Raw genomic sequence first — 127178 nt, forward strand, 5'->3', positions numbered from 1 at the left:
AATATTGTTGGATTTCGTTTGTGGTTATTATTCTTTAGTGGCTTTAGGAATGCAACTATTTGATAAAATGTTGCCTATGTGAAAACCCAATTTAGCTTGACATTGTTTTATTTTGGTTTAGGTTGTGAAATCCAAGTTTGTATTTGATACCAAGATCATCCAAGATCATTGAGTATCAAGTTTCTTTAATTAAATTAATGTCTCTTGAACTAGAATTGTGGTCTTGTGATTTTTGGAATATCATAGTTGGATTGGTATTGTAATTTTTTAATTATCATATTTGGTTGGAGTTGATAGAGATATTATTGTAAATTTTGAAATTGTTCATATATATATATGAAAGGTAATAGAAGCATGAAATTGCTAGTTTGATGTATTGGGCTGATATATAAACTTCAAATGTGCAATTGTTTAATTTTGTTGATTAAATTGTCTTATTGAAACACATGTAAGGTAGGAAATGAGAAATGAAAAAAATAATATATTTATTTTGCAGTGAAAACATATCAAAAATTAAATAACTTGTCAATTATTTCATGTCAGGATAACCATATATTTGACAAAAATTAAAATGCGAAGAGTAATCATCTATAATACGGAATCAACGTCAAAATCCACCAATTTGACATGTAAAGCAGGTCAAGTATACTATCTTACTTGACATGAAAAATATATCAGGAAATATATTGTAACGCCCCGAAAATTTAAGGTAAAATTTTTCTCGTTTTATGTAAAATTCAAGTTGATATAATAATAATATAATATTAATTATATTATTATTATTAATGTTTATTTTATTGGTTATAATATTAATATTATAAATATTATCATTATTAATATTTATTTTATTTGTTATAATATTAATATTATAATTATTATTATTATTTAATATTATAGTAATATTATAACATTATTATTACATAATATTAAATTATTATTTATTTAATATTAATACTATTAATATATTATTATTATTTCTTTATTATTATTATTATTATTTAATATATATATATTATTATTTATTTTAATTTATTTAATATTAATAATTTTAATAATTATTTATATATACCTATTTTGTTAAATATATATATATATGTATTTTAAAAAAAAAAAAAAAAAAAAAAAAAAAAAAGAGAGAAAAGAAAACCCTAGGAGTCGCGCGCGCCGCCTACCCCCCCCCCCCCCCCCCCCCCCCCCGTCCTTCTTCCGTTTTTCCCTTCTTCCTCCTCGCACGCGCAAACACCTCAGCCTCATCCATCTCCGTTTCCTCTCCCTTCCGCGCCGCGCCACCGCCCGAGCCTTCCACCTTCTTCGTCGTTTCATCTGCCCGGCGCCGCAGCCGTTTCTCTCCCTCCATCTTCGTGTCCGTTTCGGCGCCGCCAACCGTGCCTCCTTCTTCTCTCATCTCTTCTCCTTCCGACGCACCGCCACCATTTCTTCATCTCCGCCTCCGTCCGCGAACGTCGAAGTGGTTTACGCCGGCAGCCTCTCCGTTCTCATCTCTTGATTCAGACGCCGGCAGAAACAGAGTGGAGCGCCGTCGCCGCCATCGCCGGGTTGTTTTTGGGTCTGTCGTCGCGCGCAGCCGAGGAGATCGTGAAGCCGAGCCGCCATCCAAGCCGCGAGCCGAGCCCCAAGCCGAGCGAGCCGCGAGCCGAGCCGCGAGCCGAGCCCCAAGCCGAGCGAGCCGCGAGCCGAGCCGCGAGCCGCCGAGCCGAGCCGCGAGCCGCCGAGCCGAGCCCCCAAGCCGAGCGAGCCGCGAGCCGAGCCGCGAGCCGAGCCCCAAGCCGAGCGAGCCGCGAGCCGAGCCGCGAGCCGCCGAGCCGAGCCGCGAGCCGCCGAGCCGAGCCGAGCCGAGCCGAGCCGAGTCCAAGCCGAGCCGAGCCACCTAAGCCTTCCTTCCTTCTTTTCGGTTCACGGTGAGTTTTCGGTAAGGTTTGTTCTGATGAATTCCCTAATGTTACCTAGTCCGATTCGGGTTTGAATGTTGGTTTAAGATATGGCCCTACTTTTCTCCCTTGAAGGTAGCGCAGAGTTGACGCTTAAGTTCTCGGGTTCCGCGGCAGACCTAGTTGGAGTTAGCTTCCTTTCCTTGGGTAAGTCAACGGTTATCGCTTCCGACCCTTTTAAAACAACTGCTACTAAAGTCATCCACTAAAACCTTCGTGTTTCGTTTAGGTGGATCTGTTGGGCGTAGTTTTCAATCGAGGGGCATAACCGAGTTTCAGGTAAGGGTTTTCCTACTACTGGACCCCGAGTCCAGGTTAAAACCGTAGTAATCCACAGGGGATTACACGTTAGTGACTGTACTGAATATCTGTATGCGTGTTGACTGTTAAGTACTGATATTATATTCTGTCTGATGAAATTATACTGTGACTGCTGTTTGTGGATTGAAATTATATGTTGATGGACCTTAACGTTACGGTCTAGTATGTATTAAACACTGATCTGGATGTGGTTCATGAAGTGTGGACGGGGAAGGACAGTGAGTCCGGCTTTGGTTGGTTAGTCGATTGGACCTAGGGTTTCCCTATTTGGCGTGCGAATCGGTAACGCATAAAGCAACTGAGGGTGTAGGTGTTTAAACCTATACTATCTGACTGACAAAGCCTATGGCGGGACTGTAATATGAATGTCGTTGAGATGTGACTGATGTAGACAGTTGGGTAAGGGCCGAGGGGTAACGGTTAGCTTCATCTATGGGGTAGTGTGCCTTACGGATATGTGCATCCTTCGGGAGCACTAGACTGATATGTGTATCCTCCGGGAACACTAGACTGATATGTGCATCCTTCGGGAGCACTAGACTGATATGTGTATCCTCCGGGAACACTAGACTGATATGTGCATCCTTAGGGAGCACTAGACTGATATGTGCATCCTTCGGGAGCACTAGACTGATATGTGTATCCTCCGGGAACACTAGACTGATTTGTGTATCCTTCGGGAGCACTAGACTGAGATGTGCGTTCTACGGAACCACTAGACTGTTATGTAGGGTACCCCCAAATAGGAAGTTAACTGTTGTTCCCTAACGGGCCCAGTAGTGGGTCCCTTACTGGGTATGTTTATACTCACCCTTTCCTTTCTTTAACTTTTCAGGTAGGGGTACAGCGAGGGGCAGACCGACGAGAGGCAGGAAGGAGGCGTGAAGGCCATATGGACGCGTCCGTTTTTCTTTCGCTTCCGCTATGTATTTTGTCAGAATATTTTGATTGGGATTTTTGGACTGGTGACTTGACATTTTATTTTGTGACTTTTTGAGGTATTAAAAATAGGGCCCGAAACTGTCTTTTGTAAGGTTTATAATGTTTTACTGAATCGTATCTGGTCTGTTTTAAATTTTATTTTGAATGGTCGAGTTTTGGTATTTGGTAGTGACCTCAGCTTAGTCCGGAAAAGTTGGGTCGTTACATATATAATCTGGTGTTGTTTTATGATCAAATGATCAAAGTATACCTGATAGTCAAATACTCAATGTTTTTTAAAAGATCGGGTATATTATTACTTGACATTGCATCAGTAAGTTTTAACATGCTTTGTTGAATGCTTATGCCAACCCATTTGTAGTAAGGTTATACATAGATGACTTGTATTGCTCGAACTTAAATTTCTCACATAATTTGTCCATCTGGCTATTGGAAAATTGCCTTCTATGGGTGTTCTATGATGAGGAATATCGTACTGATAGATAATGTGAGTCTTGATAAAATCTGTTACATTTTCCTTATTGGCTTCTCTTAAGGCAATAACCTCAACCCACCTTGAGAAGTAGTCTATCGTTACAACGATATAAGGTGTGCTACTACAACTTATGTGAGGCCTTGATCATGTACCACCAATGCGATAAATACCCTATGACAAGGATAGTGAACAAAGAGATTCTTGACCGTAGAATATATTCAGCGAAAGGAGTATGCGTGAGGCCTTGACCCAAAAAAAGGAAGTCTAAATGGAGAGGATCCTTGCTGGAAAGCCATTTCAAAGAGGAGTATAGGACATCCCGCAAGAAAATATACAAAAAGGAAGAAGGCGACAAAAAAAAATCCTTAAGTATGATTTCCATTGTGAGAAGGCAAGCGGCGTGATAAAAATAAGCTGCCGAGGAAGGAGCATGTGCTGGATGCTAAGAGTTAGGCATTTAGCATAGTAATACAAGAAGAAGTGCATATGCATAAGAAAGGAGGCAAGGAAGTGTCTTGTCAAGATGACTTAACCACTCGTTGAGAGGAAGTAAATGTTTGTTGTTCCCGAGAAGATTAGAGGGTCAGACAATTTAAGAGTTTGGTTTCCCAAAGAGATAAGGTGTGTCTTGAGGGAAAGTCCAATTGCCACTGACGGATAGCCCACGTGTCGAGTTTAGGTTGGTTGCATGGTGCGGTGAGTCGGTAAGGAGACATGTAAATCATTATATTGAAGTGATCCTTGGATGTGAGAGGTCACTATAAAAGGAGCCAAATGCCAAAGAGGAAGGGAAAGTTTTTTGGAAGAGTTAGATTTTCTGATGAAAGTGACAAGGAAAAGTTCAGGGAGCTGAATGGTAGATAAGGAAACCATTATGCCAGAAGAGAAATCCAACGGCAGAAAAGGAAGGAGTTGAGGCTAAAGTATATTTATGAGTGATAAAACAAGACTCGACGTGATTACTAAACTGTCATTTATTGTCAATTCTTTTTTGTATTTGTTTACGAGTTATAAATAAATGTTGTTAGTGGTTTGTCCTAAACGAACTAGTATCTTTATAACAATGTTTGTTTTTTAGTATCTCTCATAAGTAGAATAATTGTGAATCTTCCATCAATGGATGAAAGGCCTTACGAATAACCTTTATAAATTTTAATATTGTGTTTGCATTTTGATTCGTGGAAAATGTATTCTGTTGATAATTATCTAAAAGTATTCTTTCGTGATTCTTATTGTATGATACTGTCACTACGGAAATAATGTGCAAGGAAAGTAAACTAAGAGCTAACCCTTCTATTTACTGTTTGTAATGGTTGTCTATCAAGTAAAGATGACATCTATCACAAGATGCAGGTGTAAATCCCAGGTAACTTATGTCACGCTGGTTAAGTGTGAATCTCAGGTCTACGTGAGGGGAGAGTTCCAGTCTAAACGGGTTGTAATGAGACGTTAGTTGAATGAAAATCCTAGATTGAGAAAGGTCGAATGTGACGAGGCGCTAGCGTCAATCCCATGTAACTCACATGATGCTGGTTAAGTATGAATCTCAGGTCTAAGCGAGGGAAGAATTCCAAATCTCGATGACTAGTTGGAATGCAGACTAGCTTGCACGTGGAACTTATTTGTGCTAGTGGGGTGATATGATGAGAATTATTTGTCTGTGATCTGATCTTGTTATTATTCATTATCTGAATCTTGTTGTTTTCCCCAAAAAGGTTTTTTAAAATCTATCACTCACTAAAGCTGTTTGACTTATGTTTTAAGTTTTCCCTACCTAGGTTGTCAGGCATTAAAGCCACGTGAAAGATGGATTTCAGGCGTTGTAGCCTAGTTAATGAGGGAAGGCAGAGTTACTTTGTAGCCTTGTGCGGCATGACAACCGAGTCATCTTATCTCGCGTCTAAGGAGGTGGTTGGTAAGCACCTTGCTCCTTAGCACAAATGGCCCAACTCAGCAAAGAGGCAAAAGCAACACCCAGGCAGATTTAGGTTATTAAGACAAAACTAATAATAAAACTAATAATAATAAAATCAAATAACACTTATTGAAATTATAATAATAACACTTTATTAATAACGTTCAATGGATTATATTTACTATTTACGAGTTTTAAGTCATAAAACCCTAAAATTTTAATCTAATAGAATTTGGCGGTCTATTAAAAAGTTTGACAGTGTTTCTCCCTTGTGGCACATAAGCGATGTCATATTGTTGGAGTAGGTTCACACATTTGACTAGGCTCCTACACTTAACAAGCAGATCATTGACGTAACTTGAACATGTCTTTGCAACATATCATTGAAAACCTTCTGCATGGCATGCCGATAAGTAGCATCGACATTCTTTAATCCAAAGGGTATCACCTTATAACAATATATTCCCTTTAGAATCTGAAAAGCCCAATTTCCTCATCTTTAAGAGTCATCCCTATTTGGTTATATCCCAATGATCCATCCATGAAGGACAATACATCATATCCAATAGTTGCATCAACTATGATTTCTATGATGGACAATAAAAGTCATCTTTTGGGCATAGATTGTTTAGGTCACAAAAGTTTGTATAAACGAAGTTGTTCGTTCTTCTTTCTCATAAGGACAATGTTTGCTAACCATATTAGATATTTAACTTTGTGGATGAATCTTACTTTAACCAACTTGTTTACTTCAACTTCATTTTGAGGAATAAGCTTTGGTCGAAAACGTCATTAAGCTTGTTTAACTGATCGATACCCTAGTTTGATTGTAAGATGATGAACTGCTATTTTTGAATCAAGTCTCGACATCTCCTAGTATGACCAAGAAAAGATGTCCTTATATTTGTGAGCAAACTCACATATTCACCCTCACGTTCACTAAATAAAAAATGCACTAGTGAAAGTTGGGTGTAACTTCTCCATTGTACCTAGATTCACTTCTTTGAGTCCATCCATTGTGGATTGACAACTATCTTCAAGTGTTTGTAGAGTGTCTTTCACATCTTCTTTGAGCATTTCATTCTCTGACTCTTCGATGATGGTTATGTGGTGACATGAAGTTTCACCTTCATCCAATTCTAAGCCTTCATTCTTAGGGTTTGTGAAGATAACATAACACCTTTTCATCTTCAATCATCCTTCACTTGTATTGAAAGTAATAAAGACTTTCTTTTCATTATAGAAGGAACAATTACTATGAATTTCTCCTTCTATCCATCTAAAAAAGCAACTTCGTTCCAAGAAAATTCTCTGTGTCCCCGCACTTAATGTGACGCCAAATTGACGCGCAAAATATTGGCTCTTTGTAGCTCTACACTGGAACCAACATTGGGTGTATGTCTTTTATCTTCCATTTCACATGATTGGTTTTTGCCGGACCTCTTACCATGCGTACCTCTATGCTCAAGGCGATCAAAAATCAATACACGGGGTGCTTGTTCATGTTCCTTCTTAGACACTTAACCTTTCAGAGGTTTACAGTCTTGTTACCGCTTAAGCCTCATAAACATATTCATTTACTTTAGAAGGCATAGTTAGCCTTTAGAAGGTCGAGCATCAATCAAGACTAGACGTTGGATGTTGACTCTCTCTTTCTTCCTCAATCACGTTTAATCTTTTAAAGACTAAGGCATGTGCGACAAATGGTCTAATATAGTTCAATGTTGAGATTTTTTCTCCTTTTGGGTAATTATATATGTGTATATATAATTATTTAAGATATCGATGAAGGATAGGAATAATTATATTATGGGAATAATATAATTTATTAAGGAAGATGTGTTATTTTAGAGAGAAGAAAAAAAGAAGATAAAAGAGATGATATGATGGGAGGAATTAATGATGAGAGAGATAAAGGTTATTTGATTTTATTTTTTGATAAAGATCTCCATCTTCGTCGTCTCCATCAGGTTCATCTTAGACCGTCGTCAGACGTCTTTGTCACTTTCATCTACGTTCGTCGTTCTACTCCGTCAATCCCTCTGCTGCACATTGCCAACTTCGACACTCTCTGTTCGACTGACAAGCCCCGCGATTGAAGTCGTACTTTCATCGTCGTTCGATTAGTTAAGCCATCCAAGCCACTACTAATCAGAAAACTCCAAGTTACACGCCCTTCATCCCTTCCAAGCCACATGCGCATCCGAGCCGTCTTCAATGTTCGAGTTTCATAAACAAGTCAATCATTTGTTGTCAACCGAGCTGATCTCCTCTTTCAGCTGAGCCACCCACCTAATTTTTGGTCTTTTTCCCACATATTTTGGTAACTTTTGGTTGAGTTTTAGGTATGCCTAACAAGTAATGATTTTGGTCATAATTAAAGTTAATCTTGAATTTAAATTGAAATTTATTTTAAGCGTGGGCGAGCTCAACATTACCAAGATTAAATTTTCCTGCAAGGTTGAATTGGATTGACTAATTCTGAAAGAATTGACTAAATCAAATTGAAGGACTTATGCTGTAGAATTTTCCCAATCAATTTTGAATTGAAATTCAACGTCAACTTTGAGTAAGTTGAATTAAATTGATTTTGGGTCTTTAAGCAACCATTAAAATTATTATTTTTTAGTTGTTGGGTATCCTTGCTGTTTAAGACTTAACTATTTGGAAAGCTTGACCGTGACTGTTAGGATAATTTGGTCAAGCTAATCTCGAAGTAAGAGATTCTCCTACTAGACCTTTGTAGCGAAGTTAAGAGTTTGCATATGATTTCTCGTAGCTAAAATGCATAATGTATTGATGACGTATATTGATGGCTGATAGTTATGACTGAGTTATGTTAACGATGATGACTGATTTATGTTAATGATGATACATGAAATATTAATCTCATAATTGAGAGCAGTTATGATTAATATTCATGTCATGATTATGATGTTATAATGTGCTACATTCTATGGATTGGGTGTTCTGTTAACTTTATATGTTAGGGTCGTACCATATGGATGACCCTCGAGATCACCACCTTTTTATAATTGTGTGGTCCGATGGGATCACCAATCTATCATGAGATGTTATGTATATGAGTGGTCTGACGAGGTCACTTATAGCCCGATTGTCTTAGTGTTCCTTTAGGTTCACTAAAGATCAGTTTGTCCTAGGTGTTTCTTCGAGTTCACCGAAGACCAGTTTTGTCCTATGTATTCCTTTGGGTTTATCGAAGATCAGAGATGTTCCTACGGGATCATTAGATTGCGTGTGTTTGGAAACCCGTCAGTTTAGGGGTACTTCTTTATAGGGCCCTAATGGAAAATTAACAGACACCTAGAGGGACTAGTAGTAGGTTCCCTACTAAGTATATGTTTGTACTCACTCTTTCTATGTTTAATTTTTCAGGCAAAGAAAGAGGTAGAGGTAGAGGAAAGTTGGCAAATGACAAGAAGTGACTGCGACTTGCCATAAGGAAACATTTTGGTTCCGCTTTTACCTTTTAGTTTTAATTTTAGTATTTTTGTGTTCTTTGACTATTGTTCTTTATATGTAGATAGAGCCCGAATTAGGAGTTTATTTATCTTATTTTTACATACTTTTATTTATTTATAATTTTAATGAGCATTTAAGGTTTTCAGTTAAAGTTAGTGTTATTTTCTTATTTTGATAAGAATTTTTTTATTTTCTTTTAGTAGTAATGACCTCGACTTAGTATAAAGGGTTGGGTAGTTACATACTTATATCTAAGTTTTTTTCTCGACAAGGTTGTAGCATTTTCTTTCTGTTAAAGATTCTTTTGGGTTGAGGAATGCTTGAGCTGATCATAGATTTTCATGCTCTTAAATTCGGTGTAAGTTGTGAAGTCATAACCTATTTTTTTCATCAACTTGTAAGCTTTAGGGTCAAACCCATCTTTCATTCTTCTTTCTGAAAAATTACTTCTGTCAAGTATAATTCTATTTCTTGCTTTGTTATCTTAGTGAGTCGCGTAACAAAACTCTCATTAAGTTTTCAATATCGCCAACTTTTAGACCCTTAAAGCATTTGATGAATGATGAATCACCCTTATTGCACATTGATTAAGGAACATAGTGAAAGACTAAAGGGTTTTAGGCTTTTTCATATTTTAATATTAAACTTGCTTGGTTTCTAGTTTTTGAGTTAGAAGCACTTGCTTCTTCACATTGTTCATTTCTTGTGTTTGCTTGTGACTTCAACTTTAGATCATCCTCTCTTTTATTAGAGGGATTTTCACAGGCATAGCTTCCACTATTCAAATAAAACTTAGTGTCTACGAAGTGATACTCAACTTCTGATAATAGGTTAAAGTTCGCTTCAACTTTCTTTACGAAATCTTGATAAAACTTGAAGCGTTGATTAAGTATCTGAAGAAATGAAGTTCCCTTAGCGAAAGCGTGTGAACATCGTGCAAAGAATTTAGTTTAGGAAAAACACAAATATAGCCAATACAAAATAAGATTAAATTTCAAACCTATTAGCAAGCTTTTCTAAAGAGGAAGATAAAAAACTAACCTTTGTAGATTCTTCTTTCTTCGCAAAAAACATCGTGTTTGCTCCACATTACTACCACCAGAGTCCTCGTTATTCTCAAGGTGAGAATCACATAGTGGTGTGGGCTTTTGTGATTTTGTTTTGGTGAAGGAAAAAAATCTTTCTATTTTTTCAAAGAGATTGTAAAGAACTATTGAAAGAGATCTAAAACAAAGAGAAAAGGAATTCTTCCCAATATCTCTCTATAACTTAACTAATAGAGATTAAATGAGCATTGCGGAAGAAAGACTGAAATTCTACCCTAATTGCAATTAATTAACAAAAAAATTCATAAACCGAAAAAGATTAAATATAGGTTTTTCTTAAGAAAAACTTACGTCCGAAGCTTCAATTGTTGCTCAAACCACCACTAGGGTTGACCTACTATCCTCCAGTCTCAGAACCGGATTGTGGGACCTGTTGGATGAAGGAAACCGGGAGAGAGAAAGAAAATGAAAAATAAAATATGAAAAAATAGTTGGACATTTATTTTATAAAAACAGCAGCCCAATTTTATTTTTAAGGAAAAAAACCAAGCCTTTTCCTTAAGGCCCTAAGAGCCCAATTTATAAAGAATTTACATGCAAAATTGAATGTGCATGCAAACAAATGGACCAACACATAATTCACTAACCATTAGTTGGCTTAATGTCTTCATAGTTTGTTAACACCTAGTCCACATTTAGACTTTTTACAACTTTGACTATTTTCATCTTTTTCGAGCTTCCAAGTATGAATCCACGTTCATATCTTTAATATTTAAATCTCATTTAAGCATAAAGCTCTATTAGTAATCTAAAAAACCAACGACTATATCACATATACTTGTTGGTTTCTCTCTCCTCTCTAAAATCAAATAATTTGACTCATTCCATCATATTGTTCTAAGTTTATTCCATATGAGCTAGCAGGGGAACCTAATGGACCTATAGATCATGGGCTCCAACGATTCGAGATTAACTAGCTAAACTCTTTTATACCGAGCTAATCAAAATTCGTTAACTAACAAGTCATTCCAATAAAATCCCGTAGTTGCACTCCCTTCACTCTAGATATATTTGTGTCCATTTCATATAACCATGATTAGTAAGTTAATCCTTCACAGGTTGTTCGTAAGCTTGGCTAAGTCGAAAAATACCGTTTTACCCTAAGACTACATCTTTCTCCATAAGTCCCACTGATCCACTATTGAACAATTGGTTTTAAGGTTCAACCTATAAAATGAATCCCTCTCGAGCTAAAGAGAGGGTGGGGCCCCTTTTTTCAAGACTTGGATTCAATCCTTAAGGGAACAACCTATCTATTAACCCTGAAACGGGTAGGAGTGAATTCCATCTTGCACCCTATGTTCCCAACTATCCACCCAATCTTACCCTTGAAATGGGAGGCTTATTGGGCCAACGCTAATGAGTTGCCCTCACCTATGCAGATCTAAGGATAATCTTGTGTGAACAGGAGTTCACAGTTAGCTCAGGATTAAGATTAAGTTACCTAGGTCATCAATAATCAAGATAGTTAGTTTTAAACAGTAAACGGTGTTATAATGTAAAAGTAACTATTTCACGGTTCTGTCTTATGTAAACCTTTTTTTTACATAAGATGCCCCCACTTTCATGTCTCTACATGAACGATTCAGGATTACATTGTTTGTATTAATTACAAAGCAAGCCGCATCCATAGTATATATGAATAAGGCGCTCAACCTTTATTTATATACTATAGACTATTTAGGCTATTTACTCGAACTTAATCAATGTTTATGTCTCTACATAAAGTTTAAGTTTACTCAAAAATAGCCTTGAGATCTTAGTTTATTGGATCTAAGATTATAGTATTAAATTTCTCAATAACGACTTTATTGAATAGAATATGATTACAAACTACGAGTTTTAGAACATAAATTCCAACATTAACTACTTTGATAATGATTGAGGGGCAAAGTTATCGAATAACTCCCTCCCTCCACTAACTTGGAGTTATTTCATTAATTAAATTTATATTGATTAAATTTTAATCAATATAAATTTAAACCATATTATATCTCAAACTTTATATCATATTATATATAATATAACATATGGTTTAATTCTCTCATATGACTTATAGTTCTAATATGAATTAAATTCATATTAAATTTTTGTTAATTTTCATAAATGTAACAAAACACAAAAATATTTGGTACGATCGTTTAGATTTGACTATTGTTTGGTACACGATCGTTTAGATTTTGGTAGCCAAATCTAAATGATTTTTTTTTCAAGATTCTTTGGTACTCTATCATTTAAAGTTTGGCTAAACGATCATTTAGATTTGGTACACGATCGTTTAGATTTGGCTATACGATCGATTATTTTTTATACACGATCGTTTATATTTGACTACCAAAATCTAAACGATTTTCTTAAGATTCTTTTGTACTTGATCGTTTAGATTTAGCTACCCAAATCTAAACAATTTTTTTAAGATTATTTGATATACGATCGTTTATATTTGGCTATTTTTTGTACATGATTGTTTAGATTTGGCTACCCAAATCTAAATGAATTTTTTTTTCAAAATCTCTTATATTTGGTACACAATTTTGAACAACCAAATAACAGTAGTTTGAACAAAAATTAAAAAAGTAGATATTTTATATTTGGTACACGATCTTGAACCAAATAATAGTTTGAAAAAAATTACAGAAGAAGAGAGGAAAAATGATGGAAAGAAAAAAAATTGCAAATGATGAAGAGAAGAAAGACAATGAAAAGAAAGGGCAAACCTAAAATATTTTAAAAAAAAATTTCAGCTTTATAAGTTTTTCATTTTGTTATATGGATCGTAAATATTTTACCGGTTTCACTAGAAGAAATCTAACCTTTAATGTCGGTTTAAAACCGACATTAAAGTGCTTTAATGTCACTTGGCAACCGACATCTTTGCGAGCGTTACTTAAGGCCTTTAATGTCAGTTGGGTTTTAATGTCAGTTTAAAAACGACATTTAAGGTCTTTAATGTCAGTTTTCAACCAACATCTTTGATAGTGTTATTGAAGCCCTTTCATGTCGATTTGGCTTTAATGTCGGTTTAAAAACGACATTAAAGACCTCTTTAATGTTATCTTTCAACCGACATCTTTGATAGTGTTATTGAAGCCCTTTAATGTCGGTTGAACTCTGATGTCGGTTTAAAACCGACATTAAAGCGTAGTTTTTGGGTTCATTTTTACAAATTTATTTTTATTTAATTATTGCATTATTGTCCATTTTTTTATAGATTGACATTGGGTCCATCTAGATAAATAATTTTTTCACGGCAACAAATCAATGAAATTTATATTATTTTAGAAACTATAATATTTGTCTTTTACATTTGAATACACAAAATAAAATCTTAATATTGTGTTTATATATATACATTCTACAAAAGTACATGAAAAAAGATCCTAATACAAGAATTAAATAATTAGAAATCCTAAACACCTTCCCAGTTTTCAATTTTCAACGGTCGCCTTGCCATCTGCACGCTCGCTTAGATTTCAATCTGATAAGACTTCAATTAGCTCATAATATTGCCAGCCAAATGAATAATCAACATTTTTTGCATAACATTATGAAAACCAATATCAATCTATAAAAAAATAAGCAACATCAACACAATAAGTTAAAAAGTAAAGCAATCATATTTGTATACCTTGGGTGTGGAGAACCCTTCATTGGCTTTTGGCCATATTCCCTATGTGAATAATCATCATATCTGCTAGCTTGTTACTAATCGCAGGCACCTTAATCGACGCCTTCACTCTATGCTTCACTCTAATGTTATTAAAGGTCTTCCCCTTTCCTACCATTGCATTTCTTAACAAAAATATCGACACAATATACACCATCAACAACTAACAATCCATTTGAAGCATCATTTAATCTTTAGAATTACATAAACAACTTTACTAGAATCTTCATATGCCCTCTTCTTTCCCCAACTTCCTATTTATAACCCCTAACTACTATATATCTAATTACCTTTACACCTCTGCCCTATACTAATCTAGGTATCTAACATATAACAAATTGATCTCCTCTGTGGTGTAAGGGCTTTAGTGATATCAATTTAATCAACTTATAACAGTTTAGTTCTTATTTTAAAAAATGTTGTTTAAGATCAATAAATGTCTAGTATATGGAAAACAATAATCTAATTTACATAAACTAAACTACGACCAGAAGAGTTTTCTTAATTCATGAACAGAACTCTACCTCTGAGTACAAGACGGTATAACAATGCACAAGAAAGCAAACAGGAGATACATAGAACAAAACAAGCATTAAACATTAAGAGAGGATGTTTGGCTCAGAAATGGTCTTGAATAACTCAACTTCATCAACTTTGTGTTCTAAATGCACTTTATCTTCCCCTTCTTTACCTTTCTTTCCCATCTTTCCCAATGCCAAACAAAACATTTATGCACCTTAAACATAGACTTCTATAACTCCAACATAAAAACTCAAATCCTATTAACTTCCCAATTTCATAACTCAAATCAACACTCTAAACAAACCCTGTAGGAAGCACTAAACCATTTCACATCCAAAAGTCCTCCTATTTCTTCCAACGAAAACAACACATATAGAGAAAAAGCTTACCCATAGACATCCGCAAACCTAAAAAACACATGATCAAATAATAATGAAGTTCATTACAAAACTAAAGATATAGAGAAAAGACTAACGCATAATTCTTCAAAATTATCAATCAAGACATGTAGATAAAGCATGACATTACAGTAAAACTCAACAAAGAATTAACGTACTATACAATGACTCACCAAATAAAACTTCTAATAGGCTTATGAAACCTACCAAGGTTTAAAAACTCCTCAATCCAAATAAGTACTTGACCAAGCAAGGTGAGCAACATAGATGTCTCGATTTTACACTAATTAGGAGAGAGATGAAAGAGATTTGAAAGGAAGTTGTAGCGTCTCCAGATTTTAGGGAAAAAATGTAAACACAACCAACAAAAAAGGGTCAACCTAAACAAGATGAATTTGAATAATAGAAAACATCAATATCAAAGCACCCTGAGTTGAACTTATTAATGATTATCACCATGGCCTCATAAATAATATAAACTCTGTTCATTGTACATCACAAATAAAATTCCTCATATCTTTATTCTAACATAAACGGTTAAAAGGCAAAGCTGAGCAAAGAAACTTTGAAAATTGAAATCATGGAACCTTCTCCTTCCTCTAGACAAGTTTCAGCCGACTTCAGTTTGAGACATCGCGTGGCTTTTCTTTCTTTCTTTCTTTTTTTCTTTTTGCATTTTGATGAAGCATTTTACCATTACTAAAGACAGCAGGGAAAAAGCAAGAAACAACAACACTAAGGATAATGGAAATTGTTAGATCTTCTCCTTTACCGGCCAATTATAGCAACATCAAAAGTTGACCCATGTTCAATTCCTCACTAGAAATACAGTGTAGCCATACCGAGTCAATCAATCCAAACAAATAATAATAAAGGATTTGAAAACCAAACAAAATTAGACAGTCAAGTACAAGAATCCAACACCCAATTAAATTAAAAAAGAAAACGAATAGAAATCTAGTTGACAAATTTGCAGTTGTAGAAATCAATCCAATCCAAACATCAATGAATCAATATCTCCAGTATTGTAGATTATGTTTACAATTCGAAAAAGAAAACGCGAAACATCGAAATCATGGTAAAGGATAACGAAGAAGTGAAAGAAAAATCCACAACTAACCGACCAACAAATAGGAGTGATTGTGAAGATATGAAAAGATAAGAGAGAAAGAGGATGAACCTGGTGAGGGTCCGAAGAGACAACAAAGGAGCGTTCCTCCATTTCCATTTCCATTTCGGCCATTTCCATTCCGTAAGAGTACGTGGTTCCAAGATCGATTCCGATCGCCGGACCTTCTCCTTTACCAACCATAGTAAATCTTCAAATCGTCGATGGAAAAAAGAATCTGCGATGATAGGAAATGAAAGCAAGAAAATTTGAATTTAGGGTTAGAAGATTTCAGAGTTGTAAGGAGGAAAAAGAGAGGAGGATAATTTATATAGAAACTTTTAAGGAAAAAGAAAAGGTAAAGTAAGAGAGAGAAAAACTTGATTTTTTACCAAATTAAAAAAATAAAAAAAAATTACAAAGGGGCTTTAATGTCGGTTTTCAAAAGGTGGTCGTTTAATGTCGGTTTTAAACCGACATTAAAGCTCCTTCTTAATGTCGGTTTAAAACCGACATTAAACATCCGCCTTTTGAAAACCGACATTAAAGCCCATTTTTCATTTTTTCCATCCGACATTAAAGACCAGATTTGTTGTAGTGTTTGTTATATTTATAAAAATTAACCTTTAATTTAATTCAAATTTGAATCATATTCAAATATAAATTTCTCTCATAACCTATAGTTTTATGTATATCATACGCACATTAGATTTTAACATATGGTTTTAATGTGAATCTAGTTTACAATAAATTAATATTTGAACTCATTCAAAGATTTTCTTCTCTTGTAATTTTTTTTGAATATATCCAAAATTAAATTTATATAATAAAGTTTAATTAAAATATAAATTTTATTATATTATATGTATCACCATACATTATATTAATTCTCAAAGTAAATTTGGACATTTCAAATTACAACCAATATATATAAACCTCATTACCCTTTACGAGTTAGAAAGGGGACCTAATAGACTACAAATCAGAAGCTACAATGATATGAGATTAATTGGCTAAACTTATAAATCACATTAATCAATATTTGTTAACTGTGTGTACACTCCACTAAAAACACACAGCTGAACTCTTCTCACTGTAGATATATTTATCTGTCCATGGATATAGACCAGTAACAATAAGTTAGTCCTTCCCAAGTGTTCATAACATTAATTGGGTTAAATTACCTTTTTATCCCTAAGTTACTTCAAGTCCTTAAATACTAGTGCTCCTCTAATGAACAACTCATTTATGGTCCAACCACTAAACAGAAACCCCTCTCATGCCAAAGAGAGGGTAGGGCTCTTTGTTCAAGTCCTGGAGACATCATTTAAGGGAACATCTACCTACTTACCCTAGAGTCAAGAAGTGTGAATTTCATATTGTGTGATTATGTTTCTAGCTCCTTACTCGGTCTTGTCCCCAAAATGATAAGAATATCAAGTTGGAAATTTGGCCACTCTCACCCCACTACTACATTGACACTTGTGATGGAAAAAAAATACATACACAGTGGAATAAAAATCCAATTTTACCCTAATTGTAACTTAAGTATATGTAGAAGTTAACATGCATAATAACTACCCTAATTACACTAAATTAGGATCAATGAAAATCATACCTTTGAAGACTTTTGATTCCTCGATAATCTCCTCACAGACTTGAACCAAGAATACCACTAGTGTTGACCCTCTATTTTCTAGACTTAGAACTGGGTTATGAGACCCGATAAAGTGAAGGAATTTGAGAAAGAGATGGAAATTGAGGAGGAATTTGGGTTTGAGATTTGAGAGAAAACTAGTTTGAAAAATAATTTTGAAATTCATAAAATCAAAAATTTTTCTAAAAGTTCTAAAAAATTAGAAAAAAGCCTTTAAATAAGCTAATTACATGCAAAATTGCATGTAATTATTTTCTCTAATCTCAACACTTAATAATCCACTAACCATTAGTGGAACTTAGTGGGCTACATGTTTACATCTTATATAGCCACCTATAATACCTAGCACATTAAGTGTTAGTGGGATTATCCAACAAAATGTTGGATTTTCCCACTAACATTAGTCCAAAGGTAATATGGTCATTTGACCATTCAAGAAAATTCAAACTTTGACTTCTTCAAGTCAAAAATCAACATTTTGACTTTTTACCTTTTTGTCCATCTTGACTAATTCCGACCTCTTGAGCATGAATCCACATTTATTTTTTCAAAATTCAAATAAAATAATTTCGACCTTTCTTGTGGGTGTAAATCAGCTCTTATGTCCATTAATTCTAAATCTTTTCGAGCATTAACTCCAACCTTAGATTTGCTTTCAATGCCTAATAAAGTCCCAACAATGCTTTCACAAATGTTCTTTTCGACATGCATGACATCAATGGTATGGCGTAACACTAGCTCCTATGTGAAAATGAAAGGAATAATGTTAGACAAATAAAAGATTATTTACTCAATGTGCTTCAACATAAGAGAAAATTGGATGTAATAAATGAAGACAAAATGTTACCTTCCAATATGGTAAATCAAAGAAGATGGATCGTTTTTTTCACATTTCTTTCATTTGTGTATTTTGTTTCCTCTTATTGCATTTTTCCCAATGATTTTCAAACTTTTTAAGTCATAGATAAATCTTATTTCCAATGACCAACTTGAGTGGCAATCTCTTTTCTACTTTTTCGTCAAACCAAAATTTCTTTTGCTATATGAATGAGAAGAGGGTAAAAATCGTCTATGACCCATGTAAGAAGATTTACTACTATTTTTCAACCAAACTACATGTGTATCATCTCCACAAGTTGGACATGCAGTTTTTCCTTTTGTGGTACACCCAGCGAGATTTCCATATGCTAGAAAATCATTTATGGTCCACATGAGAATTGCTCTTAATTACATTAAAAGTCATTTTACTAACTATATCATAACATGACACTCATTTCCATAATTCTTCTAAATCTTCAATAAGTGGTTGCAAATAGATGTCAATGGCATTATCAGGTTGTTTAGGACTAAGAATTAGCAATGTCAGCATTATGTTCTCCTTCTCCAAGCATAACCATGGTGACAAATTGTACGTAACAAGCATTACTGGCCAAAAACTATGCTGCTACTTAAACTAGAAAATGGGGTAAAACCATCCGTGGCAAGACCAAACCTTAAATTCCGTGGGTCCATAGAGAAATCTAGCCATTTCATGTCGATTAATTCTCATGCTACTGAATCAATAGGATGGTGCATTTTACCATCATTACTTTTATGCTCTGAATGCCATGTTAAATTCTCAGCAACCTCGTAGGCATTAAACATGTGTTTTAACCTAGATATGATAGGAAAGTATCTTAAGCTTTAGCAGGTACACCTTGTTTACTTCATTTAGTACGAGCATCCATCAACCATCTAGGTGAACCACAATGCAGACATGTTTCTAAGTTCTCATTTTTATTTTGAAATAAACAACAATAATTTACACATGCATGAATCTTTTGATATCTCAAATTAAATGTTTTGAACATTTTTCAAACATTATAAAGAGATCGTGGGATAACATTGTTTGAAGGTAGCAAATCGTGCAATAATTCCAATAAGTCATTAAAACTTTTATCGACCAACCACTCAAAGCTTTAAGTTTATATAAGGTCACCATAGGTGACATATTTGTGAATTTTGTACAATCGGGATATAAGGGGGCCTTTGCATTTTTCATTTTTTTTTATGAAGCTCACTATCAGTACTTGAAAAAGTAGGCTCAACATTTACTTCTTCTCTTTCATATGCAGACTAATATATGTTAAATACATCAAACATATCTACATCCTCAATTTCTTCCCTTACACAAACTTCCTCCCCATGGTGGTACCAAATCTTATATGTTGAGTTCATTCCCTTAATTACTAAATCTTATAAACAATATCAAACAGTTGATGACTCATGTTTCTACAATCCATGCAAGGACATATAATCAAATCCACATCTGTTGCATCCTTCTTTACTTTCTCTACAAAACTCTCGTACTTCTTTCATATACTCGTTTGTGGCTATAAAAAAAGATTTAGATGTTCATCATTTTAAAATGGAAAACTACTTCTTATTATTAGTATTCTAATAAATTATTACGTTGTTGTACCTGTTCAAATGTGCCCACTATTTATTGAACATTCTTTCTCCAAACATTGTGTAAGGTTTAGGTTCTTGTAACTTGCCACTAAGAGTTGTCTCGAATTACATTTGCAACCAGTAAAGATGCTCTTCTAAAATCCATAAAACTCTTCAAATGTATCAATATCTCTTTGTAACATGATGGAATTGACTTGAACACGAAATAGTCACAAAAATAGTCAAAGAGAGCAGAACTTGTCTAGGCACTCATTGTCTCTTGTGTGTGCGTGCGTAAAGCACTCCTTCTCAAATATGTGTAGATATGTATATATTAAAACAAAAAAGATGATTCTCATTATGGTGATTAAATCTTTTACTACAATATTCCTTACCTAAGGCTATGTTAGGATTTTCTACCTAAAACTTAGTAAAACCCAACAAGGATAGAAATAGAGGCAAGACTTTCTAAAAATATACTGATATTCAAAGATAATGTTCACAAATATGTCAAGAGTAATAAAAGAATAGAAGAAAATAAGCAAGAAGACAATGAAAAGAACAAGTATGAAGAAAGCTACAAAATAGAAAAAAAGTGACAATTAAGTGCAATAGAGTCAATATAGCATAACTATAAAAGAGTGGATAATTAAATTGATATTATTTTAAGATATATACTAGTTTAAAAGAGACTAATGTCTAAAAATACATTAGCCTTCAAAAGAAGAAAGAAGGTGAGAAAAACAAAAGAAGACAATACTATTGAGATTCAAAGAGGAGAAAACATCAAAAGGCAAACACTTAAAAACATAACAAACCAAATCCAGAAAAGAAACTAAACCTAGAGAACGCATGAATGTTAAACCAAAGCCAACAAAGGACTAAGGAGTAAACGACAAAACACTTAAGAAAGAAGTCAAAAGCCAACACGTTTTATTCTTAAAGTTTCGTAGAGGTATGGTTTAGTTTATCTACTATTGTAACAATTTAATCCATAAACTTTAATAAATCACAATTTAGTGATGAGAACTAAGAACAACCACTTAAAATACCAGTAGTAAAGAAGCAAACACTTAAAACATAACAAAGCATATCTAGAAAAGAAACCAAAGCTAGATAACATATAAACGTTAAGCCGGAGCCAACAAAAGACCAACGAGCAAACAACAAACACTTAAGAAAGACATCAAAAGCCAAACACATTTGATCCTTATAGTTTCATAAAGGTATGGTTTAGTTTATCTACTCTTGTAACAATTTAGTCCATAAACTTCAATAAATCACAATTTAGTGATGATAAATAAGAACAACTACTTAAAACACTTGAACAATTGGTGGTAAAGAAGCAAACACTTAAAACATAACAAACCATATCTAGAAAGGAAACGAAAGCTAGAGAACACATGAACGTTGAGCCAAAGCCAATAGAAGACCAATAAGCAAAAACTTAAAATTAGAATGATTTTCAAAGTGAGTAAGAAGTCATTCCAAACAGTCTAGTATTCAAGTTAAGTTCAAGAACTCCTTGTAAAATGTTAAGTTGATAAAGAGAAGAAGTTTACTTATTCCGCTGCATTGTCTTTTGAGCTTATCACCTAGAAGATAAAAGGTTTTTAGAACTAAGGTTTAAGTACTAGGCACCAATGGAGCTAGGTTTAAGAGTTGTTTTTCGCTGCAAAGAGTTGAGGTCTCCAAAGCTCAAGTAAAGAACTGTACAAAGAGATAAGTGAGAAAGAGTTGTTCCACTCATTAGGCGTTTGATGCATTATCTCGCGGAGAGGTACGCGAAGGATGTCTAGGCAACACCCCCATATGGTCGTGTGGAGTGATAGTTGGGGCGGGGCGTGACAAGTGGTTACTATTTTATGGTCTGATTTTATGCAAACTTATTGCATAGGATATCCTTACTCGTATGCCACCTACACGAACGTGTTGGATCATTGCGTTTGTATCAAATACAAAGTTAGTAGTACCCATAGTGTTACCAAGATAAGGTACCCAGCCTTATCTCTATATTATAGACCCTTTAAACTTATCTCAAACATTGATCCATGTATGTCTCTATATATTGTTCAAGACTCATCAAACAGCTTAGGATGTTAGTTTATTAGATTTAGGTTATTAAGACAAAATTAATAATATAATCAATAACACTGGTTAAAATTATAATAATAACACTTTATTAATAACGGTCAACATATTACATTTACTATCTACGAGTTTTATGACATAAAATCAAACAATTTGCATTTTGATTTTATGTATATTGAGGCAGTTATTTGAATTGTGATTTTATGTATATTTGGTATGTTATTTGAATAATTTGATTTAAGGGGAATTTTGATTTTAGATATGTTATTTGACTTTAGAGAAAATATTTGATTTTAGGTATGTTATTTATTTTAAGGAAAATATTTGATTTTAGGTATGTTATTTAATTTTAGAGAAAATATTTGATTTTAAGAAAATTATTTGATTTTAGGGGGTTTAAATTTAGAACGAATGTAATTAATTTGAGGTATCTTATCAAAATAAAAATAAATTGAAAATAATTTGATTTGAGGTACTTTGAATTTTGAGGATTAAGGATATTTTAAATGTTAATATATGTGTGATGTTGTTTAATATGTTGGGTTCACTCATAAGTAGAGTGGAAAATTTACAATCTCATGTTTGAATTACCTATGTTAAGTATTTAATTCATATAATGATTACATTTTTGTAAAACTTAAGGATTCAATAATGTATTGATTAGGCATTATAGAGTTTAAATGTAATTTAGGCATATGTAGAGTTTGACTTTGGGTATTGAACTATTAGGATTTGTTTAATAGAGTGATGTATCTTTGATGGTGGTCCTAATATTTAACAGCTGATTAAATATGTCGATGCAACCTGAAGATCTAGTTATTCTTGAACCTAGTAATGATGGAAATAGTGATATAGATGTAGATGAATTATTTGGTGTTGAAGAAAATATAGTATAAGAAAATGAAATTATATCTTTTGAGATGTTTACATAAATAGATTGGTACATTACGGATTCTGTTTGCTAACAAGGGGCTACATTTGAATTCAAAACATGGTTAAAGTTGATCCTAGTGTTGTTGTACCAGTACTCATGGAAATAATAAAACAATAGTACAACTACAGTGTCAAGTACAAACGAGTAGGACAAGCAAAGAGAAAGCACTTATTGTTGTTTTTGGTTATTGGAAAAAAAAAATCATACAATGAGTTTCCATACTGGTTGAGTGTCATTGTACACTATAATCCTGCAACCCGAGTTGATTGGTCTTTTCTTCCATTTGATGTATCAAGTATGACTATTTTTTTAAGAGTTTTGTTGGTCATTTGGTTCTGCAATAGAAGGGTTCAAATATTGTAGCCCATTAATTCAGATCGACGGAACCAATTTGTATGAAAAGTATACGGGCAAAATGTTAACTACCCTATCTATTTATGCAAATGGTCATATATTTCCTCTTGCATTCGCTATTGTGGAAGGGAAAAACACCTCCAGTTGGTCATGGTTTCTTCATGTATTGCGTCAATATGTTACTGATCGAGATGATATTTACTTGAGCTCCAATAGGCATAGAGGCATTCTTGCTGCCATTAACATGAAGAGTTATGTTGGAGTGAACCTTGATCATGCCATTGATATTGTCTTCTTAATGTTGCAAGCAACTTGTAACGCTCCGAAAATTTAAGGTAAAAATTTTTCTCGTTTTATTAAAGTGCAAGTTGATATAATAATAATATAATATTAATTATATTGTTATTATTAATATTTATTTTATTTGTTATAATATTAATATTATAATTATTATTATTAATTAATATTATAGAAATATTATTATTTCTAAAACAATAAATATTATTATTACATAATAATAAATTATTATTTATTTAATATTAATATTATTAATATATTGTTATTATTACTTTATTATTATTATTATTATTTATATTTAACATATATATTGTTATTTAATTTAAATTATTAATATTATATAATTATTAAGAATTATATATATATATATATATATATAATAAATTTTTTTTTAAAAAAATCAAACCCTAATTTCGCGCCGCCTACCCCCCCCCCCCCCCCCCCCCCCCGTCGAAAATTTCTTCTTCCCTTCCGTTTCCTCCTTCCACGCCGCGCCACCGCCCCGAGTTTCCTTCTCTTTTTCCTTTCCGATGGCCTCTCTCCCTCCCTCTTCTTTTCCGTTTCAGCGCCACCATCACCACCATCTCTCCTTCTTTTTCTTCTCCTTCTTCTTCTTCTTTACAGCCCCTCACCGACGACAGCAGGAGCACGTTCGCCGCGGCCTCCATTCCTTTTCCGTTTCGCTTCCATCGGCCGGCGCTTCTCCATCTTTCTCTCTTCGTTCTACCACCGCCGGCATCATCTCCGCCATCAGCTCGTGTTTCCGACGCCGACACGCCGTCGTTCGCCGGAGGAAAGGACCATCGAAACCGTGTTGCCCGTTTCGCGCTGCAAAGACCCAACCCGGTTCCAAGCTGACCCGACCCGAAACCGCTTCAAGCCGAGCCGCGAGCCGAGTGAGCCGAGCCGCCAGCTGAACCAAGCCGAGCCGCGAGCCGAACCAAGCCGAGCCGTGAGCCGAACCAAGCCGAGCCGCGAGCTGAGTGAGCCGAGCCGCGAGCCGAACCAAGCCGAGCCGAGCCGAGCCGAGCTGAGCCGAGCCGAGCCGAGCCACCTAAGCCTTCTTTCCTCCACTTCGGTTCACGGTGAGTCTTCGGTAAGGATTGTTTTGATGAATTCCCTAATGTTACCTCGTCCGATTCGAGTTTGAATGTTGGATTAAGATATGGCCCTACTTTTCTCCCTTGAAGGTAGTACAGAGTTGACGCTTAAGTTCTCGGGTTCCGCGGCAGGCCTGGTTGGAGATAGCTTCCTTTCCTTGGGTAAGTCAACGGATGACCTTTTAAAACAACTGCTACTAAGGTCATCAACTAAAACTTTCGTGTTTCGTTAGGTGGATCTGTCGAGCGTAGATTTCGATCGAGGGGCATAACCGAGTATCAGGTAAGGGTTTTCCTACTACTGGACCCTGAGTCCAGGCTGAGAACGTAGCAATCCACAGGGGATTGCACGTTAGTGACTGTACTGAATAACTGCATGCGTGTTGACTGTTAAGTACTGATATTATATTTTGTCTGATGAAAATATACTGTGACTGCTATTTGCGGATTGAAATTTTATGTTGATGGACCTTAAAGTTACGGTTTAGTATGTAGTAGAACACTGGTCTGGATGTGGTTCATGGAATTTGGACGGGGAAGGACAGTGAGTCCGGTTTTGGTTGGTTAGTCGATTGGACCTAGGGTTTCCCTATTGGTGTGCGAATCGGTAATGCATATAGCAACTGAGGGTGTAGATGTTTAAACCTATACTATCTGACTGACAAAGCCTATGGCGGGACTGTGATATGAATGCCGTTGGGATGTGGCTGATGTAGACAGTTTAGTTTGGACTGAGGGGTAACGGTTAGCTTCATCTATGGGGTAGTGTGCCTTACGGATATGTGCGTCCTTCAGGAGCACTAGACTGATATGTGCATCCTTCGGGAGCACTAGACTGATATGTGCATCCTTCGGGAGCACTAGACTGATATGTGCGTTCTACGGAACCACTAGACTGTTATGTAGGGTACCCCCGAATAGGAAGTTAACTGTTGTTCCCTAACGGGCCCAGTAGTGGGTCCCTTACTGGGTATGTTTATACTCACCCTTTCCCTTCTTTAACTTTTCAGGTAGGGGTACAGCGAGGGGCAGACCGACGAGAGGCAGGAAGGATGCGTGAAGGCCATATGGACGCGTCTGGTTTTCTTTTCGCTTCCGCTATGTATTTTGTCAGAATATTTTGACTTGTGATTTTTGGACTGGTGACTTGACATTTTATTTTGTGACTTTTTCGAATTATTTAAAATAGGGCCCGAAACTGTTTTTTTTTTGTAAGGTTTATAATGTTTTAACGAATTGTATCTGGTCCGTTTTAAATTTTATGTTGAATGATCGAGTTTTGGTATTTGGTAGTGACCTCAGCTTAGTCCGGAAAAGTTGGGTCGTTACACAACTTCAACACGAAATAAAAATCGAAGCAACTGAAAGATTTGGTGTTTAAGACAGGTAATCAACACCAAAGGCACAAATTCATAAAGTGCATGAAATAACTAAAACAATTGAATTCAAGTGTCTTAAGTACTTTTAAGATATTGACCTAGAAAAACAAACTTAGTCACATGATAATGAGTATCGATATGGGTGGATGACAAGCAATGTAGCTGAATGTATGAATGGTATACTTAAAGGAGCTCGAATCTTACCATAACTTCTTTGGTAAGATTGACATTTTACCGCACAATTTTGTATTTTGAACGTCGAAGAGATGAGATATTTGAATCACTTGACCTAGGAGATGTTTATGCAGAATATATGATAAGAAAGCTTAAAAGGTGGAAAAAATGGACTTCTGCACATTCAATGATATTCATCGATAGAGAAACCAAACGTTTGAGGTTCACATGAGAATGAGTATGATTTCTCCATACAAAGCCCAACACACCTAGGTGGTAAGTTTGATGAAAGGAAACTATTCTTGCAACAAGTGGCAATCATTTAAGATTTTATGGTCACATGTAATTGCAATTTGTAATTACATGCACTTGACGTCTGTACCTTATATTAATGAATGCTACTTATTATCCAACTTCAAGCATTGTTACAATGGCCGATTCCATCTAATACAACATTCAGTTAGAATCCGATCGACCCAGAACTAGTAGATCCATAATGAAATGAATGAGAAAGAATTTGGTCAATTAGTTAAATCTACGATCTATAAAGCAGAAGGACATAACAGACGTACTTGTCCTCAACGTGCTTCTTCTTCTAGACATTGATATGTTTGATATTTAAGGTTTTGTAATTATTAATGGACTACTTTTATGTAGTTGTTTTATTTTATAATTTAACGTATACTCTAGGGTTTGATGTATATTGTAGACTTAAGTTTTAGTGTATGGATATGTAAATTATACAGCTTAAATTCATACTATTGTATTGTGTAATTATTTAATTTTATGCTTTTGAAATTTTGTTTCATAAATTGGACATGGAATATTTTGAATTCATCACTTTTATGTAGTTGAACTTTCATTTTTTTATGTTATTATAGCAATACATCTATGTAATTATTTAGTTGCTTTTTTACAATAATTTGCATAATGAAGCTTAGTCCGGTTGATCCTACCCAACTATATCTACAGTTGTACCATAATTCACAATCTGTATGGGATACCTCCTCCACAGTTGTTTTGAGTTATCGGAGGAGAGAGGCAGCATCACAATGCACGATTCCCTTTGATCAGCGAATTGTGCCATACTTAGAGGCTGTTGGATTACTTAGGGTTTCTCAAGTTAGGATTCATATAGTTGGATTGACACTTGATCACTGCTTTGGTCGATTGTTGGAGACTAGAGACCCACACCTTTCATATGCCTTATAGGAAATTGATAATTTGTAAAATAAGTTATTATGACCTTTTAGGTAGAACAATAAAGCCAAAACGCATGATAAATATGTAACGCCCCAAAAATTAAGATAATTTATTGGACATTATTTTGAATTCATTTAATGAGAATTATTTAATTTATGTGGGAATTGAAATTAATTAAATATTTGTTGGATGAATATTTAATTAATTAGAGGTTTTGGCATGGGGTGTTTGTTGAGTTTTTGATTAAATAGTAAGTTAAGAGAATTAAGTAAAGTTGTGGATTTTTAGTGTTGTTGAAGTTGAATTTAATTAAATAATTATGGATGTTATTTAATTAAATTGTGGGGTGGAAAGTTTGTTGGAGATTTAATAATTATATGTGTATGTGGAAATATATATATAATTATTATGTTAAAGGAAAAGATAATTATATTTGTTGAAATATAATTATTTAAGGAAAAGATAATTGTATTTTGGAGAAAGATAAATAATAATTGATTATTGTAGAAGATAATTAATTATTGAAAGTTAAATCTTGATTAAGGAGTGGAGTTGCTATGGTTGGGTTAAGATAATTCATGTTGGAAGTTATAAGTGATTTATTGGAAAAGATTTGATTGATTAAATTAATTGAGAATTTAAGTTAATTTGAGATTTTGGAGGGAAAAGTTAGTTTTGGTGGACTTGGATTTAATTGAGTATATATATATGGATATATATATTTAATTAATAATTTGGAAAAGTGAAGTTAATTATATTATGGAATATAATTATAGTTGTTTGGAAAAGAAGATAATCCATGAGGAAAGAGATGGTTGATTTGATTGGACGAAAAAGATATATATTTATTTACAAGAGAGAATGATGGTTTAAATAAATATATATGTTTATTGTAGATTTTGGTGAGAGAAAAATAATAATAATAAAGAAGTATTATTATTATTAATGGTTATAAATGCCTAAGATTTTGTGCAGGCATCTATTTAGGAAAGATAATAGGAATAGAGATATATGTATATTTTTTGGTATTATATATATATCCTAAAAAGAAAAGGAAAAGAAAATAATAATAATAAATATTATTGTTATTATAATATATTATATATATCCTAAAAGGAAAAGGAAAAGGAAATAATAATAATTATTATTATTGTTATTATTTGGGTCTATAAATAGATTGGAATGCTTAAGTTGGAAAGTAAAGGAAAAAGAAAAAGGTTCTTCATCTTCTTCTCTAAAATAACCCTCTGCTGTCGATGCCTCATCAGTTGGAGTTAAGATTGGTCTCTTTGGAAGCTTGAGAATTTTTCCATAGGATAAGAGGATTTTTCAACCTCCATTTGAGTAACCTTGGTAAGCCAATGAAATTAAATTAATATTTTATTAATTTAATTTTAGATCTATTTGGGGGTTTCTTTAAATGTTCAATTGGCTAATTTTTAAGATTTAAATCTTGGATTTTTCCCAATAAAGGTTGAATTGGTTTCAACCCTTTTTTTTTTAAGTTAATTAATTTGGGAAAATTTTGAATGTTAGCCAATTGCTAATTTCATTAATTGAGATACTGAATTTTCCTTTTATGATTAGAATCAAGTTGATTGGAGAATTTTTACTGTCGGATAGGGAGTACCTTGTTTGGCTAAAATCTACAGGTAAGAGATTCTCCTACTAGACCTTCGAACTGAATTTAAGAGACCGCATGTAATTATGATTATGCATTGATGGTAGCTAAGATGCATAATGTGATGCTATAGATGATGATTGATATTGTGTTTATGATGATTGATATTGAAATTGATGATGATGACTGATACTATGATTGACGATGATGACTGGTATGTTTATGATGTTTATGATACATGATATATTAATCACATGAATAAGGACGTTATGATTAATATTCATGTCATGTTATGATGTTTATAATGATGTTACATGCTTTGGAGTATGGTGTGTCTGTTAACTTCGTCTGTTAAGCTTTTTACCCCACCTGTATTGTGGTCCTATCTATGAGGTCACTCGCACGACTAGGGGTGTTCCCACAGGATCACTCGCACGATTTAGGGGTGTACCTACGGATCACATGCATAGTTAGGGAACAGTTATATTGTGTATACGAGGTCACTCGCACGACTAGGGGTGTTCCGACGGGACCACTCGCACGATTAGGGGTGTACCTACGTATTACATATATGTTTATGGAGTGTGTACGAGGTCACTCGCACGACTAGGGGTGTTCCGACGGGACCACTCGCACGATTAGGGGTGTACCTACGTATTACATATATGTTTATGGAGTGTGTACGAGGTCACTCGCACGACTAGGGGTGTTCCGACGGGACCACTCGCACGATTAGGGGTGTACCTACGTATTACATATATGTTTATGGAGTGTGTACCTGCGATCATTCGCACGACTAGGGGTGTTCCTTCGGGATCACTCGCACGATTTAGGGGTGTTCGTAAGGTCTCATTCACTCAGGTGTGCTCCATTGGACACACAACGTTATGATTATGTTTCTAACGAAAAGTTAACAGATCACCTAGCGGGACTAGTAGTGGGTCCCTTACTGAGTATATTTATGTACTCACTCTTTCCTATGTTTAATATTTCAGGTTAAGGTAAAGAACTTAAGAAGCTGGCGAGCGATAGCGAGGGATCCGTGGCATGCCACATGGGGACACAGTTCAGCTTCCGCACTAATTTATATGTCTTTCAGTATTTTTAAATTTTAACCATTTTACTTAAAGATTTTATTCTATTTATTTGTTTTTAGTTCCTTAAAATTGTTAGAACCCGCGGGTCACGTTTTCAAATTATTTTCTTTAATTTTGATAATTTTTATGTTTTTCGTGAACGTTTTGATATTAATTTTATAAAGATTTTAGTTATCCTCTTTTAAAAAAGTGTCTTTTGATGTTTACCTTTTTAGTAATGACCTTAACTTAGTTTAAAAAGTTCGGGTCGTTACAAAATATCTCAAAACATGTAGCTTCTATACCAAATTCATAACTATTAGAGAATGCAACTTACATAAGTCTCCACGCATGTTTTACCCTAGTTTTAAGTGTTTTATCGTAGGATTTTAGATAAAAGAAAACATAGTGAAGTGCAGAGGAGCGCGTGTAAAGACTACGCAATAGAAACCTTGTTTGGCGAAACATCTCTAGGCAAGGAATGATGTCATCATGCGAGAAAGGTTCACTAGAAGACAAGAATGGTAGTTATTAGGGTTGATGTGACTTGACGACTACAATCGGCGCTGACATGATAGAAGAATGGAAGTTATCTACCGAAAGTTGCCTATAAAAGGACCTCATATCTATCAGATAGAGCAACCGACCTCGAGAGAGGTCAAATATCTGAATGGATCAGCCAAGTGTGCCTGAATGGGCCAAACCCTAGAGAGTTGGCGGAAATGACTAACCTTTCTGCAGTCTGTAAGAGTTTTCTTCTTCTTTTCCTATCAGTTTGTAAGTGAAAGCATAGAGAGAGATTAGAGGAGACTCCACCATTCTCATTTTTCCTAACTTGTAATATTTCTTATCCTCTTTACTTTTCATTTGTATATTTCTTTGTAATGTATATTATTTATATTGTACAGTGGTCTAAACCCAACTGCTCGAGAGAGTAAGTAGCAAGAATATAGCTAACACGCGCAAGAAGGAGTTTGAAGATAAACTCCACCTCGACAAGATAACTTCCAGTATTTGTATCCCGAAGGAGAACAAGTGTGGGTACTTGGCACTGAGAGGTTGCCACCCTTAAAAAGAGAAGTACTATAAGTCTTATAAGCAACAATTTCTAGATAGATATCGCTTAATGAAGTCTAGTCATTTTCATCCTGAGAGGCGAGCAAGTGTGGTGTTTAAGGCACTAAGAGGTACTCGCCTTAATCAAAGACTTATTAACTGATATGTATCGCATCAAGGCTCCTTGCGTAATTTAATCACTTAGAGCATGGAGATTTTCTTTCACTCTTTCTTAATACAAGTTAGTTCACATTTCCATATTGCCACCATTCTTACGACCTTTTAGAGATTCTCTAGTGTAGATAGTATATTTAGCACTTAGCTACACATTTACTTTATATTATATAGGTATTGTATATCACCTAGAGGAAAGAGTTAATCTTACAACTAATGTTTGATACCAATTCCCTGTGTTCAACCCTGGATTACCCAGGAAACCTATTATTTCGCTTACACTTGGACGGGCAATAGAAAAACTTGTACTCAACGAGGATTTAGTAGTTACGCGAGGACTAGAGGCATAGTGAGCATCTCACATGCAATGACTATGACTCGCCATGTAAAGATTATTTATATAAACCAGAGCACACACTAAATTCACAACACTAAATCTGAATCTTAAACAACCAAGCAGGAATGCACGATCACATTACAGGACGTTGCGATTCGATTCAGGTCACCAGTGGATCGTGAGCCTATTGTAAGATTGTTAACATATAACTAGAAGCAAATATGCGAAGATTTTTTGGGAGTTCTACCGCCTGACATGAAAGGTCAACAATTGAGTCTTCCATGGTTGGCAGAATAATTCATAAAATTGCCACAAGATGCTGATGTTGTGAGCATTTAGAGATAGACCTGTGCATACATTATGCAGCTCATTGAGGCTTTATGTTTGCTGATAAATCAAATATCTTGGTCTACTGCATGTTTCTTCTACTTTGAAGTGATTTCGACCAGGCAAGTACGTATTCTTGGGGTTCTATGCTTTGTATGGTTATATATGGAATTGTGTTGAGCCAGTAATGCATAATCTTTAGAAATAACTGGCTCATTAATGCTACTACAAGTATGGGCATATGACAAATTCCCTTATTGTGGCACCATAAGTAGCACTACAAGCTTCAGTTGGCTAGCCTTTAAGTTTCAGATATTATTTTATTTATTTAATATTTTTTAATAAAATTTGTACTATCTATAACTTATTAGTAATTTTTTCACACATTACATGGAACTGTGTTCTACCTGCATCAGAATAGTTAGCAAATATATTGTTAACGTATTGATAGATATTTTACCGACTGATGCACTCTTAGGTAGTGAAATATTATACGAATGTTGTCTAGGTATGTTTTTTGTTGTCTACTTATGTTTGTTTTTTAATAAATTAATTGGACACCATACATGTTCGACATAGTGGCATTGCTTCTTGATGGATGTCATAATGGTCAAGTGGTGTGGATTTACGTAAGTCCTATGATTTGCTTTCATATCTTTAGAAGCATCAGTTGGATCATGTGTTGCGACAGTTCGACATGCTGCAAATGCCACAACATTTAGCTTCACAGACCCGATCTTATACCAAATTGACTTAAGAGGCAAACATGATCAAGATTGGCATAGGATTCATGCGGAGCATATCACAATGTGGCATTTGCGAAATGATTTTCATTCACAAGAAGTAGTAACACTCAAGCCAACAGTATCAGATAACTATTTTCTTTCGTACTCATTAATTACGAGACACTTTACACACCCGATAGGCGATAGCGCTTACTATTACTGCATGGTAAGAATTTTAATACAGTTTATTTTATAAATTCAATACATGCACATTATTTAATTATATTATTTGTAATCATTCAAAATAATTTTGTTCAAGACGTACATGCTTACTCCGTGGAAAATAATTTACAAGATTTGAGCTTAATATGTAACTAAACCATGGAAGATATAAAACAAATTATTTAGGAGACCAGACGACTCAATGTTGACGACACAGATCGTAGACGCATTTGACGTAGACGACGACAAGGAGATGATGTTGTAGAGGGAGATCAAGAAAATGCTTAGTTTGTAATTCAAAATTTCAATTCTTATAAATTTCAATTTTAAATGTAGAATTATATGAAAATGCATTTTTACTTGCACCGAAACTATGATCATACCACAAACTTAAGGTAAAAAATAATCCTTAAAAGCTTAAAGAAAAAACTTACCTAAAAATATACAATATTTTTTTAACTAATTTTTTTTATAACAAATCTCATATAATTCACCGATCCCAAGTTTCATGACACATCTTTCAACTATGAATTAAGTTGTCACTATACTTTTAAAATTTAGCGATACAAAACTTTCTAATTAATTACTTTAAATTGTCATTATGGTTTTAAAAGTAAGTAATGCAAGCGAATTAGGTGGAGAGAAAATTTTAAATGTTTGCGTTATAATGAAAAATGTGTGAAGAAATTTCTAATGCACTTAAACATAGAAATTGAAGTCTATTGTAAATTATCATAATAATTTTGACTGAATTAGGACAAAAATAAGGGATTGACTAATTAAGTTTGTAATAAATTAAACCACAATAATGGTTTTGATTAATTAATTTATTAAATATCTAAGTTAAAATAGGGTAGTTTTTCTTCTAATAAGTTAAATATCTAAGAAATTAAACCATAATGGTAATAATAAGGGTTTGAATATTAAGGGGGCTGTTTGGGGGAAGGGTTAGCCCAACCCTAACTCCCGTTTGGCCCACAGTTTATGGAAACCCTAGTTTTAGGGTTTCCTAAACATGGTTTCCTTCTCCCCCCAACCCGACGTATGTTTCGTCTTCAACGCGTGTTTCGTCTTCCCCTCAATCGTCGTCTTCAACCCGTGTTTCGTCTTCCCTCATGAAATCTCATCAATTCTCCATCTTTCGTTATCTGGTCTCCCTTTGTATTCATTCTAATGGTTTTGTCAAACAAATTTAAATTTTGTTATTGCTCTTCAATATTAAAATTTATATGAATGTTTCTAAATAATTATAAATAATTAGATGAACCGGCTTTAATAATGACGCATAATTAAAAAATTAAATATAAATTAAAATAATTTACAATAACCAAATTACATTTATTTGATTGATAAAAGAAAATCAATTTGTTCCACAACTCGGACGTCGTCGATTTCGAGCTTGTTGTCGACGTCAACTCTGAACTCTATGTTGTTCTCGGTCAATTTGGGATAAACGATTAGGTACACGATTTGGCTAACCCAAATTTTCTTTTTCAAAATTTTGTATACGATCGTTTAGATTTGGCTAAAAGATCGTTTAGATTTGGCTACACGATTTTTTAAATTTGGGATTCCAAATCTAAACGCTTTTTTTTTTTTTTTCAAAATTTGGTATACGATCGTTTAGATTTGGCTAGAAGATCGTTTAGATTTGGCTACATGATCGTTTAGATTTGGCTACACGATCATTTAAATTTGGGGTTCCAAATCTAAAAGATTTTTTTTTTCAAAATCTAAACGATCGTGTAGCCAAATCTAAACGATCTTGTAGCCAAATCTAAACGATCTTGTAGCAAAATCTAAACGATCGTATACCAAATTTTGAAAAAACAAATTTTAGATTTGGAACCCCAAATCTAAACGATCGTGTAGTCAAATACGAACGATCCTGTAGCCAAATCTAAACGATCGTGTACCCAAGTAATTAAACTATCGTGTACCAAATCGCGCTACCAAATATATTACGTGCATTATTGACGGAACATTTTTGGTATTTTACACGGTATCCTTTCCAAGGTCTGGTCTAACCTGTTTTCGTTCTGTCTTCTCCCTCAATCCATATTCTCCCTCGTTCGTTCTGTGTTTTCCCTTAATCCCAACATCTCCCTCCTTCGTCTAACGACCCTCTGTTCTCCCTCATCAAAATATTTTTTTTCCTTATTTCGTTCTCTATTCTTCCTCGATCCGTTTTCATGCAAATTTATTTTTTGTTGCGTTTCAATGATTGAGGAGGATTTTGTGTAGCCAAATCTCTATCTACATCTCTCTCATCCGTCTCTCTCACTCTTAAAAGGGTATGTTGTGTTTGTTGAAGCCGACCCTTCCACAGTGCTGGCTCCAAACACGACAACCTTTTGAAGCATAGGGTTTTGCCTCAAAATAAATTTTGTTGAAGGCGACCCTAACAGAAAATCCTTGTCGCTCGAGTTTCCATTGTTGTGGGTGGATGTTTCGCTTGGCTTGGTGTCGTTTCTTCACTGATAAGGCAGATGCTTTGACACCACCGTTGTCTGCCAATGGTTGTCGAGCTTGGTAGGGAAGTATCAGACTATTTTAAATTCAATTTCAAAGCCGATGATGAGTTTCATGATTGACATACACTGATTTTGTTACATTTTTTGCATATATGTATGTAATTTGATTTGTGGAATCTGTTCTACTTTAATTACTAATTGCTTTGTTTGGTTTAGTTTGGTTTACTCTATTGCTTCTTGTTACCCGAGCATGGTAAGGAGTTACTTTTGAATTAGATTTGTTTCATTTCTATTTTGTCCCTTCAATTGTTTGTCTTATCTTTTCATGTGTACTTGGCTGCAGAATAGCTTCCAATATTTACTTTGACTGTTGTTTGACTTATCTTCTAGCCTGATTTTTCAGAGATTCCCCTGCCTTTTCTTGGTTGGGTCATTTATTTGCATTTTAACTCCCTACATACTTTATATAATCCTTCATCTCATGCTTATGCTTTACCACTTCTGCCTTCTTTTTTCACGATTTCTGCCCTACTTTCTGCCTTCATTTTGCTGCCCTTTTTAACCTACTTGGTATGTCCTATGTGTATGCTTTGTTTCTCCCCTCTGTTTATGCTTTTGTTGTCTACCTTCTTTTGATACATGTGTTTCTTGCCTTTGTTATTTGTTTTTAATCCATCTTAATTGATGTTTCTACAACTATGGAATCTAGTTCAAGTTATTGAACCGATTTGTAAACTCTGGGGCCATTTATCATTTGTTTTCAAAATTGAATTTTTGTCTTCAACGTTGTTTTTTTTTACGTTTCAATTTCGGGTCCGTGCTTCTACGTACAAGGTATGTACTCCTTTCGTTTGTCATTTATTTTTCTTCAATTTTTCGAACTTGCTTGTATTTTAACTTTCTATTTTTGTTTTTTAGAACGTCCGCGGTGATCCAACCCTTATAAGAGGTATTATGTCGTAGCCATATGTAATTTTGATAATGTATTCGTTTTTTCATTACAATATAAATTATGTAGTTAAGACATAAACAGTATTGGTTATGTAATATATACTCTTTCATGGACATTTCTTTTATTTAATGAATTAATAATTTTTCTTTCACTCCATGATTTAAATTACTGTTTATTTTTAACTTTCACGTGCAACAAATTGTAGACCAAAAAAGTATTAAACGGTTATGCTAAATTATTAAATAAGTTGTTTTATCGAATAGAATAGACGGTTAATTAACACGAAGAATCCTTCTAATTAACACTTAACACAAATAAAGCAATTAACTTAAGACCATACTATAGTTTATAAGTTCACAATTTTTTTTTAATAAAAAGTTTTCAATGTTCGTACAATCCTTCTAAGTAACACAAATAAAGCAACTAATTAACACCATATTACTTACGAACCAAAGACGTTCTTCTCTTACATACCAAAAAAAAAAAAAAAAAAAAGAAGTTTAAAAATAAGATGTTCTTCTCTTACATACCAAAATAAAAAAGAAGTTTGAAAATAAGACGTTCTTCTCTTACATATGGAAGTAAGATTGAAACATTTGTACATATGTTATTTGTTTTTTGTACGAAAGTTTTAAGTAAAGTTACTAAGTTTAGGGTATTAGTAAGTGCGTAATAAACTTTAATTAGAGATTTTTCACAATGTATATGAATATTGTACTAATTCACTTAGTACATATTTTTTAGGAAACTTTACATAGTTTGTAATGGATCAACGAACACTCTTTGGCGTCCTAACTGCGTTTACGTTGGCCCAACGTCAGATCTTACTAACGTTGGAGCTACTAATGAACGACAATAGGCATATCACACATACATCGTTCGATACACGCCATAGAATAAGGTAGCTTGCCTACTTTCGCATGATACATGAGTCTGATCTTGTTCTCGTCAAAGCACGCGAATGGATAGATGAACTTTCGCAATTCTATGTTATTTACTTCGAACTGTATCTGGTCTTTCGTCCATCGAGATTGTCGACGTTGAGGAAATGGTAGCAATGTTCTTGCATGTCCTTGCCCATGACGTGAAGAACCACGTCATTTCAAAGGGAATTTGTACGGTCCGGTGAGACAGTATCGCGACATTTTAACCTTGTACTATTGGTTGTCGTCCGACTATACGAGGAGTTGATAAAGAGACCTATTCCGGTGACAAACAACTGCAATGATCAACGTTGGAAGTGTTTCGAGGTGGGCATGGTACAAGTTTAATGTATTTGAGCTTAATGTACGGGGCATTTATATCGGCGTGTTTATTATAACCTACAGAATTGCCTTGGCACGTTAGACGGGACGTACATAAAGGTGAACGTCCCCACAACAGATCGACCTACATTCAGAACGCGTAAGGGGGAAATTGTCACAAACGTACTGGGCGTGTGCGACACGAAAGGGGATTTCGTTTATGTCCTCGCCGGTTGGGAAGGATTCGCGACAGACTCGCAGATTCTACGTGATGCCCTTTCACGAGAAAATGGACTACAAGTGCCAAAGGGTATATCTTATTTATAATAAAACAATGCCGCTTTCTACTTACCTATTCAAAGCGCTTAAACGAATGTTTTAATAACAGGATATTATTATCTATGCGATGTGGGTTATCCAAATGCGGAGGGGTTTCTCGCCCCGTACAGAGGCCAACGGTACCATTTGCAAGAGTGGCGTGGTGCTGGAAATGCGCCATCAAATGCAAAGGAGTACTTCAACATGAAGCACTCCTCAGCAAGCAATGTCATTGAGCACGCCTTCAGTGTTCTTAAGGGTCGTTGGGTCATTTAAGGGTCGTTGGGTCATTCTTTGTGGGAAGTCGTACTATCCCCTACAAGTCCAGTGTCGCACCATACTAGCATGTTGCTTGCTCCACAATTTGATCAATAGAGAAATGACATATTGTGACAACGTTGACGACGTGGACGAGGGGGACTCCACCTACGCGACGACCATCGCTTCAGAAGACATTAATTACATTAAGACGACAAACGAGTGGTTTCAGTAGCGCGACGAACTAGCCAAATCGATGTTCACTGATTGGCAGTTGCGTAACGCTTAGATAAGACAATTTTACATTACAAGTCATCGATTGTATGCGAATTTCTATCACCTATAAAATGTACTATTGCATATGAAATGCACGCGTGCCTTTTGTTTGTGACTGTTAAATGTGAAAATTGTGAAATTACTAACGTACTCCATGTATTTCTTGTAATTTTTTATACTCAGTATGTCAACCTCAAACCGAGCCTAAGACATGTCTGGATGAAGGAGGAGGAGGGCACTCTTGTGGAGCGTTTGATGGAGTTGGTGTCAATGAGGGGATGAAAATCGAATAATGGTACATTCCGGCCAGGTTACTTAGTCCAGTTGGTATGCATGATGGTGGAGAAACTACCTGAATGTCAGGTCTGCGCAACGACTGAATTGGCTGTAGAATAAAGACACTGAAGCTGATATTTCAGGTCATTGCCGAAATGCGGGGGCCAGCGTGCAGTGGCTTTGGGTGGAACGATGAACAAAAATGTATCATTGCGGAGAAAGAATTATTTGATAATTGAGTTAGGGTAAGAAAAATAATATAAACGTCACACAACGTTTGCAATTTTTCTATCAATACTCATAAGTGATCTTTTTTTCCCCGCAGTCACATCCTGCAGCGAAGGGACTCCTGAACAAATCGTTTCCATATTATGACGAACTTACTATGTGTTCGGTCGCGATAGGGCGACGGGTCGGTTCACTGAGACATTCGCCGACGTAGGGTCTAACGAGCCTGACGGGTATGACGGATTTGATATGGCAGATGGAAACGAGGAGTTCCTGTCCGTGTACAGCCAGGGGATTGACCTGTCACAAGACGATGTACGCGCCTCACGACCTTCTCGAGGTTCAGAGGGTAGAACCGAATCGAGTGGATCCAAAAGGAAGAGGGGAAGTCAGCGAGAGGAGGATGTTGAAAGCATACATCTAGAACTTGACCAAACAAACGAGCAACTCAGAATGATTGCGGAGTGACCTACACGCGCCCTTGCCAATGACAACCATGTGCGCACGGAATTCTTCCGCATATTGCGTGAGATGCCGGAACTAACGAGTTTGGATAGAGCGCTATTGCAAAGGCATCTTCTGTCTCGTATGGACGACCTTCGGGGTTTCGTGCTCATGCCTGAGGATGAGAGGGAGGGATTTTGTAGAGTCCTCCTACGAGACATCACGAGATAGTTTATGTTTGTACCGACCTAGGTTGCTTCTTATTTCCTTACTTTTTTTTTTGTATGATGTTGACTATTTATGCTTTTGCTACTGTAGACACTATTTTTTTTCCTTCATAATGTTTATTTAAAATTAAGAAAAATAGTCACAATTTCACCCACGCGTTATAACAGGTAATTATATATGTTCAAAATAGGGGGACATCGCTATCGCCAATTACAAATAAGAAATAATTAATTTTTCTTCCTAAAAAATTAATTTTAATAAAATTTTCACTCAAAAATTATTTCTAAATTGGACAACTGTCTTTACTAATTTAATAACATTATACATACAATAAATTATTTGCAATAAGACGGTTCGACGCTTTCATAAAAAAGTATGCAATAAGATTTTTTTTTATCATATTTACAATCTCATTTAAAAAATATTATACTACATAAAAAAATTTATTAACCCAACCCATATAACACTTTTCTCAAATAAATTTTATCATAAATTTCACGTAAACCTACCCACCTAATTCTTCCCTAGGGTTATGGTAAAACTAGGTTTAACATAACACTAGTTTTATCCTAACACTAACCCTTCCCTAAATCAACCCTTCCCCAAAACACATGCTTAAATTTTTTAATTATATATTTGATTAATTATGTATTTAAGAAATTAAACCATAATTTTCCTTTCTTTTTAATAGTTGTACCTGCTACACAACTTTTATATCCAATCATATTATATGCGGATCAAACTGATCAATATAAACTAACGTAGATTAATGAAAGTCGTATACGACTTCCTTATCAATAGTTTAACGCTCCACCCCAATTTTATCCATTCTTCACAAACTACTATGTTTTTGCCATTGCTTTCCAAAAACATTATATCGGTGAAAATAGTCCTACTCCTATTAGTCTTTTAGGTTGTTATCGACACGAGCTTCTATATCCTCTGGAAAATAAAAATAAAAATTGGTCATTTCTTTTTGGTACCAATTTTCCTTCTCCTTTTTAGAGGCTTTTTGTTTTCCCCATAATTGATGTCACCACTTCCTTTATCATTCGCTCCAACTTTCCTTCTTTGACGAAAACCACGACAATCTGAATCGGCCGTTCATCACAATGGCTCCCATTCTATCGGTAAACGGCGTCGAAGGAGACGACGAGAGGGAGGAGGAGGAGGAGGACGATGAGGACGATGATGAAGAAGAAGAAATGGCTGACGACGAGGAGGAGCCCAGGCTCAAGTATCAGAGAATGGGAGGAAGCGTACCATCATTGCTGGCTAGTGATGCCGCCTCCTGCCTTGCCGTTGCCGAGCGGATGATCGCTCTTGGGACTCACGCCGGCACCGTTCATATTCTCGACTTTCTCGGGAATCAGGTTGGTTTCTCTTGTTTAAATCGGTGCTAAATTTGATTCTTCTAACTCGTGTTTTTTTTGTTTGAAATTTTTGGAAATTCGTTGTGCAATTGCCTCCAGTTCCGAGCTGTGTTAAAAAATTTGAGATTATGATAGTTGTTTTTGAAGTGTTTCAGTGGGGCTACATTTTACGCTATCAGATTAGTCGCTGTCTTAAAGACCTGAGCTGCAATTATCTATGTATTCTATTCCTGTCCATATACAGGCCGCTTCCTGATTACCTCTAATTAGATTGTACTTTATTGGTACTTAACAAAACGTATCAATGGTCAAACTATGAGATTTGATGAGGCATTAGAGTGAAAAGTTTTTTGGGTAACCGTCGGATTTATTGCTACACATGCTCTAATCTTGTGAAGTGTGTGCTTCGATTTTGTTTTTCTTAGGTTAAGGAGTTCCCTGCTCATACTGCCGTAGTCAACGATCTCAGCTTTGATACAGAAGGTGAATATGTGGGTAGTTGTTCGGATGATGGTTCGGTTGTAATAAATAGTCTTTTCACTGACGAGAGAATGAGGTTTGAGTATCATCGCCCGATGAAGGCAATTGCATTGGACCCAGACTATGCAAAAAAAACTTCAAGAAGATTTGCAGCAGGTGGTCTAGCTGGCCATTTATATTTTAATTCCAAGAAATGGCTAGGATACAAAGACCAGGTTTTTCACATTTTTTTTGCCACCCCAGTTGAGAAAGTATTCTTTGTATGAGACAGACAGACTTGATTCTCACTGCAAAGTCTGCGTGCTTTTTTAGGTCTTGCATTCTGGTGAAGGCCCAATACATGCAGTGAAATGGAGAACGAGCCTTATTGCTTGGGCAAATGATGCAGGCGTAAAGGTTTATGATGCTGCAAACGATCAGCGAATTACATTTATTGAAAGACCGAGAGGAAGCCCACGTCCTGAACTTTTGCTCCCTCAGTTAGTTTGGCAGGTTTGTTTCATTTTCATGATGCTGTAGACATACTGTACTGTACAAAGAAAGTGACTGAAGTGGATGCTACTGCAACTAGCTGTAGGTCTAACAGAAGAAATAGCCACATTAATTTGCAGAAGCTGACACTATCTTCTGATTATTAAGATTATTTCATTAATATGCAAGTTGTATTTGTGGGCCTTTTTTAAAATTAAATTCTGGTCTTCTGCAGTTTTAATGTGAGGGAGATTTGAATATTTCTAAATTACATCATGTTCTTGAACACTGGCAGAGCTTTTCAAGTATGAAAAAGTTGTTTCTATTATATATAAAAGAACAAATTACTTGGTGCCAAATTAAAGGTAGTGTTATTTAATTATTTGATCCATTACGTTTCAAATATCAAGAATTTTTTTCAGATAACTATACATATTTTTCTTTTCTTGGCAAAAAATGCATTTTGTTAACTAGGTCTAGATAATTGCTATCTTCTATCACTATTTATTCTGTTGGAATAAAATACGTGTAGTTAATGTATTTTTTTCTTGGGATGAAATGCCTCTGTTAGTAAGAACAAAAAGAAAAAAAAAAAAAGATGTATGCTTTGTTTTTCATTTTCTTTTAAAATGAATTCTCTCCCTTAAGATTCTCCTCTTCGCCTCTCTCAAGTATTATTGGGCCTTGTGACCTCATTTTGTTCAGGGTTTCTTTTAGACAACTTGGCAAGAAAGGAACCAAAGAATTTCTAAAGATAGGGAGCCTCTTTTTTCTTTCTTGTATTTGTCGCTAAGTTCTTCACTTCTTTGGGAGTTTCCCTTGCACATTTTCTTTTCATTATACCAATGGAAAGTTTTAGAGAAGAAAAAGTTAGAGAGCCCTCTTTTGATAGAATTTTTTATGCTATTGTATATGTGACAAATACTTGGGTTACACATCCGGTTTTTAAAGATTATAGTTATCTTCTCTTTTATCCGGTTGAAGAGTCTCATGTAACTCCCTTGGAATGCGGAGGTTCTTTTTCTTTCTTTTGTAATTTCATACATCAATGAATCATCACAAGATCTCCCTTTTGAAACACTTCTCTTCTAGATTTGTCCTTAGCTTCCTCGTAAGATTGAGCTGTCTTCGCCAAATGTTCATGGACTTGATGATGCAACTCTTCTATTCTTTCCACCATGTTCTCAACTTCATTACTAACATCAACAAAGGATGGAAAATTTGCAAGATCGAACGTGAGCCTAGAAACTCGAGTGTACACAATCTCAAATGGGCACTTTCCAGTAGAGCGGTTCTTCATGTTGTTGAAACAAAACTCTGCTTGAGTAAGGGATAAATCCCATTGCTTTGGTCTTGAACCACTTAAGCAACGAATAGGATTTCCCAAAGTTCTATTAGTCACCTCCGTTTGTTCATCCATTTATGGATGTGACGTGGTGCTGAATTTCAAGGTTGTATCAAACTTCTTCCACAAAGTACGCCAGAAATGGTTAAGGAACTTCACATTCCGGTTGGAAATGATGAATTTTGGCACTCCATGGAGATGAACTACCTCTCCGAAAAATAGATTTTCTTTGTGGACAGCATCGTTAGTCTTCTTGCAAGCCAAAAAAGGAGCCGTTTTGCTGAAACGGTCTACTACAACCATCATTGCATCATAACCCCTTTGAGTTTTAGGTAGGCCAAGCACAAAATCGGCTGATAAATCTTCCCAAACAGTTGTTGGGATAGGCAAAAGAGTGTATAGGCCAGCATTTGTGGAAGTTCCCTCAGCTCTTTGGCAAGTAGCACATCTTTTAACAAAGTTGTAGGTGTCTCTTTGAATTTGTGACCAATAGAATCTAGTAGCCATCAACTAAATGTCTTATCTTGGCCAAAGACACCTGCCAAACCTCCCGAATGAGCTTCTTTAATCAATGCTTCTCGAAGAGAAGTATGTGGAATGCGTAAGAGACCTCTGTTGAAAAGAGAACCATCAACAATATAGAAATCTCCGGGATTTACATGTTTGGTGCATTTATGCCAAATTTTCTCAAAGTCTATCAACTTCATATAATTCTGGAGGGTGATTAAAAGCAACAACTTCGGTTTAAGGCATCAGCCACCTTGTTCTCCTTGCCGGCTTGATGTTTGATGACAAAATCAAATTGTTAGAAAAATGAGATCCATCTAGCATGCATCCGGCTGATATTCTTCTGGGAGTGGAGATATTTCAACGAAAAATGGTCGATTAACAACAAGAATTCCTTAGAAAGTAGGTAATGTTCCCATTGTTTCAAAGCTCTCACAAGAGCATAGAACTCTTGCTCATAAGTGCTCCATGCTTGCCTTGAACACTATAGCTTTTCATTGAAAAATTCGATAGGATGTTCATGTTGGGAAAGAACTCCACCAATGCCAAGCCTACAAGCATCTACTGCCACTTCAAAAGGGGCTGAAAAATCAGGTAGCTTCAAAACGGGACTACTGCTAAGCTCCTCTTTAATAGAATCAAAGCTGTCTTGCTGTTTCTGCCCCCAAAAGAAGCTTCCTTTCTTCAAACAGTCAGTCATAGGGGCTGTAGTTGAGTTAAAATTCTTGATGAACTTCCGGTATAAAGATGCCAAGCCTTGGAAAGCTCGTATGTATCTGACTTTTATAAAGGAATAGGCCATTGCATTACAGCTTCTACCTTCTTTGAATCCACCTTAATATGATCTTGGCCAATAAGAAAACCAAGGAATGAAATCCCTCACCAAGAATAGGCACTTCGTGAAGTTGATGCAAAATTCAACTTTAGGCTGGAAATAAGCTATGTAGGTGCTGTAAATGCTCTTCTTTACTTCGTCTATATACTAGGATATCTTCAAAGTAAACCATCATGAACTTGTTGAGAAATGGATGCAACACATGATTCATAAGCCACATGAAGGTGCTTGGCGCATTTGAGAGGCCAAATGGCATAACAAGCCACTCGGAAAGTCCTTCATTAGTTTTGGAAGCTGTCTTTCATTCATCACCGGGCCTTATTTGAATATGATGATATCCACTCTTCCAGTCAACCTTCGAAGAAAACAATGCACCACCAAGTTGGTCAAGAAATCGCCAATTCTTGGGATAGGAAAACGGTATTTCACCGTAATGCGATTGATGGCTCTACTATCTACACACATTCTCGCAAGGACTCAAGCTTGGTTGAAGCTCCTCAATGTGTTGGTATAGAATCTCATACTCTTTAGGACTTATTCTAATGAGATAGGTTGGGAAGCGAAGCCCCCAGAATTAAGTCAATGTGCTGTTGAATATCTCTCAAAGGTGGTACTCCCTCCGGTTCTTGCTTAATTTGCAGAGATTCATCAAGCAATTGTTGAACTTCTTTAGGGACTGCACAGTCTTCATCTTCAATGGACTTTTCAGCATCAACAAGCCTAATATGTTTCCTTCTCTCTTCTTTAATGACTTCTTTCCACTTATTGTAGTAAACAAATGATTGCTCCTCTTTGTTGAATCAACACCTTCATCATCCTTCTTGGTCAAAGGTAACCACTCTATCTTCTTGTTCATTCATTGAAATTCACAAGTATTCTCTCCCCTTAGTATTGTATGGCCACGGTCTCACCCAAAAAAATTGACACATCCATCTTCAAAACGTAAAAAACTTGCACTTCTCCTCCCTTCTTCACCCACCCAATCTTGTAAGCACTTTGATGAGGCTCGGTTTTCAAATTCAAGGCTGCTACCAACTTCTTGGCAATGAAGTTCTCACTACTTTCACTATCTATTATGAAATTGCAAACTTTGTTATTGTTTGTGCATCGTGTCTTAAAAAGTCTATGCCATTGATGGTGATTCTCCCTTTGGTGTGATCAAGACTCTTTGAAGAACACAAGAAACTCGATCTCCATCATCCGGTTCAATCATCTCTGCATCTTCTTCACTTTCTTTTATATTCCCGAATAAGTTTTCATCTTCTTCATCAACAAATGCCCTGCTTTGCGTTGGGAACAAGCATTGGAAGGATGCTCGGTTTGGCCACACCTATAACGAACACCTTTGAAGGGTTGAGCATAAGGATTTGGTCTTTCTTCTTGCCATTTGCTTCTTGATTGTCTTTCTCTACTTCTTTGCCTTTATTTGTGGTTGTTTGGTGGACAATCTCCTTATTCTTGCTATTAAAGTTGGTTCTTCTACTTGTGGATGTTTCCCATGTTGCTTTTCTTGTAGCATTCTTTGAACAAATCTCGTTCAACTCCTCCATTGTCTCAACAAAAGCAAGGGTATTGGCCAAAAAATGAAAAACTTGGAGGTTTGCCTTTTCTTTAATATGTCCATTTGAAGCCCGCTAGTGAGTAGCAGTTAGATGATGCTCATTTTCCGCCCTGTTGGTTTGTGCTCTTAATCGGTGAAATTCTTCAACATGATTAGTTATCTTTCTTGTTCCTTGTCGACAATTTTGATATTGGTTGTACAAAGTTTGTTCACAATTGGGAGGAAGGAATCTCTTCTTCAGCAATTTCTTCATCTTGTCCCAAGAACGAATGGACCTCATTTCTTGTCTTTCCCAGTTTACTTAAAATTGGTCTCATGATGTTGAGGCTACTCCTTTCAACTTGAGAGCTACCAACTTCACCTCCTTGTGATCTGGAGTGTTCATCAAATCAAAGAAGTTCTCCATGTTCTTGATCCAACCAAGAAACACTTCAATATCTCTTTTTCCACTAAAAATTGGGAAGTCAATCTTCATTTTGTAGGCGTGAGCTTCAAATCTTTCTTCTCTTCTCCTTTTTTTTTTGAAAAGGAGGCGACCTCTTTATTAATATAATAATAATGAGATAAATGTTCATAGTACAAGAGAATTATACAATGAGCATGGAACCATGGATCAGGAGGTGTACTTGGACATCTCAACTAGGTTGACACTCCATAGCATCCTCATCATATCCAAACAATCTAAATTCCAAAACAAAGGAGTAATGTCCAAAGACAAAACAAAACCAAAAGAAGTACAAAGAAATACAAATAAAAAGACTAAAAGACTATATCAGACTAAACATCCGTCAACTCGCACAGAGACAAACTCGAGATCCTTGGAGAAGGAACACCATGAGGAGGCTAAAAGTTGATGACTCCATCGAGGTCTTACGCTGAGAAGTTTGCTCTAAAAAAAATCTCTAGGATCTTTCCAAACACAATTTTCACATTTGTCGAGTTACTCGTGTGTTTGCAAAAGCCTTGATCCAGCCAAAAAAATGAAAAATCTGTCAAGCAATGATCTCAAAACTACTCTTCCTTCTTTTGACCATGTAAACTTCCCATTTAATAAAGGAACTTGAATGAGTTTTGGTTCTTCAATGAAATTATTGAATTTCCTCATGCCGTTCGACATTCTACCTTTTGGGAAGTGCTCGCCTCCTGATTTGGTCATACTAAAATCTCCTCCCAAACACCAAGCTTCTGCACTAAAACCAACTGGCCAAATGACTTTCTTCTCTCTGTAATTGGTTGGGCCGTAAATAATGGTTACCGAACACAAATTAATGCACAATGATCTGCATTTGACTGATAGCAAATAGCCCTCTTTCAAACTTCAATAGCAGAAAGTTAAGTTTCATCCTACATGGTCAACATTCCTCCTGATTTTCCATGAGCTTCAAGGGAGATCCAACCAATTCTTTCTGAGCTCCATAGTGCTTTGAAAGGATTAATATCGACCTCCACTTGTTTGGTTTCCTTGCTTCGCCGATTCTCGACGTTCAAACTAAGCTAGTCACATTAAAACACAGGTTTTGTTAGGCTGAAACAAAGCTCCTTATTTTATACTTCTCTAACATCTCAAATCAATTTAATATCACATGCTTCAATGAACGGAACCAGATGGAGGGAATGCTGTTAGCCTCTGCCTTGCTGGACTCTTTTTTTTTCCTGGCGAAAGAAATAAATTAGCAAACTCAGCTCCAAAGGAATCTATGTCCTTTGCCTCTTTACTTTGCACCCCCGCTTCCTTTATACAAAACTCATCTTCTGGTATTAATTCTTCACTACTGACGCTGAGTCTTCATCATCAGACCCTTCCTCTACTCCCTTGAATTTGTTGAGGATGGACATGGAACACCTCTCACAAAATCACAATCTTAGCCTAGGAGAGGGTGAATGATGAAATTGAGCAACTAGTTGACCTGTTACAGGAGAATTCGGGAGCAAGAATCTTCACACAACTTTCTTCCAAAAGATCTGAATTTGCCGAGGCTGTCCAAGCATTGTGAAAGGACGTGCATCCTTTTCTAAAGAATTTTGGGAAGGCCTTGAATCACTGAAGATTTTTCTTGATTGATGTTGGAAAAGATTTGTTGGTTGGGGTACTCTTTTTGATACTAATCGACAATCTTTGGTTGGGGAAACGATCAAAACAATGATTTTTTGAACTAATCAACACTGGGGATACATTTTCTGACTCTTCATTTACCCCATTTGCATACCAAAATCCAAGGGTTTTCGCGATAAATGAACTACTGTATGTGTGATCGGACACTTGGCGATTTTGGGGGACCTTGGGAACATCTTGATTGGGCCAAAGCAATTTGATTGTTGGGATCAGAATCGTTCTTTGTGGAACTAAAGTCATGGCTGCCTATATTCTCTCTCTTCAAATTGCCTAATAATGATCATCTAGAGAAAACTCTTGGGTTTTTCTCTCGAGCACTGTTTAATAAAATCCCAATCTGAGGAAGGAATGTTAATCTTAACATCTTCATCAAAAGCCACTGATTGTAATCTACAAATATCAATAGGATTAGAAAAGTCACTAAAAAAGAGATTTTTTTTGGCAATATCAGAATTATCAATTGATTCAAAGTCGCCAAAATTAAGGAAGAAGCTGCCCTTGCTCTAATTCTTCAATTCTTTTGTAGCTGGTAAGAAACCACAAAGAATTTTCCGGTCTCAAATTCTTGCTTCCTAATCTTGAATTCTTGCTTCTTGGATTTTCTTGGACTTGTCTTTGAATTCTTGTAAGCCTTTCTTGGTGATCTTCGTGCTGAATTTTTCCATTTCTTATTGGTCCATCGCTCCGCCTTCCCCTTTCCATTCTTGCTCAAATGGTTGATCACGTTCTTGAAATGAGTGGCTGCTGCCATTCTTTCCATCCTCCGGGCAAGGGTGTCCATGCTTTCTTGAAGATTGGTTAACGTTACATGAATTCTTTCCAATGAAGACTCAATGGACAGCAAGCGTCAGGTTGATGTTCTTGGAGAGAGGGTGGGGATCTCTTCCACCTATTGTCGTTCCACACGGTTGTCCTCCTCAATTGGTAGATTAGCTCTTCTTCTGGCCATCAGTCCCAAATCATGGAGTTGCTTTGATACCAAATTCGGTATAAACTAAAAGTATAACTTTTCATCAAAATGATTATTCTCCAAGTGAGGAGAGAAATGTTGTATTTATAGAGAAATATGAGTACAAGGTCCAAACTACCCTAACTAACTTTCTTAACTAACACTTCTTTTCTATTACAATTAACTCTCTTTCTCACTCTTGGGTACACCAGTTAACATTCTCACCAACTACTTTTGCACCTTTTTAGTTTTGATAGGGCATGTGAGTTGCAGTCAAAATAACTTGGTGCTATCCTCTTGACATAGGATTATTGTTACTATTTTCTTTATTGAGTATAATTTCTTCTTGTATTTTCTTTATGTTTATGTAGGATGATACTCTGTTGGTCATTGGCTGGGGTACATCTGTCAAGATTGCATCAATTAGAACGAACCATAATAGAGCAGCCAATGGGACACAAAGTAGTAGGCATGTTCCGACATCTAGCATGAACCGGGTTGATATAGTGGCATCTTTTCAAACCAGCTACTTAATCACGGGAATGGCTCCATTTGGAGACGTCCTGGTTGTTTTGGCTTATATTCCTGGGGAAGAAGGTGAAAAAGATTTTAGTATAACTGCTCCATCCCGGCAGGTATGTTCACACCAAGCTGAATGTACATATACCCAGTTTTACGAGCATAAGATTTTAAATGTGTTTGAATTTTGTTTTGTTCAAGCTTTTAGTGACCTGTTCAAATTGTACTTGTACTGCAAACTGGGAGCTTAGTAGTGAACTTGTGTAATGCATGTATCACAGCTTTTGGAATTAGATCCAAATATATTTAATTAGTTCCTAGTCAGTTGTTCAGTGGCATGTTTGTCATATTTCATGAGAAATCATAGACCTTCTCTTTTTCCAGAAATGGAGGAGTATATTATTTTTTAACACTTAAAAGTTCCTGATTTAATTATTTGAAGATTATGAATTTGCTGTTTCTTCTGTCCAAGTGTGTATGCGAGTGAGTGGTTTATGTAGTGAGTGGTTTATGTAATGCGAGTCTAGCTGTTTTTTTTATATGACTATTGTTATTTAAAGGAAACAACTCTATTCATTGAAATGATGAAATAGACTAAAGCTCAAAAGGCTTGCATGAGCACATGCTCTATTCATCTGACTATTGTTTATTGTTTGTCTGCTATTTCCCATTTCCTCTTTTTTTACTTTTCATTTTTTTTATGTAAGAACATGACCACATGCTGTGTTTTATGATATGTTAGGTGCCTGTGCATTTTTTTCATAAAGGCGCTGGTTAATCCCTTTGATGTGTTATTCTTATCTTGCGTAAATCACTTTCAATTAGGGAAATGCCCAGAGACCAGAAGTTCGCGTTGTAACATGGAACAATGATGAATTATCTACCGATGCCCTACCGGTACATGGTTTTGAGCATTACAAGGCAAAGGACTATTCCCTTGCACATGCTCCCTTTGCAGGTTAATTTATATCTATGGAAGAGTATAAGTCTTTTTAGATCAAGGTAAATTGTCTTAAATGTTCAAATACTTCTTTATGTCAGTGTAGGCAGCAGCTATGCTGGTGGTCAGTGGGCTGCGGGTGTTGAACCTCTGTACTATATTGTATCCCCAAAAGACATAGTTATTGCAAAGCCCAGGTCGGTTTTTAATTTGTGTTGTTTCATAACTATAGACTTCTCATTTATTGTTGTAACTAGCACTTTTATTTGGTAATCACTGGAGTATGACATGGACAACAAGAAAAGTTCAAACAACTAGAAACGAGTTTGCATATTTTCATCTTTAAAATAATATGTATGTCCTATGTAGTATGCTAACAACTCTTATGACATAGTCAACATGAGGATGCTATTAGATGGAACTTCTCCACGGATCCTTAGATTTGGGCAGGTCTTACAAGTCCCAAATGAATAATCAAATTGAGAATAGTATTGTTAAAATTTATGCTTAAACGGTTTTTGCAGATGAAACTGAAATAATGGTACATTGGTGATACATAACTCTTTTGAAAATCTTGGTAATTTGGCTTTTCAATTGCAACGTTCATCATGTTATTTTAAACAGTGCAAAAGGAGCTACACCATGTATCTTTTACTCTGCATCTGTATGTTCTCATGATTGTATGTTTTATTTTTTCTTAGGGATGCTGAAGATCATATTGCTTGGCTTCTTGAACACGGTTGGCACGAAAAAGCTTTGGAAGCAGTTGAAGCAGGTCAAGGAAGAAGTGAACTACTTGACGAGGTACACTTTGCCCCATTCATTTCTCCGCCTCCCTGCTTAACGATTCCTTTAATTTAAATTGATGTTTGATATTTACACGCATTCTGAGCTCTTATACAACAACACTATATTTTTCTGATTCTTTTGAAAATTTTATTTCTACACTTCATCTCACCAATGAAATTTCTTTTGCAAATGAAAAATAAGAAGTAAATAATTTTTTGAAAAGGAAACGAATCTCATTTATTATAAAAATGAGGCAGAACTCAAAGTACAAAAGGGTCATCAATGAGCAATTAAAGAACTAGGGATCAGTAGACACGCTTGGACATCTCAACTAGGTTGATACCCCCTAAGAGTCCTTATCATATTCGAAAAATAGAGAAGTGAAATGACATAGTGCTAATAAAAGTGGTTTTGAAAGGCTTGCTTGCGGAAATATGGTTCAAACGTAACCAAAGGATCTTCCATGATAAGGCAATGGGCTGGGACAGAATGAACAGACATAGCAAAAAGGAACGCTGCTTGGTGCACTCTGAATAAGGAATTTAATGACTAATCTATCAAGATTTGTGTTTGAATTGGTCGGCCGTTATCTCTCAAGTGCTACAAGTCGAAGATGGTGGATTTCTTCCTTTTTTTTTCCTTCTCAGCGTCTATCAAGTTGCTACTAGAACGTTTTGTATTGAGTTCTTTCACTTCTTTGGTCGGCTTTTGCTTCTTGTATTCTGGCAGTTTTATTACTTTTGTAGTTTTGTTGTTTTGCATTCTCCTGATGTACTATTTTATTATTATTAGTATTTTCTGGTTATGATGTGGATGCTAAGGGGTATACTTAGTTGAGATGTTCGGATGTGTCTCCTGATCCCTAGGTCTCTTTGTCTGTACTCATAGTATATATCTCTTCTACTTTGAATTTTCATTAATAAAGAGGCTGTCTCCTTTAAAAATAAGTACGGAATAATTAATGATTTAAGTCACTTTTGTATGAGGTTAGTATAATACTACTAAGTTTTCTGTTTCCTTCTTTTAAAAAGAATAAAAGGGTATGATATTTTTTTGATCACTATGTGTTTAGGTAGGATCCAAATATCTTGATCACTTGATTGTGGAGAGAAAATATGCGGAAGCTGCCTCGCTGTGTCCCAAATTGTTGCGGGGCTCAGCTTCTGCTTGGGAGAGGTAACTAGTTGATTGCCTTGTCTTACTTTTTTCATATGCTAGCATAACTACAGAAATTCATTTTTCACAGATGGGTTTTCCACTTTGCTCATTTGCGTCAACTTCCCGTATTAGTTCCATACATACCAACAGAAAACCCTAGATTGCGTGATACTGCTTATGAGGTTAGTCTGGAAGAAAACTCTATTTTCTTTCATTAACAAGTGATTTATTCATCTGCAATGTGAAAACTTGACATTTTTTAAACTTGTTTGTTGTAGGTTGCTCTCGTTGCTCTTGCTTCAAAGTCATTGTTTCATAAGGATTTATTAACGACTGTTAAGACTTGGCCACCTGTAATTTATTCTGCCGTACCTGTTATCTCAGCCATAGAACCTCAGTTCAATACTTCTTCAATGACTGATGCTCTTAAAGAAGTAAATATTTATTTTCTGTTGTCTTTTTTATTCACTTAAAGTGTGTTTTGCAGTAAGCTCATTTTTTTTTCCTGCATTAGGCATTAGCTGAGCTATATGTCGTAGATGGGCAGTATGAGAAAGCTTTTTTGCTTTATGCTGATGTAAGTTTTTAGTTTTGTGCTCTCCACTGTTAACTGGATCTAAAACACTACTACTGTTTTCCTTTTGAATACACTTTTGCTTATGTTGCTTTTATTTTCAGCTGCTGAAACCAGACATATTTGACTTTATTGAGAAATACAATCTGCATGAGGCCATTCGTGAGAAGGTATGAGAACTTAGGATTAGAGACCATATAGTTGTCTTGTTTTTCTTCTTCCAAGTAAAATTAAGTTTGTGTGGCAATTATGTTATAGAATGTCGCTTTTGTGGCAACCATCTTGAAAGGTAGGATCTTCTAACCATCATGAGTTGACCTAGTAGTTGGGTTTGAATGGAAACTTGGCACTTTTCATTGATATAATTGGCACTTTTCATTGATATAATGAGAAGAGCAAAAACTCGAAATACAATGTCACTGGTAACAAAGGTACAAGAGAATTGAACATCTAGACTGTAAAGATAAAAGCAGTCTAATTCAAGCAAATATCTTTCTCTCGAACCAAATTTCAGCAAGAAAGACTTTAAGTGCATTTGACCATAATACTATTAAAAGAAAAACTGCATTTCACCATGATAATTTAGATTGGGGCTTCAAAGAGGGACCAACAAGTATTTGGAACACATTTTCCTTGAATGAGCTTTCAGAGGTCCACTGAAGATGAAAAATAGCAATAGTTTGTACCAACAAACCGCATCATATCTTCAATAAAAAATTGGTGCCAAAGATCTTCACGTGCTTCCATACATAGGGTATTGAGGGAGACAAATAATGAACTGGAAGCTTCCTTTGGATAGTGGTCGAACAATTTAATGTTCCAAATATCATAGCCCAAATATGGATATTAATTCTCTTGGATGTGTTGGTTTTCCAAAAATTCTAAAAAACAGTTTAATCAGTTGCAGTGGAGGCTGCCGAGTGTTAAGAAATAATTTTACCGGTAAACTTCTGAAGAATCCAAGCTCCATCCACGACTCTCTGAGAGGGTCTCCATCTTTTTTCCCAATAGAACTTGTAGAAGTTGTTCAAACTTCTGAATTTCAACATCTTCTAGAAGCCTTTTGAAGTAAGTTGCTCAAGACAAAGTATTGCCATCCGAATGGTTGTAGACCAATTGGGAGATATTGCAATCCTGAAAAGCTGAGGAAAACTAGAACTGAGTGAGCAAACATCAACTCAAGGGTGATTCCCGAATGAATTTTCTACCATTTCCTAATATAAATGATGCCAATGAGTCAACTTGCAACCACACTTTGGATATACAAATCCAAGAGTTTCTTAGACTCGTGCCAAATTTTCCAGCTGTATGGTAAGAGAAAGAACCTCTACCATGAATGTTTAATACCACTATGCACCATAGTGAATCTAGCTCATGAAAAAGTCTTCAACCCCCAGTAGTGCCACATTTCTGAATGTTAATCCCCCATTCTTTAATGGCTAGGAAACCAAATCCCAATTTACAAGATGATTGATTTTACTGCCTTTGTTTCCTTCCCAAAAGTGAGTCTTCATGATTCTTTCAATAATTGAAATTACTTTGGCTGGCATAAGAAATAGAGACATATTATTGTAAGATTCTCCAATACAGTTCTACATAAAGTGAGTCTTCCTATTTCCTACACGAGAGATATTAAAACACTTCCAACAATCTAATCTTTTCTAGATTTTATCAACTGTGGGATGCGAGAACGTGACTTTTTTTTGGGATAGCCACCCAATGGAAGGCCAAGGTATAAAAAAGGTAAATGTCTACCTTGCAGTGAAGCCGTGTGAAATCAGCTTTTCCTATCAATATTGATTCCACTAGAAGCAGATTCTTCCCTATTAACTTTTTGCCCTTAGCGCCACTCAAATAACTCTATTGCCTTTGTGAGTACATTTAACATGCCATCATTGTATTTGCAGAAAAGAAGAATATGATCTGCAAATTGTAAAATTGACACATGGACCTTGTCTTTTCCAACAACAAATCCTTCAAAGAGTGTCGTCTTGGCCTTCCATTGATAAATACTGAAAATTGGGATTTCGAGCACAACCATTAATCCAAGTGATCCACTTGAAGCCTTTTAACGTAAGAACATCCTCCAGGAAATCCCAATCCACATGGTCGAAGGCCTTCTCCAAATCAACCTTAAGAATTTGTTAGATATTATATTAAATTTACCTTCACCTACTAGCTTAAGTTTTTAGGTCAAATTGGTGATTTATGACGTTATCAGAGAATCCACCTGTTTTCTTTTTTGCTCCATATTCTTCAACAAGCTCATTAGCAACAAGGATATAATTTGTATTTGCCTTCCACCTATAAGGCACTCTAAGAAGGAGAAACAATATCTGGCATTACTGACTAGTGACTCCATTCTTTCTGCTTGAACCTTTGTGATGAGCTTGTAGATTGCAGTTGTGATACAATCTTACTTGAACAAGATTTATTCTATAGGTTGTACAACTCTGTCCTTGAGTTCTAAAGATTGAAGCTGTGAGGCCAATTGGTCGGTAATCTTTAACAAAGGAAGCAACTTCTTTCTCTTAAATCAGACAAATGAAGTTCTCTATGATACAAGCATTTAACTTTCCATTTCTGAAGAATTTTGTAAATAGTTCAAGTAAATCAGCCCTAATCAAATTCCAAAAACATACCGTAAATTCATCAGGGTCTTAGGGCCTGACGCATTATTCTTTCCAAGGGCTTTCAAGGCTCTAAATAGTTTTTTAGCTGTAATAGGGGCTATAAGATTCATGTTTTGAGCTGCAGAAACTTGAGTTAAATGAAGATTAACTGGAATTGAACGGGAACCAGGTAATTGCTTTTATAAAGAAGAGAAGATTTAAATTTTCTTCTTCGATGTCTTTAGTAGGAGTAAAGAGAAATTCCTTGGCTGAAAATAATTCTGAAATCAAGTTTATTTCTCTTCTTTGCTGCGAAGAATTTGTGAAAGAAGCCAGAGTTTTCATCACCTAATCAAAGCCTGTTGAGCTTGCTTTTTTAAATAAAATCACTGTTTGTAAAATGATAAATTTCCATCAATTCTCCTTTGATTGCTGCTCGTATATCATCTTCCAGGGAAGACAAATTATTTGCTTCAGCTTTTAATCAAAATAATCTAATTCGTTGAGGACTTTTTTTCCTCGTTTTTATTGTTTCTTCTGCAGCCACATTCCACTCTTTTAATATCTCTTTAATTTTTCTAAACGTTGAACAAATAACAAATCCAGCCCAACCTTGAATACTATTTCCATCAAAAGAAGCTTCAATTTCCTTGCAAGCAATGTCCAGAAACCAACCTTGGAGTCTTGTAATTCAGTTTGTACTTCAGTTTTTTTGTCCTTTTGATGGAACTCCAAATTCAAATGGTAATTGCTAGCTTTATTGTATTACTTCAGTACAAGAATAAGAATTGTTGATGTAACAATCCTTGATTACAATGGTAATTCCTGTTCTTCTCTCAACCAGAAGAATGCAGAAAACATCTCTTACAATTTCCCACCAAAAACTTGTCTGCTACTACCTACTCACGATACCGACTTTATACACTATTTCCCGCCCAAAAGACAGCTAACATTCCTCCTACTTTCCCGCCCACCGACCTATTTAAATCACACGTGTGTTTTGTTTTTTTTTTTTAAAACTAACAGACATCAATTTCCACACGTGCTCATTAAAACAAATTCTATTTCTTTCTTCTTGTATACACATGTTTGATAAGGGGTCTAACATTACTTCCCCCTTTTAAAGTCACCTTGTCCTCAAGGTGAAAATTTGGATACTTTTCCTTCATTTCATCATAAGATTCCCAAGAAGCTTCATGCTTAGGCAAACCTCTCCAACACACCAGAACTTCCCACTGCTCAGCTCCAATCTTACGATATTCAATAGCCTCTTCCGGTTCAGATTTCCACATATAATTCTCATCAATAAACTGAATAGTCGTTTGAGAATCCGCATGCTGTCCCATCATTTTCCTCAGCTGAGACACATGAAATACAGGATGAATTCTGGAATTTTCTGGTAGTTGTAGACGATAAGCGACAGGCCCAATCTTTTCTATAATCTTATATGGCCCGTAGAAACGTGGAGCAAGCTTTTCATTCCTTCTACTGCGCACAGTAATCTGTCTATAAGGACGAATACGTAGAAATACATATTCTCCCACTGAAAATTCAACAGCTCTCCTTTTTTGATCCGCATACAACTTCATCTGTTCTTGTGCTAGGCGTAAATGTTCACGCAGAGAACCCAAAACAAGATCTCTTTCCAACAACATTTCCTCGACAGTAGAATTCTTGGATGGTGAATTTCCATAAGAAAGAACAGTAGGAGGTTGTCGGCCATAAACAACTTGAAATGGCGTCATGCCAATAGAACGATGAAAAGTAGTATTATACCAATATTCCGTCCAAGGCAACCATCTAACCCATTCCTTAGGTTTCTCATTACAAAAACACCTCAAATAAGTTTCCACTCCCCGGTTGACAACCTCGGTTTGGCCATCTGATTGAGGATGATAAGCTGTACTTTTATTCAGCTTAGTGCCGGATAAACGAAACAATTCAGTCCAAAATTGATTAAGAAATACCTTGTCTCTATCCGACACAATGGACAAAGGAAATCCGTGCAACCTTACTATCTCTTTCACAAACAGCTCAGCCACCAACTTAGCAGTATACGGATGTTTCAACGGTAAAAAATGTCCGTATTTACTCAATCTGTCAACCACCACCAGGATTACCTCAAAACCACTTGACTTTGGAAGGCCCTCCACGAAGTCCATTGATATATCACTCCATATCGCTTGAGGAATCTCCAATGGAACAAGCAAACCAGCCGGGGATAATGCCAATGTCTTACTCCTTTGGCATATTAAGCATTCCTCACAATGTTTTTTAATATCAGCCTTCATCCCCATCCAATACAACTCAGCAGCTATTCTTTTATAAGTTCTCAAGAACCCTGAATGTCCTCCAATTGCAGAATTATGAAAAGTATCTAAAATTACTGGTATCAAAGAGGATTGCTTCAAAATTACCAGTCGATTCTTATACATCAGCAGCCCCTTTTTCAGAGAGTAATCGTTTACTTCCAATTCTTCACCCTGCTCTATCTGCCTTATAATCTTCTCATACTTAGGATCTTTTAACACTTCCTTTTTTACTATCTCCAAATCAACAGCTATTGGAATAGACAGCCCAAACAATTGCACTTCTTCTGGTTTTCGGGACAAAGCATCAGCTGCTATGTTTTCCACTCCAGGTTTATAAACTACTTCAAATGAATAACCAAGTAATTTAGCTATCCATTTCTGATACTGGGGTTGTATAATTCTCTGGTCTAGCAGAAATTTAAGTGCCTTCTGGTCAGTCTTCACCCTGAATTTCCCTATCAACAAATAAGGACGCCATCTTTGGACTGCCAATACAACAGCCATGAGTTCTCTTTCATATACCGGTCTAGACCTGTCCCTTAATGCTAGCGTGTGACTATAATATGCCACTGGTCTTTTGTCTTGCACCAGAACAGCTCCAACTCCATATCCAGAGGCATCAGCTTCTATTTCAAACTGTTTAGAAAAATCAGGTAAAGCTAATACCGGTAAGGACATCATTGCTGATTTCAACCGGTTAAAAGCCAAAGTAGCTTCTTCAGTCCAGTTAAACCCTCCCTTCTTCAACAATTGGGTTAATGGAGCAGCAATAGTTCCATAATTGCGCACAAATCGTCGATAGTATCCAGTTAACCCCAAGAACCCTCTGGTTTCTTTGACATTTGTAGGTTGTGGCCGGTCAGAGATAGCTTTAATCTTCTCTGGATCCACTGCTACTCCTTCTCCTGAAATCACATGGCCTAAATACTCAATTTTCTGCTGTGCAAAATGACATTTCTTTTGGTTGGCAAACAACTCATGATGCCGCAAAACTGCCAACACTTTTTTCATGTGTACTTCATGTTCTTCCTCATTTCTACTATAAACTAATATATCGTCAAAGAAGACCAACACAAACTTCCTAAGAAATGGCTTGAATATGTTGTTCATCAAGGCTTGAAATGTGGCCGGAGCATTGGTCAACCCAAAGGGCATTACTAAAAACTCGTAATGACCCTCGTGTGTTCTAAAAGCCGTTTTCTCTATATCTTCATCGGCCATTCTGATTTGATGGTACCCGGACTTCAAATCAATCTTAGAAAATAGAGTTGCTCCACAAAGCTCATCAAATAACTCCTCCACTACCGGAATAGGAAATTTATCCGGAATTGTAGCATTGTTGACAGCTCTATAATCTACACAAAAGCGCCAGCTCCCATCTTTTTTCTTTACCAACAGCACCGAGCTAGAATATGGACTGATACTCGGCCTTATTACCCCTGAATTCAACATTTCTTGAACTAACTTTTCCATTTCTTCCTTCTGATGGAATCCATATCTGTATGGACGTACATTAATTGGGTTAGTTCCCTCCTTCAAATGTATATGGTGCTCTATTTCTCTTCGAGGTGGTAGTTTCTCTGGCCACTCAAAAACATCTCGAAACTGTTTGATAACTGAACCTATCCGGCCCTTACTCTCCACTTCTGTATTTAACAAATAGCGTTCATCATCTTTCACAGTTTTCACTTGCAAAGATCGGCATTCAATCAGAAATCCACTATCCTTTTCTTCCCAGTTCTTTATCATATTTTTGAGGCTGATCCTTGCCTTAGTTAGACTAGGATCTCCTTCGATGTTCACTTCCTTTCCCTCGGCCACAAAAGACAGAGACAAATTTTTCCAATCTACTGTAGTAACCCCCAAAGAATACAGCCATTGCATTCCCAAAATTACATCAACACCTCCAAGTTCCAAAGGATGGAAATCCTCCACTATTTTCCAACCCTTCAACTGTACTTCCAGTTTTTCGCATACTCCTTTCCCCTGAACAGCAGCCCCAGATCCTAAGATCACACCATAATGTGAAGTTTCTTTGATTGGTAATGATAATTTTTTTACCAATTTTTCTGACACAAAGTTATGTGTCGCTCCACAATCAATTAAAATAACCACCTCTTCTCCAAGCAATTTACCTCTCACCTTCATAGTTCCGGGGTCATTTAAACCTACTACGGAATTGATTGATAATTCAACCACAGTAGTAAGGTTCTCATTGATTTCCATGCAGCCCAATTCTTTTTCTTCTTTTTCATCTTCAACAATTTCATATTCTTCCCTTCCTTCTGTCACAACAAACATCCTCAACTCTCGTTGTTCCTTCAATCTACATTTATGATCTGCAGAATACTTCTCGTTACATCGAAAACACAACCCCTTCTCTTTCCTTGCCTGAAACTCAGCATCAGGTAATCTCTTATAACTCCCTTCCCTTCGGTTTTCATTCGGAACAGAGCTTCTCAGTGTAATAGTACGTATGGGAAAAACAGTGTTGTTCTTATCGTCCCCTGCTACACCTCCAGTGGATGTTTTTCCAACAATACTATTTTGCCCCGCTATCTTACCCCCTGAATATCCGCACATCTTAGCTTCAGTCCTTGCTATCTCTCTGTTTTCAACCATTTGGGCTACTTCCATCATTTCTGCCAAGCTTTTCGGTCGACAGAAAAATACTTCTGACCTCACCCACGGTAATAAACCATTCATAAACGTGTCTAGGATTATACGTTCTGGCAAGTCATTCACCGGAGCTACCATTTTATCAAACAAATTTATATATTCCTCCACGGTGCCTTCTTGTTTAATTCTCAAAAACTGCCCAGAAATTGTTCCATCCTTATTAGATCGAAAACGAACTAGCAATCTCTCTTTCATATTCGCCCAACTAGTGAACTTATCTCTCTCTTCTTGAGATCTAAACCAGTTTAATGCCGGTCCATCGAAACTAACTGTAGATACTAACATTTTTTCAGAATCAGTTAGCTTATGGATTTGAAAGTACCTCTCTGCCCGAAATAGCCAAGAATCCGGGTCCTCTCCTGTAAAAACAGGCATTTCGATCTTCTTAAATTTGTTTCGGTCCTGGAAGCTTTCGTCACCGTCGCTTCTTCGTTCGTTTCCATCGGTTCTGAAACTTCGGTCTGCTTCTGTCATTCTACTGGAAGACGCGTCGCCTTCCTTTCCTTTAGCTTTTTCAAATTCCTTTGCAGCGGTTTCTGTCACTATCCCACTCATCGTCGACCTCTCCATCGTATTCGTTTCGATGATCGTGAATAACAACTGCTGCTGTTTTTCGGACTGAAGACGCATCAATTCGATGCTCTTCGCAATTTCGTTCAGGCTTACCTCGATCGCCGGCACCTTACTTAATTCCTTCTTCATTCCGGCAATCTCTTCGTCGATGCATTCCAGACGTTCCTCTATCCGAGTTTGAACCATCCCTTCCCAGATCACGGCTCTGATACCAAAAATGATGGAACTCCAAATTCAAATGGTAATTGCTAGCTTTATTGTATTACTTCAGTACAAGAATAAGAATTGTTGATGTAACAATCCTTGATTACAATGGTAATTCCTGTTCTTCTCTCAACCAGAAGAATGCAGAAAACATCTCTTACAATTTCCCACCAAAAACTTGTCTGCTACTACCTACTCACGATACCGACTTTATACACTATTTCCCGCCCAAAAGACAGCTAACATTCCTCCTACTTTCCCGCCCACCGACCTATTTAAATCACACGTGTGTTTTGTTTTTTTTTTTAAAACTAACAGACATCAATTTCCACACGTGCTCATTAAAACAAATTCTATTTCTTTCTTGATACACATGTTTGATAAGGGGTCTAACACCTTTGTAATTTGTTGATGTCCTTTTGTAAATTGAAAAAAAAAAAGGGATTGAGAGAACAATTTTACAGTCCAGTCTCATGAGTAAACTATTATTATGTTAGTATATTACATATATCTGCCTATTGTCGGAATATTTCCTAATTGCTCTTTCTCTCCTCTCCCCTCCCTTCCTTTCGTTTTGTCCTTAACCACACTCCAACCCCATTTTTCTCCTCTGGCGTTTTTCATCCTTCTTCTCCGGTAAGGCCCCTTCTTGTTCATCACCGTTTAAGTGGTAGTCTGGTTTTGGTCGTAATGGAAGTAAAAGGATGCAAAGTAGCGAACGCCCTTTACTGTATTTAGTTCGAAAAAGAATACTTCCATATAGAAGACATGTAAGCTCAGAAGATCTTGACATTATTAGGCACTCAACTCAGATGATTCTTGAAGGAGATTTCATAATTCTTGTGTGGCCCTGAGAATGGTTTTTTTTGAAACGGTTTTGATGATGGAAGTACTAGGCTCTTAAAATTTATGTCAAAAGTAGGTTGGGTTATGAGATGTGTAGCTTGGAAGAGGAACAAAAAACTATCCTTCATCCATATTTGTTTTGATGTCTCTCAACAGGGTTGGAAATCCTTTCACAAAATGTTGGAAAGTTTCTTGATGAAGCATGATTATTCGATTTGGTATAGAAAACATCTCTAAACCTCCTTGCGATCTCCTTTCGCGTCACTAGGGGCAAGTTATGCTGAAAAGGTGATGCTTAATGGATTTTCTGTTCAAAAGTTGGTAAAACAAAGCACTTCTTTCTCTGTTCTGACCTCGGAAATTTAGAGTGCAAATCAGCATTGGGTGATTAAAAACTTCCAAAATCTGGAAGTTTTTAAAGAAGACTTCGATAATCTATAGGTTAATTCAAGATTATTTGCGTTCGATGATTGGAAGGAAATTAGAAAAACGTTGGAGGATCTTTTTCAATCAAAACTATTCATATTATTTGCGTTCGATGATTGGAAGGAAATTAGAAAAACGTTGGAGGATCTTTTTCAATCAAAACTATTCATTAATCCATTGTTGTAGAGAATGCTTTGATCAAATTGTCTGAAGGTTCTCTAGAAGAGTTCGTTGGAAAAGGAGTTATGGCAAGTAATAGGGCCTTTTAATTTAAAGTTTGAGAAATAAAGCAAAAGTAAACATAGCAGACCATTGGTTATTGAAGGCTATGGAGGATGGACTAAAATAAAAACCTCCCTCTTGATTATTGAAGTAATCAAATGTTCAAAGTGATAGGAAATCATTTTGGAGGATTGGAAAATATCGCTTTTGAAATGCTTAACCTACTAAATGTTTCCGAAGAAAAGATTCAAGTAAAAAGAAACCAATGTGGTTTTGTACTATAGCTACATTAGAAATAATAGACTTCAACTGAGGGAATTTTTTCTTACACTTTGGTGATTTTGAATAGATCGAGCCTCCTCCATTGACCAAGGGTCGTTTATCATTTGAGGATTTTTCAAACCCATTTTACTTGCAAAGATTAGACTAGGCGTTGAAAGATGGAGTTGTTGATGATTCGTTCCTCCTGGAGTGGGTGGAATATCTAAGATAAATCGGGGTGGCGGTCCCGCTTATGGGGTCAAATCAATACGTTAAAAAATTTCTTCATGTACCAGAAATCTTTTTGAAGCTTTGGAGCAGGGAGCTCGCCAGAATTTAGCCTCTCCGGGGCCAAATACCTCCCTTAAGCGATGGTGATTAAATTTTGACTTTAGGGAAAGCTGTGTCAACAAGGTTGGATTTGAAGAGCCACTCTTAAGGAGGAGAGAGAATTAAATTTTTAGTTTTGAAAGGAATAAGATAGAGGAAGTTGAAGAGGAGCTTTTAAGGAAGAAAGAGAAAATATTGGCTGGGCCTTCTTTTACAACTGGAAAGTTACCTCAACCAGTATGCAGCCCATCTTTTTGTGATTGTTTCTCCTTCAATCCTTTGAACAAGAAGTTAAACTCTCATATTAATTTAGTTGATATTTTTCTGAAGAAAGACAATATAGTTCCCTTTTCAACGGATGTTTCTCCTTTCAGTTCTTTATCTTTAGTTTCCCATTCCTCTTCTTCTCTTTATTTCTCAACGAAGTCAAGCTCCATAGCAAATTTGAAAAGAAAGAAATATGCTAAGATTTTCCCGCATTACCTCAAGCCCTTTCCGAAATATTTCATCCGGAAGAAAAAATCAAAGAAAATTTTGGCAAAACATTCCATAAAAGCCCATATTTTTAAAGATCAAGTACCCAATTTGCTTGAGGAAAATCGTGCATATTCTCTTTCATCAGCTTATTCCAGCAGCTTCAAGCTGTTTTTAAAGGCTAATCCAGATTTATTGGAAACTAGTTGCACCCAAATTCAAGCCCCAACTCGTTCTTTTATGTCAATTTCTTATCATCCTTACCTTACCTGGTTTAAGTACTCTAAGTTCTCTTTGCCCAACTCCAAGGTAAAATTTCTGATGGGGTCTTCGAGCAAAACCCCTCTCAACCAATCTAACAAGAAGGGTGAACCTTTTTTTGACTCCCCTTGCAGCGTTAATAGTGAGGAATTGGAGCATTTGAATAGTTCACTAAGCTTAGAAGTCAAAAACAGTTAGAGCCTCTGGAAATTGATCTCAATGCCCTATTTCAATGTAAGGAAGAGACAAGATCCACGAATTTGCCTTCTGCAACTCGTTCTTGTCCCCAGTCTTGCAAAATACCAGATCACTCGAAATCAATAGTTACTAATTGTGGAACTATTCTAATTTGATTCTTTAGTCGTTTAATGTATTCCTCTTCGATGTTGGTCCAACTTCAGTTTTTCTTGGATTTCCCTCATGTGGGTGGCAAGTGAAGCCTTCACGCCGATGCTGAAATAGTGGAAGGCTTTTTTGAGCTTCCTCTGGATTCTTAAATAATATGGTAAGGCAGTCGGTTACATCTTCTTGCGAGTTTTTAGTTTCAAATGGGTTCTTTATGAGAAAGTTTCATTGTGCTTTATATTTAGAATTCTACGGTTATGATTCTGTTTAGCTTGATCTCTTCTGTTTGAAATTTGGTTTTAGCTTTTGTTGTAGTTGTTGACTGAATTTTTCTCTTTTCTCTTGCTCTTAGTATAATATTCTTGGATTTTAAGCTTAAGTCTCTTTTATTGATAATAAATTAAGAGGCTTGTTTCTTTTTCAAAAAAAAGTAAACTATTATTATGTTTATTATCATGTTCAAATGTATGACAGTCTTTCTTCTTTTACCCATCTTTTGTAGGTTGTCCAACTCATGATGCTAGATTGCAAGCGTGCTGTTCAATTGTTTATCCAAAATAAGGAACTTATTCCTCCAAACGAAGTTGTTTCACAGCTTTTCAAAGCTGGCGATAAGTGTGATTTCAGATATTTCTTGCACCTATATCTGCATTCCTTATTTGAAGTAAATCCACATGCTGGAAAGGATTTCCATGACATTCAGGTACAAACTACTGAAGATCAAGTTATTCTTTAGCGACTTGCTTTTCATGTTTTCACTCCTTTTGATGATGTATCTCTTCAAGTTAATGTGAGATGTGACAAGATTGCACCATTGAAGTAAAGTGAGATATAAATAAAATTACAACTAGCAATAATTTGAAAATGAAATATACTATATAAATGTTAGACATTAGTCATTAATATTTAAGGGATAAAAATTCATCAAACGGTAGCCGCCCCATGTAGTCTTCAATTGCAATTAAGACATCAATTTATAGACGTCAATGGCGCTCCCTTTGAGGTGGGTTGCGTAGATAAACGACGACGCAAACGGATCTTTATATAATATATTGAATATTCAAAATAATTCAGAGCAAATAATGATCTTTTACACAAGGGAATAAATAAACCTCAAAGAAACCACGGAAGGAAAATACATAAATGAAAAATACCAAAAAGAAAAATAGTTGTTAGAACTGGTGGGCTTGGTCCAAGGAAGGATTTAACCTAATTTCCTTTCCTTTTTTATCATAAGCGTGTTGTCTATTTATTTCCCCCTTGTATCTTTTGTTAATATGAGAAATTAATAAGAAAGAAAATTTGTGGTTTTTCTCTTGGTACTCGGGTTTCCACAGTGACTATTTTCTTTACCGCTTTTAATATGGTACCAAAGCGGGTAAAGACAAAACCCTAGACACGATTGTTGATGAAACCCAAACAGAGGCAGACGAGACAGCCGCCGTTGCTGGAATCAATGTTACTGTTGCTGCTGCCATGGAAAAGTTGCTCTACCAACTTTAAAAGCCATCGATGATCATAATGGGCCCACTCTCAAAGTCAGCCGCGCTGCCTAGTGGAGAGAGAGCCGCTCGCACCACATCTGTCTGCCCACGCGCCGCTGTCTGTCGTCTCTGCCGTTCAGCTGGCCTACTCCCAACTGTGTCCCTCTGTCTAGCCGCAACACCCTCTTGGTCGGCCGCACATCCACGCACCGCCGATGCCCTCGTTTCACATTTTTTTCCACTTTTCATGCATCGTTGCATTGTGATCTTTTACAATAGTCGCACTTCCGTGGTATTGGGATTGATCAATGCCATAATAAATCAGGGTCTGAACTTGGTAAATCTTTGGCACAATCCAAACCAACCAACTTGTTGATGTATTCTAAGAACTCTGTAACTTTGGTCCCTACTTTGTCCTCGAATTATATAACTAATTCTCTAACACCATCTACACGTATCTTTTCAAGAGTAGCTAAATGGCTAGATCTATTTTTTCTGGTCTCCAACGGTCGAAATGTTTCTTGAGGGACATCACTAATACGATTTTCTGACAAGGGAGATTCTTCGCCCCCCATCCGGTGATGCCCAGGAACGGTTTTGGAGAGGAGAGGACTCTCTTATTCAGTCCTTGTTGATTAATAGTATGAAACCATAAATTGGCAAGCCTTCCTTATGCAACAACTGTGAAAATCTATGGGACACTAATTAGAAACTTTATTTGAAGCGTCGGAACGCCTTTCGTCTGTATACACTGAGGAAACAAATCCATGATTGCAAACAAGGAACTCTGGATGTTACCTCCTACTTCAATAAACTTTCTTTACTTTGGCAAGAGATGGACTTATGCAGAGAGACAATATGGAATACTTCGAATGATGGCATACAGTATGCTAGACTCGAAGAAGTTGATCGGATTTATGATTTCCTTGTAGGTCTCAACCCCAAGTTTGATATTGTTTGTGGTCGTATATTGGGCTAGATTACCCTTTCCTCCTTAATGGAAGTGTGTTATGAAGTCCGTCTTGAAGAAGACTGTATGAGTGCCATTAGTCTTCTAACTATCGCTACTGACTTCGCTACCTTCAGTGCTGGATCCTTTACCCATGATAGTGAGAACAACGAGAAACCAATCCTTATCTGTGAGTATTGCAAGAAATTGTGGCATAGTAAGGATCAATGCTAGAAACTTCATGGTTGTCTTCCAAGAGGTAAGAAACGTTCCTCAAATGATGAATAGAATTTAGGGCATGCTTATATGGGTGAGTCTGTTGGAACCTCTCAACCATCCGACCCTACAGTAAACCAGACCGGTCCTAGTCCACCCTCCACTCTAGGAGCCATTGCTCAATCAAGTATTATTCAATCCTTAGTCAGAATCAATGTGGATAGGAAGAATCCATGGATCCTAGACTCTGGTGCTATAGATCACTTGATAGGTTATGAGAATTTTGTTTCTTATATTCCGTGTGCCAGTAATGAAAAAAATCAAAATAATCGGATGGTTCCTTATCTCCAATTGCTGGAATAAGGCAAATTCCCCATTTGAGGGGGGCTATCCCTTCAAAATGTATTGCATGTGTCTAAGATTTCCTATAATTTGCTATCGATAAGCAAGATCACTCTTGAGTTGAACTCCAAAGTTACTTTCTTACCTAATTCTGTTTCTTTTCAGAACTTGAGCTTGAGGATGATGATTGGCACTGCCAGGCATAGTGGGGGACTTTACCTCCTTGATGATGATACCTCCGCTAGTAGTAATAATACTAGGACTAGCTTACTATCTTCATATTTTACTATTTCTGAACTAGATTGTAGTTGTGACATTTCTGGTTGGGCTACCCAAATTTTCTATATATGAAGTATTTATTTCCCAATCTCTTCTCTAAAGTTGAAGTCTCCTTTTTATCTTAGTGATGTGTGTATTCGGGCCAAACAACATCCGGTTTCTTTTCTGTCAAAGCCATATAAACCAACTCAACCGTTCACCCTTATCTATAGTGATGTTTGGAGTCCCTCAAAGGTCACTATCTCCTCTGGGAAACAGTGGTTTGTGACCTTTATTCATGATCATACCCGTCTTACCTGGGTCTTTCTTATCACTGATAAATCTAGTCTCCTCTGTCTTCCAGAATTTCTATCACATTGTAGAAACACAGTTAAATACAAAAATTGCAATTTTTCAGAGTGATAATGGTCGTGAGTTTCCAAACCATACCCTTAGTGAATTTCTGTCCTCAAAGGGATTGTCCATCAAAGCTTGTGTGGTTATACTCCCAATAAAATGGGGTTGTCTAGCAAAAAACTGTCATCTTCTAGAAGTAGCATGTTCCCTTATGTTGTCTACTTCTCTTCTTATCTGTGGGGAAAGGTTGCGCTTACTGTAGCCTATTCCATCAATAGAATTCCTTCCCGTGTCTTCCACCTCCAAACTCCCTTACATTGTCTCAAGGAGTCGTGTTCCTCTACTTGCCTCACTTCTGAAGTTCCTTTCGTGTGTTTGGGTGTACAACCTACGTTCATAGCTTTGACCCTAACCAGACCAAATTCACCCATCGGGCTCAGACATGTGTGTTTGTTGGGTATCCCCGTCATCAATGGATGTCACCGTTAGTGATGATCAAGTTATTTTTTCCGTTAGCCACCTTTGGGGGGAGAATGTGAGTGAAGAGTCTACCTATCCCTTAGAGTCTCTTGGTCCTACCCTTGTTACCTTACCTGACACCGATCTTGATGCCATGGTCCTACTTACAAACCTAGTTTCCTAGAAAACCTACTATAGGAGGAATCGCAGAAAGGAAATAAAGTCTCCTATTGGTCAGACTACTTCGGTCCAAGACACTGAACCTCTAGGAGATCAAGATATGACTAGTCCTATTGACTCATGTGTTGACAGTAAAATGAGTGAGAATAACAGGTCTGATATTGTTGTTCCCGATGATATGGGAGAAAAGGAAAGTGTTGATAAGACTGAGGTCAGAGTAGATACTAGTGGTAATGAGGCTGAACAGGATTATTTAGGTAATCTAGATGAGTATGACCCTTCTATTCACATTCTTATTGCTCTGAGGAAAGGGGTACTGCACAAAACACCCCATTTGCAACTATGTATCTTATGAGAATCTATCACCACAATTCAAAGTCTTCATAGCAAACCTTGACTCTACCATGATACCTAAAAATATCCACATTGCTTTAGAATGCCCTGAGTGGAAAATAGTAGTTATGGAAAAGATGAGAGCTCTTGAGAAGAATAAGACTTGGGATATCTGTACCCTCCCTAAAGGACATAAAACCGTGGGATGTAAATGGGTGTTCACACTCAAATACAAGGGAGATTGATTGCGAAAGGGTTTATTTAGACCTATGATGTCGATTACTCTGAAACTTTTCTCGAGTTGCAAAACTAAACATAGTTAGTCTTGTGATATGTTGTTGTCCATAAAGATTGGCCTTTATATCAGCTGGATGTTAAGAATGTGCTCTTGAACAGAGACTTGAAAGAGGAAATCTATATGAGCCCCCTTCCAAGGTTTGAAGCCCAGTTTGATCATCGGGTTTGCAAACTTTAGAAATTCTTGTGTGAGTCATCAAGATCATGGTTTGATAGGTTTATTACCTTCAAGTTTCAAGGGTAGTCGGGGGCACTATAATCGCTTTGTTTACAAAAGTGTCAAAGGTGGGGAAGACGCGGTGTTGATTGTTTATGTTGATCGACATTGTTTTATTTGGAGACGACACCAATGAGATCATCCAACTGAAGAAGAAGATGGGTAATGAGTTTGAAATTAAAGACTCAAGGAATCTGAAATATTTCCTTAGGACGGAGGTGGCTAGATCAAAAGATGGTCTTCGTATCCTAGAGGAAGTATATCCTTGACAGGTATGCTGGGATGTCTTCCTGCTGATACTCGTATTGAATTCAACTGTAAACTAAGAAATTCAAGTGATAAAGTTCCAGTTGATAAAAGAAAATATCAACGCCTTTAGGAAAGTTATTTATTTGTCACATACTTGACCAAATATCTCCTATGCTGTGAGTGTCGTTAACCAGTTCATGCAGGCTCCTGATAAGGAAAATATGGAGGCAATCAACAGAATTTTAAGGTACTTAAAAACAACTCATGGTAAAGAGTTGATGTATAGGAAGATTGATAGGAGAGCTCTTGAGGCCTATATTGATTCTGACTAGGTAGGTTCCATTATCGATAGAAAATCTACCTCCGATTATTGTACCTTTGTATGAGGCAATCTCGTAACCTGGAGGAGTAAGAAGCAAAGGGTTGTGGCTAGTAGTGGTGTTGAAGCTAAGTATAGGGCTATGAGTTTGGAGAGGAAATTTGGCTTCATAAAGTTTTATCTAATAAGGTAGCTATTAGCATCAACCTGTTCAACATGGAATTATCTACCCGGTCAAGGGGAAGCAAGTTTTATCTACCTCCAGTTATTGTACTGATGTAATTATTCTGTGATAATAAGGTAGCTATTAGTATCGCCAATAATCCAGTTCAAACATGATAGAACTAAATGTGTGGAGATTGATCGACACTTCATTAAAGAAAAGACTGGACAATGGTAGCATATGCATTTCTTACATCCCCTCGAGCCAACAGGTTGCTGATGTTCTCACCCAAGGGCTTCTCTAACAGAGCTTTTACTTATGTGTTAGCAAGTTGGGTCTCATTGATATCTACGTTCCAACTTGAGGGGGAGTGTTAGAATCAGTTGGCTTGGCCCAAGGAAGGATTTAATCTAATTTCCTTTATTTTTTTTATCATAAGCATGTTGTCTAGTTATTTCCCCTTATATATTTTATTAATATGAGAAATTAATATGAAAGTCATATCGTGGTACTCAGGTTTCCACGTAACTCGGTGTCTATTCTCTTTACCCCTTTTAATAATAACAATAAGTGGTAAATCCTAATTTCCTTTTTAACAACCTCCCTCGAACTCAAGGTGCTTGAATGACGAACGCTTTGAGTTTGTGGAGAAAACTTTTGAATCAAATCAGTAAATCTAGGATAGAATAAGAAATCCACGAAGAACCAAACACACAAGAACTTATAGGCTAGAACAAAGAACTGAACAAAAAACTTGAGTTAGAAACATAGATTCTCATATAGAAATCTATAACAAAACCTATGAAGAACAAAACAAGAACTTATGGGCTGGAACAAGATCCTCCTAGAGAGATCTACAACAAAATCCATGAATGATTGATCTGAAAACGAAACAGAGACCAAATACAACCACGAACCTACCGAACTGAACGGTTGGAGTGTAAAGGGACTTACCCTGTTTGGATCTTGGCGACGGCGTGTGACTGACTGATGGGATGAGTATGGTGGAGGTGGAAACAAACCCACGAATAGGTTGGAGGTTAGTGGGAAGTGGTTTTTGACAACAAGTTTTCAGATCCGTTGGCTAATTGGATTGACAAAGGCAGAGGTTGGACAAGGTTGTGGTGGCTAGGGCTCAATAAGACAACCTCAAGCTCTGATACCATGAGAATTTTACATAATATAATGAATATTCATAATAATTCAAAATGTGTAACGACCTTTTACCTAAGGGAATAAATAGACCTCAAAGAAACCACTAAAGGAAAATACATAAATGAAAAATACCAAAAAGGAATATAATAATAAGCCATAAACCCTAATTTCCTTTTAACAATTACCTAAACTTAAACCCTAACCCTAATCTTGTGAAAATGTAGCCGTCAAATGAATAAACAAATGAACAAATATTCTAAACCCTAGAGAGGTTCTAATACCATGTACTATGTGCTTAGGAGAATAATCTCTTATGATCGGGCTAAAGATACATACATACATGTATATATATATAGACAAATAAGAAACCCTTGGGAATATAAAATTACAATAAAGAACAACTATACGTAATAATATATATCTGCATGTTATAACAATCATCACCATCATTACCATTATCATCCTTTAGACATGATTTTGTATAGTTGGATCACCTTCTTATTGAGGGGTCCCTGTTTTTTGTGCGTATAAAAGTTGTTAATTCTATATATATGTGTATAAAAAAAAAAAACAGAAAGAGCTCCCTTTTGGTATTGATTACATCGATAGAATAACAAAAATTGATTTGTCAAACAGCACCATAAAGCAGCATACTTCTTGCACAATCCATAACTTGACCGCATTTATTCGACTTCACTCCACAAGTTGAACTATATTCTTCTATGAACTTCTATTAAACTACCAAATCAAATTAGAAGTCTAGAAAACTGCTCCCAACTCTAACCACTGTAGACATAATGAAAGAACAAAAGAAATTGATCTCCGTCTGCCACCAAAAAAAAGGTTTATAATTGGTCAATATCAATACCATTGTAGGCATTTTAATCGAGTGTGTTGGACAAGAAATGGAGGTTGAACTAACAAAAGAACGTTATACAAAAACTGAATATGCAATATATTCGCAGAATTGACATGCCAAGTGACACTTTTTTGGTATGCGAAATGAGTAAAGCTGTAAACATTGCAGGTGGAGGTTTATGCTGACTATGATATTAAGATACTTTTAAGTCAGAGCTTTTGGCTCATTTGTTCGTAACCATAATAAGTGGTTTCTTTTAGTTTTTTCTTGTTCTTGTTTAATAACTTGCTTCCCCTTGACCCTCCAAAACTATTGCAGGTGGAGCTTTATGCTGACTACGATACAAAGATGCTGCTGCCTTTTCTTCGTAGTAGTCAACATTATACACTTGAGAAGGTTTGGATTACCTATTACTGTTTCTAGTGGTTATGCTGTATCTGTCTATGACCTTGTGAACATAATCTCAGGCATATGATATTTGCATTAAAAAAAATCTTTTGAGGGAGCAAGTCTTTATTCTTGGAAGAATGGGAAACGCAAAACAAGCCCTTGCTGTCATCATTGATAAATTAGGAGATATAGAAGAGGTACTTGCAGTATCTTTTTACTGAAGGCTGTTTGGCTTCCAGATAGCACGGAAATTTGCATTTGAGTTCTCTTTTGGTTTTTGATTTTTGGTTACAAACTAGTTATAAAACCTTGTTGTCATCATGGACAGGCAGTAGAGTTTGTTAGCATGCAACATGATGATGATCTCTGGGAAGAACTAATAAAGCTATGTCTTCATAAGGCTGAAATGGTATCAATAAATGCTCTTCCCTTGTCTACTTTTCCGTACCCTGATTTATTTAAAAGGGTTTTTCCTCTGTTATTGTCAGGTTGGCATGTTATTGGAGCACACAGTTGGCAATCTAGATCCTCTTTATATTGTCAACATGGTTCCTAATGGTTTAGAGATACCTCGGTTTGTTTCACTTTCTGAAATCATTAGTTTTCAATTTATGTGGTGTTTGTATCTGTTGCCTTTCTATTGCAAGTAGCATATATCCCTTTAAAATGACTGTGGTTCCCTTTCACTTGTATTATTCTATTTATTTAATATTTTAATGTTGTCCGGCCTAGAATTACGTTAGTGGTGGGTTAGAAATCCAGGTCTATCACAATTTTCAGTGCTTCTTCTTAGACCTACTTGAATGGATTCTTTAGTTGCTCCACCATTCTATATTCTAAACTTTGGAAACGATTTGTATTGGTCATGTCTTTTATAGCACAAAATCCTCAGCATATTAAACTACTTCAAAAATTTTAGTCCTTGGAGCTATCGCTTCTCTTCTCTGAGACAACAGGTTGTGCATAACATATAGCACTTGTAGATATTGGGGGTTTTATAACTATTTGTTACTGGCAAAAAGTAGTAAAGAAAACCACATGGGACTCGAATCTTGGCATTTTTTATCAAATCAGCTAATGATTTCATATCGTCTATTGATAATGTCTATTGGGTTTGTATTGTTTATTGATAATGTCCCATGTATTTATTCTTCCATTGTCATTGATTTCTGCACAATTTACAAGGTTACTATTTATTCGGTTAGTATTTTGTAATGTGCGCCTATGCTCTTAGTCCTTGTAATCTCCATTTGAAATTGTCTCAAGCTGTTTGTAGTTGATTGTTGAAGCATTAAAACTGGGTTATTATCGTTCTTGCTACTTCCAGAAATTTTTTTCTCAAATTTTTTGATTGTCTGACATATGTTGCGACGAGTCATGAAAATAAGCATTTTAACCGTCAGATTTGTTGTCAGATTATAGGTTGTGCCTAAATTAAACAAATTGAACGTATGTGAAATTAGATTTATCATTCGTATTTAGATGTACATTGGTCTTAAATCCTTCCCTTGTTTCTATTTCAGCCTCCGGGATCGGCTAGTTAAAATCATTACTGATTACAGGACGGAAACCAGTCTTAGACATGGATGCAATGATATTTTAAAGGTATTTTCATGCTAGACAAATTTTCTTGCTTCACTAGAACTGAACCTTGTGCTATCGAGATAGAGATAGTAATGCGTGATTTCCAACAGGCCGACACTGTGAATCTATTGGTTAAGTACTACAAAGAGGCCAGACATGGAATTTACTTGAGCAATGAGGAAGATGAAGCACGTGGGAAGAGGAACGAAAATAAGGTTTCTCAATCAATTCAAAAATCTTTGAATGTTAGAATGATGGAGGTGAAGTCGAAAACTCGGGGAGGCACTCGATGCTGCATATGTTTTAATCCATTTTCAATACAAAACATTTCAGTCATCGTGTTCTTTTGCTGCCATGCGTATCACGAGACTTGTCTCATAGAATCAACCTCCAATCTTGATGCTAAGAAAGGGACTGGAGAAACTGGCCATGACTTGGCATCTGACTTTGATTATGATAACGGAGAAATGGAGGACGACGAAGACGGTGAGGATGATAAAGATATGGGCGGTCCTAGAATGCGTTGTATTTTATGTACTACCGCTGCTTCCAAGACTTGACAATGCTTTGTGCCGTCATGGGTTTCGTTATTTTTCTTCTTTGTTGGGCTTTTCTGAATTTGTTTATGAGCGTGCAAATATGTACAGGCTATCGTCTCTTTCCTTTGCATCTCTATTTGTACTTTTTTTCTTTATCGAAGTTCATATAATTAGTTGGAAGATTTTGGTTGATGGGTTGTTCCCATTTTTTATTTTCATACGAAGCCTTTTAAGTTATGCTCGGGTTTGTAGCCGAGTTGAGTGGGGTTTAGGTGATTTATGGGTTGAGGGTGATTGACATTTGTATATTTCTTTTTTCAACTTCAGTTCTTACGAGAATTATAACTTCTTACAATGTCAATAATATACATGAATCATATCTGTGGCAAAGCATTGAACAATCTCTTTATTTTTTTTATTTTTATTTTATTTTGTTAAAATGCAAAATTGACATCTTTGATTTGAAAAAAAAAATTGAAATTTTATTATTTTTAATTTACTTGCCACCTTTTTCAGTGTTAAGAATAATTAAAATTTTAGGAGTTTTAAGTTTTAGAAGATGTGAGATATTCATGAGATATGTAAAAAAAAAAAAGAATATACTTTTAGGATTGGATTTGAAAAAAAAGTTAAAGTTTTAGTGTCATTTTCTTTCCTTAATGAAATTTCTCTTCCCTTTTCTTTAACCTAAAACATAACTTAAAAAAATAATATTATATTCGTTTAAACCAAAACCTTTCGATCTCTAACCTCTTTCAAACTTCCTTTCTCTCAATCTCTCTTGTCATTCAATGGAATATTTAGCTAATTTTAATCAATTGCTCGTTCTACCTTGTAAGTCTTTAGGTTTTTTGTTTTTTGTTATATTTTTCCTCTGAATTGTGTGGTATATAGATTTTTCTTTTGGTGTTCTCTTCTCTTTGTGGAACATTTGAATCTTAAATGTATAAACCTAATCTAATTTTAATTGTTCCAAGCCGATTTAAAGTTGTTTCAAACATATTAGCAAGTTTTTTTTTCATATCGCAGTCATCTCGCAGCTTTTTAAGTTCAAATGCTTAATCTCAAATGAATTATGTCTTGTGCTTACGTGATTTAGGGTGCTTTTAACTATTGTCTTTTTTTAATCTTGCAAACATTTCTTAAACATCTTGCAACTTTCAAACTTTAATTGTTTGATGTCGAATTAGTTATATACTTATATAGGGTGCGAATATGCATGTTTTATTTAGTTTTTACTACTATTTTTTAATCTCGCAAATAAGTCGTACACTTGTTTTATGTGATATGTTAATTTCTAACCTCAAATCAATTTCTATCGAAACTAAAAAGTTTAAGGTATCAATTTCTGCTGGAACTAAAAAGTTTAAGGTGGTTTAAAGATGTCACATGTTCGGATGTTAATGCGTTATGGTGGTATATGAGATAAGGGGCGAAGAAAATATGGAGACATGTTAAAAGGCATTGTTTTCAGTAAATAAATAACACAAAGATTTACTGGGTGAATTATATGACCTTGCAAAAGTTGACCCTACAAAGTTCGACGTAAAGATAAGATGCATATAAGAGATAAAAGTGCAAAATGAAGCTCCTCCATTTGAGTTAAGTAATGACCATGATTTGAAGTTTTATATTCTTGGTGAAAATCCATTGGAGGTCCCCCTGCCACACCCCGTCCCGCAAGCGCTTGTGAGACGCGGTATGACCTTGAGCATTTTGATGCGTTAAGCGCCAAAACGCTTAACGCATCAAAAAGCTTAGCTTGAGGTCTTTAAGTTTTGCTTAATCGCTTGACTTCTTTAACTTAACTTAGAAAATATACTTTAGGCAATATAAACACTTAACACATCCATGTAAAATTGAAAACATTTATTTTATTAACTTTAACCCAACTTTTTACATCACTTTACAACAATACAAAATACAACACAAACTTTTAAAGTAAAATGCCTAGCAGTCTCTTATCGCCTAGAAGCTCCTCACCCTTCCCTTACTTGATCTTAACACCTGAAACCTAGAAGGTGAAAATTTAAAACATTAGTCAAAAGACTTAGTGAGGTTTTAAGGAAAACTTTCGTAAACACCATTTATTCACATCAAAACGTTTAAACACATTTTTTACATAAACATATGATATCACATAAGCATACGTTTCACATAAACACACATTAGTCATAAACACATTTCTTTCACTAAGAATCTGAATCATTCTCTACACAAAGACTCATCATCTCGCGTTTAAACTACTGAGATGGTCTTTTCATCAATAGCATCTAAGAATATCTTGATTTATTCCTTGTTTCTCAGGCCAAAGTGCAATACACATCTTTTATGCATTGTCCCGCTTCATTCCACCATACACGTCTTCTATACATAGTTGCTTTTACTCTTTATGTGCACATAACAGTTAACTCATTGATAGGAAGAAGACTAATGGTTTGAACACCATTTCACAATCATTTAAAACATATAAATCATTCTTTGATCATAGCATAAACTTTTGATTTGAAACACCATTAAGAAATATTTATAAATCAAACATTATTTCAAATCAATTGAAACTTAAAAAGAAAGCTTTTAGACAAACTATTTTAAGAAAAACACTCACAAATTTAGAATCTTAATAGCTTTAGACTCCACTTGCTTCTTATTTTCTTCTTCTTGCATAGTCCTTCCATAGAAATTTAAACACTAAACTTTTCTTTTCAGATTTTCTAGAGTAACATCATTGAATAATCTGACCTCAACCTCTGGTTATACTAGTCCTAAAAAGGATTAGTCATGTTCAAACTCTTAATAATTTGTCAGCTCCTACTCTTAGTGGTGCACATAGAAGCTTAGTGTTTAACTTAATCATGCTTAGCTTAAACTTCTCCACATGGCCTATTAATTATCATTAGGAAAATTCCCATATATTTCCTTATCTCTTATCGCCTAGTCTTCAACCTTCGGAGAAACTCAGACGCGTGATAATTTAGTTGCGTTATAAGGTTTCCTCACCTAACTCTTCATTTCGCAATATACTTTAAATGTCTGTTTTTTATCGCCTTGTCCTTAATACTTAGTCAAATTATAGCTTTATATACGTCTTATTTGAGCCTAGAAGCAACCAAAGCAAGAAAGTGCTAAACATGTGTTACAATTCAGTATCTAGGAGCAACCAAGTTCATAACTGAAACCCTCATCCTTTAATTGCAATGGATACATTAAATGAGAATGAAGTTCATGTTGGCGAAGTTCAGGTTGGCTTGTGTGATAACATGATAGGGACAACACTCCAGGTATATAGGAATCATGAGTCATATGATTCAAAAGATGATACTTTTACATGGGAGCCAGTTGAGATGAACTATTGAATCGTTTGACATCCACAACAAAGAGATGCTCCTAGAAAAGATTGCAAAGGAAAAGCTAAAGTTCATTATGGCTTCATTAGCCAAAAGTTGAAGAAAAAAGAAGTGATTGGTCCGAAGAAAGCTTTACAAGTGAGGAGTTGGATGTAGAACAATTATTTTTTTGCAAGAGAGATTTGTCAATGAGATTAAGTGAATTTGCAATGAATTTTTTTTCCAGTTTGTAGTAAATAAGTCTACAAAAGACGTTCTTTTTGTTAGATGCATTGACGAGAAGTGTGGTTGCAGATTATGAGTGACGAGATTGAAGGATTCAAATATATTCAAGATTAAAAAGTATGTCAAAGTTTATTCATGTTCTCTTGAGTTTTTAAATTTGGGGTTGTTGGAGAATTAATAAAGTCCAAATTCAAGGAAGTCAGTCACCTATACAAACAACGTGATATCACAAAAGACATGAGACAAGACTATGACATAAATATGAGTTATGAAAAATATGGCGTGTTAGAAAAAATGCATATGAATGAGTGCGAGGGTCTCATGAAGAGTCATATAATCTATTGCTTAGATATGGTAAAGCACTCAAACTTACAAATCCAAGTACAATATTTCACATGGAAGTTGAAGATGATCGTTTTTCAAATATCTTTTATGGCTGTTGGTCCAAGTGATTGAGGATTCTTAAATTGCATTAAACTGGTCAAAGTCATGGATGAAACATTTATTAAGAAAAATTATCGGGGTTAGTTGCTAGTTTTCATTTGCTTAAATTGTAACAATAAGACTTATCCTCTTGCCTTTGGAGTAGTTGATTGAGAAATAGATGCTTCAATATAGTTCTTAGAAAAATTGAAAGATGCAATAGGAAGGTGCCTAATCTAGGATTCATGAAAAATCGAAAAATGTGCTTCTCCATTGGTATTTCGTCAATTTTTCCCTCTGCATTCCACAATTTTAGTGTCCAACATTTGACTCAAAATTTGAATGATAAGTATACGACTTAATCTTGTATGTACATGGGTCAATTAGTTGGTGTCGATGTCATAACGGAAGCCTGAAACAAAAAGGAACAAACGAAAAACAATTTAAAGTCTATGCCATATAGGATGTGTACGAGATAAAACATAAGTATCTAAAAGGCTTACTAAACATGCATAAAAGCACTCCAAAGGACTTAAGAGGGGTAGAAATTTGATTTCGAAACGCATAGTGAAAGTTTTGTAATGTGAGAGATATGTGTAAGATAAAACATAAGTGCTTAAGAGAATTACTAAACATGCATAAAAACATTCTAAAGGTCTTAAGAGGGATAGAAATTTGATTTCAAAACGCATAATGTGATGGAAAGCATACATTCGTAGCAGAAAACAGGAGCATAGTTTTACTCTAATTACTTCTAACTTATTAGATATTAAGACGCATAATGAACCCTAACTAAATGAAATTAGGGGTTATCGAAAAACTTACCTTCGAAGCCTCCCGATCTTCGAAATCTCCTCACGAGCACGAGTTCAAAACCACTACTAGAGTTGATCCACTATTCTCTGGGTTAAGAATTGGGTTGTGGGATCGTTCAATGAAGGAATTTGAGAAAGAGATGGAATTTGGAGGGGGAGAATTTTTGTTTGAGATTTGGAAGACAAAACAAATTTGATATAATTTTAAAATTTATCGAAACAAAAATTTGCCAAAAAGTTCTCTAATTAATGAAAAAAGTCCTTTAAATAACCTAATTACATGTAACTATTGCATGTAATCAGTTCTCCCAAATGCAACACCTCACTTTCCACTTAAAATTAGTGGAATTTATCATCATTCTAACTTCTCTTAGTGGGCTTGGTGTCATCACCATGAGCTTCCATTTAGCCCACTAAGAATTAGTAGGATTATCCAACAACATATTGGATTTTTCCACTAACTTTAGTATAGGGGCAAAATGGTCATTTGACCATTCTATTCAAAGTCAAACTTTGACTTTTAAGTCATGTCAACATTTTGATTTTTTACCGTTTTGTCCGTCTTGACTAATTCTGACCTCTCGAGCGTGAATCCACATTCTTTTTTTTTTTAAATTCAAATCATAGTTGAATATAAAGCCAGTCAAATATTGACTTTTCAAAGTCAAAAGTTAACATTTTGACTTTTTACAACTTTAACCATTTCTATCAATTTCGAGCTCCCAAATATGAATCCGTATTCATATTTTTAATATTCAAATCATATTTAAACATAAAGCTCTATCTAAAACTGATAATCGAGAACTATATCACAAATATTTGTCAGTTTCTCTCTCTTTAACTAATTTGAACAATTCAAATTATTTAATCATATTATTCTAAGTTAATTCCATATGAGCTAGCAGGGGAACCTAATGGATCTATAGACCATGCGCTCCAACGATCTGAGATTAACTGGCTAAATTCTTTTAGACCGAGTTAATCAATATTCGTTAACTAACAGGTCATTCCACTAAAATCTCATTGTTGCACTCCCTTCACTATAAATATATTTTTGTCCATCTGATATAACCACAATCAGTAAGTTAATCCTTCACAGGTTATTCGTAACATCGACTGGGTCAAAATACTGTTTTACCTTCGAGATTACATCTTCCCACTGATCCACTATTGAACTATTGGTTTAAGTCCAACCTATAAACTGAATCCCTATCGGGCCAATGAGAAGGTGGGGTCCATTATTCAAGACTTGGATTCAATTCTTAAGGGAACAACCTATCTAATAACTCTAAAGCGGGTAGGAGATAATTCCGTCTTGTACTCTATGTCCCTAGCTATCTACCTAGTCTTACCCTTGAAATGGGAGGCTTGTTGGGCCAGCGTCAATGAGCTGCCCTTACCTATGCAGATCTAAGCATAATACCGTTTGAATAGAAGTTCATTGTTAGCTCAGGATTAAGATTAAGTTACCTAGGTCATCATAACCGAAATTGTCGATTTTATATAGTCAATGGTGTTATAACTTAAAAGTGACTATTTCATGGTTCTAGTCTTATGTAAACTCTTTACATAGGGTGCACCCACGTCCATGTCTCTATATGAATGATTCAGGATCACATCGTTTGTACTAACTATAAAGCGGACACATCCATAGTGTTCTCAGAATAAAGCACCCAACCTTATTCACACACTATAGACCGTTTGAGCTATATACTCGAACTTGATCCATGTTTATCTCTACATAAAGTTCAAGTGTACACTAGATGGTCTCAAGACCTAAGTTTATTGGATTCAAGATTATAATATTTTATTTTCACTAATAAGCTCTTAATAACCACTTTATTGAATAGAATATAATTTAAACTACAAACTACGAGTTTTATGACATAAATTCCAACATAGTGAAAGTTTGGAATGTGCGAGATATGTACGAGATGAAACATAAGTGCCTAAGAGACTTACTAAACATGCATAAAAACACAATTTAGATTTCGAAATGCATAGTGAAAGTTTGAAATGTACGAGATGTGTGCAATATGATACATAAGTACCTAAAAGGATTTCCTAAACATGCATAAAAGCACTCCAAAGGACTTAAGAGAGGTGGAAATTTGATTTCGAAACCCATAGTGAAAGTTTGGAATAAAAACACTCCAAAGGACTTAAGATAGGTAGAAATTTGATTTCGAAATGCATAGTGAAAGTTTGGAATGTGCGAGATGTGTGCGAGATAGAACATAACTACCTAAGAGACTTACTAAACATGCACAAAAACAACTCTAAAGAACTTAAGAGGGGTAGAATTTTGATCTAGAAATGCATAGTGAAAGTTTGAAATGTGCGAGATGTGTGTGATATGATACATAAGTACCTAAAAGGCTTCCTGAACATGCATAAAAACATTCCAAAGGACTTAAGAGAGGTAGAAATTTGATTTTGAATTCTGTAGTGAATGTTTAGAATGTGCAAGATATGTGTGAGATAAAATATAAGTGCTTAAAAGACTTACCATGCATAAAACATGTGCAAAGCCTCCTAAAACACCTCAACTATTCCACATTAATCTACAACAATTTCACATTAACCTAGACCAAAACAACAAAACTATTCCATATTCTAAGATAAGAATAAGTAGACAACAATAGAAATAATCTACATTCAATCCTAATCAATAAACAAAAGTATATAATTGATTTCAACAAACAAAGAAAAAAAATAAGTAGATAACCCAACAGTAGAAAGTTTTCAAACAGGCTAAGAAACATCCTAAAATCATCAATACAACGACTACCTTAAATTTATATAAATTTATCTATACAATGGTATAAAAAAACGTACATACAAGTAGAAGGGGAGAGTAATCACCTATTGAGATTTGACGAAGAAATTGAATAAAGAAAACACTTGAGGAACTGGGTTGCAAAGAAAGGCAATGAAAAGGCATGCTCCAATGTTAACCGTTGCCTCACCTATGTTCATTGGAGGAGAGGTTTATACTAAGTCACGGAGAAAAAGAAAGGCGAGGAGAGGTTTACATTGACTCTTCGATTACCATTGAAGAAAGGCGTGCTTTGACGTCCCAAGGAAAACTAGAGAAAGGCAATGGAAAGAGGACATTCATCGTGGTCTTACCAACGTTCACTGGAGGAAAGGATGAATACGACTTTTGGGAGGAGAAGAAATCGCAAGTGGAAAATTTCAAATTTTTGTCACTTTTACATGAGGAGAACGAATAATTTTTTTTTTCTTTAGTTGTGTTTTAGGTTAAAAAGAATGGAAGAGAAAAAGTGACATTTCACCTTCATTTTGTCCTAAAACTCAACTTTTTTCAAATTCAATCCTAAAAGTCATTTTTCCCTCCAAAATTGGCATATTTTTTGCAATTTCCCTAATGCGATTAATTAAAATCCTAATATTATATTTGACCATAATTGTGTCTCACTCATCAACAAAAACATAAAAATTGATTTGAGGATGGAAATTGCAGTAAGTGCTAAAGTTTTTTGGAAAATATTAAAAAAATGGAAGTTACTATCAGATACAATAATTTGAAAAATATTCAAATCATAAAAGAAGGAAAATTGAAAAAAAAAAAGCTCCAAATACATCCATGTTTTTTCTTAACCATTAATCGAATGGAAGTTGCATTACTGTTTGAGAAAAAGAAAAGTGATTTTCATATGCTTTGATGCTGCTATTGTCGCAAGAGTTAAAGTCATCGACCGAAGTTTGCAGTCGCCGCCTAGAGTCGGAATCGAGTTACAAGTGAATGTCAGAATCCCAGTCCTTTCATGGATCCTAGTAATCTATTGGTAAGTTCAGTCTTACTTTTAGTCGTCACCCCCCCCCCCCCCTCCCCCTTTTCTCCTAACGTGACCAAAACTTCCATTCGACGACCTCACCACAATGGTGCAACTTGTTTTAGTATGTGGTATCCTCTTTTTAGTTCGTTGTGTGCCCTCTTGAGGCGTGTGATAAGTGCTATTTTTGGGATGATGACCGTGGTTGGAGTTCCCTTGTTATATAACAGAAAGTTCATGCCTTTTGGTTTGGTATTATAAAGCAAAAGTACCAAACAAAAGGAGGGTTTCTTTAATTTTGTTTAGTGTGCTATGGATGATGAGAGAAGCATTAGGTTTTGGGAAGATAATTGGTGTGCTCCGAAACCTGTTGTGACTTTGTACCATAATGTTTATGTTATCTCCAGTGAAAAAGAACTTGTTGCAGATTATTGGAATGCTCTGAAACAAGCTTGGGATTTGGGGTCGTGAAGAAACCATTTTGATAAAGAAGTTAATAAAATAGAATCAAGTTACAATGAAAGATTGACTCCTCGGGCAAGCTTTCTACTAAGTTCACTTTCCTAAACTTGATAAAGGGGTTCACGGAAAATAAACTAACCATATGTTAAAGCTTAAAATTCCTAAGAAAGTGAAGATCTTCTCACGGTCCCTTGCTTATAGAAGTCTAAATACTCCTGGGAAGCTTCAAGGAAATCCCCAAGCTGGGTCCTCGCCCCCTCCATTTATTATTGCCTTTGTTTTAGAGAGATGGACACTACAGATCATTTGTTTCTTCACTGTGAGTTTGCTTCCAAAGAGTGTTATTTTCTTTTTAGTACTTTTTGAAGGAAAGAAATTTCCATAGCGGAAGCATATGAACGTTGTGTAAATGGAATTCAATTTGAAAAACCACAAAATTTAGAGAAAACAAAAATTAAAAATTAACATGCCTTTAAGGAGGAAACAAAAAAATCTACCTTTGTAGAATCCTCCCAAGAACATCACGAAATGGAAGGACATAAAACAGAAAGTTCAACAGTATTGAATTTTTGAATCAATAGTAAATACCTCTCGTTATATACTTACTTTGCTAACTTTTTAAATCGTCTTGATTTGTGGTAACAACTTGAAATATGCTAACTGCTGTCAACACTTGGTGAAGTGAGATTGCATACTTTACGTCAATTTTTAATCACAAAAAAAGAATATTAAAAGAAGTTGAAGATGAACTAAGAAGAACTCAACTAGTCGCCAGAGTGACTCAACTCTCAGTGATCTCAATTTGACAGATTCACCCAATCGTTAGATATAATTGTAAAATTCTAAAAAAACAATGGAAAAAATGGAAAATATGTTTGAATCTCTAAAGTCCGTAAAGTATGATGACTTGGGCAACATGTTGAAGAGCATGATTGAATACATGAAGAATCAACAACTTGGATCTTCAAATGCATCAGAAGGTGAACAGTATATGGTATGAGCGTAAAATACAATGTAATTGAATATATATGTGAATTAATGTAGTTTTACATATTTGTAAAATTCACTGTAATTTTATAAGCAGTGTGCAAAGGAATTCAAGGAGCATCTAGACAAGGTTGAAAAAGACCAAGAAGAAAAGAAAGAAAAGAAAGAATTGGTTCTAGATTCAGATGTTGTAACTATGCTTCAGAAAAATGATGAGAAAAAAGATGATAAAGGACGAGGAAATCAAGATCAAAGTTCATGAATTGCAAAAGGAGGACAAAATACAACGGAAATATCGGACAAAGCACCTGCACAATCTGAAAAAATGGGAGAAGAAACAAGATGCAAAGTAATTGATAGACCATATATTGGTAAATAGGATGATTAAATTAGAAATACATGTTAATAAACTGTGAACATAATTGTTATAGAAAAATGGAGATGCTGACAAGGAAACCAACAAACTAATCAGTTCAATAAATGAGACAAAAATCTATGAGGAACTACAAATGATGAAAAAAGAATTCAAAGAAATTGTTATAGTATTCTATGTAAACTCTTTATATAGAATGCCCTAACTTTCACGTCTCTACATGAACGATTCAGGATAACATCGTTTGTACTAACTATAAAGCGTGTTGCACTACAGTATTCCCAAAATAAGGTGTCGAACCATATTCGTATACTATAGACTATTTAAGTTATATATTCGAACTTAATCCATGTTTATGTCTCTACATAAAGTTTAAATTTATTCAAAATAGCTTTGGGACCTTAGTTTATTCGATTTAAGATTATAGTATTTAACTTCACTAATAATTTTTCAATAACGACTTTATTGAATATGATATGACAACAAAATACGAGTTTTAGGACATAAATTCTAAAAAAAATTTAATGTGTATCATATTAAAACTATGAGTTATGAGAGAAATTTATATTTGGATATAATACAAATTTGGATTAAATTAAATATAAGATATTTAATTTAGCAATTAATTAATTTGAGAATTAATTAATAGTTTAGTTTAATTTAATTTAATTTAATTAAATGGGTCTTTTAAAAAATATAACAAAGCGACAAAATATATATATTGTATAGAACAATTTCAAAAATAAAAAAGTCCACATGCCCATAATGAGAAATACCAAAAGTGCCCCATGGTTAATTGACACCCAGAGCACGTAATATATTTGGTAAACGGTCATTTAGATTTTACTTTTTTTTTTAGATTTCATCGTTTAGATTTGGCTACCCACATCTAAACGATTTTTTTCAAGATTTTTTAATACACGATCGTTTATATTTAATCGCCCAAATTTAAACGATTTTTTTCAAGATTTTTTTGTACATGATCATTTAGATTTGGCACACGATCGTTTAAATTTGGGTAGTCAAATATAAATAATTTTTTTTAAAAAAAAATTGATACATGATCGTTTAGATTTAATTGTTTAAATTTGGGTAACCAAATCTCAACTATTATTTTTCAAGATTTTTTGGTACATGATCGTTTAGATTTGGCACACGATCGTTTATATCTGGTAGACGATTGTTTAAATTTGGCTACTCAAGTCTAAATTATTTTTTTTTTTAAGATTCTTTGGTACACGATAGTTTAGATTTGACTATTTTTATACACGATCGTTTAGATTTGACTATCAAATATCTCATATTTTTTTTCACGATCTTTTATATTTGATACGCAATCTTAAATAACCAAATAACAACTTGAAAAAAAATAAAAATATATAAATAAAATAGATCTTTTATAATGAAAAGGAAGGGCAAAGGAAAATATTTAAAAAATTTATAGAATGAGAGAAAAAGACGATGGAAAGAAAAAAAGTTGTAGGGAGGAAGATAAGAAATATGATAAAAAGAAAGGGCAAACTTGGAATATTAAACAAATGGCCAGCTTCATGGACTTTTTCATTTTGTTATACGAACCATAAATATTTTGTCAGTTTGTTATATTTATGAAAATTAAACTAAATTAAAACTATATATTATATGAGAGATATTCATTTAAAATATGATTTAAATGAAATATTAATTAAATATGATTTAATTAATTATTGGCGGTCTTTTAAGAAATATAACCAAGCGACAAAATATTTACATTGTATACAATAATTTCGAAAACGAAAAGAATGGAAAATACCAAAAATGTCTCGTCAACCTCGTTGTCAACAATGCACATAATAGATTTGATACATGATTGTTTAGATTTGGATATTGTTTGGTACATGATCATTTAGATTTGATTGTTTAGATTATTTTTTTTTCAAGATTCTATGTACTTGATCATTTAATTTGATTACACAATTGTTTAATTTGGTTACATGATCATTTAGATTAGGTACAGGATCATTTAGATTTGATCATTTAGATTTGGGTGGCCAAATCTAAACGATATTTTTTAAAGATTCTTTGGTACACAATTGTTTAAATTTTGGTAAACGATTTTTTTAAAGATTTTTTTGGTACACAATCATTTAGATTTGGCTAGACGATCATTTAGATTTGACTATTTTTTACACGACCGTTTAGTTGTGGCTACCCAAAAACGACGTTTTTTTCAACAAAATGTAAACAATCTTGAACAACCAAATAGTAGATTGAAAAAAAAAAATTAGATCTTTTATATTTGATACATGATCTTGAACCAAACAAGTGTTTGAAAAAAAGGAAGAAAGGGAAAAGAAGAAAGACGATGGAAAGAAAAAAAATCATAGAGGAAGAGGAGAAGAAAGACGATAAAAGAGAATGACAAATCTAGAATATTTTAAAAAAATGACCAACTTCACAAGTTTTTCATTTTGTTATATGGGACGTAAATAATTTACCGGTTTGTTATATTTATGAAAATTTCCCTAATTATTAATTTAAATTTAAATTAATTAATTATTTAAATATTAATTTAATTTGATTTAAATTAAATTAAATTAGTAGGGAACGTGGATAATTCTCTCATGCAACCCAAAAAATCTTCAGAATGAATAAGTGGGAGGTAAGAGTATAACAGATAAAAAGAGGTGCTTCTAAAAAGAAAAAGGAGACTGTGCCTATAATCTACGTATTCTTTCAAGGAAAAGATAATTCACTTCACAAAATTTCCATTCCAATATTGGTTCCCACAAACCAAAATCTCAAGCTCAGAGATTAGAGATGTTTCCAAGTGGTGATAACCTAAAATTGGTCTCTAGCAAATATAGAGACTTCAACGTACGTAGGATATCCCTGAACTGAGTACCTGCGATAAGGTACGGCTTATGCAGATCATAATGTGTAATGTCCAAGACATGAAACCAATATATTCTTGAGGATTGTTGATTTTCATTCGTTTCTTCCTTTTGTCGGCTGGTTCATTTATTTTTATGTATTTGTCTTTATTTGTTAATCTATTGTAAACGATTTTACTAGAAAACTTATATATTACAAACCGATGTTCGGGTAAATACGTATTGAAAATATCTTTTGTCTTGCTTTATTACCTAAGTAACAAATCGTAGCGATGTATGCTTACACTAGTATCGAGCACTATAACCTAAAGTAATGAGGAAATGACTTTGTGGGGATTGGTACAAAATTAATCGACTAAGAATCCTAAGTAAATTTTTTTTAATAACATCAGTTTGTAATTATATGTTTTCCATTACATGTGTAGACAAAAAATAAAGTAGAGAAAACTAACGATTCAAGCTAAATTTATGACATGAGCGTCGTAATTAAGAAATAGTTTGAAGACAAATTTTGTATTTTATGGAAAATATATATGCATGGAAAAAAATTAGTAAAAAAGCAAGAGCGAAACTTAATGTATGACATGAACGTCGTAATTAAGAAATTTTTTTCATTTGATGTACCATGTATATACATGCAAAAATAATACTAATAATAATGAAAATTTAAGATTGAAGCTAAATTTATTAAAGGGGTCTTTTAAAAAATATAAAAAAGCGGCAAAGTATTTATACTGTATAGAATAATTCCGAAAATGGAAAAAGCCCAGAGGCCCACCATGTAAAATATAAAAAATGCCCCGTTAATAATGCGCGTAATATATTTGGTAATGCGATTTGGTACACCATCGTTTAGATTTGACTATTGTTTGGTACACGATCGTTTGGATTTGTTTTTTCAATTCTATCGTTTAATTTGGTTACAGATCGTTTAATTAATTGGGTTACATAAGCATTTAGATTTGGCTACACGATCGTTTAGATTTAGGATTCCAAATCTAAATGATTTTTTTTTTCAAAATATGGTATACGATCGTTTAGATTTGGCTACACCATCACGATTTTTTTTCAAATTTTGGTATAAACGATTTTATTCAATATTCTTTATACACAATCTTTTAGTTTTGGTTACCCTAATTTAAATACCTAACCAATTTTTTCAAGATTCTTTATACACCATCCTTTAGATTTGGTTACCTAATCTAAAAAAAAAAAAAGAAGAAAAATGATACGATGCATGTAGTGAATGAAAAAAAAAAGGAAAAAGAAGAAAGAAGAAGAAAAACATGCACGCACCTAAAAAAAGAGAGAAAACAAGAAAGATGATAGAAAGAAATAGATTTAGTTACCTAAATCTAAAAACAAAAAAAAAACAAAAAAAGATAGAAGAAATCACAGGTAAAAGAAGAGTACAAAGGAATACGATAAAAAATCGCAGAGAGGAGAAAAAGATGGAAGAGCAAATCTGAAATATTTAAAAAATGGCTAACTTCATAGGCTTTGTTACTCAGACCGTAAATATTTCAGTAGTTTGTTATATTTAAGAAAGTTTCCCTTTATTAAATGAATATCATAATTAAAATTGTTTAATAAAATCAATTTAAGAAAAATGAGTATTGCATGTACAATAGATATGTAAAAGAAAAGTAGCAAAAAACTCAGGTTATAATAGTTTGCACCCAAAAACAACTTATAATAATACAGATTATAATAGTCTGCACCTCAAACGCAGACTATAATAATATATACTATAATAGTCTACACCCCGAATGCAGACTATCATAACATACACTATAATTGTAAATGCAGACTATCATCACACACGCTATAATAGTCTGCACCAAAACGCAGACTACTGTCATAGGCAGACTATTATAAGTCATTCCTTGCCCCAAACGCCAAATGTTTTAAGGGATGTGATTTCTCTCTTCTTCTTCAAAGTCACAACCTCTCAATCTCTATTCTTAGATTACATCTCTCTCACTCAGCTCAATAACTCATGTTCATGACTTTAACCTCACAGCGGCCATCACTCCACTTCTTCATGCTATCTATTCCAATTTCCCATGAATTTTTGGTTTTGTTTTGGTTGTAGTTGAGGAAATTTTGGTTTAGGGTTTTGATTGTAGCTAAAAAACAAAGGAAAGAAAACAAAAATGAGAAAATTAAAATAAAAAATTGATTTTGAAACCAAACCGAATCATTTATATACATTTCAATTCGGTTCAAATCACACAAACATTGCTGTTCAATTTTGTATACAAGTTTTTTTTTCATTTGATTTAGTTCGATTTGACCCAAAATCAAATCAACCATTTTCAGGTGCACGAGCATGAGGCAGAGAGCGCAATTTTATGGAGTTTGGTGCTTGAATGTAGGGGTGTTTATCAAAACCGCAAAAATGAAGTAATATGGATTGATTTGGTTTGTTATATTTTAAAATTGAATTTATGTGGTTTAGTTTAGTTTAAATATAAAAATCACATTGAACCAAACAGAACTATTTTTTCCTTAAAAAAATGAAGTATTTAAAAAAAAAATAGTGTTTTTTTGAAAATATTGTCAAAAATAGGATAGTTTATGAAAAATACATGACTTCCATTAATCCACGTCAGCTGTGTTTGACCATTTTGACCACGTGGATAAAGGAATTCGTGTATCAAATACACGACTTTGATAATATAAAAGAAAAATTATGGTTTAAGTACATAATTAAATATGTAATCCAAATAATTAGAAATTGAAATTTGTGGAAATTTTAGTCAAAATTACAAGTTTTGAAATCCTAATTGATTTTGAATTCATTGATTTTGTTTTGCATCCAAACATGGAAATTAATTTAAAATCACAATAATTTTTTTCTTCCCATTTAACACATTTAATACTTGGGAATTTTGCCTAAAATTTGGCAATTTAACACATTTAACACATTTTTTAATTTTAATTTGATTTAATACACATTTAACACATTTTTTATTGGGATCTTTTAAAAAATATAACAAAACGACAAATTATTTACACTCTATAGAACAATTTCAGAAACGGAAAAAGCCCATAGGCCCACAATGCGAAATACCAAAAATACCCCAATAAACGCGCGATTAATCGTCCGCGCGTCCGACTAATGTTAATAAATGATTATTAGACGGCATCGTGTAGAATAATATACAACTAATACACGATCTTATAAATTACCAAATATATAATCGATAAAAAAATAAATGCTGAACAATAATAAAATACTTTAGATATAAATGATCGTGTAAATTATCTTTAACGATTATCTCATATGTGCGTCTGATCTTGTTTGAAAATATTAACGATAATCATACACGATTTTATGCATTACCATATATATAAACAATAAGGTAATAAACAGTAAAAGATGACGAAAAAGTTTAAGTATACACAATCATGTAGAGAAGTTTCAACGATCGTTATATAAGTATAAACGAACATTTACAGAAACTTCAATAACTCGTAATTACAAAAATGCCATCAAAATGAAGGCATTATAAAAAGGTGAAGAAACTTGTTCAGACTTTTTCGTCCATCGTTAATCGTTTATATCCTGGTAACTACTTCAACAGAAGTGCTGCGATCGACGATCTGACTTGCATACAAAGAGGTCTGAATCTATATTAATTTCGATCTATCTCCATCATCTATATATATCTACCATGATCTATATCGCATACAAAGAGGTCTGAGTCTATATTCATTTCGATCAATCTATATGTATCACAATCTATCCCAGATACAAAGACATATGTTTCTATACTGATTGTATATAATTCATTGAATAATTTATATTAGTCTTCTTTTTTACAAATAGATGGTTAGCAAGAATAAGCAAGCATCATGTAGCAAATCAATAAAGTGTAAAGTAAAGACAGAAGAAAGAAAAATGAAGAAAGAAAAAGGAATAAAGGTAACAAACTAGAATGTGAATATCTGTATGTATAGCGTTGTATATTTGTGTATCTTTTTCTTTATAGCGCTCTGTATTTGCAAATTTGTTAATGTAACGCCCAACAATTCGATATCTCTTTTGGGTTTTGTCCATTGTCATTGATGTTAAGTGTGGTTATGGAAATTTTAGATTTATTGGAAGAACCTTACCATTTGGATTTTCTTGAGTAATTAAGGTTGGGAATCCTCATTTGTTTAGGATAATAAGTATCATTTTTCCATTTATTTATTTATCTTATTATTTTTATTTTTATTTTGTTGGAAATAATTAGGGAAGCCCATATTAAACTAAAGTTGGTTGTTTTGGTGAGATTTGGAGAGAGAGAGAGGAGGGGTTGTTTTGGGTTTTTTTAAAAGGAAAAGAAAAGAGTCAATTTTCTTATAAAAAGGCCTTGGGACTCGTGCGTAAAGAGGAAGAGGAAAAAAATTTCAAAGAAAGAAAGAGGGAAAAAGAAAAAGAAAAAAAAAGGAAAAATTTTTATTATTGAAACCGAGCCGTCGCCGAGCTTCCAGCCGCGTCGGAAGAATCGTCCAAGCCGATCTGCGCAGCCGAGCGTCCGTCGGAGAAGCCGTCTCTCGCACGCCGAAGCCGAGTCGAAGCCACCTTCGCGCGTCCGCAGCCAACCCGTCAGCCAGCCGAGTCGCGCCGCTTCGATCCGACGCAAGCGCAGCCGAAACGCAAGTCTGTAGCCGTCGCCGAGCGAAGCCGCGGTAGCCGGACCACCAGCAGCCGCCGCGCCACCCGAAATCCGGAAGCCGATGCCTCGCGCGCAAAGATCCGACCGAAGACCCGCCCCGCGACCCGAACCGACGCGCGCCACCTTCCGGAACCCGACCCGCGCCCGCGTGCATCCGTGCGTGAGCCGCGTCCGCGTGTGAAGCCGCGCCGCGCGCTTCTGCGTAGCCGAGCCGCGTCTCCCTCCTGTTGCAAGCCGAGCCGCACGCGTAATCCCTGTGCCGAGCCGAGCCGCGCCTGCGCCAAGCCGAGCCGGTCCCTGTCCTCTTCCAGCCGAGCCGCCAAGACTATTTTGGCTCCATCCACCTAAATTTTGGTAATTTAATTAATTATTGCGGCATTTCCCAGTAAGACTTCATGCCTCGGACGTTAATTAAATTAATTTGGGACTTAATTATATTATTTTTCCTTAAGGGACGTCTTGGACCAAGTAATAGCTGCAGCGTGGGATTTCTTCAGTAGGGGCTCGAGCACTGCAACCTCCTTCTAGGGTAAGTCATTTCAAATGAGTCTTGAACCGTTAGTCTTTGGTGACCTAATTACGAATCTTGGCATATTAAACAGTTAGGACCTCGTCGCTTGGAAAGCGTACTGCCTCGCGGTTAGGACTCTACAAGTAAATCTCCAGGTAAGAGATTCTACTACTAGCTTCATGTTTAGAAGTATGAGACCATGTATGCCCCGACTTTTCATGTTAAGGATTAGACAGTACATTGTCTGAGATAAACGTTAGTATGATGTAAATGACGATATAGTTATGCTATAATCTATTATGTGTGGCAAGAGCTGTTATGGCTACGACGAATGTCGGGACGGAGAGTGTAGAGGTGAATTATGTGACATGTTATATGCTGATGCCATGTGTATGTATACTGCAATTAGGGTACCTGTTAGCTTAATCTGTTAGAGTCGTACCTGCATGGGTGTCCTTCGGGATCACCACCTATTGAGGACTGTGTGGTCCGACGAGACACCAGTCTAGCATGGATATAGATGTGACTCGAGTGACTCGACGGGGTCCTCGCATCCCGACTGTCCTAGGTATCCCCCGGGGCACCGAAGACAAGAGTTACGTTCCTACGGGAGCGCATGATTGCACGTGTTCGGGAACGTGCCAGAGATTGGGTACCAGTTATCAGGACTCTAACAGGAAGTTAACAGGCACCTAGTGGGACTAGTAGTGGGTCCCTTACTGAGTATTTTTATACTCACTCTCTCCACTTTATGTTTTCAGGTAGAGGACGAGGCAAGGGCAAGGGCAAGCTGGCGAGCGACCCGAAGTGAGACCGTGAAGGGCCATAGGGACTACCGCTTCCGCTTATTCTTATTTCAGATTTTCGCATTTGAATTTGAGTACTTTTCATTACTTACCATCTTTTATGTAGATAGGGCCCGAGTAGGACTTCAGAACGCTTTTACTTTTTCTGCATGACTACCTTGTTTAAATTTTTATAAATGAAATTTCTTAAACCGTATGCGTTTTAAATAATTTTTATGACTTAAACCACTTGTTCTATATTTAGTAATGACTTCGATTCAGTATAAGGAGTCGGGTCGTTACAGTTAAAACTTATCATTGTTTGAGACATACTATTTATTATATCATTCAACAGGTGAAACACTATCCAAATGACATTATTATGGAAGATGAACAAAAAAAAAAACTTAGAATTACTGCATACTACAGTTTAGAAACATTGAATCAAATCAAGTCAAAAATAGACCCAAGAATTCTTTCTCAAGTTTTGACAAACAGTCCTTTTGGCCAGTTCCTTAATATTAAAATGACCAAAATACCAACACAATTCCTGAATTTTCTATTTAGAAAACAATGCCATACAAAAAAATTAATGTCCTTGCTTTCAACTTCAATGGACATATAGCAGAATTTAGGCTGAAAGAATTTTGTTTTGTGACTGGACTAAAAGGTCACAAATTTTATGAGTTAAATCTAGGAAAAAGAAAAGAAAATTGTCTAAAAAATGTCATTTTCCGTCATGATGACTTTATAATAAGAAGAGATATAGAAAGAACTTTCAAAGCATTGTGTAATGAGAAAGACTCATTAAAAGAAAAACTAGTTAATCTCTATATCTTAGAAGCATTTTTAATTCACAAGCAACAACACAACCACATAAATCTCCAACATCTAGACATATTGGATAATGAAGAAATCTTCAAAGACTATCCATCGGGAAGGTGATAACATCCTAACATATCAATTCTTGAAAAAAGCATCCTACAGTCACAAGGATGTTGTATACCTTCAAGGGTTTCTCCTAGCTTTATTCTATTAGACTTTTGAGAAAATACCAAGACTTTCCAATTTAGATGTTGGGTTTGGAAGAAAGCTTACAATTGAAGGGCCACCAATTGTAACATGGGAATGTTTGGAAATAAGTCATTGGAGGACTCTAAACATCAACATTTTTTAATATAAGAATGTAAGTAAATTTAGAGCATGCTTTATATATGTCTATCTAGATAGACAATGAAAGATTTCTATCCATGTCTATCTTGAATAGATGATGATATAAATTTATCACTGTTTATCAATACCTTTGCTACTTTTTCACTAATAATCTAATATCATTTTATTTGTAGTTCTCCATGACACCACTAGACTCACCAGAAGAAGAGTCTCAAACAATTTTGAGATATTTCAAAAATATTGAGAAGCAGAAAAGAAAAGAAAAGGCATAGCAGCAAGAGAAAAAAGAGAAAGAAATGGAAAAAAAAACAATGAAACAAATAAAATCTTAAATGAAATAAGAGAAATCAGAAAAAATCAAGAAAGAATAGAAACAGAACAAATATTATTAAGACAAAGAATAAAAGAAATAAAATGCATGTTGACAATTGTTATGAGAAGCTTGAATGTTCCATCACCACCAACCAAACTTCAACAACAACAGAATGAGAAAGAAATTGCATATACAAAAGTCATGGAGAAAAATAGACCACCTACTTGTAACCTTGATCTTCTTGATGAAGATGAAAAAGTTAATACAATGGTGAATTATGCAACAACACATTGCCCTATGGTTAGTACCTTATTCATTATGTACTCCTTTGTTTTGTTTAATGTTCCTTAAATTCCAAATAAAATACGATTATGTTGTTTCTTTTTCTTTACAGGAAACTGTCGTTTTGGAAACACAAAGTAGTTTGGAAACAATAGCAACTATATATTTAGAAACACCCAAAACACAAATATTACTGCAAGTTTAATTCTTTTCCAAACAATAAATATAATTTATATCGTATAGGCAGATATAATTTATCTGTGTGGATGTGTTTTCTTCATGATCGCTCTGAACATTCTTACTTTATGTGTTTACAGATAGATGAAGAAGACGCAAAGAACAACTAGTTTATTCATTTAGAAACACCAAAAACACACGTATTCACATAGGTTTTAATTTGTTTAATATACAACTGGTTTTACGATCTTTTAATGATATTAAACGATCATTTATATATTTCACACAACTGTTTGTTTAGTTTACACACATTTTAATTCTTTACTACTCAACTGGTTTCATGATCGTGTATATATGTTATACGATCGTTTATGTATTTTACACAATCGTATATACATATTTAAACGATCTTTATATTGCACGGCTGTCTATATTGTCTTGCACAATCATTTTGATAGCATATTCTCTTTTTACATTCAGATAATTGAAGTTCAAGATGGAGAAAAAGAAGAAGAAGTTGAAAATAGGAGTCAAGAAGACAAAACAAAACGAAGCCAAATTCAATTGGGGAATATTGAAATCGTTGAAGAAAAAAAATAGAAAAACAAAGGGAAGAAAATACAAAAGATACAACAAAAGGAAAACAAAAGTTGATTGAAGAGAATGAGGTTGATAATAATGAAACTGAAGAAGAAATTGACATTGATAGCAATCAAGAGCATGCACCACAAGAAGTGGAAACAAAAGGAAACAAAAGAGAAATTAAAGAAAAGAAAAAGGAAAATAATGGTCGTCTGCAAAAAAAGACAAAAGTTTCAAAATTGATATGGAGACAACCCATCTCAACACAAGAAGAAAAAAACAAGAAAAACGAAAAAAGAATGTCAACTCAATAATACATTGATTCTACTCCATCCTTCGACCTAAAAAATTCTCAATATTTTAGAGATGATTTATAGTATTTGTAAAGCTTCAAATCTTTACATTTAACTTTTGAAAATTTCTTTATTTTATACTCGAGAAATTTGTATTTCATTTCACTCTTTATATCCTACACTATCTTGTAAAACGTATAAAGGGATCAACAACACTATTGTTTAATCGTATAAATACATAGTCACTTAAATAATATACTTCACGATCGTGTAAATTGTACAACATTATTGTTTAACAGCATCTTATGAATGATATCTTACACGATCGTCTAATTGTACAATATCATCGTTTAACATTATATGTTTTTGTCATCGTTTAACAATGCAATCAATTACATTTTTTAAAAGATCATTTTGACTTAATTACACGATTGTTTATATATATATATATATATATATATATATATATATATATATATTAAATAGTAAGGAATGCGATTCGACATTTTAAAAAAGGCATTCGAATTTACAATATTACCCCTTTGGTAAAAACCAACAATATACGTACCACCTTCTTCGTTTTCCGTCACTTCGCAATACACAAACACACTGATCACTTAGCTTTTCGTCTCAAAGATTTCCTATTCCATTTTCCTCTCAGTCCATTTTTCTCTTCAACGACAAAAGGTATGTTGCTGAACTTTTCATACTATAATGTTACGTTTCGTCTTCTGTATATTTCAAATGTTTCGACTTCTATCTTGAAAACTATCGTTATGTTATTAAATTCTTATTCTCAAGTGTTTTGGATTCGTTTAAACTTTTATTCTAAAGATTCTTAAATGTTTCAATTTATCATTACTTGTCGATTAATTATATTATGAATGTCTTTCTGTTTGGATTAAACGATCTGTTACATCAAGTAAACGATAATTTAACTTTAGGATTTATGGTTTAGTGTTTTATAAACGATTGTGTACATAACAAAAATATATTATGATCATTATTTTCAGGATGGTTGTACCTAGCGACAAATACTTTCCTACCACTGTCTCATGCCAAGTTCACAAGATGGACAGTCTTATTAAGATAAACTGACCAAGGAACAGTTGCAGATGTTCCACAAAACAATTTTTGGTCCATTATTGAATGTCAACATGGTCTTCAACGGCCAGTTGATCCATCATTCCCTACTGAGCAGATACTTGAAGAAGCCAACCCAAATGGGATTTGTTTTTCTGTTTTGGGGGAAAATGTCTATTTCACCCAAAATGAATTAAATATCGTAACCGAGTCATGGCCAACCAATGTAACATTAGAGAAATATTATGATAATAAGCACCTACAAAGCCTTCTATTCGGATCAAAAAACAAGAAAATAATAACGTGCTTGAAAGTTGAGGAAATTTTCAAAAATTTTGAGTTTACGAATGATGATGATGCTGTAAAGGTTACCTTGGTCGTTTTTATTGAAACTGTGATGGTCGGGAAGGATAAAAAACGCAGTTTGATATGGATATTTTGGAAAGATTTGATGATGAAAAAGTTTTTAAGAACTTTGATTAGTCAACTTTCTTCTACACTCATTTGTTCAACAGTTTGAAGACAATTCTACAAGGGAAAAAGAAAGCATACGAGTTAAAGAAGGCAAGAAGTTCCAAAGCAGTAGAATACTACAACAATTTTTAATTTTTTTATTTATTAGAATCAAAATCAAAATCAAGGGAATGATGATACTCATCAGAATGACAATGATGATCATCAGAATAGAGAAGATATGATCGACACTGACCAACCATATGTTGAACAATAATATACTCAAGAACTTAACGTGGAAACCCAAAGGTTAACATTTCATTCATTGTTTACTGCTTTATATTGTTGAAAATTGCTTACATTCTAAATAAGTAACAATTGTATTTTTTCTTATTCTCAATTTTTTTTCTCATTTTGTTTAGGAAATAAAAAACAACTTCACTGGAACATCAAGAGAAATCAGGTAGTGATATTAGCATAGACGACAGGGATGCAGACTTGCTATTGACTATAAGAGATATATCGGATAATATAAATGCTCAAAGTCAGAAAGAAAAAGACCTGCCAGAAATGATTACTACCCTTCCACTTATGAGCCAACCTCTTCCACTTTGTGAGATACAATAGCTCCATTGGAACAAATTTTACAAATTCACAAAGTGCCATCATCAATTTCAATTGAAAATGAAGAATGTCAATTGGTATGTCTACACAACAATTGTTTAGTCCTTTGAATTAAGAGTTTGTTTCTTATCTAATATTATGCATTGTAGAAAATACAAAAAAATGATCAAGCAGTTACTTTGTGTAACGCCCCAAATTAAGATAATTTATTCTCAATTATCTTAAGTGTAATTTTTTTTAGTGTTGGATTTAAATTGGGTGTTAATTGATTTAATTGTTGAAATATTGATTTGTGGAGATTGGAATTTATTAGATATTTTGGAAAATATCTAATTGTTTAAGTTGAATTTTTTTTAATTAAAATTGTTTGTTTTAAAAGATTTGTATTTGGGAGAAATTTGATTAATTATATATGATTATGTAATTAATTAAATTTGAAGTTGAAATAATTATATTATGTAAATAATATAATTATGTAAGGATATTTATTTTGGGAAAGATAAAAGTGATTTGATTGGAGAGAGAGGGAGATTTGAGTTTAAAAAGTAGATTTGAGAGATTTAAATGAAGAGAGAGAAGGAGTTGTTTTATTTGGAATAAAATAAGGAAAAGATAAGAGAAAAGTAATAATAATTTTATTATTATTAATGCATTAAATAGACTCCTTTGGAAAAACACTATTCATCATCTTCCTCAAGAAACCCTAATCACACAACCAAGAAACCCTAGCAATCATTTCTGTCGCCGCCGCTGCTTGTGTTTGCCGTTCTCCGCACTTGACTCGTCGATCGTCGCCGTTCAACAGCCACCATGAAACACTATTGTCCACCGCATCTTTTCCATCTCAGCCAATCGTTCGCTCGTGTTGTCGTCTGTCGTACAACAACATCGTCAACGAGTCGTCACGTCACACCGTCGTTAAAGCTCCATCCAGTCGCATCGAAGATCACTACGAACCCGAGCCGCATCTTCACCCGAGTCGTCTGAAGCCGTGAACCTGAGTCGCGCGCAGTCCTCAACCGTGTCCCCGCAAGCTACCCAAGTCGCATGCATACCCTAGTCGAGTTGCAGATACGAGTCACCCGCAGTACCGAGTCGTAACGCCAGTCGTTTCTGCATTCTACCCGAGCTGTTTCCCTACCTTAGTCGAGTCGATCCCTCTCTATCCAAGCCATCTTGAGTCGCAAGCTTATTTTTGGTCATATTCCCCCTATTTTCGGTAAGTCTTGGTAAGTTTGATTAGATTTTTGGCATACCCAACAAATATTAATTTTGAGCTCCAATTAAATAATTTTTGGATTTAAATTGGTTAGAGTTTAGCTCGAATTTTTGAGTTATGGAACCTTGTCCTATATTAAGGTTGAGTTGGATCCGACCTCAACTATGGGTAAGTTGAATTAACTAGATTTTTTTTATCCTAAATTAACTGCAAATTTAGTTATCTTAGTATTTTATCCTTACTGTTTAGAATTTTCTGGGGAAGCTTGACTTTGCTGTCAGGAATGTTTTTTATGTGAATTAAGCTAATCTCTAGGTAAGAGATTTTCCTACTAGACCTACGAGAATTTAAGTAAGAGCTTGCATGTAACTTTCCCATTATGCATTGATGTAGTTATTATGCATAATGTGTTTATGTTTATAATGATTGATAGTCATGACTAGTCTATGTTATGGTGACTGATAGATCCGACTGAGTTATGTTTCTTTTGGTGATATTTGATGATGTTGATGCTTATGCATGAAGTATTAATCTCATGATTAAAAATGTTTCGATTAATACTCATGCCATGTTTATGATGATGTTATGCTATGCTACATGTATGGATAGGGTGTTCTGTTAGCTTTTTCTATTACAGTCGTACCTACATGGATGTCCCTCGGGATCACCATCTTTTTATGACTGAGTAGTCTGACGGGATCACTAGTCCAGTATGAGATAATATGTTTACGAGTGGCTCGACGGGGTCACTCGCAGCCCGATCGTCTTAGTGTTTCTTTCGAGATTCACTAAAGACCAGTTTTGTCCTAGGTGTTCTTTGTGTTCACTGAAGACCAGTTTTGTTCTAGGTATTCCCTTGGGTTCACCAAAGACCAGAGATGTTCCTACGGGATCACAGATTGCACGTGTTCGAGAACGTGTCAGTTAGGGGTACCACTTTACAAGACTCTAATAGGAAGTTAACAGCCACCTAGCGGGACTAGTAGTAGGTTCCTTACTAAGTATATATATACTCACTCTCTCATGATTAATTTTTGGGTAATTATAATGTATAGCAATTTTTAGAATAATTATCAAGTATGTAGCAATATTTTTAAAAAATTGCAAATATAGCAAAATCTATCGGTGATAGAGTTCTATCATTGATAGAATCTTAAGGTTTATCAGTGATAGACCAACATTTGTTACATGGTCTATCAGTGATAGACTCCTATCATAGATAGATTTTGACAGATTTTGCTATATTTACAATTTTTTTAAAATTTTGCTATATACTTTATTATTTTGAATATAATTGCTATATTTGCAACTATCCCTTAATTTTTCAGACAGAGTTAGAGGTAAGAGCAGAGGAAAGCTGGCGAATGACAAGAAGTGACCGTGGCATGCCATAAGGTACGTTTTGCTTCTACTATTATGATTTTAGTATTTCTGGTACTTTTATTATCACTCTTTAAAACTAGATAGGGTCCGAACTAGGATTTTGGTATTTGGAGATTTATTTCCATTTATTTATTTATTTATGATTTTTAACGAGTATTTGGAGTTTTGATCATGAACTTTTGTTTTACCTTCCAATTAAATTTAAGAAATTTTATTTTCCTTTAAGTAGTAATGACCTCATCTTAGTATAAAGAGTTGGGTCGTTACACTTTGGTTGAGATAGAAAAAGAAAATGTACAAGTAACTGAGGAACAAAGTCTACCAATTGGAAATGTGTAGCAATCTAATTCAACTGAAAAAATAGAATCTCAATTGGTATGTATACACAACAATTGTGTAGTCCTTTAAATTAAGAGTTTGTTACTTGTCTAATATCATATATTACAGGAAAGACCAAAACAACAAGTTGAGATTCAAAAACATGATGAAGCAATTACTTCGGTTGAAAATGAACTAGTAACGGAGAAACAAAGTTCTACAATTGGTTTATAAGAACTCTGAAGTACTTTGCATCAATTATTATTGTTTTTTATTTTTTCTTTAGTTAACATTGTGCATTATAGGAAATAAATGAACAACAAAAACCAATGAAAAGAAGGAAGCTATGTAAAATAGCAGATAAAAAGGTGCTTGATCAAGATCAACAAGTTAATCCACCCACAACATCTACTGAGGTCATATTACAACCTACAATACCTGTCCCAGATGTCAAATTCAGAGATGTAGGTAGATATGATCCTGTGTGACAAGTGGATCCAAAATTGTGGAAGGCATACTTATCTTGGAAGAGATCTAAAAAAATAACTCATGAAGAGAGGATAGTAGTCTACACAACCAGAAAGAAGGAATTTTTCAAAAAAACTTGAAGAAAAAACATGGATACTAGGAGATGAAAGTACTCTTTCTAAATTTCATTTTATATATAAAACTACATGATCGAGTACAATATACTTTATCTAACCAAATGATAGTTTATATATAATACACGATCGCTTAGTAAGGAAAAGAATGTTGTAAACGATCACTTGTATTTGCTAAACGATGACTTAAATCATCACTTCTATTCACTAAACAATCGTTTTTTTTTTTTTTGTAGACTATGGATTTGTTATTATACCACTTGCAGAATAAAATGTTGCATATCAAGCAACTTTGCAAATATACTTTTAGAGTACTAGATTCGGCGTTTATGGTAAGTTGTTATTCTTTAATTTTTTTTCTATAGAAGTTAAACTGCATAATTATATTTTGACTAAATTTTTTTACTTGTTCTTCAAGACTGGAATCACTAAAGAACACTGTATAGTTAGACAATGACTTTTTGATAATTATGTGCTGACAGCAGACAATAAGAAAGCTGAATGGATAGACACAACAACATACTTAGCACTATGGACAGAACCAGATTTGGATTACTATTTTAATTCAGCTGTTGGTGATTTCCATGATAAAAAAGGTTGGGGAGATGTCAACTACGTGATTGGCTGCATCAACATAAAAGAACACTAGTTGGTTGTTGCAGCTGATATGAAGAAATGCAAGATCTATGTGTTCGACTCAATGCCGAAATATATTGAATAAAAACTTGTTGATGGAGCTCTTGAAATGCCTGCACGATGCATCCCCTCACTGGCAATTACAATTGGAATACATGTGTATTCAAAACGTTTTAAATAGGGCCTTTGGACAGTAGTGAGATCAATAACACAGTACAAAAAGGTCGTTCATTAGATTGTGAGATTTTTGTGTCAAACTTATTGGATGCATTGTAACAAATGTTGACCATGATTGTCTAACTATGAATAACATGAAACTGTTTAGACAACAATATGTATTAGAACTTTGAGCAAATAAATTCTTTTGGTAAATAAATGTATATTTGGTTCATGTACATGTCCAGTTTTTACTTTTTAATTTTAATAAACTTTTGACTGAATGTTTGTATTTGTTTAGATAGATATCACAAAACAATTGTGAAAAGATATAAAAACATTCGTGTAGAAAAATGTAAAAGATCATGCATATATCTTTAAGTGATCGTTTAATAAAGTCTAAACGATCTTCTTAATACACATAAACAATATTAGGCGATCGTTTATATATACCACACTAATATCTAAACGATCGCAAATTTTCCAATTAATCTAAATGATCATGTAAAATATCATAGATCACCATCCACTTAAGTCAAACCGATTTCCTAAACGTACATGTGAAGAAGATTAAGCGATTGTTTATATGTATCACACTAATGTAAAAGATCGTGCATATGTCTTTAAGTGATCGTTTAGTAAAGTCTAAACGATCTTCTTAATACACAAACAATACTAATATCTAAACGATCACGAATTTTTCAATTAATTTAAACAATCATGTAAAATATCATAGACCACCAAGCAATTAAGTCAAATCGATTTTCTAAATGTACATGTGAAAAATATTAAGCGATCGTTTATATGTATCACACTAATGTCTAAACAATATTAACTCTCCATCAAATTTAATATCAAATGTGTATACATAATAATGAAAACGCATTTTCATTAATTGTTCAAACCTTTCTTACAATTCCTATTACGATTACAATTGAAACATCTGGTTGAACTACTAAATTCACCAACATATTATGGAATTCTTTGTTTTCTTGGTCTTTCAGCCTGCCGTTTAAAGACTGGAGGTAATATTTTCATGACAGAATATACCGCTCTCCAATCAAAATGAGATCCAACAGGTTGAATACAACCATTGTATGTTACTGATAGTGTTTCTCTATTATAAAACTCAGATACATAAGAATAGGTATCTAAATTAAGCATTCGTAGAACAGTAAGAGCATGTGTACAAGGAATTTCTTCAACATCCTATACTCGGCAACTACAACATCTCACGTTTAACTTCATAACAGACTGTTGATTTCCATCAGTTACTTGGTATTCAATCGTACTTATTGGATTAACCTAATACATAACACAAATAAGGACAATTAATAAAATAATAAGAAATAGATTTCAATCTCTGTATACATCATATATATATATAGATATCAATCTATCGGTGCCTATCTGAGACTGGAACAAATAGATTGTCATCTTTATCTATCGGATAGATAAAGATAGCAATCTATCTCTAACTGTCCGAGATGAAAAAAAAATCTTACCAATAATCTTCTCGACTTTTCATGTTCTAAACACAGAACGTTCTCAGCCCCAAGAAGTCAAATGACTTTTCATTATAGAAGCAGCTTTACTTCTTTCATAAAACCACTTTTGCAATACATCCTTAATTGGACAAAGCATCGTAGCCACAAGTACTTCTCTAAGATCTTTAAACACTGAATTTACACTTTCTGCACAATTTGATGTCATCATTCTATACATTCGTCTATGTAAATATGTCCGAAACCACTTCTCAAAACCAACACTACTAAGATAATCTCTAATACTTAGACAAACTGACTCCATGCATCTCATGTGGTACTCAAATTCTTCAACCGTGTAGGCATAAGCATAGCTAAAGAAATACTTATCAAGTAGTGGATCCTTAAAATGGAGTTTCAAGTTACTTAAAACATGTTTTGTACACACACAATACTCAACATCAGGAAACACTCTTAAAACTCCTTTAGGGATGCTAAGATGCATATCAGAAACAATGACTAAATTAGTCCGCTCTGAAAAACTACCTCGTATCTTCTCAAAAAACCATGTTCATGATACATCATTTTCAGAATCTACAATGGCTAAAGCAAAAGGGAAGATTTGATTGTTACCATCTTGTGATGAAGTTGGTAATAGGATGCCATCAAACTTACACTTAAAAAATGTCCCCATCAACTGAAATAATAGGTCTACAATATTTTCACCCCTCAATTGATGCACCAAAAGCCATAAAGCAAAACTTGAAATGACCACTATTATCCATTTCTAAAGTAGTGCATGTACCTATAATAATTAAAAATACATTTTTATCAGCACAAACAAAAAAGAACATAAAGAATATGGAAGATGCTAATATTGGTCTATCTAGATAGACTGTGATATTAGTCTATCTACATCTATTTGCAAATGAATTTAAATTTGATATACAAAACTGATCATACCTGGGTTAGATTCAACTAATTTATCAAAGAATCTTGGAATCAATGCATACGCTTCAACAGTGTCACCATGTAATATCTTTACCATATGTTCTTTCGCTCTCCAAGCTTTTTGGTAACTTATATTAACTCCAAGATTTGTACGAGCCTTATGCACAATCTCTTGAGGAATGGAACGATCAGTAGATATGAATCTAAAATCATCTATCAAACAATTGCTAATTACTGTTGAAGAAGCTTGCATGTGAGAACTTTGGGTAGTACTCAATGGACAATCATGGTTAGAAGTGTATTTTCGTAGCATCCACAAATCACTCTTCTTATAACGAGATGACCTTACATACCATTTTCAGCCTTTTTGCAGACATCTAAATTCAAGAGACCTCAAATTTGATACTGTAGTCCTAAATTGAAAGTTGTTCTTCACTGTTATCATGCAAAAACACTTTGAAAGCACTTATTTACTTTCAAATAAACTTTTTCAGAATAATAAGAGATGTCTCTTATAACTTCATCATTTGAAACAAAAAAAGAAAACCTATATTTAGTGAGATATCAACATTCTCTCGTACACTACTAGATGAAGAAGACATTCCCAGACAATTAACACTTACATGGGCAACTAATGGATGTCTACTAGTTGCATCTTTAGCAAAAGCTAAATACCGAGCAACATCATTGTTCTTCTTTATTAGCACCACAGTTTAACATTACTTTTACCAAAAATCAAGTAAAATAGATAATTCTACTAATTCGTCCAATTCAAGTTGTTTACATGTCAAAGCAAGCAAAGAACTAAAGCTGACTCACGATCTACCAAAATTCCAGGCACTGAGTAATTCTATAAACATTGCAGACATTCTATTGTCCTCCATATAAAACAACAATAGGAATAGACATTCTAATATGGAAAAAAATATAATTAAGTACGTATTTAGATGTAATAAGAGAATACTAAACGGTCGTGCAAAGAAGTTAATAAATACTAAACGATCGTTTAACACTAATAGACGATCGTATATAGTAAATTAAATCATCGTATAGAATAAGCTATAGACGATCGTTTAAAGACACTGATCGTTTAAACCATGTATTGAATTTGATATACGATCGTTTAAAGACGCTGATCGTTTAAACCATCATATTGGTTTTGATACATGATCGTTTAAAGATGCTGATCATACAAAATATTGAAAATTTTCGTGTTCATAAAGATAAACGATTGTGTTCTTATAGCAAAATGATCGTCTTTATATTGCTAAATGATGATGTTGATAGAGGTAAACGATCAAGTAATTCAATGAAAATTATCGTGAAAAACTTCAAACTATCGATCTTCATAATGAAATACACAATTCTTACAATGATTCTTAAAAGTTCAAAACGAAAAAAACAAATTAAATTCTTACAAACAACAAAAAACAAAAACGACATTCATACTGAAATATAAATTCTTAAATCAACGTAAACAGTAATCAAAATCTTCATAACCAAATACAAGATGTCTTATAGTAATACCTATATATTCTAAACATTCTACGCTAAAATATATAATTATGAACGAAATTTTATAATCAACTAAATAGTTCAAAGAAAAAATAATATTTAGAATATTCATCGAAACCAAAATCACTGGGACGATATTAACAGAGCAATATAAACGATCTTGATTGTCCAAGATGATAAGAAGAGAAATGATGTTTTTGAAGATGATGGATATGGGAGCGAATGTTGTCAAAAATTACGAAAAAGGCAAAGAATGATCAAGATAAAGGATATATAAAAGATGAGACGAATAACTCGGAAAGAACGATCGTGAAAAAATTGGGAAGAAGAAGAACATCAGATTTGAAAGATCGTTATAAAAAATTAAGGGCAAATAAAGAATTCTGGAAAAATAATTTGTTTTAATGGGCTTGTTATACGGGTCGTAAATAGTTTACAGTTTTGTTACATTTATGTAAGTTTTCCTTTTTTATTTTGACACATTAAATTTGGCAATTTTGTAGGTTTTCCTTAATGCTAAAGTTTTTTTTTCTTTCCATTTATTTTAAACATTAACTAAGGTTTTTTACTTCCCATTTAACACATTTAATACAATTATTTTAACCCTTTTCTTAAAATATTTTATTAATATCGGTGGATTGCAAATATTTGTTTAATATATTTTTTAATAACATATTTTGTTAATATATATATTTTCTAGTAAAATTGAATATTGGAAAAAAATGTATAATTTTGATTGAGAAATAATCAAATTAAAATAGGGTAGGTGAATTTAATAAGGAAAATTGAAAATTGAAGATTATGATATCTAATAACGAAATAGTTAAAATTGGAAAGGTGATGCTAATTTAATAAGAAAAAGATATTTTTAAGATTGAAATTTGAAAATTGGGATATTTGATAGGGACATTTACAAAAATAGCAAAAAAAAAAAAAAAAAAGACAATAAGACCCATGTCACTAAATTTTCTAAATTGCAAAAGAGCAAATTTAAAAGCAGATAACCCTTTCATAGCCTTTTGATAGCCATCCAATATATCTGATTACTCGTCATATTTGTCGTATTGCAGTAAAAAAAAATGTCATAGGCAACTTTTTTCTAATTTTTTTTTGTTATTTGATATAATTTCCTATTTAATATATATAAAAAAAAAAGAAAAAAGAAAAAGGTGTAAGGTCCATGCACCCAACTCATTGAAGACGAGGCCCCATCCACAACTTTTGTTGTCAACTCAGCTATAAATGTAGATCCCCTTCACTACCCTATTTTAGACATTTTTTTTAAATAACGTTATTAAAAAAAATTCTAAAAAAATAGTTTAAAAATAATTACATACACCTGTATATATGGAAAACTATTGTAAATATAACAAAACACCAAACTATTTACGGTCCGTGTAACAAAGCCCATGAAGTTAGTCATTTTTTAAATATTCAAGATTTGCCCTTCCATCTTTCTTTCTTCCTCGCGATTCGTCTTCCTCCTCTATTTCGTCTTCTTCGTTCTTTCCCTGCGATTTCGTCTTTCTTCTTTTTATTTTATGCGATTTCTTTCCATCATCTTTCTTATTTTTCAATTCTTTATTTATGTCTTTTAATCTTTCCATCATTTTTCTTCTTTTCATCTTTCTTTTTTTTTTCTTTGATTTCTTTCCATCGTCTTTCTACTTTTCCTATTCTCGTTGCGATTTCTTTCCATCGTCTTTCTTGTTTTCTTTTACGCGTTTGTATTTGGGTGACCAAATCTAAACAACTTTGTATAAGAATGTGTAAAATAGCAAAATCTAATGTGTATAAGACTGTGTAAAAAAAAAATAGCAAAATCTAAAAGATCGTGTATAAAGAATCTTGAAAAAAAAATCATTTAGATTAGAGTAGGCAAATGTAAACGATCGTTTAAAAAAAAATAAACAAAAAAATCATTTAGATTGGAGTAGTCAAATGTAAACGATCGTTTAGAAAAGTAAACGATCGTGTGTATAAAAAATCTTGAAAAAAATTCATTTGAATTGAAGTAGCTAAATGTAAACAGTTGTAAAAAAAAAGTAAACGATCGTGTAAAGAAATCTAAACGATTGTGTAAAGAAATCTAAACGATTGTGTAGCAAAAGAATTAAAAAAATTGTGTACCAAATTTTTTTTAAAAAAATTGTCTCCAAATCTAAAATTAAAAGATGGAATTGAAAGATAAAATGTATCTGTATATAAACGATTGCGTATAAATTGTAGCCATATATAAACAATCGCGTAAATTATAGTTATATCTAAACGATCGCATATATATTAAATATAAATTATAGACATATCTAAACGAAATCGTAAATATATTACACACGTTATTGACGAAGTGCTTGAGGTGATATTTTTAGTATTTTACACCGTGCGTTCTGAACTTTTTCCGTTTTTGGAATTATTAACTCTAAAGCTTTTTTATATTTTTGAAAAGACTATTTATATATCTTATGTTATAATAGAATTTATATCTTCTTCTTCAAAGTCACGGCCTCTCAATCTCTATTCTCAGGTTGCATCTTTCTCACTCAGCTCAGTAACTCACCTTCACGACTTCATCCTCACGGCGGCCGTCGCTCCACCTCTCCATTGCTCATTATCCCACTCTCAGATTTTCACCTCTCTTGACTCAGACTCACGTTCACGTCCTCCACCAGTGACCGACTACCGCTCCTCCTCTGTCTCACGCTCACCCCTCTGACTCTCACCTCACGGCTCCAAATCGCAGAGAGCCGTCCATTAAAACGGTTTTTGCAGCTTTTTTCTCCCTTCAGTTCCCCTCTTGAATAGAAGATTCTTGTGGGCATTTGTTGCTTTGAAGAATATCTTCAAAATTTGAATCTTATAATCAATTTTATTTATGGTATGGCTTCTTCTGTTGTCTTTCATCATTGTGTTGCCTAGAAGTATGTTCCTCAAAATACAAGTTTGAAAATGTCTATCGGACTTTGTTCCATTTCGTACTTCACATATGTTTTCAGTATTGTTTATAGTCTGCTGCACTGCATTCTTGTTATTTCTGGGGTAGTCGAACAAATCCAAATCATGGTGGATTTGTGTGTCTTTTATTAAGTTAGAGTTGAAGTGTTTGGTGCAGATAGTTATTTTATATGTCATTTTCTTGTGAAATTCATGGTTGTTTCTTCCATAGGACAAATTCGAAGCAAGGCCAAGGAGCTAGAGGAAGAAGCTAGAACGAGACCAAGGGGCTACAATGTATAAAAGAGACGAGAGAGAGAGAAGACCGAAGGGAAACAGAATGCATCATTGATGCTACAAATTGGATAGGTTCATGTAGTTTTGTTGTCACTTGTAAGGTCAAGTTTTGGTAGAAAACTATTTTGATAACCCCGTGGAGTCTTTACTTTGCACCTTCAAAGCTTCGCTCTCAGAATTATGCATTCCATTGTCTCAGCAACTTCAGTGTCTTCCATTCTGGTGAAAGGAAATGGAGGAATTGGCTGCCAGATTACGATGGTTCATTTCAAGGCTAACTCCAGAAGACGCCCACCCAAAAACCTCCTCTGTCCACGACGGGCCAAGCTTCCTCCTGACCCTGCCGTCAACCAATTCTTGAACAACAAAACCTCTGCCCCTTCCCCATCCTTCACCGATTTGATTTCCTCTAAGATTTTCCAAGATGAGCATGAAGAAATCCATGCTTATGATTATACCAAGGATACTGATGTTGTTTGGGATTCAGATGAAATTGAAGCTATTTCATCACTCTTCCAAGGGAGAATCCCTCAGAAACCTGGTAAATTGAATCGGGAGAGACCTCTTCCTCTCCCACTGCCACACAAGCTACGACCACCAAGACTTCCTAACCCTAAAATCCGCCCAACAACAACGGTGTCTTCGCGTGCTTTGCTGTCTAAGAAAGTCTACAAGCGTCCTGATTTTCTTATTGGCCTTGCTAGGGCGATTAGAGATCTATCCCCAGAGGAAAATGTGTCCAAGGTTCTCAATCGGTGGGGTCCGTTTTTGCAGAAGGGATCTCTTTCATTGACAATCAAGGAACTAGGGCATATGGGTCTTCCTGATAGAGCTCTAAAGACGTTCTGTTGGGTACAGGAACAACGTCGACTCTTTCCAGATGATCGTGTTTTGGCCTCAACCGTTGAGGTCCTTTCAAGGAACCACGAACTGAAGGTACCTGTAAACTTGGAAGAGTTCACTAAACTTGCAAGTCGTGGTGTGCTGGAGGCAATGATGAGAGGGTTTATCAAAGGTGGGAGCTTAAATCTTGCTTGGAAGCTTCTTGTAGCTGCGAAGAAGGGTAAGAGAATGTTGGATCCCAGCGTCTATGTGAAGTTGATATTGGAGCTTGGTAAAAACCCTGATAAAAACGTATTGGTTCTTAACTTACTGGAAGAGCTAGGACAAAGAGAAGCCTTGAAGTTGAACCAACAAGATAGTACAACTATAATTAAGGTCTGCACAAGGCTTCGTAAATTTGAAATTGCTGAGAAACTTTATTGCTGGTATGTTGAATCTGGACATGAACCGAGTATGGTTATGTATACTGCCTTAGTTCATAGTCGCTACTCAGACAGGAAATATAGGGAGGCATTATCTTTAGTGTGGGAAATGGAGTCTGCAAACTGTCCTTTTGATCTTCCTGCTTATAATGTAGTGATAAAGCTTTTTGTTGCTCTTGGTGATCTTTCAAGGGCTGTTAGATACTTTGCAAAGCTTAAGGAAGCTGGTTTTTCCCCTACATATGATGTATATCGGAATATGATCACCATTTATTTAGTTTCAGGGAGGTTAGCCAAGTCTAAGGAAATTTATAAGGAAGCGGAGAATGCTGGATTTATCATGGATAAACAAATTACTTCAATGTTGTTGCAAGCAAAAAGATGATTCACCTGTGGCAAGAGATTTTTTTATCTATCACCGAGTTGCACCATCAGTTTGCATATCATCGAGTAGGTGAGTTGCTTTCAATGTATTGGAATTGCATTTCATCTGCACTAAATAAATTGTTAACGAATATTCTTTGTTTTCCCTAATCTACCACGTTCATATTGATTGCTCGATGGACAGATGCCATGTGCATGTGGTTGTGTATGGCAGTCCGGGTGCTTGTGTGTTTCAATAAAGAAAATTTATTGGTTGTCCTTTCTACTTAACCGTTAAATCATGGCATCTAACCTATGAATTTCAATAGTACATCTTAGAAAGTACTTGGTTTTTTGCTTCTGGATGTGTATACATACATATGATTCACATAATGTCTTATGGACTTCTTTTTTTGTTTGTTTGTTTTTTTCCTTTTGAAAACAAAGCATCAAGCTCAAATGCATTACGCCAGAAAACTCTGATTTGCTCCAATACATTGTGATAGCCAATCCAGCACATCAGTAACCCAACAAGAGGAATCCCGACAAGAAAGAGCAAATTTGGCCAATTTGGGCCTCACTATTGCTCGTTCTGGGCAATTAATTAAAGTGAAAGCATCCTCATAAATAACCTCATATGCAGTTAAGGAGAAGTCGAAAGAATGTCTCCTGGACTAATAATATACATCATACAAACTCAACGACGATTTTGACATATACTGACCAACAATTCTTATTCTCATCTAGCTTCTATAGATTCTTTGTTCCACTATTCAATGAAGTAACTCAATGCTTTGTCCTTCAAGTGCCTGTTTCTAGATAAGTCTCATAAAAGTGTACCATTCCTGTTGTAGTTATAGTCATTACAGTTGTGCTTCTGGTACCAAAACATCCCTGTTGCTGTTTCTAGTGGTTGAGAAGGTTTGAATTACATATTGCTGTTTCTAGTGGTTATGCTGTATCTGTTTATGACTTTGTGAACATAATCTCAGGCATATGATATTTGCATTTCAAAAAATCTTTTTGGGAGCAGGTCTCTATTCCTGGAAGAATGGGAAACGCAAAACAAGCCCTTGCTGTCACCATTGATAAATTAGGAGATATAGAAGAGGTACTGGCATTATCTTTTGACTGAAGGCAGTTTGGTTTCCAGATAGCACGCAAATTTGCATTTGAGTTCTCTTTTCGCTTTTGAGTTGTGGTTACGAACTAGTTATAAAATCTTGTTGTCATCATGGACAGGCAGTGGAGTTTGTTAGTCTGCAACATGATGATGAGCTCTGGGCAGAACTGATAAAGCTGTCTTCACAAGGCTGAAATGGTATCAATAAGTGCTCTTCTCTTATTGTCTAATTTTCCATACACTGATTTATTTTTAAGGGTTTGTCCTCTATTATTGTCAGCTTGGCATGTTATTGGAGCACACAGTTGGCAATCTATATCCTCTTTGTATTGTCAACATGGTTCCTGATGGTTTAGAGATACCTTGCTTTTCTTCATTTTCTGAAATCTTTAGTTTTCAATTTCTGTGGTGTTTATATCTGTTGTCTTTCTATTGCAAGTGGCATATATCCCTTTAAAAGGAACTGTGTTTCCCTTTCACTTGTATAATTCTATTTATTTAATGTTTTAATGTTGTCCAGCCTAGAATTACGTTAGTGGTGGGTTAGAAATCCAGGTCTATCACAATTCACAGTGCTTCTTCTTAAAACTACTTGAATGAATTCTGTGGTTGCTCCACCTTTCTATATTCTTAATTTTGGAAACGATTTGTATTTCCTGATTTGGTCTTGGTCATGTCTTTTATTGCACAAAATCCTCAGCATATTAAACTACTTCAAAAATTTTAGTCCTTGGGGCTATCGCTTCTCTTCTCTGAGACAACAGGTTGTGCATAGCATATAGCACTTATACTATTTGTTACTGGCAAAAAGTAGTAAAGAAAACCACATGGGAATCGGATCTTGGCGTTTTTTGTCGAATCAGCTAATGATTTCATATCGTTTTTTGATAATGCATGGTTTTGTATTGTTTATTGATAATGTCTCGTGTATTTATTCTTCTGTTGTCATTAATTTCTGCACAATTTACAAGGTTGCTATTTATACGGTTAGTGTTTTGTAATGTGCGCCTATACTCAGTCCATGTAATCTCTGTTTGAAATTGTCTTAAGCTGTTTGTAGTTGATTTTTGATGCATTAAAACTGGGTTATCATCTTTCTTGCTACTTCCAGATATTTTTTTCTCAGATTTTTTAATTCTCTGACAGGTTGTGTCACAACGAGTCAGGAAACTAAGCATTTTAACCACCAGTTTTGTTGTCAGATTACAGGTTGCGCCTGCATTTAAACAAATTGAACGTATGTGAAATTAGATTTATCATTCGTATTTGGATGTTCATTGGTCTAATATCCTTCCCTTGTGTCTATTTCAGCCTCCGGGATCGGCTAGTTAAAATCATTACTGATTACAGGACGGAAACCAGTCTTAGACATGGATGCAATGATATTTTAAAGGTATTTTCATGCGAGAAATTTTCTTGCTTCACTAGAACTGAGCCTTGTGCTATCAAGATAGTAATGCGTGATTTCTAACAGCCCGACACTGAGTCTACTCGTTAAGTACTACAAATAGGCCAGACATGGAATTTACTTGAGCAATGAAGAAGATGAAGTACATGGGAAGAGGAATGGAAATAAGGTTTCTCGATCAATTAAAAACCTTCAAATGTTAAAATGATGGAGGTTTAAGTAGAAAACTCGGGGAGGCACTCGAGGCTCATATGATCCATTTTTAATACAAAACATATCCGTCGTCCTGTTCTTTTGCTGCCATGTGTATCACGAGACTTGTCTCATAGAATCAACCTCCAATCTTGATGCTAAGAAAGGGACTGGAGACATAGAGGATGACGAAGACGGTGAGGACAATACAGATGTGGGCCAACTGCTTCTTCCGAGACTTGACAATGCTTTGTGCCATCATGGTTTTCGTTATTTTTCTTCGTCTTTGTTGGGCTTTTTGAATTTGTTTATGAGCATGCTAATATGTACAGGCCATCGTCCCTTTCCTCGCATCGCTATTTGTTACTCTTTTTTTTCCTTTTATCAAAGTCTCTATAATTAGTTGGAAGATTTTGGTTGATGGGTTGTATCCATTTTCTTTTTCATACAAAGCTTTTTAAGTTATGCTCAGGTTTGTAGTCGAGTTTTGTTAGGTTAGCTGATTTATAAATTACAAAAGGTAATCAACATTTGTATATTTCTTTTTTCAACTTCAGTTCTTCTGAGAATTGTAACCTCTTATAATCTCAATAATATATATTCATGAATAATATCTGTGACGAAAAGTGCATCCGATATCACTTTATTTTTATGGTGAAAATGCAAATTTGAAATCTATGATTTAAAAAAAAATGTTAGAATTTAGTCTTAAATGATAAAGCAAAATTAGAATTTAGGCGATCTTTCAAGAGGTGTTAGATACTTTTGCAAAGCTTAAGGAAGCTGTTTTTGCCCCTACCTATGATGTATATAGGAGTATGGTCACCGTTTATTTAGTTTCAGGTAGGTTAATCAACAAGTACGGAAATTTATAAGGAAGCAGAGAATGCTGGATTGATCACAGATTACTTCAACACGGTTGCAAGCAAAAAGATGATTTATCTGTGGTAAAAGACTTATTTTCGATCACCGAATTGCACCATCGATTTGCGTATCATTTACTAGGTGAGTTGTTTTCAATGTATTGGAATACCATTTCATCTGCACTAGATTGATAATGAAAATTCTTTGTTTCCTCTCGTCTACCACGTTCATATTGATTGCTCGATGGCCAGCAGAATGCCATGTGCATGTGGTTGTGTATGGCAGTCTGAGTGCTTGTGTGCTTCAATAAAGAACATATACTGCCTGCTTCTGTGTTTCAATAAAGAAATTTTACTGTCTGCCCTTCTCATTTAGCCTTCAAATCATTGCATCTAATCTATGGATTTCAATAGTACATCTTAAAACGTACTTGGTTTTTTGCTTTAGGATATACCATATGATTCACATATCTTAAGGCTTCTTTTTTGTTTGTTTTTTTTCCTTTTGAGAAAAAAAAGCATCAAGCTCAAAGGCATCACGCCATAAAACCCTTATTTAACCAATACATACTGATAGCCAATCCAGTGGATCGGTAACCCAACAAGAGGAAACCCGACAAGAAAGAGCAAATTTGGCCAATAAGTGGGCCGCCACACTTTTACTTGTTCTGCGCAATTAAATAATGCGAAAGCATCCACATAAATAACCCCGTATGCAGATAAGGAGAAGGTGAAAGACTGTGGACATCGTACAAACTCAACGAAGATTTTGAAATATGCTGACCAACAATTCTTATTCTTATCTAGCTTCTATACATTGTTAGTTCCACTATTCAATGAAGTAACTCAATGTTTTTTCCTTCCAAGTACCTGTTTCTAGATAAGTCTCATAAAAGTGTACCATTCCTGTTTTAGTTATAGTCAATACAGATGTGCTTCTGGTGCCAAAACATCCCTGTGCGTTGAAAATTATTAAAAACTAAGTCAAAATTGTCAGCTGTGAATGAAAACAAATTGTCTGCTTACCAGAGGGGTCTGAAATTGGACAAAGACAGAGCTTGTATTGTACTCCCAGTCAGGGGAGGATATATGAGGAAGTTTGCTTTCATCAGCTTTAACATGGTCCCTCATTAATCTCTCAACCATCGCTTTCTCAGGTATTTCACCTTCACCATATATACGAAGCTGTTCATTAAATTTTAGCCTCAAGCGCTGCACCTGCATGTAAGCAAAGCCTTCAATCTCTCACTATTTTATTTTTCTTCACCTTTTGTTTCTTCCAGGTTAGTTGCCTTTTCATATGTGCGTCTGTATATATGCGCGCGCGTGCACACACACAATATATATACACACACATATATATACATATACATACATACATATATATATATATATATATATATGCATGACTTGAATAACGTCAAGATTAGGAGTTACAAACCTTATGCCAAGCGGAATCAAGTTCTGCATTAGATAAAACATGTAAACCAGGAGGCACCTCCTGAATGAGAATATGATCCCCTTTTGTTCTGTTGGAGATATAAACCATGGTTTTAGTACTTATGTCAGCTACGACTAGGTTAAATCCATTATATCGATACGCTTCTGCCTTTATCTCCTCTGCAAATTCCTTTGGACTCTTTGTGCTCTGTTATTTCACTATTATTTGTTAAAGATGGAGGATAACTGTAAATGGATTCGACTAGAAGATCTTGAGATAGATCATAGATTCCAGAGTTGAACATGACTTCAACAGCAAGGTGTTTACAAATGCTTTTGTAGAAGTTCTATATAAAATGCTTTTTTTTAACAAAAAGTATTTTAACATTTTGCATTTGTTTTGTTTTTGTATTTTAAATTACAAGAAAAAAATTGAGTGAGATAAGTTTGAAACAGAAGAATGAGATGAACTATATGCGTATAATGAGAGGTGGGTGTGTGTTGATGAGAGATTGGGAAGCAAAGGTGTGTAGAGAAAATAGATAAGTTGGTAAGAGCAAATTCCTTCTTTGAAAAGTTAGTAGATAGTATGTGCAGAAAATAATACGAAAAAGAAAGCATAATAAGAATTAAGAAATTAAGGATGAAGTGTGAAAATGAAATTAGCTCTTAAGGTAGGAACTTTAGAATTTCTAAATGAAATTTCGCCCTAGTCGAAAGCACTTCCAATGATATATCATACAAAGACATATGATGATGCTATATAACCTGCAGAAAGAGAAGAGGAAGATTTCCACGGCTTTTAGCCTCAGGGATTTCATGAGGTTCCAACACATTAGTAACAAATGCAACCTTGCCTTTCCTTGAACAACCTAACCAAGTTCCGCCCCCAACCTCGTCTCTCCCTCCTGCTATCTCATGGTCCTCCCACCATGACATCGGTTTCGTAGGCCTGTAATTATAATCTCATATGGCCATCATACATAATCTCTATTGCATTTAAGGGGGGAGGGAGGAGGGTACAGAGAAATATAGATTTATTTGCCTGTTGTGATATTCATCTCTGTTCTGGAAGAGAATGAGGGAGTATAGTGAATGAGACTGCCAAACAAATGCCGCAATACACATAGTTCCTGCAAAGAAAGTAAGAATCAGAGCATGGAGAAGTTGGAAACTTTGCACTTATGGCCTATGGGAAGAACAAAACAAAGTATTACTCTATGTTTGAGAGAATTATACGATTGTTGTTCTATGAGGTGTTGATTGTCAGCACACCAATTGTTGAGTATCAGCTGCGGTGAAGGAATGTTGTTTAAGACCAGGGAAGGCCACTGCTTTTGACTTGAGAATAATCAGTCGGCGGATTTATGTATTTTCAAGTTGCATATGACAGAGTAAGGTAGTCAATTAGAAAACACTTTTTAATCGAATTGAACTTTTCTTTTCTTTTTTAAATGAATTAAACTAGAGAAGCCACCATGCATTCTTTAAATCTTCTTCGTCTCCTTTTCAACCACTTGTCTTCTCTATTAACAAACAGGTACAGCGCAATTTTATTTTTTAATTTAAAAAAAAAACGCCATAAACACCATTATTGAGTAACTTAATGAGATTTTTTTAAAGAAAAAGAAAAAGAAAAAGAAAAAGAAAAAGAAAAAGAAAAAGAATAAACTTATGGTTTCTCTTTGGCGCTACAGCCACGAGCAACCCGAAGTTTTTTCTTTCTTAGAGATGGGGAGTCGGTCGTACAGGGGCTCGATTGGACTTAGAGGATGAGGGAGATAACGAAATTGGAATTTGGAGAAGTTTCCGAGGGGGAAGGCAAAGAGAAGAAGGAAGGAACAAAAAAGGGGGAGGATCCAGAAGAAGAGAGTGATGAATTATAACACGTGGGAATGCAAAGTGGTATGGATTACAAAACAAGGCCCAGTGGCCCACTATAGCTGGGCTTCCCATTCCATTACCACCTTTAAAGCTTAAATCTGATTGTTGCCCTTCTTACAAGAAAAGGAATCTAAATGAATAATATTGTGATAAGTAGAAACATTTTAAGTTGCATTTTTAAGAGAATTCAAATTCAAATTTATCTTGTGATCGAGATAGTACGTCGATAACTTATATTGCTAATTTGATTGAAGAAAATTATTCTGAATGGCTTCAACCGTGGATATATTGATGAAAAAATCCCTTTTTGATTTTGTATGTTTGAAACCTAAGAATTTTGGAAGAGAATTAGCTTTTATTTGTGTCTAAAAGAAAATATGAAATTATCTTTTTAAATATAAGATAATTAGTTTTTTTTAAAAAAGATAAAAATATTCTCCTTTATTTTAAGAACCTTGTAAAATATCTTTGTGAAAATAGAATTATATATAGGTAGTATATATAAAAATATTCTTTGTTGAATATAAGGAAGTTGAACTGACAAAAACGTAAAAGGTATTCACGGCAGAAGATTGACAGTTAGATTCATTGTAAAAGCTGCAGATACAAAAAAGGTAGTGCGATCTTATGTCTAGGGGATCAATATGTTGATCTAAGTTGAATCTTATGATGAGTAATGAAAAAGACGAAACAGTAATTTGAGTGGTCACAGTAAACTTCAAAAGAGTATAAAGATATCATTGAAGAGATTCATCATGCATTTAGAGGGAGCCTTAAGTCTGAAGCTAATAAGCATGTTAAATAGTCATATAGTTAAACAAAGTTCATATGTTGTATCGATATATATTGACTAAGTGTGAATCATAATAATATTACTCATCAGGGTTGTGCGCAGCTTTCCAGACGTAGGCAACATTGGCCGAACTGGGTTACCAAAGTTTCTTGTGTTATTCTCTTCTGCTGTCCCTCTAGTTATTACAACAATTATTTACTTTTGAATTAACTAAATGTTTATTTGATTATCTCACATCGTTTTTCAATTGGTATCAGAACAGGTTGCAAGATCATGGAGATAATTAGAGAAGGACCTTCAGCTTCACGACCTCCTATGCTGGATGGTAAAAATTACTCATACTGGAAGCCTCACATGATATTTTTTTTATTAAAGCATTAGATGAGAGAGCATGAAGAGCTCTTGTGGCTGGATATGAACCTCCGATGAGCACTGTGGATGGTGTTTCAGTTCCAAAACCATAAGTTGACTGGACTGATGCTGAAGAACAAGCATTAGTTGGGAATGCTAGAGCTTTAAATGCAATTTTTAATGGTGTTGATCTAAATGTGTTTAAACTTATAAACTCTTGTAGTACAGCTAAAGAAGCATGGAGAATATTGGAAGTTGTTTATGAATGTATTACAAAAGTTAAGATATCTAGAATGCAGTTGATAACATTAAAATTTGAAGTCTTGAAAATGTCTGAAGATGAATCTGTTTCAAATTACAATGAGAGAGTTTTGGAAATTGCTAATGAATCGCTGCTGCTTGGTGAAAAAATTCCTAAATCTAAGATAGTAGGCAAGATTCTACAATCGTTGCAAGGAAAATTTGACATGAAAGTCACTGCCATAGAGGAAGCACACGATATTACCAAATTAAAACTAGATGAGTTATTTGGGTCTCTACTTACATTCGAGATAACCATATCTCATAAAGAAGACAAGAAAGGCAAGGGGATCGCTTTTAAGCCTATATATGAAGAAGAGACAACAGTAAATCTGTCTGATAACGTAGCAAACATGAATGAATCAATAGCTCTTCTGACGAAACAATTTTCTAAGGTGGTCAAGAAATTCAAAAATTTGAATACTACAGGATCAAATGCCCAAAATCTGACTAACTATCGAAGAAAAGATGATGAGAACAATACAAGAAGGTATAACAAAGTCTCAAACAAGAGGGAGAGCGACTTTGGAAGGAAAAATGAGAGTGAAGGAAGGTTTTTCAGATGTAGAGAATGTGGGGGAGTTGGCCATTATCGACTGAATGTCTCACGTTTTTAAGAAGACAAAAGAAACATTTTTGTGCTACCTTGTTAGATGAGGACACTGATGATAGTGAAGAAGATAATGGCATGAATGCATTCCCTGTACGCGTTACAGAAATTGATTCTGGAGATGAAAGTGAAAGTTCTGAAGAAAATTGTGATAATGAGTTGACATTTGAGGAGCTCAAAGTGCTGTGGGAAGAGGATTCTGAAGCCAGAGCAATACAAAAAGAAAGAATTCAAGACCTTATGGAAGAACATGAACGATTAATGTCTGTCATATCATCTCTAAAGCTAACATTGGAAGAAGTCCATAATTAACATGATCAGGCAATAAAATCTGCAAAGATGCTGAATTTAGAGGCTGAGAATTTAAACATAATATTAAATTCAGCACAGATTAGTTCAAGCAAATATGGTCTTGGTTTTGACTCTTCAGTAAGAAATATTAATTCTACAACTGAAATAAAGTTTGTTCTTGCTTCAGTAAAAGACAAGTCAGATACATTCATTATAACGAAAGCTGCTAGCCTTTCAGCTAAAACTACTAGATGGGTTTGTCATTACTGTGGTCAAAAAGGTCATATTAGATAATTTTGCTATATGCTACAAAAAGACAAATTGTATCAGTGGAAGGTAAAGTATGGCAGTCAGAAGCATAAATCTAATTCTGTAAATCAAAATAGAAGAAAAATAAGTTGTATGGTCTCGAGAGTTAAATAGTCTGGATAATGTAATATCGCTTTCACAACTATTCAAGCCACAACTGATGCATGGTATTTTGACAGTGGATGTTTTAGACACATGACTAGAAACAAATTCTTCTTCTCTGAATTGAAGGAATGTGCTTCGGGTCAATTACATTTGGAGATGGTGCAAAAGAAAAAATCATAGCAAAAGAAAACATTGCTAAAAATATTCTACCATGTCTAAATGATGTTAGATATGTGGATGGATTAAAAGCCAATCTGATTAGTGTAAGTTAGTTATGTGATCAAGGTTACAGTGTGAATTTTAGCAAAGACAGTTGTGTAGTAATTGATAAAGATAATCGAGTTCTTATGAATAGCTGTCGACAGACGGATAATTGCTACCATTGGATCTCTAATAATTTAGATGTTTGTCATTCAACTAAAGAAGATCAAACCTGGTTGTGGCATAGAAAGTCAGGACACATAAACTTAAGGAGCATAGATAGAGCTATAAAAGATAAGACTGTTATAGGTATTCCAAATATCGATGTCAAAAGCAGGTTCTTTTGTGGAGATTGTCTAATTGGAAAACAAACTAAATCATCTCACAAAAGTCTAAAGGAATGTTCTACAAATAGAGTTCTTGAACTTCTATATATGGATCTTATGGGTCTAATGCAAATTAAAAGTCTTGGAGGAAGTATGTGTTTGTTCTTGTGGATGACTTTTCCCGATTTACATGGGTTCGATTTTTGGAAGGTAAATCTGATACTACTAAAGTTTATATCAATCTATGTTTAAGTTTGCAACGAGAAAAAGGGGAGAAGATTGTTTGAATCAGAAGTGATCATGGTAAGGAATTTTAAAACGAAGATCTTAATAACTTCTGTGAATCGAAAGGAATACATCACAAATATTCTGCTCCTATAACTCCTCAGCAGAATGGAGTAGTTGAAGAAAAAATAGAACTTTACAAGAGATGGCTCGAGTCATGATACATGCTAAAGATTTGCTGTTGCATTTTTAGGCAGAAGTTGTTAACACAACCTGTCATATTCACAACAGAATTACCACTCGATCTGGAACTACCGTTACTCTATATGAACTATGGAAGGGAAGAAAGCCTAACATTAAATATTTTCATGTTTTCGGAAGTACTTGTTACATTCTTGCTAATAAGGAATATCATAGAAAATGGGATGCTAAATCAAAATTGAGACTCTTTCTTGGATATTCTCAAAATAGCAGAGCTTACAGAGTTTTCAACAATAGAACTAGAACGATTATGAAAATAATTAATGTTGTGGTAAATGATTCTGAATATATTAACAAACGAATTGATGATGAGGATGATGAAGCACCTAAAGTGACTATAGTTCCTAATACTACTCTTTCTGATGCACCTAAAGCTGATACTAAGACAAATAGTTTTGACATAAGCACTAAATCAAGACCTAAGGAAGTAACAGTTGGAGAAACTGAACTTATTCCATCATCGCATGTTAGGAAGAATCATCCATCAAGCTCGATTATTGGTGATTCTTTAGCTGGAATTACCACCAGAAAGAAGAATAAAGTAGATTATATGAAAATGATTGTTGATCTATGTTATACTTCTGCTATTGAACCCACATCTATTCATGCTGCTCTTACGGATGAATATTAGATAAACGCAATGCAAGAAGAGTTACTCTAATTTAAGCGTAACAATGTATGGAGCTTGGTTCCTAAACTTGAAGGAGTAAATATTATAGGAACCAAGTGGATTTTTAAAAATAAGACTAATGAAGCAGGGTATGTAACAAGGAACAAGGCACGCCTTGTGGCTCAGGGTTATGTATAGGTCGAAGGAATTGATTGTTATGAAACATTTACATCTGTTGCCAGACTTGAAGCTATCTGCCTCTTGCTCGGTATATCTTGTATCCGCAAGTTTAAATTATATCAAATGGATGTCAAGAGCGCCTTCTTGAATGGTTACTTGAATGAAAAAGTCTATATTGCGGAACCTAAAAGGTTTATTGATTCTGAATTTCCTCAGCATGTGTATAAGCTCAATAAAGCTTTATATGGGCTAAAGAAAACTCCTAGAGTTTGGTACAAACATTTAACAATTTATCTGGTTGCAAAGGACATTCCAGAGGTAGGGCTGACAAGACGACATTTTTTAATAGAACTGACAATGATCTAATTATTGCATAAATCTATGTCAATGATATCATATTTGGGGGATTCCCTAAAGAACTTGTTGATAGCTTCATTGATATCATGAAATCAGAATTTGAGATGAGTATAGTGGAAGAATTATCTTGTTTTCTGGGCCCCCAAATCAAACATAGAAGTGAGGGTATATTTATATCTCAAGAGAAGTATGTCAAGAAAATAGTAAGAAAATTGTTTTTGGAACAATCTCGACACAAAAGGACTCCAGCTGCGACACATGCCAAAATTACCAAAGATACTAATAATACAATAGTAGATCACAAGCTTTACAGGAGCATGATCGGGAGTCTCTTATACTTAACGACCAACATACCTGACATTGCCTATGCCGTTGGAATATGTGTTTAATTTCAGTCTGATCCACGTGCTTCACACTTAGCAGCAGTCAAAAGGATAATTAAGTATATTCACGAAACAAGTGATTTTGGAATTCTATATTCCTATGATACGAATTCTATTTTTGTTGGATATTCCGATGCAGATCGGGCCGGCTCTTCTGATGACAGAAAAAGCATCTCTAGAGAATGTTTCTTTCTTGAAAAAAATCTTATCTCATAGCTTAGTCAGAAACAAAATTGTGTATCTCTTTCTACAGCAGAGACTGAATATATTGCAGCAAGGAGTGCATGTACTCAATTGATATGGATGACGAAATATGCTGCATGAGTATGGTATCACACATGATATTATGACTTTATACTATGATAATATGAGTGCTATTTATATATCAAAGAATCTAGTTCAGCATAGTCGAAGCAAGCATATTGATATAAGGCATCATTTTATTAGAGAGCTTATTGAAGATAAGGTTATTACACTGGAACATGTTTGCTCGAATTTACAATTAGCAGATATTTTTACTAAGCCTCTTGATGCGCACACGTTTGAGCACTTACGCACGATTATAAGTTTGTAAAATTTAACTCCTTAATTAGCTAAAAAGACGGAGTACTTTAACACGATAAAAAATGATGGTTTTTATCAGCGCCGTATTAAGAATAAATAACTATCTTTACGGCATCTGAAAAGATTTCCTTGATAAGGGAAAATTATTTAATAGAGGGATTATAAAATATTTAAACTGATCGTTTCATCTTTTAATCTCTCTGTTCTACTTCAGAATCCTTCATCTTCTCATAAACAATTTTGTGTTTCGAGTTGAGCCAACAATGGTGAACACTCGTAAGGGAAATTATGCGACTAAATCATCTGAAAAAGTTCATGAAGCTCTAGTTTCACAGTCAATCATGCATGGTGTGAGAATGAGAGGTCGTCATTTCACAAGTACTTCGCCGTAGAGACCCTATTGACTTTCGTCAGAAAAATTTCAGGCACATGTCTCTAAAAGCTCTCATATGCCTGTACAAGAAGAAATTGGTATTGGAAGTGCTGCGAAAGATGCTGAAAATGCTCCTAGTGCCTATGAGACTCATATTTCAGAAATGGATTTCGATGACCTAGATAATGTTCCACTGGCTAGACTGTTGAAGAAGAGTTCTGTTTTTTATGTTACGACTAAAAAATCTAATGATCCTATTTTATCAGTTCATTCTCAAGAAAGCTCTTCTTCTAAAGGTGTGTTTGTTCTTACTCCTGGCCTTCATTACGCTTCCAATGTAGAACCTGGCCCATCACATCACTCTTCACCAGTTAGGTCATCTATTCTAGACAATGTTACTACATCTAATCCGCACTTTAACCCTGCACCTGCTCTTGCTGATAAATCTATTGCGACTGAAGGAAGGACTAGCGTCCCACGCTGATGAGTCTCTTGTTAATGAAAATGTTGAATTAAATGTTCATAATGATTCTTAACCAGAGACTCAACCATTCCCTGAGATATCCAGGCCAACAAGAAAGAAATTTTAGCAGAACTGACCTAACATTACCACCAAGACTGGAAGAAAGAAGAATCCTCTAAATATTCCATCTGTTCCAATTGATGGAATATCGTTTCATCTCGAAGAAAATGTTCAGCATTGAAAATTTGTTGTGCAGCGAAGAATTGCTGATGAGGTAAATGTCTCAGATAAATATCATTCTTGCTTAAGTGTCATGAGTCTTATTGAGAAGGTTAGATTATCCAAGACTATATCAAAGTTTGGGCCATTTTATCCTCAGTTAATTAGAGAATTTATAGTTAATTTTCCAGTTGACTTTAATGATCCAAGTAGTCCTGATTATTAGACTGTTCAAATTAAGGGTTTAAAATTCAAAATCTCTCAGGTTGTCATTAATGGATTTCTGAGTAATAATGTTGCACCTGACTGATCTCCATCTATTACATCGAATGAAGTTTTGGCATCCGTTTTATCTAGACGGACATTATCTTCTTGGCCTGTTAATGGTGTTCCTGCGGTTTCTCTAAGCGTTAAATATGCTATACTTCATAAGATTGGCATTGCAAATTGGTTCCCATCTTCCCATGTCTCTAGTGTGTCCGTTGCCTTGGAGACTTTCTTGTATCAGATTTGTAACGACGACAATGTTGACACATGCTCTTTTATATATAATAAGCTCCTAAGGCACGTGGGATCGTTTGGGGTTAAAATTCCTATTGCTTTACCACGATTTTTCTATAGTCTACTACTCCATTTGAATGCTACTGTATTACAACATCTGATGCCCTTGAACTTGAATCTGAGACCTTATCTCTGAGCTACAGACTTTTTCAGGGTAGTTATGTG

The 127178-nt window shown here is 34.8% G+C and overlaps 3 protein-coding genes across 10 annotated transcripts; 2 read left to right on the forward strand and 1 right to left on the reverse strand.

Annotated features, from left to right (window-relative positions):
- Positions 1–40573: 40573 nt before the first annotated feature.
- Positions 40574–115957, forward strand: LOC103500583 (vacuolar protein sorting-associated protein 41 homolog). 2 transcript variants are annotated; one of them, XM_051079851.1, is made up of 19 exons: positions 40574–41114; positions 41540–41809; positions 41907–42086; positions 49747–50010; positions 50720–50852; positions 50941–51031; positions 51536–51638; positions 52696–52799; positions 52870–52963; positions 53060–53215; positions 53296–53358; positions 53460–53525; positions 65403–65603; positions 73056–73133; positions 73205–73324; positions 73456–73536; positions 73616–73701; positions 115056–115137; positions 115219–115957. In XM_051079851.1, exons 1-19 carry the CDS (start codon positions 40854–40856, stop codon positions 115240–115242), a joined length of 2457 nt encoding a protein of 818 aa, XP_050935808.1. In that variant the 5' UTR covers positions 40574–40853; the 3' UTR covers positions 115243–115957. The 2 variants fall into 2 exon arrangements, with proteins under 2 accessions (XP_050935808.1, XP_008462162.2); XM_008463940.3 differs by lacking the exons at positions 115056–115137; positions 115219–115957 and adding exons at positions 74651–74732; positions 74822–75640.
- LOC103500594 (pentatricopeptide repeat-containing protein At2g01860) lies at positions 110256–115137 on the forward strand. 4 transcript variants are annotated; one of them, XM_008463951.3, is made up of 6 exons: positions 110259–110640; positions 110929–112712; positions 113655–113732; positions 113864–113942; positions 114891–114953; positions 115056–115137. In XM_008463951.3, exon 2 carries the CDS (start codon positions 111174–111176, stop codon positions 112641–112643), a length of 1470 nt encoding a protein of 489 aa, XP_008462173.2. In that variant the 5' UTR covers positions 110259–110640; positions 110929–111173; the 3' UTR covers positions 112644–112712; positions 113655–113732; positions 113864–113942; positions 114891–114953; positions 115056–115137. The 4 variants fall into 4 exon arrangements, with proteins under 4 accessions (XP_050935810.1, XP_050935811.1, XP_008462173.2 ...); XM_008463959.3 differs by having other exon boundaries at positions 110259–110524; XM_051079853.1 differs by lacking the exons at positions 114891–114953; positions 115056–115137 and adding an exon at positions 114025–114884 and having other exon boundaries at positions 110256–110640.
- Positions 115958–116828: 871 nt separating the features above from the next.
- LOC103500621 (uncharacterized) lies at positions 116829–119498 on the reverse strand. 4 transcript variants are annotated; one of them, XM_051079856.1, is made up of 7 exons: positions 119397–119474; positions 118865–118939; positions 118693–118780; positions 118416–118599; positions 117649–117855; positions 117234–117425; positions 116829–117162 (listed from the first exon to the last, which is right to left on the reverse strand). In XM_051079856.1, the coding sequence occupies exons 3-7, from the start codon at positions 118773–118775 to the stop codon at positions 117037–117039; spliced, it is 792 nt and encodes a 263-aa protein (XP_050935813.1). In that variant the 5' UTR covers positions 118776–118780; positions 118865–118939; positions 119397–119474; the 3' UTR covers positions 116829–117036. The 4 variants fall into 4 exon arrangements, with proteins under 4 accessions (XP_050935813.1, XP_050935812.1, XP_008462211.1 ...); XM_051079855.1 differs by having other exon boundaries at positions 118887–118939; positions 119320–119459; XM_008463989.3 differs by having other exon boundaries at positions 118865–119498.
- Between the last annotated feature and the right edge of the window lie 7680 nt (positions 119499–127178).

Source organism: Cucumis melo, chromosome 12 (assembly GCF_025177605.1).
Source record: "Cucumis melo cultivar AY chromosome 12, USDA_Cmelo_AY_1.0, whole genome shotgun sequence".
NCBI classification, from domain to species: Eukaryota; Viridiplantae; Streptophyta; class Magnoliopsida; order Cucurbitales; family Cucurbitaceae; genus Cucumis; species Cucumis melo.

Excerpts from the sequence above, each read along its gene's own strand:
- LOC103500583 (XM_008463940.3), top strand. The coding sequence starts at position 40,854 with ATGGCTCCCATTCTATCGGTAAACGGCGTCGAAGGAGACGACGAGAGG. Across the intron at positions 42,087-49,746 it reads TCCCTCAGTTAGTTTGGCAG|GATGATACTCTGTTGGTCAT; the intron begins GTTTGTTTCATT and ends ATGTTTATGTAG. Across the intron at positions 73,702-74,650 it reads AATGGTTTAGAGATACCTCG|CCTCCGGGATCGGCTAGTTA; the intron begins GTTTGTTTCACT and ends TTTCTATTTCAG.
- LOC103500594 (XM_051079853.1), top strand. The coding sequence starts at position 111,174 with ATGCATTCCATTGTCTCAGCAACTTCAGTGTCTTCCATTCTGGTGAAA.
- LOC103500621 (XM_008463989.3), bottom strand. The coding sequence starts at position 118,775 with ATGTGTATTGCGGCATTTGTTTGGCAGTCTCATTCACTATACTCCCTC. Across the intron at positions 117,856-118,415 it reads TTCCTCTTCTCTTTCTGCAG|AGCACAAAGAGTCCAAAGGA; the intron begins GTTATATAGCAT and ends GTGAAATAACAG. Across the intron at positions 117,163-117,233 it reads TCCAATTTCAGACCCCTCTG|GGATGTTTTGGCACCAGAAG; the intron begins GTAAGCAGACAA and ends TTCAACGCACAG.